The sequence below is a fragment of the Phyllobates terribilis genome, unplaced genomic scaffold, assembly GCF_046119375.1.
Source record: "Phyllobates terribilis strain yellow unplaced genomic scaffold, ASM4611937v1 Scaffold_5__5_contigs__length_657084704, whole genome shotgun sequence".
NCBI classification, from domain to species: Eukaryota; Metazoa; Chordata; class Amphibia; order Anura; family Dendrobatidae; genus Phyllobates; species Phyllobates terribilis.
The window spans coordinates 77,776,111-77,920,289 of record NW_027362765.1 but is presented as its reverse complement, the minus strand read 5'-3'; the positions used below and the strand labels follow the sequence as shown (position 1 = coordinate 77,920,289).

The 144,179-nt window shown below is 42.8% G+C and overlaps 3 protein-coding genes across 5 annotated transcripts; 1 reads left to right on the top strand and 2 right to left on the bottom strand.

Annotated features, from left to right (window-relative positions):
* Positions 1-12,137: 12,137 nt before the first annotated feature.
* On the bottom strand, positions 12,138-53,767 carry LOC141272093 (uncharacterized). Of its 3 annotated transcripts, XM_073682399.1 has the most exons (8): positions 53,670-53,732; positions 39,251-39,300; positions 36,800-36,948; positions 36,491-36,670; positions 36,284-36,407; positions 36,103-36,200; positions 33,321-33,411; positions 12,138-19,863 (listed from the first exon to the last, which is right to left on the bottom strand). In XM_073682399.1, the coding sequence occupies exons 1-8, from the start codon at positions 53,693-53,695 to the stop codon at positions 18,608-18,610; spliced, it is 1,974 nt and encodes a 657-aa protein (XP_073538500.1). In that variant the 5' UTR covers positions 53,696-53,732; the 3' UTR covers positions 12,138-18,607. The 3 variants fall into 3 exon arrangements, with proteins under 3 accessions (XP_073538500.1, XP_073538501.1, XP_073538502.1); XM_073682400.1 differs by lacking the exon at positions 39,251-39,300 and having other exon boundaries at positions 53,670-53,767; XM_073682401.1 differs by lacking the exons at positions 36,800-36,948; positions 39,251-39,300 and having other exon boundaries at positions 53,670-53,754.
* A 22,324-nt stretch (positions 53,768-76,091) lies between these two features.
* LOC141272090 (gastrula zinc finger protein XlCGF66.1-like) lies at positions 76,092-142,573 on the bottom strand. Its single transcript, XM_073682397.1, has 7 exons — positions 142,512-142,573; positions 141,441-141,589; positions 141,132-141,311; positions 140,926-141,049; positions 140,745-140,842; positions 139,549-139,639; positions 76,092-77,467 (listed from the first exon to the last, which is right to left on the bottom strand). The coding sequence occupies exons 2-7, from the start codon at positions 141,516-141,518 to the stop codon at positions 76,635-76,637; spliced, it is 1,404 nt and encodes a 467-aa protein (XP_073538498.1). The 5' UTR covers positions 141,519-141,589; positions 142,512-142,573; the 3' UTR covers positions 76,092-76,634.
* Positions 94,724-98,150, top strand: LOC141272085 (uncharacterized). Its single transcript, XM_073682390.1, has 2 exons — positions 94,724-94,823; positions 95,014-98,150. The coding sequence occupies exon 2, from the start codon at positions 96,234-96,236 to the stop codon at positions 98,145-98,147; it is 1,914 nt and encodes a 637-aa protein (XP_073538491.1). The 5' UTR covers positions 94,724-94,823; positions 95,014-96,233; the 3' UTR covers positions 98,148-98,150.
* Positions 142,574-144,179: the final 1,606 nt, after the last annotated feature.

Genomic DNA, 144,179 nt, shown 5'->3' with positions numbered 1-144,179 from the left:
TCCCTTCGTCAAACTGCCCTGCGCTAAAACTCTCGCTAAGGCCTTTGTCAAGGAAATTGTCAGACTTCATGGCGTTCCTACTGACATTGTTTCTGATAGGGGTCCTCAGTTCGTGTTTTTTTTTTGGCGTGCCTTTTGTGACAGGTTGGGAGTTCATTTATCGTTCTCGTCCGGATATCATCCTGAATCTAATGGCCAGACAGAAAGGAAAAACCAGGATGTTGAGCAGTTCTTGCGTTGTTTTGTGGCAGACAATCAAGAGGGGTGGTCTGAGTTTCTGCCACTTGCTGAATTTGCTCTGAACAATCATACATCTTCTTCTGCTAGTTGTTCGCCTTTTTTTTGCTGTTCTGGGAGACATCCGTCGTTTGGGTCGTTCTCCAAGTTGGGATCTGCCGTGCCTGAGGAGGAGAATTTTTCCGGTGATTTGGAGAGAGTTTGGACGGATGTGCGTGGTAATCTTCAGGAGGCCAACAGAAAATCTAAAGACTACTTTGATAGGAAACGACAGGAGGTTTTGTTCGCTGTTGGTGACATGGTATGGTTGTCCTCTAGGAATCTGCGGTTGAGGATTCCTTCTAAGAAATTGGGTCCCAAGTTTGTAGGGCCCTTTAAGGTGCTTCAGGTTGTCAACCAATCTGCTGTTAGGTTGGAGGTTCCTACCTCCTGGAGAATTAATCCGGTATTTCATGTCTCTCTGTTAAAAAAAGCTGTTGTGTCGGATGGTGACGCCTCTGCCTCTGTTCCTCTGGTGGTGGAGGACGGGGAATATGAAATTTCTCGCATCCTTAACTCTAGACGGTATAGAGGTAGTTTGCAGTATCTTGTGGCCTGGAAAGGTTTCGGACCCGAGGATAACTCTTGGGTGAGGTCAGATGTTTCCGCGTCCAGACTTATCAGAGCGTTTCACAGGAGATTTCCTGATAAGCCTGGTCCTAGGGGATCCGGAGGATCCTCTTAGAAGGGGGGGTACTGTTAGAACCTTGTTCTTAGGTTTTTTCCTTTGCTGGTCACATGACCTTGTTGGCCTATTTAATCCTGCTCCGCCCTTCTGGCTTTGCTGGACTTCATTGTATAACTACTTTCTAGCTAGCCTGTGCTCTGTATCTAACTCTGTTAGTTTGCTTGGTCTACGGACCTCAGTGTTCTATTTATTTTGTTTGTTTGTCTGTCTGCTACTATTTCTGTTAGGAGGTGTCCCATTTTCCTCCCAGTCCTTAGTACTTGTAGGGATTCCTTCCCCACATCTATAGGTCTCCGTACAGACTAGCTTAGGACTTTAGCAGGTCTGATCGCAGGATCAGGTCCCCTGTTACATCGTAGGGATTAAGCTGAGTTCTATTGTAGGGACAGATCTCCTCTCTTTCCTTAGCTCTGGTAGCAGAACATAACAGGTTCAGTTCTGCCCCTATCCTTATACAGCCTGATGAGACCAAACCTTTTTTGGTCGAGGTCGATGCTTCATCGGTGGTGGTCGGAGCAGTTTTGTCTCAGGAGAACAAGGGTGGAGTACAACCTTGTGCCTTCTTTTCGAAAAAAATTTCGGAAACCGAACTGAATTATGATTTTGGAAATCGGGAGTTGCTGGCTATTAAACTTGCGTTTGAACACTGGCGTCATTTTTTGGAAGGCGCTAGATTTCCTATTCAGGTTTTCACAGATCATAAGAATTTGATCTATCTGGATGCTGCGAAGCGCTTGAATGCCCGTCAAGCTAGGTGGGCACTTTTTTTTTCTCGGTTTCATTTTTCTGTTACCTATATCCCTGGTACTAAGAATGTTAAAGCCAATGCTTTATCTCGCAGCTTCTCTCCTACGGTCGGTGCCGAGGAGGAGGAGAGCATTTTGCAGAAAGGAGTTGTGGTGGCGACATTGGACTCCAATTTGGAGAATGGGATTCTGAATGCTCAAGATGATGCTCCATCTAACACTCCCCATGGGAGGTTGTTCGTGCCTAGAGCCTTTAGGAGAGATTTGTTTGTGGAGTGTCATGAGTCTCGGTTGGCAGGTCATCCAGGAGTTTCGGAGACTAAGAGACTGATCAGTCGCAGTTTTTGGTGGCCTGGATGGCAGAAGGAAGTCATCAAGTGGGTGCGTCAGTGTACTGCGTGTGCTAGGTCAAAGACTTCACATACTCCTGCTGCGGGGTTGCTTTGCCCTCTGGAGGTTCCTAGTGCGCCTTGGACACATCTCACTATGGATTTTATTACTGATCTTCCTGTGTCTGAGGGTTTTACTGTTATCTGGGTGGTCGTAGACCGTTTTAGTAAGATGTGTCATTTGGTTCCATTCATTAAGTTGCCCTGCGCCAAGACACTCGCTAAGGCGTTTGTTGAGATTTTCAAGCTCCATGGCGTTCCCACGGATATTGTTTCTGATAGAGGACCACAGTTTGTTGCTCGCTTTTGGCTTGCTTTTTGTGACAGGTTGGGAGTTCATTTGCCATTTTCGTCTGGTTATCATCCTGAGTCTAATGGACAGACTGAAAGAAAGAACCAGGATGTTGAACAGTTTTTGCGTTGTTTTGTGGCAGACAATCAAGAGGTGTGGTCTGAGTTTCTGCCTCTCGCAGAATTTGCTCTTAACAATCATACATCCTCCTCTGCTGGGTGTTCTTCTTTTTTTTTTGTTGCACTGGGAGACATCCGTCTTTTGGTTCGTTCTCCAAATTGGGGTCGGCGGTGACGGAGGAGGAGAATTTTTCCGGTGATTTGGAGAGAGTTTGGACTAATGTACGTTGTAACTTGCAAGAGGCTAACAAGAAGTATTTTGACAGAAAACGTAAAGCGGTTTTGTTTACTGTGGGTGAAATGGTTTGGTTGTCCTCGAAGATCTTGCGGTTGAGGATTCCCTCTAAAAAACTGGGTCCTAAGTTTGTGGGTCCATTTAAAGTGCTTCAGGTTGTTAACCCGTCTGCTGTTAGATTGGATGTCCCTACTTCCTGGAAGATTAATCCTGTGTTTCATGTTTCCTTGTTGAAAAAGGCTGACGTTTCTAATAGGGACGCCACTGTCACAGTTCCTCCTGTGGTGGAAGACGGTGAATATGAAATTTCTCGTATTTTGAATTCAAGATGGCATAGAGGGAAATTACAGTATCTTGCCTCCTGGAAGGGTTTCGGTCCCGAAGACAACTCCTGGGTAAGGACGGATTATGTCTCTGCTCCTAGGCTTGTTAAAGCTTTCCACAGGAGGTTTCCTGATAGGCCTGGGCCTGGAGGATCCGGAGAATCCTCATAGAAGAGGGGGTACTGTTAGAACCCTCCTGTTAGTTTTTGCTATCTTGTGTTTTGCGGTCACGTGACCAGCTGCCTATATATTCCAGCTCCGCCCTTCTGGCTTTGCTGGACTTCAGTGTTTTTTGCCTGTCTCTCTAGCCAGGTGCTTCGGTGCCTATCTCTGTCTAGTTTTCTTCGTCCTCTGGGACCTCTAGTACTTTTGTCAGTTTGTCTTTTTGCTCTGCAACAACTTCTGTTAGGAGGTGTCCCATTTTTGTCCCAGTCCTTAGTTCTTTTAGGGACCCCTCCCTTTATTCTATAGGTCTCCGTTCAGACTAGCCGAGGACGAAGGCGGGTCTGTTCACAAGGAACAGACTGCCCGATACATCGTAGGGATTCAGCTTAGTCTTACTGTAGGGACAGCTTTTCCCATTCTTTCCTTAGTTTATGTTGCAGATCATAACAGTCATCACTTCTGACCTTTGGAGGGGGCTGACCCCAGGGAGGAAAACAGAGACATGTTTTAGTCAGAGTTGTGTGGAAGGATTGAAGGAAGAGGATGGAGACCGTGGACTTGGAAGGATGGATGGATAAACATGTTACCATTATGGATTATGTCGTTTGGATTTAAACTTTCTTAAAAGGACTGCTGCTACTGGATACCTGTGCTTTCATCGTTTTATCTACCTCTGATCATGGACTGTGGCTACAGACTATACTGGCTGGAGATACGAAATCTGTGGGCCAACCAAAAGTTGGGAGACAGTGAGTATGGCCTGATACAAAGCCAGTGGAACTACTGAACCCAGATTGGGAACTTGAGGACTGAGAGAACTGTATTTTGGCCATTTACCTGGAATTGCTTTATTACCATGGCTGTGATCAATAAAATATTGTTGTATCGTTAACCTGCCTAGGTGATTACTTACAACCCACAGCCTCAGATCTTTACACTCCACATTCATGATCTGCAGGTTTTTGAGTCTGTGTATTTGAATGATTAATTGAAAAGGGGTGTGTTCAAAATAATAGCAGTGTAGAGTTCAAATAGGGAGGTCAATCACTCTGTGAAGAAACAGGTGTCAATCAGGTGGCCCTTATTTAAGGGAGAAGTCGGCACATGTTGTATATGCATTTCTCCTTGAAAGCCTGAGAAATATGGATCGTTTGAGACATTTTTCAGAAGAGCAGCGTACTTTGATTAAAAAGTTGATTGGAGCTGGTAAAACTTCTAAAAAAGTGCAGACAATGATAGACTGTCCAGCTAAAATGATCTCCATTGCTTTAAAATGGAAAGCAAAACAACAGAGACGTGGAAGTAAACAGAAGACTACCATTCGTATGGATCGAAGAATAGCCAGAATGGCAAAGGCTCAGCCAATGATCAGCTCCAGGATGATCAAAGACAGTCTCAAGTTACCTGTGAGTACTGTGACAGTTATAAGATGCCTGTGTGAAGCTAATCTCTTAGCAAGAAGTCCCTGCAAAGTCCCACTGTTAAAAAAAGACATGTACTGAAGCGGATTCAGTTTGCATAAGAACACATCAACTGGCCTAAAGAGAAATGGAGAAACATTTTGTGGACTGATGAAAGTAAAGTTTTCAGGTCCAAGGGCCGCAGACAGCTCGTCAGACGACCCCCAAACTCTGCATTCAAGCCACAGTACACTTTGAGGACAGTGAAGCATGGTGGTGCAAGCATCAGGATATGGGCATGTTTCCTTTACTATGGTTCCGGACATATTTACCGCATACTAGGGATCATGGATCAGTTTGCATATATTAAAATACCTTAATCCAATAGATCACTTGTGGGGTGACATTAAAAATCCCGTTTCTGAGGCAAAGCCAACAAATGCCAACAATTGTGAGATGTAGTCAAAGCATCCTGGGCTGGAATAACAGTTGACAGGTGCCAGAAGTTGGTTGACTCTATAAAAAACTGCAGTTATACAACTAAATATTAGATTAGTGATTCACAGGAATGCTAAATCCTGAAAAAAGTACATATTTGGGCAGTACGGTGGCTCAGTGGTTAGCACTGCAGCCTTGCAGCGCTGGGGTCCTGGGTTCAAATCCCACCAAGGACAACATCTGCAAGGAGTTTGTATATTCTCCCCGTGTTTGCGTGGGTTTCCTCCGGGTTCTCCGGTTACTTCCCACACTCCAAAGACATACTGATAGGGAATCTAGATTGTGAGCCCCGATGGGGACAGTGCTATTTTTTGAACAGCCCAATGTTCATTTTTTTGTTATTTTATGTTGAGCATGGCTGTGGAGTCGGTAAACCAAATGTCCGACTCTTCAATTTCCATGACACCGACTCCAACTCCGACTCCAAGACTCCGACTCCCTCATACATGGCTCATGTTTAAGTGATAAATTTACTGTAGCACAGATTTATCTCAGCTAAAAGTCTAGACCCTTAGATCAGGAATATGACAGACATTTATAAGACATTTCATAACTTTCCCAAATTCTTATGAAAAAATATTCCCCACAAACAACATTGAACTACTGTACCCAATTTATTATATATTTTAGGAGTTGGAGTTGGTCCATTTTGTACCGACTCCGACAAAATGGGCTCCAAGTCCTACTTCACGACTCCGCCTCCACAGCCCTGATTTAAAGTACCATATTTTGCAGATTATAAGATGCACCCCAAATTTTGGAGACGAAAATAGGAGAAAATTGTTTTTTAATAAACCGGTGCATGTTATAATCAGCTTACCTGGGGGCAGCGGCGTTGGTGGAGCGGGATCCCAGGTGGCAGGGTCGCTGCGGAAGCAGGACGGGGTGTTTGGAGGGAAGAGTCGGGAGATGGCTGCGGACCCCTTGCTGGTAGGATGAGGTGTTCGGTGGTGCTGGGGCTCAGCCGTCATTTTGTGAAAGCCGGAGCCCCACACCATCCATACATTCTAATTCGGTGAATTCCGGGAAAATGCTCAGATTGAGATCTCGGCACTGAGATTTCGTCTCCCGAGATCTCGGCTCCTGATCTCAATCTGAGCATGCGCCGCCTCCGGCGGCCATTTTTCCGGAGTCCACCGCATAGAAGAGTATGGAAGGTGCGAAGCTCCGGCTTTCACAAAATGATGGTGAAGCTCCCGCACCACTGAATACCTCATCCTACCAGCGTGGGGTCCGCAGCCATCTCCCGACTCCTGCCTCCGCCAGAAGCTTCGACAGCAGCGAATCTGGGACCCCGCAGCCGGTAAGCTCCACCTCTCAATTCGGATTATAAGACGCACCCCCAATTTCCCCCAAATGTGGGAGAAAAAGTGCATCTTATAATCCAAAAATATGGTAGTTAAAAATTATATACATTTCTCTTAATGTTTTGAATTAGAAAACAGTGTGCAATATTCCCAATGTATGGAAATAAAAACTAGTATAAACATTTTGTACTTAACTCATGTTTTTGAACACACTGCTAATATTTTGAACTCTACTGTAGGTACACTTCAACTGTGAGAGACAAAATCTTAAAAAAAACCTCAGAAAATCACATTGTATGATTTTTACTTAATTAAAGGGAACCTGTCACATCCTAGCTACGTTCCTGCGTGTGCGCAGTGAGGCTGTGTAGTTCTCAGCTTCACTGCACACACGCGGGGAACAGAGCGTCATAGCGCATGCACAGTGAAGCTGCGAACTACACAACTTCACTGCGCACGCGCTGGAACATACTACGTGCGCAGTGAAGCTGGTAAGCACACAGCTTCACTGTGCAGGCGGACGGACATGTACAAATGCGCATGCGCCCCACAATATCAGCGCTTGCCGGGAGCAATATTCATATACATGGGCGGCGTCAGCAGTGAGTGAATGCTGCGCCCATCCATTGCTGAATATGAGCACCCCTATGACTGAACGAGCAGATAGGATCTAAGCATATTAATGGTTATAAAATCATTATAGCTGCACCAATTTTAATGAAAAAAGCTAGTTAGTGATGCACATTGCATCACTAACAACGCTATGGGGGCAGTGTAGAGGGTAGCTAGGACGTGACAGATTCCCTTTAATTAGCATTTCATTGCATGAAATAAGTATTTGATACAATAGAAAAACAACTTAATATTTGGTACAGAAACCTTTGTTTGCAATTACAGAGGTCAGATGTTTCCTGTAATTCTTGACCAAGTTTGCACACACTGCAGCAGAGATTTTGCCCCACTCCTCCATACAGATCTCCTCCAGATCTTTCCGGTTTCGGGGCTGTTGCTGGGCAACATTGCGTTTCAGCTCTCTCCAAAGATTTTCTATTAGGTTCAGGTCTGAAGACTGGCTAGGCCACTCCAGGACCTTGAAATGCTTCTTACGGAGCCACTCCTTAGTTGCCCTGGCTGTGTGTTTCAGGTCATTGTCATGCTGGAAGACCCAGCCATGACCCATCTTCACTGCTCTTACTGAGGGAAGGAGGTTGTTGGCCAAACTCTCACGATACATGACCCCATCCTCCCTTCAATATGGTGCAGTCATCCTGTCTCCTTTGCAGCAGAAAAGCACCCCTAAATTATGACGTTTCACCCACCATGCTTCATGGTTGGGATGGTGTTCTTGGGGTTGTACTCATCCTTCTTCTTCCAAACATGGTGAGTGGAGTTGATACCAAATAGTTCTATTTTGGTCTTATCTGTCTGCTGAGCCCAGTTTTTAATTCCATAAAGTGATACACTCCGCGTATCTAATCCCAGTGCGTGATATAGTCCGCATACATAATCTCATCCTGTGTGATACACTCCGCTGAACCCTGCATCTATTCTAATCATGTAATACTTAGTGAGCCATGTATCTAATCCCAGCATGTGATACACTCCATATATCTAATCTCAGCGTTTGATACAGTCTCTGTATCTAATCCCATCCTATGTGATAACCTCCAGTGAGTTCTGTATCTAATCCCATCATTTGATACACTACACATTCTGGTAACTAATTCCAGCACGTGTTACAATCGCATGTCTAATTCCATCAAGTCCACTCTGCTGAGCCCTGTATATATTCCATCATATGATACACTCCACGTACCTAATTCAGCATGTGATACAGTCTGCATACATAACCCATCCTATGTGATACACTCCGCTGAAATCTGTATCTAAACCCATCATGTGATAGACTACACTGAGCCCTGTATGTAATCCCAGTGTTATACAGTCTGCATATCTACTCCCATCCTGTGTGATACACTCCACTGAACTATGTATCTAATCCTATTATGTGATACACTCCACTGAGTCCTGTATCTAATTCCATCATATGTTACACTACACTAAGCCCTGTCTCGAATCCCATCGTGTGTGATACACTTTCATAATTTTTACAAAGGACAAAAATGTTAAGATTTAAAGAAAAATGAAAACATTAAAGACCTCTTTTGAATTGTTGAAAAAATTTTTTTTTTATGGCAAATTCCGTTAAAGGTCTGTGGGCCAGACATAGATCTCCCAGAAAATCTTATTTTAAATGAAGGGGGGGGGGGGGTTACCAGTCTGATACATGTAATGATTGACAGTCTACAGTCTGTTCTCCTTATCTCACTGCAGAGCTGTGTGTGGCTATAACTGACACATCTGCAGGTGTCCTCTCAGTGCTTCAGCTTCAATCTCACAGACAACCAGAGCAAGTAGAGTCTCCTTGTGGAGAGTGACTTGACTGACATGCAAGTGTAAGGAGACCTGAACTCTAGTGCCACCTTTTGGAAGTAGCAATCTTAAAAGTCAAAGAGTTAATATTGACTTTTAGAATTGCTACTTCCAATAGGTGGCACTAAAGTTCAAGTCCTCTTCCTCTCTAAAGAGACCAATTGCATATTTTATTTCCCGGGAGAGCATTGCATGGCCTATAAGTCTCCTTACACTGGCATATCAGGCATTTCACTCTCCACAAGGAAAGACGTTACCCTTTAGACCTCAGTCAGATGCCTCTCATACAGCCAAATCAGATCTCATGCTTTGCACTGACAAGGAGCATCACCCCGAAACATGTGTTTGCAAATTGAGCATTGGGGTTGGCTTTTATCCTATGTGAAATGACAAGGCTCGCTAAAAGGTCGCTATTGATTTCTAGGATTGCTATTTCCAATAGGTGGTGCTAGAATGCAAGTCCTCATTGTCTCTGAAGAGGCAATTTCCACATCCAAGTAAGCTTGTAACTTATGGTCATCTTCTGTAGACTGCGATATGCTACATAGTTTGTTGTTATCTTCTATAATAGAAACAACACTCTTAATCCTTGTCTTTTAGCCAGTTTTCTGTCTTTAGAAAAATGACACTGGCTATTATTTATAATGTTATTTTCTATCAAGTTCTCCTCTATGTGGTCCCTTACAAGAACTTGAACATTCTTTTGCAATAAAGTTTAAGCTTATTGGTCTATAATTACCACGGAAAGACCTAAAGCCTTTTTTTTTTAAATAGGCACATTACCTTTTCGCTTTTGCCACAGGAAAAATATATCTTTGTACTGTGTTAGCCAATAGATAGAAAAATATTTAAATTTGAGAGTCCTCAGTGGTTGATACCTTTCAATGGCTAACTGAAAAGATGGTAATAAATTGCTAGCTTTTGAGACTATTCAGGTACATCAACTGCGCTCTCTTTATTGGTATACAGTATATAGAGCTAAAAAAAACATTTAGTAATTATGCGGTCTCTTAATCTTCAATGACCAACTTCCCGATACCATTACTTAGGTGACCCACCTGAGCAGACCTTGTTTTTTTGTATCTATATATTTAAATAATGTCTTGCTTTTATTCGCTACTTGCCGTTCTTTTACTACTTTAGCTTATTTGATTACTTTTTTATAGGTTTTGTTCAGCTCCTTGTAATTTCTGAATGTTAGATCCATCCCTTCAGATTTATATATTCTGAATGCAGTTTTTCTTCTCTTTTATAACCATCCCAACCATGGGTGTAAGCCATGTGTTTTGTAATTTTTGTTATTTATACTTGTTACCTATAAGAATACATTTTGCAGTTTCACTGACTAGTATAGACTTAAAGAAGTTAAAGCAGAGCTCTGTATCCTTTAATATAACCTGATCCCTATCTTACCTATCTACGCCTTTATTTTGTGCCTTGTTTTCCCTTATTCCTAGTTTAAATACGTCAGCCCTGCTAGAATGCTCTCCTCTAACACAGCAGACCTGCTTCCATTCAGGTGCAATTTATCTGCAAAATGCAGATTGTACCCCCAGTAAAAAGTCAGTCTAATGATCTAAGAATCCCAATCCTTCTGCTCTGCACCAAGACTTAAAGGGAATCTGTCATCTGGTTTTTGCTACCTCATATGAGAGCAGCATAATGTAGGAAAAGAGACCCTGATTCCAATGATGTTTCACTTTGTATCACAGCGGATGCACCCAATGAACTATCAGAGTTCTTAGATGTGGGATGAAGAGAACTAACCCTGGTCACAACAGGCTCTCTATGTTCATTGTCTATAGACCGTGAGCTACATTTAAGAGGAGGGGTGTGTGATCTCACTAGGTCTCACCCACTGCTGTAGCTGCTGTAGTCCAAGCAGTGATAAGGTCATTCCCTTCATCTTGCAGCCTAAATCCTAACACTTATTCTGTCATTGGTTTTCATGTGGACTATGATAATTGGATTATCTTCAGTTCCCTGCAGTAATTTATCAACCCGTTCCACCACATGCTGATTGCTGTCACCAGAGAGACTGGAAACCATTTGGTTGAGGGCTCTTGGCAACAAACTATTATATATGTCTTCCTAATTATAGAATCTCTATAACCAACTGGCTAACTCTACCTACATTACAGTAGCTCAGCTGTTCTTCTGTCTGTTGGAAAGAGAAATCCACTAAGATTGCCGTTTCTTTGACTGACACACTTACAACATCACCCATTTTGGCAATTTTGCTTGGAATACAAATTACAGATAATAATAGACCCCAGGAGAAAATGCAGAGACTCTACACTGGAAGGGCCAGTAAAATACAAGGTTTTTTTTTGCAAGATGAACTGCAGCCAGGAAATGGGTTTTCTGAAACCAGAAAACTCCATTAAGAATCATTCTGAGGAACAGGCATTGCACATTCAAGAAAATTGCAGCCAAAAAGAACACAGATGCTCCAACTACCCTGTTCAAAGACAATTTATTGTCCCTTAGCACAAATATTCTCTAAGGGTATGTGCAGACGGTCGGTATTGGCAGAAATTTGAACGCAGTATACTTTATGCTGCGTCCAAAGCGCTGCACGCAGGTAAATTCGCATATGTTCATTGAACCATGCAGATTCACCGCATCCTATATGTTGCACTGATATTATTTCTCCACAAGAGAAACTGACATGCTGCAGTCTGTAAAGACGCGCCGCATGTCCGTGGGTGATCCGCAGGAGCACGGAGACGCATAGTGGCCATGGGATTTCTTGAAATCCCATCCACTATGCTGTAACATCTGGCCGCAGCGGATTGCACGCAGTGCAAGTGCGCTGCGTACAATCCGCAGCAATTACTGATCGTGTGCACGTACCCTTTTAGGAAATGACCAGTTCCATTGCCATTGATGTATAAAGGAAAAATAAATAAATTCAGTAAGTAGTGGTCCCATTTTTGCAGTACCTGTGAGAAGCGAACCTGTTTGCATGGGCCAATATTCCTACTTTTATTTCAAGGCAAAATGCTGTAGTTCATAAGACTAAAGAAGGTCCAACGAAATACTCTATGGGTGTATCTATCAAGGGGCCCATTTAGTGTATGAGAGTTATTTAGATTCTATTTGCTTTTTGATTACAAATGTTTATTGATAATTTAATATTACTTAACCCTCAGTTAGTGCTTTTAGATGCTTTCCATTTCTCTTCTGTGACACATGACTTTACTTTGACTGCAACAGTTTGATGTTTGCAACTTGTACAATAACACAGGTCTGCAATGGTAAAATTGTTTGAAAAGAGGTTATTTATGTATACATTTGATTGTTGAATTCAGTAAAAATATCGAAAAAAAATTCCATCGCGTACATATTTTTCACAAACACTGACTTTTTCCATGACATTTAGTGTTATTAGATTGGATAGAAATAAATGGATGTTGTGCTGTGAATGGCTGCTGTGGGCAGAGAAGATATTCTTAACCCAGCTTCCAAAGAGTGTGCTGGTGTCCATAGCATCCAATCATATTATATCTTTCATTTTACCTCAGCTGTATAAGAAATGAAAGCTGCAGACCGGATATAATCTCAAGAGAAATGTGCTCTTCTTGGTGCAAAAATCAAAGGGGTGTCTGACAGGATAGCAGGACTCTTCAGATCTACAGATGACTACCCATTCCTGCTAATACATGTGGGGACAAATGACACCACAAGAAAGAACCTGGAAACCATCTGCAGTGACTTTGAAGACTTAGGCAAAAAAGTGAAAGAACTGGGAGCGCAGGTGGTCTTCTCATCCATCATCTCAGTGGATGGCCGTGGAACAAAATTCTACAGGTAAACAACTGGCTACGCCGATGAAGCAGTCAGCAAGGATTTGGATTTCTGGATCACGGAGTGAATTACCTATATGATGGACTACTTGCTAGAGATGGGCTGCATCTTACCGAGACTGGTAACACATATTTGGAAGTCGCCTACACACATATTGAACACCAAACTTTTAAATTCCTATGTTGTATCTGTTTTCTCTAAGAAATTAAATGTAACATCAACTGATCTTCACTGTACCATTTCAGAAATAGAAGAATCCACACTATTTATAAACAGAGAGATAGTGAGGGACTACTTAGTTAACAAATGAATTCAAGTCTCCAAGTCCAGATGAATTACATCCTAGGGTACTGAAGGAGATAACCGAGGAAATTTTTGAACCACTCTCCATAATTTTTGAAAATTCTTGGAGAACAGGAGAAGTCCCAGGAGACTGGAGAAGAGGGAATGTTGTCCCTATCTTCAAAAAGGGGAAGAATGTGGACCTAGGGAACTATAGATGTGACCCTTACATCTATACCAGGAAAGATATTTGAACAAATTATTAAACAAAATGTATGCAAGTACTTTTATGAGAATTAAGTGATTAACCAAAGCCAGTATGAGTTTGTAACTAATAAGTCATGTCAGACTAACTTAATTTCCTTCTATGACACAGTCACTGACTGGCTGGATCAGGGAAACGCAGTAGATATATTATATATTGACTTCAGCAAAGCATTTGTCAAAGTATCTCATACTATCCTTATTGAAAAAATGACTAACTATGGAAAGGACAAGGCAACTGTTAGGTGAATTCATAACTGGCTTAGTGATCAGTCATAAATGGCTGCACACCTAGTTGGAAGAATGTCTCAAGTGGGGTACCAAAAGGCTCTGTCCAGGGTCCTGTATTGTTCAACATCTTTATCAATGATTTAGATGATGGAATTGAGGGTAAACTGATTACATTTTCTGATGACACAAAACTAGGAGGTATAGCTAATACTAGAGAAGAGAGAGAAAGGGTTCAATAAGATCTGAACAAACTAACTATGGGCAGCAACTAACAGAATGGTTTTTAACAGGGAGAAATGCAAAGTCCTAAATCTGGGCAAGAAAATGGAAAAAAAATACACAGAATGGGAGGAATAGGTCTAAGCAACAGCACATGTGAAAAAGACTTGGGTGTACTAATAGATTGCAGGCTGTACATGAGTCCACAGTGTGATGCAGCAGCAAAAAAGGCAAACACAATTCTGGGTTGCATTAACAGAAGCATACAGTCTAGATCACGTGAATTAATTATCCCCCTCTACTCCTCCTTGGTCAGACCTCATTTGGAATACTGTGTCCAGTTCTGGACACCACATTTTAAAAAAGACATGAAGAAACTGGAGCAAGTTCATGAAGAGCGATCAGAATGGTGACCGGTCTGCATACAATGTCCTATGAGGAACAGTTAGAGGGTTTGGAAATGTTTAGCTTGCAAAAGAGAAGACTGAGAAGAGACTTAATAGCTGTCTGCAAATACAGTGCATTGTGAAAGTATTCGGCCCCCTTGAGTTAATACTTTGTAGCGCCACCTTTTGCTGTGATTACAGCTCCAAGTCGCTTGAGGTATGTCTCTATCAGTTTTGCACATCGAGAGGCTGAAATTCTTGCCCATTCTTCTTTGCAAAACAGCTCGAGCTCATTGAGGTTGGATGGAGAGCGTTTGTGAAGAGCAGTTTTCAGCTCTTTCCACAGATTCTCGATTGGATTCAGGTCTGGACTTTGACTTGGCCATTCTAACACCTGGATACATTTATTTTTGAACCATTCCATTGTGGATTTTGCTTTATGTTTGGGATCATTGTCTTGTTGGAAGATAAATCTCCGTCCCAGTCTCAGGTCTTTTGCAGACTCCAACAGGCTTTCTTCCATAATGGTCCTGTATTTGGCTCCGTCCATTTTCCCATCAATTTTAACCATCTTCCCTGTCCCTGCTGAAGAAAAGCAGGCCCAAACCATGATGCTGCCACCACCATGTTTGACAGTGGGGATGGTGTTTTGAGGGTGATGAGCTGTGTTGCTTTTACGCCAAACATATCGTTTTGCATTGTGGCCAAAAAGTTCGATTTTGGTTTCATCTGACCAGAGCACCTTATTCCACATGTTTGGTGTGTCTCCCAGGTGGCTTGTGGCAAACTTCAAACAAGACTTTTTATGGATATCTTTGAGAAATGGCTTTCTTCTTGCCACTCTTCCATAAAGGCCAGATTTGTGCAGTGTATGACTGATTGTTGTCCTATGGACAGACTCTCCCACCTCAGCTGTAGATCTCTGCAGTTCATCCAGATTGATCATGGGCCTTTTGGCTGCATCTCTGATCAGTCTTCTCCTTGTTCGAGATGAAAGTTTAGAGGGACGGCCGGGTCTTGGTAGATTTGCCGTGGTCTGATACTCCTTCCATTTCAATATGATCGCTTGCACAGTGCTCCTTGAGATGTTTAAAACTTGGGAATCTTTTTGTATCCAAATCTGGCTTTAAACTTCACCACAACAGTATCTCGGACCTGCCTGGTGTGTTCCTTGGTCTTCATGATGCTCTCTGCACTTGAAGCAGAACCCTGAGACTATCACAGAGCAGGTGCATTTATACGGAGACTTGATTACACACAGGTGGATTCTATTTATCATTGCCAGTCATCTAGGACAACATTGGATCATTCAGAGATCCTCACTGAACTTCTGGAGTGAGTTTGCTGCACTGAAAGTAAAGGGGCTGAATAATATTGCACGCTCCACTTTTCAGTTTTTAATTTGTTAAAAAAATTTAAAATATCCAATAAATTTCATTCCACTTCATGAGTGTGTCCCACTTGTTGTTGATTCTTCCCCCAAAAATTAGAATTTTGTATCTTTATGTCTGAAGCCAGAAATGTGGCAAAAGGTAGAAAAGTTCTAGGGGGTCAAATACTTTCACAACGCACTGTATCTCAAGGGCTGTCACACTGTAGAGGGATCAGCTTTATTTTTTTGGGATGGAACTGAATGGGAGAAGATACAGATTAGATATTAGAAAAACCCTTTTTGACAATGAGGGTCATTAACAAGACGAACAGGCTGCCACGAGAGGTGGCGAGTTCTCCTTCAAGTCTTCAAACCGAGGCTGGACAGACATATCTTGTCTGAGATGATTTAGTGAATCCTGCATTGAGCAGGGGGTTGGACCAGATGACCATGGAGGTCCTCTCCAACTCTACCTTTCTATGTTTATATGGTTATTGTGATCTGATGACACACAGATTTACCTCTCTGGATGCAATATCACCTCCCTACTAACCATAATCCCACACTGTGTGTCCACTATTTCATCCTACCTCTCTGTTGGTTTCTGAAACTTAATATGGACAAAACAGAATTCATCATCTTTCCCCCATCTGATGCAACCACCCAATGGACCAATCCATTAAAATAAATGGCTGCTTACTCTTCCCAGTCCTGCAAGCTTGCTGCCTCGGGTAACCCTGGACTCTGATCTCTCCTTCAAGCCACATTATCCAAGCCCTTTCCACTTCCTGTCGACTCCAACTCAAAAATATTTCCCAGATTTGTACATTCCTTTATCAAGAATCTGCAAAAACCCTAGTCCATGCACTCATCATTTCCTGCCTTGACTACTGCAACCTCCTGCTTTGTGTCCTCCCTTCTAACACTCTCGCACCCCTCCAATCTATCCTAAACTCAGCTGCCCGACTAATCCACCTGTTCTCCCACTATTCCCCGGCCTCTCCCCTCTGTCAATGTGCACTGTGATTAGTTATGGGGAGCAAAGGCAAATTTTCTTTTAGACAGAGTTCATAAGAGTGTGGTGGTGTGCTTACCACAATTCCTTTCAGTATTTAATGGTTGTGGTGGATTAAACTTCTGTTTCTAAAAATTTGATCAAAAGGGCTGCAAGGCAATGTCGTAAGTCACTCAACAACTTTTTTCTACATTTGCGGTTGTTTTGTAGTAGAGTAACAACAAAGGAACATTAGGGACTTTTTAGAAAAGTGTATAAGGCTTACTTTGGTGTAAAACCAGGTGATCAGGACAAGTCGTGGGCTCCACATGTAGTGTGTCCTGTTTGTGTAGAAGAACTACAACAATGGTTTAAAGGGAAGAAAGAGAGCTTTTGTTTTGGCATGTCTATGATCTGGAGGGAACTGCAAAATCATAGTGATGACTGCTACTTTTGTACGTGAAACGTGGAGGGATTCAACCTTAAAAATTAGAAGGAAATTATATACCAGTACCTCTCGTCAGCAATTCGCCCCATGCCTCATGGTCCAGGAATACCTGTCCCTTCACCTCTAGAGAAACTTGAGAATACTCCTGATTCAGAACATAAAGAGCAGGATTATGATGAAGACTTTTACCCTAGTCCCAACGAGCCACAGCTTTTTACACACTAAATGATTTAGTCAGGGACTTGGATCTTCCTAAACATTTTGCAGAACTTTCAGGCTCTAGCATAAAGGAAAAGAACCTGCTAGCTCCTGGTACCTGTTTTGCATGGTACAGAAGCAGAGAAAAGGAATTCCTTCCATACTTTTACTCAAGACGGTGCTCTAGTGTATTACAGTGATGTTTCTGGGCTGATGGAAAAATTTTACGTTGAGTACAATAAGAGCGAGTGGAGAATCTTTATTGATTCGCCCAAAAAAGTCTGAAAGCTGTGCCACTGCACAATGGCAGCAAGCATGCTTTAGTGCCTGTTGGGCATTCTGTGCACTTAAAGGAAAGCTATGAGAATTTAAACTTTAACTAAGAGGATCAAGGATGGTCAATATGTGGTGATCTGAAAGTTCTCTCTTTGCTCATTGGGCAGCAAGGAGGATACATAAAGTACCAATGCTTTTGTGTGAATGTGACAACCTGGATAGGACTCATCACTGGAGCCAAAAAAGTTGACCAACAAGAACATCTTTGCAACCTGGACTCAAGAACATAGTTGCAGAAAGTTTAGTTAATCTCACTAAAGTTCTCCTGCCACCACTCTACATTAAGCTTGGACTGATGAAGCAGTTTGTGAAAGCTCTACCGAAAGAAGGAGAGACTTTTATGTATCTTTGTACTAAGTTTCAGGGACTGTCTGAAGAAAAAGTATAGGAAGGCTTTTTTTTGTGGGTCTGGATATTCAGAAACTCATGAAGGACATTTTCAAAACAAAAATAAAGGCTGTTGTGAAAAGGGCTTGGGATTCTTTTAAAGAAGTCGTGAAGAAATTTCTCGGTAACAACAAAGATCCAAAATTTAAGTCCATGGTGGAAAAAATGCTGAAAGCTTTGGTTGTCTGATGAATTTGAAGTTACACTTTTTCCAATCCCATTTGGACAACTTTCCTTAAAAGACTGGTGCTGACAGCAAAGAGCAAGGAGAAAGATTTCATCAGGATATCAAGGAGATGCAACGATGATATCAAGGTAGATAGAACGTAAACATGATATGGGACTACTGCTGGATGATTCACAGAGAAGATCCACAGGCCTTATAAAAGAGAAAAAGTATCAAGAGAAGCTATGAAGAGAAAAGGAAAAGGCACAAAAATTAATTTTCAGTAAAGTTACAGAATGAATGTTCAATACATTTTTATATATAATATTGTGTACATTTTTGGCTACAATAAAGATTTTTCTTGTTCATCTCGCTGTTATTTAATTTCACGTGCGTTTTGTGCAAAATCCATACGTGATGGTTAGAAATAGAAGTGTTTTTTTTTAAATCAGGGCATAAGAAAACATAAGAATCAGTCATTGGATTTGAAGAATTTTTCATAAACACAAATTTTGCATTCCTGTGTAATTAAGGAAAAAGAAAAAACATGGCGACTTCCTCATGTGAATGCTCTGATGTGCAACAAAAATTGATTTTTCATTATAACATTTCCCACATTCTCAGCATGAAAATCTTTTTTTTTTCAGGTGTGAATAATCTGATGTCTAAGAAGATTTGATTTAGATGTAAAATATTTCCCACATTGGGAACATGAAAATGGCTTCTCCCCGGTGTGACTTCTCAGATGTTTATCAAGATTTGATTTAGCTGTAAAATATTTCCCACATTGGGTACATGAAAATGGCTTCTCCCCTGTGTGAACTCTCTGATGTGTAACAAGATTTGATTTCACTGTAAATTTTTTCCCACATTGGGAACATGAAAATGGCTTCTCCCCTGTGTGAACTCTCTGATGTGTAACAAGATATGATTTGTTTGGAAAATATTTCCCACATTCTGTGCATGAAAATGCATTTTCCCCTGAGTGAATTCTCAGATGTGCAATAAGATTTGTTTTCTGATAAAAACATTTCCCACACACCGAACATAAAAATTGCTTATTTCCTGTGTGAGTTTTCCGATGGTTATCAAGATCAGATTTCTGAGAACAAAATTTCCCACATTCTGGACACGAAAATAACTTCTCTCCGGTGTGAATTCTTTGATGTCTAATAAGAGTTGATTTTTTTGCAAAACATTTTCCACATTCTGAACATGAAAATGGCTTCTCACCTGTGTGACTTCTCTGATGTGTAACAAGATGTATTTTCTGATTAAAACATTTACCACATTCTGAACATGAAAATGGCTTCTCCCCTGTGTGACTTCTCTGATGTGTAACAAGTTTTGATATCTGATTAAAACTTTTCCCACATTCTGAACATGAAAAGATCTTCTTCTCTGTGTGAATTCTTTGATGTTTAACAAGATTAGATTTGCGAGAACAACATTTCCCACAGAATGAACATGAAAATAACTTCTCCCCTGTGTGAATTCTTTGATGTGTAACAAGATTTGTTTTCTGAGTAAAACATTTCCCACATTCTGAACATGAAAACGGCTTCTCCCCAGTGTGAATTCTCTGATGTGTACCAAGAGTTGATTTGTCTGTAAAACATTTCCCACATTCTGAACATGAAAATGGCTTCTTTCTTGCCTGATCTCTTTGATGTTTACCATCCCTTTGGTTATTTTTATTTTGTTTAAAAGTCTGTGATGAATCAGTAGAAAGAACCTGTTGAAGGGGATCTGATGATACGTCTATGCTGTAAAAGGCTTGAGGTATATCTTGGGTAATGGCATACTCTTCATCTTCATATGCATCTGGTGTGATACTACAGTCATCTGCTTTAACATCTGGAAATATCATATATTCCTTTGAGCTTCTGGTACAGTCATCTGCCAAAAATAAAACCATTGATATTATTCAATAACAGTGTATTTTAGGCATAATAATGCTAATAAATATTTTATAACATTTATTTATTAAAGTGTCTATTACCTTTAATAGATCTACCTGTGGCCAAGCATTTTTGTTTCCCTGATCACAACATCACAGACATGAAATTATTGGTATTAAAAGATAATTTCAAATCTGAGAGAGACAGAAAAATTTGGGAATATAAACTCATGGTGACCTTTGACACCTTCAGAGCAGGAATGAATGTGTCGCATGGATTTATGTCATTCTACATCAATTAAGGAATGTGCTTCTCAGAACTTTGGGGTCATCATAACCCCAATCACTATCCAATATTTACAGTCAGAACTGTTTATCTTTCTCCCACAGTAATAGCTCTGCTTTACGTTACCTGTCTCATCTATTGCATTATTTCTGTGTCCTATTGTGTATAAACTCTTATATATAACTCTTCAGATTTTGTGTCATACTATGCCTGATGAAGAGACCTGAGTAGTCTCGAAAGCTTGCAATTTGTTACCATCTTTTCAGTTAGCCATTAAAAGGTATCAACCACTGAGGACTCTAAAATCTTAATATTTTGCAATTCTGGACAAATCCATGCGCACAAAATTAGATGCTAATAATCTACCGGCCCTCAGGCGGCACTGAGTTAAAAACGGGCAGGACTTGGTTGTGCGAATCACTGGGTGGGCTCAGGAACACTTCAGAAACAACCAAAAGAATTGTGAACACAGTTCACCATGCAATTCACTGTAATGCACACGCCCGGACTGACTGGCGTGTGCGTGTTTATGTAGTGATTCCACTGTGCAATGAACCGGAGAGTGCCTGGAGGGGCGTAACTAAGTATCTGCCCGATCCGACCAAGGTCGCACGATGGCATACGACGCCAGTGCACCAGGGAGGAACCGAGCAGAGGAACCAGGGTCTACTCCAGGTCAGACTCCGGACACGGCTGTTGACCCACACCGGGGAATACAGGAACAGGCAGACTAGAGCGCAGGCTGGGTAGGGTCCAGTACAGACTGGGAGACAAATTCGAAACCGCAGACGCGGTGGACAGGGCAGAGCAAAGCGAAAACCGCAGACGCGGTGGACAGAGCTGAGCAAAGCGAAAACCGCAGACGCGGTGGACAGAGCTGAGCAAAGCGAAAACCGCAGACACGGTGGACAGAGCTGAGCAAAGCGAAAACCGCAGACGCGGTGGACAGAGCTGAGCAAAGCGAAAACCGCAGACGCGGTGGACAGAGCTGAGCAAAGCGAAAACCGCAGACGCGGTGGACAGAGCTGAGCAAAGCGAAAACCGCAGACGCGGTGGACAGAGCTGAGCAAAGCGAAAACCGCAGACGCGGTGGACAGAGCTGAGCAAAGCGAAACCGCAGATGCGGTGGACAGGGCTGAGCAAAGCGAAACCGCAGACGCGGTGGGGACAGGGCTCTGTACACACGGAACAGACTAGAAGGGAAAGGCAGAACCAGATACCCACAGGGTACTTGCAGAGAAGTAGCGAGTGGACCACAAACTCACAAACGGAAGTACAGTGACAACGAGCAGGAGTTAGGTACGAGTTCAGACTCTGCAGAAAAAGGGAAAGTACGGACATAAAGAAAAACAAAACAGGCTAGGAGAGTATTCAGACAAGAACAGACACAGCAGCAAGATACAGGAGCGGGTTCACACAGGCCTGGAAATACAGCCTCCAGGATAGGCAGAAGACAACAGGCTAGAAGATAATACAGACAGGACACAGTTCAGACACGGGAACTGATACCAAAGGCAGGAAACATAAACGGGACCTGGCATATCAGTGACCAAAGGCCAACTGACAGAACACAATGCTCAGGCAGGGATTCATTGGAGCAGCTGGGTTAAATACCAGATGGCAGACAGCAATAGGCTGAGGACGCACAAGGGGTGTGTCTGCAGCAGGCACAAAAAGCAGGAAGCGATCGGGCGCCGCCCCCAAGCAGCAGACACAGAGGCAAACAGACAGCATGGAGGGAAGCCAGGCTAGCAAACTGGACTGGAGATCAAGTGCGCACTCTTGCACAGTGGGAGATGGACCACTATGCAAGGACGCCGCCAGGTATGTTACAGTACCCCCCCTTACGCCCCCTCTTCTTCAGGCCTGCCAGAATGTTCCGCAGGGAATTCGAGGGCCAATCCTTTACTTCAAGGAGATCACTTCCACTGTCCACAGGAAAAACTGGTCTCCTCTGGTTAGCTAGGATGCTACCTCCTATCCAACCATCCTCAGCAACAGACGAAATGGGTGGAGTACCAGGAATAGCACACAAGGAAGTCTCTCTCCACTTATTATCAGGTAGCACCCCAGAGGGTTCAGGAGACAACTGAAAGCCCTCCGACGGGTTGGAGGGGTGCAGAGACTCGAGGGTAACCTCTGCTTCGGGGTACATCTTGTCAAGCTCACAGGATGAAATGGGCGAGGTATCAGGTACAAGGTGTAGAAAAGTCACTGTCTCTTTGTTATCAGGTGGTAGCCAAGAGGATTCAGGAAACAACTGGGGGTCCTCCGCCAGGTCGGAAGAGTGCAGAGACTCGGGGGTAACCTCTGCTTCGGAGTACACTAGGTCGGACTCACTAGAAGAAGCGGGCGAGGTATCAGGTACCGAGTATAGGAGAGTCTTTGTCCATTCGCTATCAGGTAGCACCCCGAAGGGTTCAGGAGACAACTGGAGGTCCTCCGCCTGGTCGGAGGGGTGTAGAGACTCGGGGATAACCTCTGCTTCGGAGTACACTAGGTCGGACTCACTGGAAGAAGAGGGCGAGGTATTAGGTACCGAGTATAGGAGAGTCTCTATCCATTCGCTATCAGGTAGCACCCCGAAGGGTTCAGGAGACAACTGGAGGTCCTCCGCCTGGTCGGAGGGGTGTAGAGACTCGGGGATGACCTCTGCTTCGGAGTACACTTGTTCAGACTCACTGGATGAAGCAGCCGAGGTATCAGGTACCGATTATAGGAGAGTCTCTGTCCATTCGCTATCAGGTAGCACCCCGAAGGGTTCAGGAGACAACTGGAGGTCCTCCGCCTGGTACGAGGGGTGTAGAGACTCATGGGTAACCTCTGCTTCGGAGTACACTAGGTCGGACTCACTGGATGAAGCAGCCGAGGTATCAGGTACCGAGTATAGGAAAGTCTCTGTCCATTCGCTACCAGGTAGCACCCCGAAGGGTTCAAGAGTCAACTGGAGATCCTCCGCCTGGTACTAGGGGTGTAGAGACTCGGGGGTAACCTCTGCTTCGGAGAACACTAGGTCGGACTCACTGGACGAAGCGGGCGAGGTAACAGGTGCAGAGTATAGGGAAGTCTCTCTCCAATAGTCATCAAGTGGTATCCCGGGGGATTCAGGAGGCAACAGGGGGTCCTCCGGTGTGGATTCTGGGTGGGCAGCAGTCTCTTCGGGCAGGAGAACTGGTGCACTACCCACGCACATTACCCGTTGGGGCTTCTCCGGGATACAGGGAGATGAAGCTTCAGTAGGGACTTCAAGGTTAGGGTCAGGAGGTCTCAGGGAGGACAGACCCTGGCGTGACGGCTTGCCTCTACGTCTAGCACGTCTGGACTGCCTCTTGAGGTTGGGAGAAGTATTCCGGAGAGTGTAGTCACCCTGTGAGGATTCTGGGTGGGCAGTAGTCTCATTGGGCTGGAGGACTATTGCGCTACCCACACACATTACCCATCGGGGCTGCTCCGGGATATTGGGAAGTGAAGCTTCAACAGGAGCCTCCGGGTTAGGATCATCGAAGACCATTAGAAAGGCCACCAGGAAGGCCATTATGTCCAGGACGATAGGATCCTGTGCGTCCCATAGGGGGGTGATCCAATTCAAGGCATCACCCGCTAGGTAAGACATCATGAATCCCACCTTAGCCCGATCTGTGGGAAAACATAGAGGGTAGAACTTGAAGTGTAGCATGCATTGCTCCACAAATGCACGACTCTGTCTTGGATCCCCATAGTAACGTGGCGGATCCGCAGGAACGAGTGCAGAAAGATCCATCTGGACGGTTGCGTAATTCGCCTGGAACTCAGCTAAGGAAAAAAAATAATAATTTTATTTATTTTTAATGCACGTATTCGCTGGAAAACGTCTCAGAGAGCGAAGGCCGTGGGACTCAATGGGAACCATGGCCTGAGCATGCTGTAATGCACACGCCCGGACTGACTGGCGTGTGCGTGTTTATGTAGTGATTCCACTGTGCAATGAACCGGAGAGTGCCTGGAGGGGCGTAACTAAGTATCTGCCCGATCCGACCAAGGTCGCAAGACGGCATACGACGCCAGTGCACCAGGGAGGAACCGAGCAGAGGAACCAGGGTCTACTCCAGGTCAGACTCCGGACACGGCTGTTGACCCACACCGGGGAATACAGGAACAGGCAGACTAGAGCGCAGGCTGGGTAGGGTCCAGTACAGACTGGGAGACAAATTCGAAACCGCAGACGCAGTGGACAGAGCTGAGCAAAGCGAAAACCGCAGACGCGGTGGACAGAGCTGAGCAAAGCGAAAACCGCAGACGCGGTGGACAGAGCTGAGCAAAGCGAAAACCGCAGACGCGGTGGACAGAGCTGAGCAAAGCGAAAACCGCAGACGCGGTGGACAGAGCTGAGCAAAGCGAAAACCGCAGACGCGGTGGACAGAGCTGAGCAAAGCGAAAACCGCAGACGCGGTGGACAGAGCTGAGCAAAGCGAAAACCGCAGACGCGGTGGACAGAGCTGAGCAAAGCGAAAACCGCAGACGCGGTGGACAGAGCTGAGCAAAGCGAAAACCGCAGACGCGGTGGACAGAGCTGAGCAAAGCGAAAACCGCAGACGCGGTGGACAGAGCTGAGCAAAGCGAAAACTGCAGACGCGGTGGACAGAGCTGAGCAAAGCGAAAACCGCAGACGCGGTGGACAGAGCTGAGCAAAGCGAAAACCGCAGACGCGGTGGACAGAGCTGAGCAAAGCGAAAACCGCAGACGCGGTGGACAGAGCTGAGCAAAGCGAAACCGCAGACGCGGTGGACAGGGCTGAGCAAAGCGAAACCGCAGACGTGGTGGGGACAGGGCTCTGTACACACGGAACAGACTAGAAGGGAAAGGCAGAACCAGATACCCACAGGGTACTTGCAGAGAAGTAGCGAGTGGACCACAAACTCACAAACGGAAGTACAGTGACAACGAGCAGGAGTTAGGTACGAGTTCAGACTCTGCAGAAAAAGGGAAAGTTCGGACATAGAGAAAAACAAAACAGGCTAGGAGAGTATTCAGACAAGAACAGACACAGCAGCAAGATACAGGAGCGGGTTCACACAGGCCTGGAAATACAGCCTCCAGGATAGGCAGAAGACAACAGGCTAGAAGATAATACAGACAGGACACAGTTCAGACACGGGAACTGATACCGAAGGCAGGAAACATAAACGGGACCTGGCATATCAGTGACCAAAGGCCAACTGACAGAACACAATGCTCAGGCAGGGATTCATTGGAGCAGCTGGGTTAAATACCAGATGGCAGACAGCAATAGGCTGAGGACGCACAAGGGGTGTGTCTGCAGCAGGCACAAAAAGCAGGAAGCGATCGGAAGCCCAAGCAGCAGACACAGAGGCAAACAGACAGCATGGAGGGAAGCCAGGCTAGCAAACTGGACTGGAGATCAAGTGCGCGCTCTTGCACAGTGGGAGATGGACCACTATGCAAGGACGCCGCCAGGTATGTTACATTCACAAATGCAAGTTACAGCTTTGTCATGCAAAAAAGAAGCCCTAGAGCAACACAATTTAGAAATACTGCTGTCTTCGCTGGGCCATAGCTCTTTTAAAATGGACTGAGGTAAAATGTAAAACTGTTCCGGGATTGGATTAAAATTCTTTATGGAAACCAAGGATGCTGTGTTCTGAACTCAAAAGGAAAGGGACCACTCAACTTGTTAACAACACACAGTTCCTGCATCTTTGATGGTACTGGGTTGCATTATTGCCTGTGGCATAGGCAGATTACACAAATTAAAAGGGACTCTCAATTTTGAGCATGATAGAGATTTTAGAAAATTATATGCTCCATTCAGGGAAGGCCTTATGTTTTTCAGAAAGACAATACTAAACCCCATACTGTATCAATCACAGCAACATGGATTTGCAGAAGAAGAGTTCGGTAATGAACTGGCCGTGTACAGTCTAGTCCTTTCACCACACTCCGGACTGTTGAACAGCTAGAATCCTAAATCAGTCAAAATTAGGATAAAAATTATTTTGCAAAACTCTAGCAAAACTTCTTCACTTCCTAGACATTTACAGACTGTTGTAAAAATAAGATGGGACGCTACACAATGGTAGGCACAGCCCTGGCCTAACTTTTTTGGGTTGTGTTCCTTCCATCAATTTCTTAATGAGTTAATTTTTTACAAATGAAATGGAAAAATTACTATTTTCCAATTATTGCATTCTTGTTTTGTTTACATCTTACACAGTGTCCCAATTTATTTGCAATTGTGGTTGTACTATTGCTTAAATTGACCTTAGTTTGCTTCTGACTTGCTTCCAGGTTCATTCCCTGCTTAGATCTGCCTGACTACTGGGTATGACCCAACTCAATCTTTTGACCTAGTTATTGTCATAAGCTGAAACCTGCAAGTCGAAGACCAATTCCTGGGATGACTTGGAGACTCTCTGCAATGAAGTCTAAATCCCTGTTAAAGAGTGAATATCAGAAATCCATTGGACCCATTGTCTCCTTTGGCCTGCACCTAGTTTCACACCTAGAACTGTATGCAATTTGTCGTAAACTAAAAACTAAGTTCATGGATTCTCTTAGCTTTGAATATACCATTATCTACAGTACATAATATCATCAGAAGATTCAGAGATCTTGGAGAAATCCATTCACATAGGGTACAAAGCCAATGGTCAGTATTGGGATTTTCATGATGTACGGTTCCTATGGTGGCACTGCATTAAAAATAGACATGAGTCAGTCGTGCAAATCACTGTTTGGGCTCAGGAATACTTCCAGAAATCATTGTTTGCGATCAAAGTCGGCCATGCAATCCACAAATGCAAGTAGCATTTGTAGCATGAATTGACCAAACAACGCTTAGTATTTTATATTCACTCTCCCTCATGAGTCGGCAGAGCAGTTATCTCTGGAAATCATTAACCTCTTCAAGACAAGGCCAATTTTCATTTTGGCATTTCATGTTTTATCCTGCCTTTCTTAAAAGAGCCATAACTTTTTTATTTTACAGTGACAAAGTACTGGCACATGACTTATTCCTTCCAAAGACTATACTAAAGATCAAGGGGCACTCATTATGGATGGAAGAAAGGCGATTCCAGCACCTAAAGAGGAAAGGGTTTTTTACAGTTAGGCTATGTGCCCACGTTGCGGACCTGAAGCATATTTTTTACGCTTCTCCCTGGCGGGAAAATCGCATGCGGATATTACATGCGGTTTTCCCGCCAGGTAGAAGCGTTTGTGAGGCGTCTTTGCATGCATTTCCGCATGCGGGTTATCAAGCACTTCTCCAAGCATCACTTGGAAAAGTGCTTGACAACTTGTTCAGAATGGTAAAAAATAAAAAAATAAACTTTATACTCACCTTCCGATGCATTCTCTGCCCCGTCCGGAGTCTTGAGCGGCTCACGCTGTTGTGTGCAGGACCTGCGGTGACGTCATTGAGTCATGTGGTGGGTCACATGACTCAATGACGTGGCAGGTCCTTCAGACAACAGCGCGACGGAGGGAAAACATCAGAAGATAAGTATAAACTTTATTTTATTCTTTTTTTTACAGGTTCTTTGGTACCCAGGTCTGGATGAGAGTCTCCTCTCATCCAGACTTGGGTACCATCCGCACATTGATTCCGCTGCGCTTCCGCAAAAATAATGAACATGCTGCGGATTTTTGACCGCAGCATATACGCTGCGGAAAAATCCGCAGCATGGGCATTGACATTGCGGAATGCCATTGGGGACCATGGGGTGCGGATATACATGCGTTTTTCAAGCGTTTACGCTGCGGAAATTCCGCAGCATATACGCTTGAAAAACGCTACGTGGGCACACAGCCTAAGAGCAGTCATACTGTGGAATGCCTGACCGCAGGAGGTAGTAATGACCGACACTAAAAGGGCTGGATGATTTCCTCGATACACATAACATTGTGGGTTATAGTTAAATTAGTGACAAAATGTATAATAGGTGTAGGACGTTTGAACTTGATGCACCTAGGTCTTTTTTCAACCTATGTAACTATGACATAGAAGTACAAAGTCTTTTTTTGTTGGATGAGTTATAGTTCTGTATACCTTTACCATAATAATTATATTCACTTTACCATATAATGTGCTGGAAACAAAATTCCAAGAATGGAAAAATGGTAAAAAGACAAGTAAGAAACCTCTTGTTCTTTTGCTACAACTTTCATTGAGCGATAAAAACCACATTGCTTTTAAGATCAATACAATTATGGCTATACCAAAGTTATATTTCAGTGCTTTAAAAAATGATAAATGTTGAAGAAATCAGTTAACTTTTTCTGAAACGCATAACTTTTACATTTTTGCATTGATAGATCTGTATAAGATCCAGCAATTACTGTGTATGGTGCGGGCTTAGCTCCTTAGCTTGCTCAATATATTCACTCCCGGCATCCATAAGTGTACATAGGTTGTCGGGAAGGGGTTAATGAGCTAAATGAAGTGCAGAAAGAAGAATTCTATATTTACGTCAGGGTGGACACTTAGCAGGAAACTGTTGCTCTGAGTTCAGATTATAAATTCTCAGTGAAACAATTCTAACATCTGAAGACAATTTCTTCTAGAACGGTCAGATCTAGAAGAAACTGATGCTTTACTATCCAACCCCTGATTCTCTGTAGACTGCCATGACTTTGTTCTCAGACTGGATAGGATATTGTGTAGGCGTTGCCTAAAACAGACCTGGGATTTTCCACTGAATGGGTGAAACATCTTTACCACCTGATGATTAAACTGGAATTATTCACTTCATCTTACAGATATATCACAGCACATAGACTACATCATAAGATATCAGAGAAATCAATAAGTGATCATTTCTGGTGGCTCAGGTCTATAGACCTGATCTTTCTTCACTTGAACAATCTTCTGAGCTGATTCATGACAAAATCATGGTTGAACATCTTTCCTGTAGCGGTTGATATGCCTGGGGCCATTTTCCATCATTTCAATACTATCTAGCAAGAGTCTAGTAATACACAAAAGTAAGCAACTGACTGGAACGAGCTCAAGAGTTGCTCATTAATCGTTAACCTAAAAGCGTGGTCATTATTAAGTTGAAGGTTGCATCTAAAATGTGCTATGAAGGGGTTGTCCAGGTGATGAACTATCCTTAGGAAAGGCCATCAATTTCAGATTGGTGGGGGCCAGACTGCTGGGCATTACAGACCAGCTCAAATTCAAGAGAACAGGAGTTGTTCAGCAGTACCCAGAAGTGGACGCTACACAATGTATGGAGCTGCACATTGCAGCTTCGTTTAATGGCCCCAATTCGTCAAGACTGGCAATTTTTAATGTTTTCATTGTAACATAGCCTCTCACCTAGCTTTTATGTACCGTTCAAATGTGCTACACTGCCACAGTTTCTTGAAAAATTCAGCTATACTGCTTTGCTCAACTCTTCGGTTTTCTCTCCTTGACCCTTCTGCAATATTTAGCTCCGCTACCTCACTGGGCTCTGCTGTACCGTTTATGCATTCCATGTAAGGCTCTGTGACATACTCTGCCCCATCACTAAGTCTACTCAGATGTGCTACTACCTCGAATTTCCCTCATCAGTCTTTCTTTGCTGACCCTCCAGCTTCTTAGTGGACTCAACAGATCCAGTTTCTGTTTAGTCTCTACAGCCTCTGTTCCTCTGCATATTGCACCAACGTAACCTGTCAGTACTGCATTACAACTGCACATTCAGACCAATGGCTTTGATCCTCCTTCCCGTGTGATATTTAACACCTGGAGACATTTCTCTAAGTTGACATCCAGATGTATACAAGACATTGGATTTTAAAATCCTAGTGGCCTACCACATGTGAAGATGACAGGGACTGTGGAATCCGTGCTGGGGCCTGTCATTGTTATTACAACTTCAATTGCTGCCCGGCACAGGATGACTATTCAGTAGCCCTGTTTTACTCCTGGGACTTGTGGCTCTAGGCAATTACGAAGCTTTGGGGTTAAATTCTGTTAGTCAGCAGCTTCCTGCTGCCCTGGGTTGGGCTTCTCACTATGTAAACTCCTGAGAATCAGTTCCCACTGCCAGTTATAACCTAAATTGCTCTGGTTGTGTATCACAGATCCTGTGTCTTAGTGGATATTCCTGTTTTTGAGTTTGGCTTCTTTACTAACGTTTCTCCTGTTTGATGATATCTACCTCCTGGTTCTGAGCTGGCTCCCTGACAATTCTTCCTGCCAGCTTGCACCATTGAACAGCAACTGACTCCTTGTCCCCAGTCTAGGGGTACCTGTGTAAGTCCAGATCCCTGTACAGCAGTTAACTAGCTCCAAACCTGTTCAAAGTAACCATCTTAAAAGCTGCCAAGTGACCACGATCCGTGCCCCCGTGACTGGGACTTTGTGGTGTTATTACGGCTAGATACTACACTAGTGGCCAAAATTGAGGCAACATCCTCAAGATTTATGATTTTTTTGCATTTTACCAATACAAATCCAATTTCATGAATGTTTTTGATTTCACAGTAAAGTTTTTAAGTAGAAATAACAAAATCTCATATAGAAACACAATATTAGCTGGAAATTTGTTCTTTTGTCAACAAATTGGACACTATTGTCACTCAAATGACTGTGGGAGAAAAGCCATTTATTTGTCCTATTTTCATATCTAGCACTAAAATGTGAATACTTAGTTGGATATCCCTTGGCCTTGATAACTGCCTGGCATCTACTTGGCATGCTATCTACCTGTTTGTTTAAATCAGATAATGTAATGATATGAAACCATGATTTGATGATGGCTGCAATGAGTTCCTGCTTGCTTGAAGCCCGCTGTTTTGACACCGCTCTTTTGAGCCAAGCCCAGAGATTCTCAATTGGATTGAGATCTGGGCTGTTTCCTGGCCAATTCAATAGCTGGACATTTTTGTCCTTGAACCAAGAGAGACATTTTTTAGCTGTATGGCATGGGGCTCCATCTTGCTGAAAAATAAATGGTGTCCCTTCACCAAATACATCACGTGCCGAAGGAATGAGTTTAGGCTGAAGGACTTTCTTGATGTACTTTTCAGCATTAACTGTGCCTACCTACTGCATCTCTGGACATGCAGCCCCATACCATAACACTCAGAGGATGCTTCACGGTAGATACTGTACACTCTGGCAAGTAATCCTCTCCAGGTCGTCAAACGTAGCGGACAACGTCGCTGCAAAAGATGGATATGCGTGTCTCATCGCTCCCTAAAACATTTCTCCATTGTTCAATGGTCCATTTAGAACGTTCTTTGGCCTACTGCAGACGTTTCTGACACTGTGAGGCATTAAAAAATGGCTTTCTACGTGGTATTCTGGCTCTTAACCCAGCGTTTAACACCTCGTCGTCGAACCGTCAAATCGGACACTGTCACTCCAGTGTTGACAAGCTCCTTGTTGATGTCAACAGCAGTTGATTTCCTGTTATTTGGGTCTAAGGGGTAACGTTTCTCCTTATGGAGAGTGACACACCAGCTCTGGCACGTCAAGGTAAGGAGGCATATTCGCCATGCAATGCTCCTCTGGGAAAGGACTTGTTAAAGGGTTGATTGTGACTTGTAGGATTGCTGCTTCCAATAGGTGGCGCTATAGAGTACAAGTCCTCTTTTTCTCTGAAGAGGCAATTTGCCTGTTATTTGGGGCGATTCTAACAATTCTTCTATCAGTCTGGGGAGTTGTAGCCTTCTTCCTTCCTCTACCTGGTTTATTCTTTATCGAACCAGTCTCTTGAAACCGCTTACACACTTTGAGAACGCTGGCCGGTGAGATCCCTCTTTCAATTCGTGCTGCAATTTCATGGTAACTGTACCCTTCTTCTCTTAAAGTAACAGCTTTGGCTCTCTTCTTAGGTGACTACTCCTGTCTAATACTGCTGGCACAATATCGGTCCAAATCACACCCAGATCACTATAAACAAACATAGAATACATATCGCAGAAGAGGGCATGTGTTCAAGTACGTATGTCAGTGAAAACTTTCATTAAATATTGGTGATGGTGAAAAACTGCAGGTGTTGCCTCAATTTTGGCCACTAGTGTACCTTTGTTCCTGATTTCTCAAGAAACCATATCACTATGGACTTTATAACAGAATTACTGAGCTTATATTACTGTACAGCTATTTGACTGATTGTGGACTGATTTTTTCAAAATGGTTTACTTCTTCTAACAGATCTTCCTACAGCCACCAGCCTGTCCTCAGTTACATTTTTCATCTGCATCAAGCATTGCATATTGTCTCTGATAGAGGTACAGAGTTTGTAGCAAGATCCTGGATTTTGTTTTGTGAATTATTGCAAATCCAGTTAGATTTATTTTGCTCTCACCCTTGATGCAAAAAAGTTGAATATGACAATCAGTTTCGGCCTGGAGACAATGGCTGACTTTACTCAAAACATTAATCAGAACAATCGCATGATCTACAAGCTGCACATTCCAGCATCTTTGCAGATTCTCTATTATTTCATGCGTCTCATATTAAGTAATTTAAAAGAAATGTAAAGAGATCCAGAGTAAAATTATTCTATCACATGAATTGGAAATACTATGGTCCAGCGTATGATAAAACAATAAGGCATAATCACTAGTGATGCATGTATGTGATCGGATAAGGTGTTATCCGAGCACGCTCGAGTCCTAACCGGGTATCTTTGGCGTGCTCGTCAAATAGGTTCGGTGCACCGCAGCTGCATGTCTCGCGGCCTTTAGACACAAGAAACACATGCAGGGATTGCCTAACAAACAAGCAATCCCTGTATGTGTTGAGGCTGTCTAATAGCCGAAAGACATGCAGCCATTTGACGAGCATGCCGAAGATTCTCGGTTAGGACTCGAGTGTGCTCGAATAACACCTTATCACTAATAATCAGCATAAAATTGGAACCACTTCAGCCTGGCACTGACCTCAGTGGTGACCAATGCATCGCGGCTGTGACGAGTGATTGGATGCAGCAATCATATTTCCGTTCATTAAGAATACAATGTACGGAGATTAACTCTCTCTTTTTTTTTCTGAAAAGCATCATTTCAATTTTGCCTAATTACATTTTGCAAAAACAATGCAGTAAATATAAAAAAATAATTACGTATAAAAATGCTGAGTAATATACTGTAAAAATTCATCATATAATTTTATCAGCATCTAGATGAATAAAATCTGTGACTTCTCTGCATTTAGTGGTTACTACTCACCTGTGTAGTTATCTGTAGGAATCTCCTCTTTACACTGCTCCTCACCCATCACATATGTCTCTGTAGTATTAATATGGGGCAGATCTTTACCCTGAAACAAATATTATAAATATGGAAAATGGAAAAGTTGTGTGAAAGAACAGAAAATATTATAAATTAACAAGATGACCACAAATGACATGACAGCAGTAGTTATCACATAGCTGTTGGTCTCCTGTATAAATCCAACCTGTCGGCTCCTAATTCTAACCAACAGTCTTCACAACCAGAAAGTTGTGAGAAAATACAGACATCTAATGGCTATGGTCAACTTTATTCTGTCATCTTCACCAAGTATAAAACATACACTAAATAGCCCCATTATTTGAGACACCCATCTAATAGAGCATTAAACCTCTGTGGCCATCAGAATCTCCAAAATTTGTTGTTGTTGATGATTACAGTTGGTGTTGAAATGTTGGGCAATGAATACTGGATTCTTTTTTACAAAACCTTGTGGCATGGGGCATTGACCTTCTACCACAGGGTAAACAGCTGCCATGATGTGATGAACTTGGTCGTCCACAATGCTTAGGTAAGCCCTAGTTTCCAAACATCCATGCGTGGGTATCAAAGGACACAGGATATGCACAGAAAACATTCCCCACACCATTACTCCAACTTAACCAAACTGAAATGATCAGTTCACTCGAATTTCCTCTTATATTATGGATTCAGTTGCAGTTTGCATTAATTGTGCACCACATGTTGCTAAGAACGGTTATTGATATCTTCTTTGATGAGTTGTTAACATCCACATGATCCCCTTTCTATAGAAGTTTATTCTCAATTGCAATGTTCTCTGTATAGTCCAGACACATTGTAAGTATAAATCTCACAAAGTAGGTACAGTGGTGGCCAAAAGTATTGGCACCCCTGCAATTCTGTCAGATAATACTCACAAATTCTTTGGTATTATTATCTTCATTTAATTTGTCTTCAATGAAAAAACACAAAAAGAATTGTCCTAAAGCCAAATTGGATATAATTCCACACCAAACCTAAAAAAGGGGATGGACTAAAGTATTGGCACTGTTTGAAAAATCATGTGATGCTTCTCTAATTCATGTAATTAACAGCACCTGTAACTTACCTGTGGCACCTAACAGGTGTTGGCAATAACTAAATCACACTTGTAGCCAGTTAACATGGATTAAAGTTGACTCAACCTCTGTCCTGTGTCCACCACATTGAGCATGGAGAAAAGAAAGAAGACCAAAGAACTGTCTGAGGACTTGAGAAACCAAATTGTGAGGAAGCATGAGCAATCTCAAGGCTACAAGTCCATCTCCAAAGACCTGAATGTTCCTGTGTCTTCCGTGCGCAGTGTCATCAAGAAGTTTAAAGCCCATGGCACTGTGGCTAACCTCCCTAGATGTGGACGGAAAAGAAAAATTGACGAGAGATTTCAACGCAAGATTGTGCGGATGGTGGATAAAGAACCTCGACTAACATCCAAACAAGTTCAAGCTGCCCTGCAGTCCGAGGGTACAACAGTGTCAACCCGTACTATCCGTCGGCGTCTGAATGAAAATGGACTGTATGGTAGGATACCCAGGAAGACCCCACTTCTTACCCCGAGACATAAAAAAGCCAGGCTGGAGTTTGCCAAAACTTACCTGAGAAAGCCTAAAACGTTTTGGAAGAATGTTCTCCGGTCAGATGAGACAAAAGTAGAGCTTTTTGGGAAAAAGCATCAACATAGAGTGTACAGGGAAAAAAACGAGGCATTCAAAGAAAAGAACACAGTCCCTACAGTCAAACATGGCGGAGGTTCCCTGATGTTTTGGGGTTGCTTTGCTGCCTCTGGCACTGGACTGCTTGACTGTGTGCATGGCATTATGAAGTCTGAAGACAACCAACAAATTTTGCAGCATAATGTACGGCCCAGTGTGAGAAATCTGGGTCTCCCTCAGAGGTCATGGGTCTTCCAGCAGGACAATGACCCAAAACACACTTCCAAAAGTACTATAAAATGGTTTGAGAGAAAGCACTGGAGACTTCTAAGGTGGCCAGCAATGAGTCCAGACCTGAATCCCATAGAACACCTGTGGAGAGATCTCAAAATGGCAGTTTGGAGAAGGCACCCTTCAAATATCAGGGACCTGGAGCAGTTTGCCAAAGAAGAATAGTCTACAATTCCAGCAGAGCATTGTAAGAAACTCATTGATGGTTACCGGAAGCGGTTGTTCGCAGTTATTTTGGCTAAAGGTTGAGCAACCAAGTATTAGGCTGAGGGTGCCAATACTTTTGTCAGGCCCATTTTTGGAGTTTTGTGTGAAATGATCAATGATTTGATTTTTGCTTCATTCTCTTTTGTGTTTTTTCCTTGCAAGCAAATTAAATGAAGATAATAATACCAAAGAATTTGTGATTGCAATCATTTTCAGGAAGAAACTGAGTATTATCTGACAGAATTGCAGGGGTGCCAATACTTTTGGCCACCACTGTAGTTTCTGAAATACTGGTGCTGACCCCAGCACTGATGACTGTGCCTCATTCAAAGTCACTCAGATCACTCTTGTTTTTCATTCTAATGTGGATTCACACTGAAAAATTATCACTTCATTTTCTGCTGCACTCCGGGGTCATTGGATAAATTCAAATTATGAAAGAACTGGTGTCTCTAATAAATTGCCCATTTAAAGTATAATACTGGTGGATAAAACAAGACTGAACACAAGACCTTCACAGCCTTCTACACCTCATAGAGGACATTTCATGACACCTTCTCCCCATTTACCTGATGATCCTGAGGAACATCGGGATCTTCTTGTTTGCAGTCCTGTGGAAGAAGAGGAAGGTGACATCGCTCTGGTGTTGTCCTCTCACACGATAGAACTGTAGGAAACACATACAGGGACTGAATTCATTCTTTACATACAGATAATTATAGGCCGTGTGTAATTAGTCCTGTCTATTACCTGGTGATGTGAGGGGCTGGGGAACCTCCATCATGACGTCCTTGTACATATCTTTGTGTCCTTCTAAATACTCCCACTCCTCCATGGAGAAATAGACGGTGACATCCTGACACCTTATAGGAACCTGACACATACAATGATACAGTTATCACCCTGATCCCTTCATAGCATTACTGTATAATGTCCCAGCATTCCCAGCAGTGTCACCTCTCCAGTCAGCAGCTCAGTCATCTTGTAGGTGAGTTCTAGGATCTTCTGATCATTGATGTCCTCATGTATCAGGGGGTGAGGTGGAGGTCCTCTGATTGGGCTTAGGGGTCTTCCCCATCCCTCAGACACAGGGTCCTGACAGTGCTCACTAGAGGTCTTCTTCACTAATGTGTAATCCTGTTTATGAAAAGACACATTAATAAATCTCACTACAGACATTTCCAGAGACCTCATCTCTCCATTTCTGTCCATCTGTTATTCCCATAGATAAGAATGATGTAATGTGACATCATCAGAATCTCTCACCTCTCCAGTAAGCCGGAAGAGGATCTCTAGGGTGAGGTGTAATATCCTCTCCACCATTTTGTCCTTGTTCCTATCCATCCTTGATGGGTCAATCAGGAAAGTTCTCTTATATAGAAGATCTCCACTTAGAGGATCCAATATTGTAGGGACTTGAATGGGGAGAAGATGACAATGTAACATCATAAAGATCCCATGTGATATTACACTTACTGGACAAAATAGGAGTAAACATATGAGGAGATATCATGTGTAGATTTTGTATTCTCTCTTTGTATGCACTGGAAGATTTAGTATCACATTAAAGCAGCTCCGTCACCAATACCAGGAGTCGAGGATGATGAAGATGCTGAGAGCGGGATATGTGTCATAAAGATGAAGCACCGCCTGAATGCCATGTGCTTTATGTCCATCCCCCAGAATCTGCCGTCTACACGGGGAGTGGTGGAGATTATCACTACAGGAGCCGCTCAGTTCACAGGGACTCCAAAAATATGGAGGAAACGGGCAGAAAAAGAAACAGTGATGATATTGGGAGGGTCACGGGGAGCGGCCATGAGGGGGATTTACATTAGTCATTAATTATAACAGCAGCAATTATAAAATCACCTCCAGAAACCGTGGCAGCCACAAGTCCCATGTATATCTATACATATTGTGACATGCAGAAGTTGTGCTGTTGCTTCAAAAGCATTCAGCAACTATTAGAAGTAACACAAGCACAGGAGACAGGCAGGAAGTGTTGTGCTCCAGAAGCATCCAGCAACTAGAGGAGTTAACACAGTCACAGGATCTGTGTGTAAACCAGCTACTGATGTAGGCCCGGACACAAGGTATCATCCAGACACATGTGCTGGACACAGACAGATGCAATCTACCATCCAGAATCCCAGGGAAAGATGGGTGAATCTCAACAATTAAGCTAATTATGGACAAATGGACAATCACTTTGTAACTAATTATTGTATGTACCTTCTGCAATAATTCTTTTTAATGGACGACCCGAGAATAAATTGATAATTTTTTTTTATAAGAATATCTTGATATTGATACTTTGAGAAGTCCTCAATAGAGAAAAAATACAGAGAGAAGTATTTATTTAACATTTGGCGAGCCTTAGCCAGTCCTGATTTTTCGTGTTTTTAAGTGAATTTCCTTCTTGAACAAAGGGGGAAAAGAAGAGAGAAGACGAGCTGAACAGCTGTTGTTCACGTGTCAGGAAATCCACTAACTTTGTCACAAGAATCAGAAAGAACCTACAGACTGAGGACTGATCTATTTTATAGATGGACTGACAGGCACCAGAGGTACTACAAGGATCAGAGCAGACGAGTTGAGGATAATACCTGCTGATCATCAGAAGCTAAGAAATCTGAAGGTAAGCAAAATATGGATATAATTTCTTCTTTTGCTAAACAAAGTAAGATTAACTTCAGAGTTAATGAAGGAAATGACTTCAATGTTTTGTGGCTTAGTTTATATAGAGAATGTGAATTGCAGAATTTACAGTTAACTTCTAAATTGGTAAATAGAGACAAACATAAATTGAGGAATATTCTACATTTTGTAGATTTATTTCATCGTCTGGTGTTAAGGAAGTCTAAGCAGGACAATTGTGTAGAAATAGTGTCAAATGGTGATACTGATTCTGACTGTAATGTGGAAATTGAGCAAGAAGTAAGACACGTGTCTGTAGATGAAGGTGACCTTGGGTCTGACGAAGAGACGGACATACAAAAAACTGACATGGGAGGAGACATGATTGACATACGAGAAACTGACATATTAAGTGATGTGGGCGGAGACATGAGTGACGTAGGAGGAGCTGACGTACAAGGGCCACTAAAAATAGCAGAGAACTTAGGAGCTACCGAGGCCCAACTTCAAATTAAAATGAGGAAAAATTTGCTAAAATTATACAAAAGCATGCCAAAATATGATGTCAAAATCCATGTCTGTAGAAATTCAGAGATATTTGAGAGCTTTTCTGATAAGTTTGATTTATCCAATGAGGAGAGGAATCAATTATTTAAAATGTGGATTCCTGTGACATTTTCCAGACGTTTAAATTTAATGCCCTGTGAAAATGACTCTCATAATGAATGGGAAAATGATTCGGACAGATTAAAATATTTGATTTATTGTGCCACAAAGGATTTCCCCAACATAGATGATCTACAAAAATTAAGGATTGGTAGGAAAGAATGTACATATACATTCATGTCCATATTTGAACGGTTGTACAAAGCTCTCATCAAAAATGGAAAATTACAACAAATGATAACCACTTTTGTACAAAAATTCTAATTCTTAAATCCAGTATCTCGAGTTATTGCGTCACAAAAAGTTCCTTTATTTGAATGTGCGCAGTTGCTTGATGTTGTTAGAAAACATGAAAATCATGAAAAGAAAATAAATCAAGCTAAATTTGTAAAACCAGAAAAGAAATCTTACCAAAAGCTAATATCAAACTCTCCTTGACTGAGTCATCCTCGAAATGAAATCTATGAAATACGCAGAAGATTTTATATATGTTATAAGCCATATCAGATGATTCAAAAGTCAATTTCTTCACAGAAAGAGTTAACACTCAGTCAGAACTGTGACTCTAAAAAGGAAAATGGCCAAAATTGACGGACAGAGACAGGTGAGACGACCAGCTAAGAGTGACATGGAATGTGGACTGAAAAACAGGCAATTATCTGAGCTTCTGAAGGGTAGAAAAATGCCTTTTCTAAATAGAGCTTTACTGCAGATTTTTGACAGAGACAGAAGATTTGGTTTAGGGAGTGGCTAAGACAAATTGTAATTATATGTTGAGTCAAAGTGTTATACAATGTATCATTAGTTATTTATTCTCTTATACAGTAAAATTGTAGTTACATAGTTTCTAATAGTTCATATATATATAATCTGTTAGTTCATACATATATATGTCTACAATATATATACACATTTGTATACAGTAGAGATTGTGTATAATTGTATTTATATATATTTATACAGAAAAAAAAATTAATAAATTAGAACCCCATATATAAATTAAAGTAGCAATATTTTGAATTGCATTAGAACCAATATATATATAAGATATTTAAATAATTCTGTTTCTTTATGAATTTGATATTTAATTTTACTTTTTATGTTTCCTTAGAGTTTTCATTCCAAAGCAGGATTTGATCAAACAACTCTAAAATGGATTTATTTCTTTATTCACACAGGATGTTGGAAAAAATTGCATGATTTTATGTGTATAACATTTTAAAATAATAACAATATAACTAGTTGAACTATACTACGTGTAACACTTATTAACTATTTATTTTGTGCTTTATAACTAAAGTAGCTTTATTGCATGACGTGTGACAGCTGCAGCCTTTGAACATTGAGCAAATAGTATAAAATCCCATTCATTCTATTTTCAGCTGACGTAACTTAAAAACTGGCAACCAGTAAAAAAAGAATCTAAGACATTTCTATTTTTGCAAGTCAAGAGTATTTTTTTTTCAAGCGTCCTAAATTTCAGTGAATTACTCTCATATTATATTATATGTACCCGTATATTCCGGCGTATAAGACGACTTTTGAAGACTGAAAAATCTTCTGTCTAGTCTGGGGTCGTCTTATACGCCGGTAATGCTTTTAAACTTTCAGAAATTGACATGCGGGGATACTCTGGGGGTGTTAATAAGCTGCCGTGGCCGTATCCCTGCCATGTCGGAGTTAATATAAGGTGGAGGGAGTTAAAATACGGCGGCGGTAGGTCCAGACAGTCAGCGCTTCTGTGCTGAAACTGACACATCGCTGCGTATTCCCAGCTCTGGACACAGCGCAGGGCTTCTGTGCCGACAGCTTTCACTTGTCACAGAAGAGCTGCGCTGTGTCCGGAGCTGGGAAGTTCGCATCGCTTCTGTGACAATATATGAAAAGCCGGCAATTCAGCAGCGGCATAAGCCGGCACCCGACAATTTAGAATAGAAAGAATAGAGCTTCACACATAGATTAGATAGATAGAAACATGTCAGTCACATATATATGAAGTACAGTGACAGTATTGCTTACTGTACTTGTCATTTAGTGTAAAGGATTTATTAAAACAAATAATAGTGTTTTCATGCACCGTCTCTTTAAAAAAGCCGGCCGGCAATTCAGCAGCGGTACCCGACAATTTATAACAGACAGAATAGAGCTTCACACATAGATTAGATAGATAGAAACATGTCAGCCACATATATATGAAGTACAGTGATAGTGTTGGTTACTGTACTTGTCATTTAGTATTAAAATAAAGGATTTATTATTAAAAAAATTGGCGTGGGGTTCCCCTTAATTTTAGGCTCTAGCGGAGGTTAAGCAGACAGCTGGGGCAGATGTTTGAAGCCTGGGAAGGGGGTAATACCCACGGAGCTTCCCAGGCTACTAATATCAGCCCCCAGCTGAATACCTAGTCTTTACTAGCTATTAAAATGGGGGACCCCCCAAAAAAAATGACGTGGGGTCCCCCCTAATTTAATAGCTAGCAAAGGCTAGGCAGACAGCTGGGGGCTGATATTAATAGCCCAGGAAGGGAGCCATGAATATTGGCCCCCTCCCAGGCTAGAAACACCAGCCGTCAGCCGCCCCAGAAATGGCGCATCCATAGGATGCGCCAATTCTGGCACTTAGCCTCGCTCTTCCACGCTGCCCTGGTGCGGTGGCAGGGGGTAATAGGGTTGGGGTTGATGTCAGCTTATAATGCCAGCTGACATCAAGCCCAGGTTAGTAATGGAGAGGCGTCTATAAGACACCCCCATTACTAACCCCATAGTCAAAGTTAAAAAAAACACAAACACCCAGAATAAAGTCCTTTAATTGAAATAAAGACACAATCCTTTATTGTTCTAAATTAAACCATACTTACCGTCACGCCCATTCCAGCTGAAGCCAACGATCTCCTGCAATAAAAGAAAAATAATAAACCAACCTCATCCTTACCTCTCCATGGTTCCCAGGACCGGTCCAGCTCTGCTACATCGAGATGACGGGCTGGACCGCAGCAGAACGCCGCCATCCAGCCTGTCATCCCGCAGACACTGAGAAGCGCAGGCATGCTTGCGCTCCTCAGTGTCTCGCTGTGACGGCATCCAGATGAGCCGACAATGAACTCAGCTCACCTCCTGGACGTCCGTCACTGACAGCGTGGGAAACTTCTACTGCGCATGCGGGGAGCAGGAGAATTTTCCCACGCTGTCAGTGACGTGCATGAGGTGAGCCGAGTTCATTGGACATGATCTCGGCTCATCTGGATGCCGTCACAGTCAGACACTGAGGAGCACAAGCATGCCTGCGCTTCTCAGTGTCTGCCGCATGGCAAGCTGAACGGCAGCGTTCTGCTGCGGTGCAGCCTGTCATGTGAATGTAGCAGAGCTGGACCGGTCCTGGGAACCATGGAAAGGTAAGGATGAGGTTGCTTTATTATTTTACTTTTATTGCAGGAGATCGTTGGCTTCAGCTGGAATGGGCGTGATGGTAAGTATGGTTTAATTTAGAACATTAAAAAATTGTGTCTTTATTTCAATTAAAGGACTTTATTCTGGGTGTTGTGTTTTTTTTAATTACTTTACTAGAAATTCATGGTGGTCATGTCTAATATTGGCGTGACCCCATGAATTTCGGGCTTAGGGCCAGCTGATAATGCCAAGCTGGCCCTAATCCCTTTATTACCCAGTGAGCCACCGCACCAGGGCCCTGGATGAGTTGGGTACAGCGCCAGAAGATGGCGCTTCTATGAACGCGCCATTTTCCGGGGTGGCTGCGGACTGCAATTTGCAGCGGGGGGGGCCCAGAAAGCTTGGGTCTCCCTGCGCTGCAGATTCCAGCCCCCAGCTGCCTAGTTGTACCTGGCTGGACACAAAAATAGGGCGAAGCCCCACGTCTTTTTTTTTAAATTATTTCATGAAATAATTAAAAAAAAAAGGGCTTCCCTATATTGTTGTGTCCGGCCAGGTACAAATAGGCAGCTGGTGGTTGGGGGCAGCCCGTTCCTGCCTGCTGTACCTGGCTGGACACAAAAATATGGCGAAGCCCACGTCAACATTTTTGGGAAAAATTAATTACAAAATTAATAATAATTTAGGGACTGCATCTTTATTAACCCCTCAATTGTCATTTAGTGTTAAAATAAAGGATTTTTTAAAAAGAAAATTGGCGTGGGATCCACCATCATTATAGTCTCTAGCGGAGGTTAAGCAGACGGCTGGGGCAGATGTTTGAAGTCTGGGAAGGGGGTAATACCCACGGAGCTTCCCAGGCTACTAATATCAGCCCCCAGCTGAATACCTAGCCTTTACTAGCTATTAGAATGGGGGACCCCCCCAAAAAATGACGTGGGGTCCCCCCTATTTTAATATGTTTATGAGTGACAGTTTTCCTGCTATATACCTGCATGTCATAAGAATTTAAATTAAAAAAGGACAATGTTAAATTCAAATCTGTTTTTTTTTAATTTTTACCGGTGTTTGGTATGCGTTGGAAAAGGGGTAGTCTTATACGGTGAATATATCCTAAACTCTATATTTTAACAGGAAAGTAGGGGGGTCGTCTTATACACCAGGTCGTCTTATACGCCGGAATATACGGTACTTGGGGAATATTCAAAGAAATTTTAAGACATTTAATAGTTTACTATGTGCATTGATAAATTATACAAAAATTTTTGGTTATATATATGTTTATATCTATAACTTCATATGTGGAATGTTTGAGTTGAACGAATCTGTGACAGTCAGAGTGAAATATGATTAATGTGAGCAGCTGCTAACTGAATGTGAGGCCTCGTGTGCAAGAAAAAAAAAACGTTTCTTTATGTGAAGGTACACAAATATATTTAATTCTGAGAAAATTATGATACATAATTATTATCTACATAATATATATATATATATATTTCTATATTTTTTTAGTAATTATTATTTTTGGATTCAGCTAATAGTGGATAAGGGCAACCACACATCAAAATGGTTTATAAAACAAATTTAAATTTAGAATAATTTTTCCACATGATAATTTTATAGTATTCAAGGATATTATTTTTTTTAATGGTTACCTAAATAGGTACACACCTCTTCAGAAAAATCTATGCTACACATTGATATGAAATCTATGCAAAATATTTATAGAAGAATAATTATTTTTAATTTGGTTCTGATACATAAATTATTTTATAAAATAATATTTTTGGTATTAAGGGGGAAAATGTGTTTTTTGATCCTGATTACATAATCACTTTTGATCAATACTTATTTTTCACACATTTTAATGAAGAAGAAATATTAATAAGGTACAATGGTATAATTAAGAAGGGTATTACATGCAAATTGCATAATATAATCATTTTTGGTAATACAAGGTTATGACAAATATGAAATCATCCAGATAATGGAAATATAAGGGTATTTTTTATGAAGAATATAATTACTCTGCATTTGTCATCAACATATAAAGGCCTTATTTTTATTCTTCATTTTATTTTTCATTTTTACATTTTATTCTTCTTATTTTTCCATTTTTCATTTTTAATTCTCAATTTTTGATTTTAGTTCAGTTCAATATCTCAATTGAGAAAACACATTCATATTTAATAAAGTAATGTCTAATACAAGAATATTGCTTCATTAAATATAATGATATGAATTAATATAAGAAAAATGTTTCAATTTTCTGAGTAAACACAAGTCATTCATTCATTCATTCATATATTTATTCATTTTGGTTCATGAGTATACATTCTTTGGTATTATTGGTTTGATAAAGATATAAGCACTTGTTGTTTCAAAACACACTGACACCTATGGGTTGTAAAAGGTAATTACACCTATGACAAAAATATTCTATCACATGAAGAACTTGATTAACAATGAATTACTATTATTGTTTATTATTCCAAAGATAATTTATATGAATATTTTAATAATAATTAGATGGATATTACTGATTGCTATGGTACGCTGTGATATTATAGGTTAGGAAAATTGCCAGATTTGGTATCAGATTAGGGAATGAAGACTTCAATCAAGACATCGCAATTATGAATTCTATCTTAATAAAGACTTTCCATATTTATATATCAAAGAGATTCTCAAAAGTTACAAGAAGAATATCCGGAAGTCTCAGAAGGTAAAGATGTTGTGAATGCTGAGTGTTATAATAGACTGTGTCAAATACAATTCTCACCACTGATAACCAGGACTGCAGAGGACGATGATCCTATATGAACTGTGTTGTGTTCAAGTTTCATGACGTTCCAGTGGTTTCTTATCACCTGCAACGCTTCAATGAAAGCTGGTGAACAGGTAATTGTCAGAGAGCTGCCAGCCTGACATATGTGTCCTGTACATTAAGGACTGAGTACTGGTTATGGTGCTATATTAAGCAGGGAAGTGTCAAGTTAACCCTTGCTTTGCTGACCAAAGACGTCACATCTGTTCCAAAAGTGACAAGAGACCAGTGCGGATGACACGGAGGATTACAGAATTATCCAAAGACAATCCAATGTCAGTCCAGGTGACACTACACGGATATTAAAGCTACATTTCATCCATGGACTTTGTTTTCTTATCAATTGACACACATGATCTTTCTAATAAAGAGTACAGTTTATGGACTGAACAATAATGAACACAATTATGGACAGTACAATATCTACACGCTATAATTTATTTCAAAGGAGTTTTTATATAAAGGCTGTGTTTTAAAAGAACCAAGAAGAAGACGAGACGAAGACCCGATGACATCAGATGATGACGATTGGACCCGTGATTACTTCGATTTAGATTTAGGGAAGTATAATTATATATGTTAAATGAATATTAGTCACAGCTTACCATAACATGAATTTACATCATTATATAACAATAATCCGATATTGATATTATTTTTATTATTATTATTATGAACATTAAATTATATTGCCAAGGAAGAAGGAAAGCAAAATGATCCTGTTATCCTAATGATGAACCTATCTTCTTTGAGGATTTCAGTTGATGTCTGTCATCCTCAAAAAGAGGGAATTGTTAAATATTAATTATGGATATTCATTTTATTCTTAATTCTGAATTCTGTACCATACAGATTGCATCAGCCATCGTGTTAGGGTTTTAGCTGACATGTGCTATTTGTGTATTTTTGGTTCAGCACCATAGTTAGAAGAGCAGGTGCCATATGACTGGCCTATAAAAGCCCATGTTAGAGACAGGGGGAGTCTCTTGCCATTCCACAGGACACAGGACGAGGATCTGTGTGTAAGCCAGCTACTGATGTAGGCCCGGACACATGGTGTCATCCGGACATATGTGCTGGACACAGACAGATGCAATCTACCATCCAGAATCCCAGGGAAAGATGGGTGAATCTCAACAATTAAGCTAATTATGGACAAATGGACAATCACTTTGTAACTAATTATTGTATGTACCTTCTGCAATAATTCTTTTTAATGGACAACCCGAGAATAAATAGATAAATTTTTTTTTATAAGAATATCTTGATATTGATACTTTGAGAAGTCCTCGATAGAGAAAAAATACAGAGAAAAGTATTTATTTAACAGTTTGTGGGGAAAGTTGTTTACTGTCTGGCTAGAGCCGAAGAGAATGGTGGTGTATGATCTGCATCTCACAGAAGGCAAGGGAACAGAATTTAGGTCAGGAGGAAAGCTAAACACAGGTCAGATAGACTCCCTGAGCTAACAGTGTGGAGTATTATTGGACAGAAAGATAAGGACTGGAACGAATCCTGTCATAGGGATCACCTCCCTCATCATACCCTCCCCCCCTCCATCTCCATGCAGGATAAAGAATGCTGTGTACTATTGAGTCCTTGTGCAGGAAAAGCCTGTGGTTGTGTATGCATTAAAACTGTGCTGTACTGTGCTACTGGATAGACTGTGTAATACTGTGCTGCGAAGAAGATTGTACCATTGTTACTGGAGCCTGTTGCTCAAAGAGACACTTAAATTGCACTGGCTGTGCCTCATTAAATTTTATTGTTCTACGGTTTCTGAGGACTCTTGTCACATGTCTCTGGTCAGCAACTGAATCTATCCTGTGCCTGAGAAAAGCTGCAGCCTATGGTCGCCCTGAGTAACGGTTCCCCCAGGATCCCAACGAATTCATGTAACTGGTCTCGCCCCTATCTGAATGTGTAACAATATATATAGCAACAATTACATCTATGATATATTATATATCCAATTATAAAATACTATCTTTAACATGCAAGTAATATAGTTGGACTCTTAGGCTATGTGCACACGTTGAGTATTGAGAATTTCTGCAACGTTTCTGCATCTCTTGGAATTTGTTGGCAGCAAAAACGCAGCGGCAAATACACGCGTTTTTGCCTTGCGTTTTTGACAGATTTGAGTGAAATCAATGGTGAAAAACGCAGGCAAAAATGTGCAGAGAATTGACATGTAGCAGATTATTTTCTTCACCAAATCTACAAGTCACAAATACTCAAAGTGTGCATGACACTTCAGGTTTCTCATTCACTTTACTGCCATCAGGTTTTGCTTCATGTTTTGTCACAAATCCGAGCAGAAAAAGTTACAAAGACGCACCAAATCTGCAACGTGTGCACACAGCTTTATAGTTTGCCAGGACAGATCGCTATTATCAATGGAAAGCCCAAAGAAACACATCTAAGGCAATCCATGAAAAGTTTGATTGCCATGTAATATCATTTATGGCATTTAGTACATCTGTACTGTCCCTAAGAAAACCTGGTGCCCTCTGTCTGGACGAAAGGCTGGAGAAGCTGGGCAAGCCACTCACCCAGTCTCTTGCCCAGAGAGCCAATTCCTGACACTATGGGTCTTTTGGGAGGTGGATGTCTTCCCTTGTGGGTTTTAGGCAATACATGTAAAATTCGCAGCACTGAGTTTGTCACTCACCTTTAGGTATTCTGTTTCTTTTTTAGAAAAAAAATCCAAACTATGACCCTGGTCTATTAATGAAAAAATCTTTACCTGGATAGACAAGGTGGGATTACTAGATAGGCGCCTATACACACTTTTGTCAGAAATGATTTTCTCATTCCAGTCTGTATAGTCCCCGTTATTCATTACAACGACTGACCCTCCCTTGTCTGAATTTTTTATAACAAGATTGTCATTGGTTTTTAATTGTCGTCGGTCTAATTGCAGACTAGGCCTGATATTACTATTGCACACATGCCCGTTTTGTAATTTATCAGAGAGTACCTACAGGTTTGACTTCATCTTATAATTAAGTTTACAATTGACGCTGGTAGGCTGGTCACTATAATAGCTGTAAATTAGGGACAAAAAAACACTATTTGTCAAAATAAAGGTAAGTTACGGATAGAGAGTAATTAATTAATTCGCGCTAAAATAGTGTGAAGGACTTGGAGCGAGTAGATAAAAAAGTAATTTTTTTATTTAATTCAATTTTCCATTAAATTATTAATGTAAAATAATGTTCATATTAGTACAATATTATAAAAGGATATAACATGATCGCTTAAAACTGGCGTATAGATTAGATAACTCAGTGGGCTTCAGAGTGGAAAACCTGTAAGGAAATAGGAGAATAGATTTGTTAGGCCCAGTTGAGAGGTATTAGTCCTTATGGTAATTAAATCCACATATACCTGGTTTGATGGTACGTGGAATACCGAGTACGGTAGATGAAGAGCCCCTGATTCGTTCTATATGGGAACTGGACTATAAAGAAACCAAGGTATATAAGAGTTACTCGAAGTAATAGGGATTTAAGAAAACCGCCAGAAAAAAGGAGTACCTATTATATGATTGTTCCGGTGCTGAGGTAGTTTTTAGTGTAGGATGTAGTTTACACGGACTAATAAATGACACACTGCGTACGTGTAGTAGTTCTGTCTTAATATTTTTATAGGGTCCAGGAATATCGTGAGAGGTTCTTCTTTTGGCTGATGAATCAATTATTATTAAATATGCCTATAGGTTTTTTTTGGATCAAAAGGTGCCAATCTAGAGTCCTAAGGACCCCGTGTATGGTAGGTTAGGTGCTTAGTTGGTATTGTTACCTGATGTTGCCATAGGGTCCAAGGATATTTTGTTTGGAGATCCAAGTGTACTCACATTGCAGGGGAGACAGAGTGTCTGGGCGCCGGAGCGAGAGCGGGGTCCCGGCCGGTGACTGCCGCTACTCGCGTACTTCCGGGTTAGTGTGTGCACTGCTCGGTGAGAGTCTGCCAGGACCTGTGTGACGTGGCAGCACGTGACACACACGTGGTCCGGATGATGCGGCAGCTGATTTGCGCTGATTGAGCTGGATTTAGGAACGATTCCTGCAATGTGAGTACACTTGGATCTCCAAACAAAATATTCTTGGACCCTATGGCAACATCAGGTAACAATAGCAACTAAGTACCTAACCTACCATACACGGGGTCCTTAGGACTCTAGATTGGCACCTTTTCATCCAAAAAAACCTATAGGCATATTTAATAATAATTGATTCATCAGCCAAAAGAAGAACCTCTCACGATATTCCTGGACCCTATAAGAATATTAAGACAGAACTACTACACGCATGCAGTGTGTCATTTATTAGTCCGTGTAAACTACATCCTACACTAAAAACTACCTCAGCACCGGAACAATCATATAAAAGGTACTCCTTTTTTCTGGCGGTTTTCTTAAATCCCTATTACTTCGAGTAACTCATATATACCTTGGTTTCTTTATAGTCCAGTTCCCATATAGAACGAATCAGGGGCTCTTCATCTACCGTACTCGGTATTCCACGTACCATCAAACCAGGTATATGTGGATTTAATTACCATAAGGACTAATACCTCTCAACTGGGCCTAACAAATCTATTCTATTTCCTTACAGGTTTTCCACTCTGGAGCCCACTGGGTTATCTAATCTATACGCCAGTTTTAAGCGATCATGTTATATCCTTTTATAATAGTGTACTAATATGAACATTATTTTATGAGTATTAATAATTTTAATGGAAAATTGAATCAAATAAAAAATTACTTTTTTATCTACTCGCTCCAAGTCCTTCAAACTATTTTAGCGCAAATTAATTAATTACTCTCTATCCGTAACTTGACTTCATCTTAGTTTCAAAGAATAGTCAGAAAGTATTTCATTCCACTCGTGAACAAAGGTGTCCGAATAAACAGTGCTAGGGATTGTTTTTCAGTCTGAGTCCCCTGGGAATAATACTCTTGTTCTTTATGGTTTTTAAGTGAGCTGAGATCCCACCACATGAGGTTTTCTCTGAGCATCAGGGTAGATAATTTGTCTAGCTGAGTATCTAAGTTTACTGATGCTGGAGTTGATCAGCTGTCGACAGTCCAAATAGTTTAGCTGCCTTAGTTTGTCTGCCTAAAGTGTCCATTTGCAGAAAGCCAAAGTGTGCATATACGCTGATTTTATAAGAAGGATAAATTAGTGGTCCTCTTGTAGCAAAGGTATGCTTAAAGTTGATGTCACAGAGTGCATGCAAGGACAGCTATGTGAAAACAAAATTAAATCCAACTCACCGTGATGACATCTTGATAGAGTTCGGAGCCCATGTCAAGGCGCGAAGCAGTCACAAGAAATGGGGATAATCCAGCTAGACGAACTGCGAACATTTTTTTATTCACATGAAGTCCTTGACAGAGGAAAAAAATCAGCAGTACAGCTAGATAAAATGCAACATCAACGAGTTTCCTGTGGCAAAGTGTGTGTTTTTTCTTTTCCTTTCTTTTTTCTACAATACAATTTGTGTATTTCACATGTGTGACGTCTTAAATTTTTAATTATGCTAACTAATCAGTATACCGGTGTACTCACTGGAAAATAGCATAAAAACAAACACCCATGAAATGTTAAACATCATGACTACAGGTGCGTTCCCACTCGAAACACGTTGATGTCACATTTTATCTACCTGTACTGCTGATTTTGTCCTCTGTCAAGCACTTCATGTGAATAAAAAATTGTTCACGGTTCGTCAAGCTGGATTGTCTCCATTTCTTGTGACTGCTTCACTCCTTGACGCAGTGTTTCTGGTTCTGAACACTATCAAGATGTCATTACGGTGAGCTGGATTTAATTTTGTCTTCAATAGTGTAGTATATCTAATGCCTAAACTTTAAATTGTAGCTACATTTGTGAGTGTATCATTATACCTAATAGGACAGTAAATTACCTGAAAGCAATATTAATCATGTGCAATGGGGCTCTGGGTTGGACGCACGTTCGTTAAGGAGCCCCGATGCACATGATTAATACTGCTTTCAGGTAATCTACTGTCCTATTACGTATTAGGATACATTGATAAATGAAGCTACAATTTAAACTTTGGGCATTAGATATACTACACTACAGCATGAATACTGGGGCTTTGGCCACTGTGCATAAACTCATGCAAGCTTATCATTATGGGCTAGTAATAGACACTGCTCAAAAAAATAAAGGGAACACTCAAATAACACATCCTAGATCTGAATGAATGAAATATTCTCATTGAATACTTTGTTCTGTACAAAGTTGAATGTGCTGACAACAAAATCACACAAAAATCATCAATGGAAATCCAATTTATTAACCAATGGAGGCCTGGATTTGGAGTCACCCCCAAAATTAAAGTGGAAAAAGACACTACAGGCTGATCCAACTTTGATGTAATGTCCTTAAAACAAGTCAAAATGAGGTTCAGTATTGTGTGTGGCCTCCACGTGCCTGTATGACCTCCCTACAACGCCTGGGCATGCTCCTGATGAGGTTGCGGATGGTCTCCTGTGGGATCTCCTCCCAGCCCTGGACTAAATCATCCGCCAACTCCTGGACAGTCTGTGGTGTAACGTGACGTTGGTGGATGGAGCGAGACATGATGTCCCAGATGTGCTCAATCGGATTCAGGTCTGGGGAACGGGCGGGCCAGTCCATAGCTTCAATGCCTTCATCTTGCAGGAACTGCTGACACACTCCAGCCACATGAGGTTTGGAATTGTCCTGCATTAGGAGGAACCCATGGCCAATCGCACCAGCATATGGTCTTACAAGGGGTCTGAGGCTCTTATCTCGGTACCTAATGGCAGTCAGGCTACCTCTGGCGAGCACATGGAGGGCTGTGCGGCCCTCCAAAGAAATGCCACCCCACACCATTACTGATCCACTGCCAAACTGGTCATGCTAAAGGATGTTGCAGGCAGCAGATCGCTCTCCACGGCGTCTCCAGACTCTGTCATGTCTGTCACATGTGCTCAGTGTGAACCTGCTTTCATCTGTGAAGAGCACAGGGCGCCAGTGGAGACTTTGCCAATCCTGGTATTCTGTGGCAAATGCAAAGCGTCCTGCACGGTGTTGGGCTGTGAGCACAACCCCCATCTGTGGACGTCGGGCCCTCATAGCACCCTCATGGAGTCGGTTTCTAACCATTTGTGCAGACACATGCACATTTGTGGCCTGCTGGACGTCATTTTGCAGGGCTCTGGCAGTGCTTCTCCTGTTTCTCCTTGCACAAAGGAGGAGGTAGTGGTCCTGCTGCTGGGTTGTGGCCCTCCTAAGGCTCCCTCCACATCCCCTGGTATCTGCTCCATGCTCTTGACACTGTGCTTACAGACACAGCTACCCTTCTTGCCACAGCTCGCACTGATGTGCCATCCTGGATGAACTGCACTACCTGAGCAACTTCTGTGGATTGTACTGTAGACACCGCCTCATGCTACTGTACCTCTAGGGGTGAGAGCAATGGCAAAATGAAAAAGTGACCAATACATCAGCCAAAAAGGATGAGAACAGAGAAATGGTCTGTGGTCACCACCTGCAGAACCACTCCTTTATAGGGGGTATCTTGCTAATTGCCTATCATTTCTACCAGTTGTCTGTTCCTTTTGCACAACAGCAGGAGAAATTGATTCACAATCAGTGTTGCTTCATAACTGGACAGGTAGATTTCACAGAAGTGTTATTGACTTGGAGTTACATTGTGTTGTTTAAGTGTTCCCTTTATTTTTTTGAGCAGTGTACATCAATATGAATATGTTTTATGGAATGTGCGTCCTTGTTTACCTATGTGTGTATATATTCCCCATTTCCCCCCACCTTTTGGTCTTTCAATAAACCTTTGTATTTTGACTATTACTGGGGACTTTTGATCGTTTTTTGTATAATGGGCCCCACATAGTCCTCCATACAGAATAATGGACCCCACATAGTCCTCCATACAGAATAATGGCTCCCACATAATCCTCCATACAGAATAATGGGCTCCACATAGTCTCCCATACAGAATACTGGGCCCCACATAGTCCTCCATACAGTATAATGGCCCCACATAGTCATCCATACAGTATAATGGCCCCACATAGTCCCCCATACAGTATAATGGGCCCCACATAGTCCCCCATACAGTATAATGGGCCCCACATAGTCCCCCATACAGTATAATGGGCCCCACATAGTCCCCCATACAGAATAATGGGCCCATATAGTTCTCCATACTCAATAATGTGCTCCACGTAAGGGTGGTGGTTCTGGTGTCGTGGGCCAAATAAAACCACCCTGTGGGCCAGAGTTTGACATGTGTGGTCTATGGGAGATAACAGAAGTTCTGGCTCCAGAGAAAGAGAAGAAACCTCCATCAGTAAGTTATATGGGAACGAGAGTAGAGAGGTCACCAGCACTTAGGGGGTTAATATCTTCTGATAGTGACGACATGGAGCGGGTGACGGCCATAATGGAGACTGTACAGTAACAGAGCAACGAGCGACGTCAGGAGGGAAGTGACCCAGTCTAATCCAATACAGACAGACCCTGATAGAGCGACACAGATGGGGGCATGGCAGCACTGAGGGGGTTAATAGTAATGGGGAATCTCCACATACCTCCACCTGCAGAGCCTCCACCACATATATGGCTGTTCTGTGCTTACAGGACCTGTGATGAGGTCACAGGAGGGGGAGGAGTCAGGGGTCACATGATCAGGGGCCTCAGTGTCTGCAGGACTCTGCTGTGCTGGGTGTGATAATAGTAATGTTATTTCTATGGCGCCAACATATTCCGCAGCGCTGTACAATTAAGGGGACATGTACAGAGAAGAAAGACAACACAAAGTAACGCACAGCTCAGCAGTGTGAGGAAGAGGGAGGGTCCTGCTCACAAGCTACAATCTATAAGGAAATAGGGGGCACAATAGGTAGAACGCGCTCGTCATGTACGGTGCTGCCATCAGTGTAATAAATAGGGGTTTTCATATAAAGCTGCAGGATCCGGTCATCAGCCGGTATCTGTCTATGCGCAGTTACCAAGTGCTATTGGGAGCATGGAGGAGGTGGAGACAGATGAGTAGGAGGGAGCAGACTCTAAGGCAAAATTAGAGGGAACAGGGGAGAGTTAGATTAGTGACATGAGGTGATAGGCGTCTAAAGAGATGTGTTTTTGATCACCTGGGGAAGTGCATTCCATTAAACCAACACAGCAGGAGAGAAGTCTTGGAGACGAATGTGTGAGGTTCGGATTATAGTCTTTGATCTGTTGCAGAACGGAGAGCATGGGTAGGGTGGTAGACAGAAATGAGGGATGTGATGTATGGTGGTGCAGAACTGTTGAAAGCTTTGTGGGTGAGAGAGATAAGTTTTATATTGTACTCTGTAGCGGATGGGCAACCAGTACAATGACTGATGCAAGGTGGGGGCATCGGTGAAGCGGCTGGACAGAAATACGACCCTGGCTGCTGCATTTAGGATGGAGGGAGACCGATCAGTAGAGAGTTGCAGTAGTCCGGGCGTAAATGAATAAGAGTGACAGGAAGAGCTTTTGCTGTTTCAAAGGTGAGAAAAGGTCGGATTCTGGAGATTTTTTTTACAGTAGCTTGCGAAAGTATTCACCCCCTTGGCTTTTTACTTTTTTTTACATTACAACCTGTGTTTTAATATTTTTGTAATGTGATTTGTGTGTAATGCGTCAGCAGAGGCATATGTAGGGGGGTGCAGGCAGGGCATGTGCCGCGGGTGCAGCCAGCAGAGGGGCGCAGCCTTATGCGGCGATCCAAAGTGTCTTCCTCGGCGGCTGCATTTTGCCGCCCCCCAGACTGGGAGATGGCAGTTCTCTGAGTCACCTGTCAAGTTGACAGCCGGCTTACAAAACGTACAGCGCCGAGTGATCAATTGTACTCACGTCTTTCAGACACAATTGAAGCTCTGACCCTGCCTCTGACAACCAGGTCAGAGCCACGTCAGCAGCGTGATCAGGTCATGTGATCACGCTGCTGAAATCACTCACCAGCGTTGCAGAGGTGCGAGCGGTGGTAAGTGTTGTGTTGGGAATTTCATGGACTATAATGGACTTCTTACAGTTGCTATGTATTACTGTGTTATTGCATTGCTGTAATGTTTACTTTCCTTGAAGTTTGTCACTTCTCTCTCCCTGTCTCCCTCTCATGTGGCTGCGATGTAACTAACCCCTCCCTTCTTGTTCCTGCTTCTTCTCATTCTCCATCTTAACCACCATTAGAAGCTCATGTGTTCACAACTTGTCTCTCAGGAAAAGTTCTTCTTACCTGTTGCTGTATGCACTATAACAAGATTCCTGCAAGAAAAATAAAGTTTCTTCTAAATCTTCATCAATGTGCCATCCTGCGGTCGAGTTAAAGCTATCTGTGGACATCGCCCTTGTAAGTAAAGTGAAGAGGCAGTCTGGAACAGTGTCTCACAGAGCCCTATACTTACAGCACAGCCATAGGGACAGAATAGTAAGTGCTCTGTGCTTCAGAGCTGAAGACACTGATATTGATATGGAGGGGAGATTTAGAAGGGAGGATTTATTGTATGGCTGGGGGAAGATTTAGTGTGGGGGCAGATTTATTGTATGGCTGGGGGAGATTTAGTGTGGGGAGAGGGGTAGGGGAGATTTTGTGTGGGGGGAAGTGTGCGGATACAGCATGGTGAGTGGGGGACTGGTGCGGACACAGAATAGGGAGGATGGGTTCCTATGCAATATGGGGAGCGAAGGAGGGGAATGTATGCAGACACAATAGGGGGAATAGGGGGGAGGTGTTAGAGGGAAAATATATGAGGAGAGAGTATGGTTAGCAGGGGGTGTGTGAGAGAAGACAGTATGGGGGGGGAATGTAGGAGGAGACTATTGAGTGGAGTAGTGTGAGGAGACAGTATCGGGGGAGAAAAGTGTGATTGGGCACAGAATAGAGACTGAGTAGTGTGTGTGGGGGGTAGTATGAGGGGACAGTGTAAGGGCACAGCGGGGAGGGGACAGTATGCCAAGGAGGGGGAGTGTGGTGAGGGGGCACAGTATAGAGACTGGGCCCTATAGGGGGGACACAATGTGAAAGAACGGTGTGACGAGGGGGCCCAATATGGAAAGGAGAGGGCAGTGTGGAGAGCATGTTTTGTGCAGGGAATATAGTGAGTGACAATTATTTATTCAGGGGCTCAGCACAGGGCAGATGTTTTTATTCAGGAGCATTATAATCACGCTGCTATGCATTGTGTGGGAATGTGCTACAGAAGACGGGAGAAGATGGAAGTCTTCAGATACGAGCTGTGGATGAGAAAAGTCATCATACCTCTTGCGACAGTAATTGCAGTTTCCTAGCATTGCCTTCTTGTGACTGTGGCTGCTCAAATATTTGGGCATCGCTGCATGCGCTCTCCTCATACCCCACTTGCAGGGCGAGAGGCCAGAATCTATAAATGGAAATGTGAACAGCTCTTCAGAGTGTCCAAGTATGGGAACACTTATATCCGAGACCTCGGCATGGTGGGAGGAAGGAGGATCAGGGTGAGGATTATGTAGTCCAGACTCACTGATACTGAGACTGGACCGTGTGGACGATACGGGTGGTGGTGGTGGCAAAGTGACTGGAAGCATTAGCTGCTATCCAACCAACAACCTTTTCACACTGGTTTGGCTTCATGAGTGGTGTTCCACGCCCCCTTAAAAAGTGCGACAGGAAGCTATGTCGACATGATGTGTGTGTTGTGCATCCGCAGCAGGCACAGTTTCACCTTGCCCATGGCCTCAGTCTCTCCGCTCACCATCAGCATCTCGTCCACTTCCCCGTACCTTACCACCTGCCTCGCCCCTTGCAAAGTACGTATGAAATTTCCGTGCTGAGTAAAATTTGCCCACCCCAGATCAACTTGGTACAGTGCAATAACAATATAGCGATGCTACTGGTTACCGGCCAAGTCCGGATTTAAATTTTGAATGCACACCTGGCGCAAATTAAATAGAATAGTCTGGATTTACGTTTTGAATGCACAACTGGGGAAGATTCTAACCGGGCCTTCTTCATCGGCAAATGTTGAATGCCGACGGGTAATTGAGTTGGAAATGGGGAGGTGCTTGATCTTGGATGTGGTCATGAAACTGGCACCGTAAAAGTCTTTTTATGAGGATTAAACCCTTTCTGTTTCCTAGCCGGCAGGTGGTCTTTGAAGCGTTCATTACCTGAACCGTCGCATCGCACGTCCTGATGGGCACTGATGATTGTGCATCATACGTCGCCGGCGTATGACTCCACTGTCATGCGCCAGCTGTGACAGGCACACTCACATCACCGGCCAGCCTCTGCTAGGTTGGCGGCCATTTTAACATGAGCGCTCCGGATCTGTAGAGGAGGACTCCACGCAGCACCGGGAGTGCAGGAAAGTAAGAGGAATCTTCTTTTTTTTTTCGTGGATGCGGCAGGATGCGGGGCCAGAACAACGGACCAGGATGGATATATGGGGGTGCCAGGACAAGGGACATATGGGGGCCAGGATGGCTTCATGGGGGGGGCCAAGACAATGGATGTATGGGAGCCAGGATGGTTATATGGGTGGGCCAGGACAACGGACATATGGGGGCCAGGATGGCTTTATGGGGGGGCAGGGCAAGGGATATGGAGGCCAGGATGGATATATGGGGGCCAGGACAAGGGACATATGGGGGCCAGGCTGGACAAGTGACATATGGGGCCAGGATAGATATCTGGGGGCAAGGACAAGGGACATATGAGGGCCAGGCTGGACAAGGGACATATGGGGGCCAGGCTGGACAAGGGACATATGGGGGCCAGGCTAGACAAGGGACATATGGGGGCCAGGCTGGATAAGAGACACATGGGGGCCAGGCTAGACAAGGGACATATGGGGAAAGGATAGATATCTGGGGGCCAGGCTGGGCAAGGGACATATGGGGGCCAGGCTGGACATATGGGGACCAGGCTGGACAAGGGACATATGGGGGCCAGACTGGACAAGTGACATATGAGGCCAGGATAGATATCTGGGGGCCAGGACAAGGGACATATGGGGGCCAGGCTGGACATGGGACATATGGGGGCCAGGCTGGACATATGGGGGCCAGGCTGGACACATGGCTGCCAGGCTAGACAAGGGACATATGGGGAAAGGATAGATATCTGGGGGCCAGGCTGGACAAGGGACATATGGGGCCAAGATAGATATCTGGGGGCCAGGACAAGGGACATATGGGGGCCAGTCTGGCCATATGGGGGCCACGCTGAACATATGGGGCCAGGCTAGACAAAGGACATATGGGGGACCAGGTTGGACAAGGGATATGGGGACAAGTCTGGACAAGGGACATATGGGGGCCAGGTTGGACATGGGACATATTGGGGCCAGGCTGGACAAGGGGCATATGGGGGCCAGGTTGGACAAAGGATATATGGGGGCCAGGCTGGACATATGGGTGCCAGGCTGGACAAGGGACATATGGGGCCAGGATAGATATTCGGAGGCCAGGCTGGACAAGGGACATATGGGGCCAGGATAGATATCTGGGGGGCTAGGACAAGGGACATATGGGGATCAGGCTAGACATATGGGGACCATGCTGGACAAGGGACATATGAGGCCAGGATAGATATCTGGGGGTCAGGACAAGGGACATATGGGGGCCAGGATGGACAAGGGACATATGGGGGCCAGGCTGGACAAGGGACATATGGGGGCCAGGCTGGGCATATGGGGGCCAGGCTGGACAAGGGACATATGGGCTCAGGATAGATATCTGGGGGCCAGGACAAGGGACATATGGGGCCAGAAAGCACATATGAGGGCCAGGCTGGGCAAGAGACATAGGGAGCCAGACTGGGGCACATTATTAAATAAAGGGGGTGAGTATGAGGGACTTAATTACTGTTTGGGGGCCAGATTGAGGAACATAAACTAATAATGTATGTTTTAGGGTCCCTTGCATGTAGTATTATTTGGTCACTATTTGGTGGTAGTATGTGGTCTGGTCATGGTGTGGAGGTATTTGTCTCTTGCATGTAGTATTATTTGGTCACTATTTGGTGGTAGTATGTGGTCTGGTCATGGTGTGGCGGTATTTGTTCCTGGTATGTGGTATTATTCTGTCACTATGTGGTCTGGTCATGGTGTGTCAGTATTTGTCCCTTGTATGTGGTATTACTTGGTCGATATATGCTAGAACTATGTGATCTGGTTATGGTGTGGCGGCATTTTTCCCTTGTATGTGGTATTATTGGTGTTGGTATTGTGGATTGTGTTGTGTATGGCAGTCATTTGCTTTCTCTAATATTAATTAGGAGAAGATTCTTTATTTCCATTAGAAATTAAATACTTGGAACACAGCGTCAGAGATGCACTTACAGGGGTTCTTCTGTGAAAAAAAGTAATCACCTCTCCACATGATAAGTGATAACGTATTGATTGGAGGAGTCCAACTGCTGAGACCCAATCGGCAGAATGTGGAGCTTTTCTCCCCCATTAGACTGGAGTGGCATGTGAGACTTAACCACTGATCCATTCATTCCCTCAGTGGCTGCGAGCACTGTGCTTGTTTTTTTCTGGAAGCCCCAAAAGAGAATGAATGGTGCTGCGGTCAGACATCCCACCTGCCGCTCCACTATAGCAGGGATAATGGCTAACAGGTATTTGCATATAGCTGTAGGGTGGGCCCCTAGAGTCAATTCCCCGTGTGGGCCCCAGACACCCCAGTCAGACCCTAGTCTGAAGGATGATACAAGTTCTCTGATGAGTAGAGATGAGCGGTGTTCGACTTGAACTGTTCGCCAATCTCAAATTCGAGCTGTTTTGGGCGGTGTGCGAGCCGTTCGGCGAACACGAACGATTTGAAAAAAATTTGGCTGTTCGAGGTTATGTTCGATAACTGTTCGTGCACCAAAATCATAACTGGATTTTTTCTCAGTAATGATGAAAATTAATGTTAATACGCAGTTTGAGTGTACAGCGGGGCAGGGGGAGGGGCAGGGGATAGATCTCTGCAGGAATAATGAAGATCTCCATTTTTTTTTTCTCTTTCCCGCATTTACAGTGGGGAGGTGCAATCTGTCAGCCTATCACATGGAGCGAAGTGCTTTTTTTCACACAAGCAAGGGCATGTGTCATTGGCAATGTATGTCACATGTCCTTGCCCTATAAGACCCAGCCATTTTCCCCGTCGCCACCATTTTCTCACTGCTGCAGCTGCGTGTTAGACGGCACCGCTGTTGCTGTGTGCGCTATACCTTGTTAATTTCAAGCCAATTTTCGCACAAATCTACAGATAGCTTGGGAGTAGGGAATAGTTGTGATTGCAGTCCTTTTAAGGACTAGGTTACAGCATTTCCTACGACTTTTATCAGGCAGGTCTGTGCTCTTAAATAAATAGGTTGGGAGTAAAGACTAATTGTAATTGCAGTCCTTTTCAGGACTAAGTTAGATCAGTTCCTATCAGTTTTTGCCAGGCAGGTCTGTGCCAGTGCTGTGCAAGTTTTTTTCACAGCATTTGGCTAAATCTAGCAAAGCTAATCCTTTTTGGCCTATTGCAGAGTGTGTTAGTCAGTGGAGTAGCCTACCTGTGTTGCAAGCTACACCACCTGTGTATAGAATACCAATTTTTTTACTGCACCTAGTGAAGTAAAACCTTTTGGGCATAGCATCATTCTATTAGTCCATCTATACTTACCTCCATAAGGTTGCAAATTGAATATAATATTTTTCTGCATCTACCTCTGAAAAAATATTTCGGCTTCTAGCTGTGTGTGGGACTTGTTCTATTAGTCCATCTATACTGACCTCCATCAGGTTGCAAATTGAATATAATATTTTTCTGCATCTAGCTCTGAAAAAATATTTGGCCTTCTAGCAGTGTGTGGGACTTGTTCTATTAGTCCATCTATACTGACCTCCATCAGGTTGCAAATTGAATATAATATTTTTCTGCATCTAGCTCTGAAAAAATATTTGGGCTTCTAGCAGTGTGTGGGACTTGTTCTATTAGTCCATCTACACTGACCTCCATCAGGTTGCAAATTGAATATAATATTTTTCTGCATCTAGCTCTGAAAAAATATTTGGGCTTCTAGCTGTGTGTGGGACTTGTTCTATTAGTCCATCTATACTGACCTCCATCAGGTTGCAAATTGAATATAATTTTTTTCTGCATCTAGCTCTGAAACAATATTTGGGCTTCTAGCTGTGTGTGGGACTTGTTCTATTAGTACATCTATACTGACCTCCATCAGGTTGCAAATTGAATATAATATTTTTCTGCATCTAGCTCTGAAAAAATATTTGGCCTTCTAGCAGTGTGTGGGACTTGTTCTATTAGTCCATCTATACTGACCTCCATCAGGTTGCAAATTGAATATAATTTTTTTCTGCATCTACCTCTGAAAAAATATTTGGGCTTCTAGATGTGTGTGGGACTTGTTCTATTAGTCCATCTATACTGACTTCCATCAGGTTGCAAACTGAATATAATTTTTTTCTGCATCTAACCCAGACAATAATTTTGGCCTAATACCACAGTTTGGCCACTCAGCTCTGCTCGGTTCCCATCCATTGTTTTTTTGTGCAAGCAACTCCAGAGTTGTGAATTAGTTAACCACCAAAATGAGTGGAAAAAGGCCTGCTGCTGGTGGAAAGGGGAATAGGCGTGTTGGGAAGGGGAAAAAAGGTTGTGTCCGTGGAGTAGGTGTTAAAGCAACAGTAACATCTGCAGAAGAAAGACCATCTTCCAGCAAAACTAAAATGTCTACTTCTTTTAGCGGACAATGTGATAAGATCCCTTTCTTACGGCCACGCCAATCGCTACAAATTCCAGATGAAGCACAAAAACAGCAGGTGCTTCAACGGATATCAAGTGCTCCTTTAATTGGCCTCTCCTCCACATCAACTTCAACATCACAAATACTCCAGTCCTCAGAGGTGTCACCCCAATCGCACTTGCTTCCTCACAGCTCCCAAATCTCCAGCTGCCCGTCTGAGTATGAGGTAGAACAGATGGTTGAGTCTGCAGAGCTGTTTACTCATACTATAGCCTGGGAATCAGAGGTCGGCTCCAGCGCTTCTGTGAATCCAGATGAGGAAATTATCTGCACTGATGCCCAGAATCTTTGAGTCGGATCCAGGACCAGACGCAGAAGGTTCTGACCATAATGTAGACCCTCATTCCCAAACTGTAACTCCTGTTGGTGGAGACAATGAGGAAGACGATGATGAGACTCAAATACCTGATTGGAGCGACAACTTTAGTTTTTTGTCAGGGCAGGAACAGGTTGGCTCTGAGGACGACGGGTGTGATAACACACAGGGTGATGATGATGAGGTTGGAGATCCCACTTACTGTCAACCCACAGTCAGCCAAGAGATGAAGTCAGCAGAGGAGGATGCTAGTGACGACGAGGTCAGGTTGCGCCTTCCTGGACAGAGACGTAGTACTGGAAGCACGTCAACAACTGCATTCTCAAACACAACTCTGCCTCTGACCACAAGTCGTGGTGGCTCTTCAGGTCGCTTGGGTGCTAAGCCTTGCATAGCGTGGGCATTTTTTCAGATCGATAAAGATGACCCAACTCGTGTTATCTGTAACATTTGTCAACAAAAGCTAAGTAGAGGCCAAAAAATACATAGTTTGAGTACTTCATGCATGAACCGGCACATGGACATGAAGCATAAGTTGCAGTGGGAAGCTCACTGTGCTACAATGCGGCCTAGCCGGCCGGGCCAGCCACCGTCTGCCCCATCTTGTGCATCTGCGGCCTCTTCATCCTCTGTGACTGGGGGGACAGCAGTCACACCTGTTTTGGGACGCAGACCTGCCACCTCTTTACCCGCAACAGCCAGCGTGATTGGCAGGTCATCATTTTCTTTGGAGGTGGTAACACCAGCTGGTGTTGAGCGCTGTCCGACATCGATAGCACCACCTTTGGATCAAGGCAACCTAACATGTCCGCCTGCATCTTCCTCACAGACCGGCAGTTTGCCGGGGACACCCTTATCAACCCCGTCTAAGCACAACAGCCAGCCCTCAGTCCCTCAGATGTGGACAAGTAAAAGACCATTTCCTTGTAACCATGAGAAAGAGAAGAGGTTGAATTTCACCATCTGCAAGCTCTTGGCTACAGAAATGCTGCCATTCCACCTGGTGGACACAGAGGATTTTCGAGACCTTATGTCCGTCGCAGTGCCCCAGTACCAGATGCCCAGTCGGCACTACTTCTCAAAGAAAGGTGTGCCTGCGCTCCACCAGCATGTTGCACACAACATCACCGCTTCTTTGAGAAACTCTGTGTGTGACAGGGTGCATTTCACCACAGACACTTGGACGAGTAGGCATGGACAGGGGCGTTACATGTCGCTTACTGGGCACTGGATAACTATGGTGACAGCAGGACAAGGGGCTGCTGTCCAAGTCTTGCCGTCCCCACGAGTTGTGCGTCAATCCTCTTTATGTCAAAGTTCCTCCACTGCTTCTGCCTCCTCAACCTCCTCTCGGTCTTCCACCTGCACCCAAAGCCTGTCTGGTCATGCCACAAGCTTTCTAACTGCGCAGAAGGGATCCTGCACACCTCCTTACTATGCTGGCAGTATGGCTCAACGTCATCAGGCGGTTTTTACTTTGAAATGTCTGGGAAATGTGAGTCACACAGCTGAGGAGTTGTGGTCAGCTCTGGAGAACCAATTTCATGAATGGTTGTCTCCACTGGACCTGAAACCAGGGAAGGCCGTGTGCAATAATGCTGCAAACCTGGGTGCGGCCCTTCGCGGGGGCAATGTCACACACGTGCCTTGCATGGCTCACGTGTTGAACCTGGTTGTCCAGCAATTTTTAGCCCACTATCCCGGACTAGATGGCCTTCTGCAGAGGGCACGGTCGCTGTGTACTCACTTCCGCCGTTCGCATCCCGCAGCTCAGCGACTTACATCTCTACAGAAGTCGTTGGGCCTGCCACTTCACCGGCTAAAATGCGATGTGCCTACCCGGTGGAATTCAACTCTGCACATGTTGCAGCGACTGTGGCAGCACCGACAAGCCCTGGTGCAATACGTTCTGACGTATAGCCTGGGCCAACGGGATCCAGAGGTGGGGCAAATCACGCTGGAGGAGTGGTCTCAGATCAGGGACCTATGCACCCTTCTGCACAGTTTTGAAATGGCGACGAAGATGTTTAGTGGTGACGATGCCATTATCAGCATGACTATTCCGGTGATTTACATGCTGGAGCACATGTTAAACAGAATTCGGAGTTAGGTGGTGGCACAAGAGGAGGTGGAGGAAATAGAGGAGGAGGAGTTGTATGCGGAAGGGCTAACATCTGCAAGGTCCAGACGGTCGGCAGCACCAAGGCGGCAGGCATGTGAGGGTGGGGGAGATGGTTTTACCAGGGCGCATGGTAGCAGCCAAACTAGTGAGGAAGGTGCAGGAGCCCAGGAAGAAGTGGAGGACGAACTGATGGAAGACTCATCAGATGAGGGAGACCTTGATCACATTTCTGTTGTGCGAGGTTGGGGGGAGAGGACAGAGGAAGGAAGCATGATTGTTACCTCGCCACCAACACAACAGGGACTTGGTGCTCCTGGATTCGCAAGACACATGAGTGCCTTCTTGCTGCACTACCTGCAACATGACCCTCGAATTGGGAGAATTAGAAATAATCCTGACTACTGGGTTGCCACACTGTTAGATCCCCGGTACAAAAGTAAATTTGCAGAAATAATTCCTGCCATAGAAAGGGATGCACGCATGCAGGAGTATCAGCAGAGACTGTTGCAGAATCTTACATGTGCTTTTCCACAAAACACCAGTGGTGCACGTAGTGAACCTCACAGTTCCATCTTGCCAACCGTGGGACCGTCGAGTGTTCAGCACTCAAACCGTAACAGAAACACAGTATCTGCTGGTAACATCAATTTTGCGGAATCATTTCACCACTTTTTTAGCTCATCCTTTGCAAGGCCACAGGAGACAAGAAGTCTGACACATAGTCAACGCCTAGAGACGATGGTACAGGAGTATCTCCAAGTAAACACTGAAGCCATGAGTGTGTCACTGGACCCTTGCTCTTTTTGGGCTTCCAATCTGGATAAATGGCCAAAGCTCGCCACTTACGCCTTGGAGATCTTGTCATGCCCCGCAGCCAGCGTTCTGTCTGAACGTGTGTTCAGCGCTGCTGGTGGTGTGCTGACAGATAAGCGCACGCGGCTCTCCACTGATAATGTAGACAGACTCACGTTCATAAAGATGAACAAATCATGGATCCGAAACGACTTTTCTACCCCTGTGTCATCCTGGGGAGAGTAAAAGCTTGATGATTGGTTAAAATCACCTCACCAACTGTTTTAAGCTTTCAAATTACTATTCATGTTTATCTGTATCTTGGCTGGAAAATAATTTGGGCTTTGTAGCAGTGTGCAGCACTGATTCTATTAGGCCATCTATACTAAGCTCCACCAGATTTAAAATTAATAATATTTTTTAGCTGCATCTAGCCTGGAAAATAATTTTGGGGCTCAGAGATGCGCAAGACACATAAGTGCCTTCTTGCTGCACTACCTGCAACATGACCCTCAGATTGTCAGAATTCGAAGTAATCCTGATTACAGGGTTGCCACACTCTTAGATCCCCCACACTCTTCGATCAACCTTTTCATTTTAATAAAGACCAAAAAAATGGTCATTTTTGAAATTATAAGCATTAGCAGGTTATTAGAAACTGAAATCAAACAGTTTTCAACTCAAAACTTTATTCTAGGTGATGTTACATTTGCACATAGGACCCCTTGTTCGAAAGGAGCTTCTGAACTCTCTCGTCCATTGAATTTGTCAGGTTTTGGATGGTTTCTGCTTCAATTGTTTTGCATGAGGACAAAATACCCTCCCACAGCTGTTGCTTAGCTGTGAACTGCCTCCCGCCTTCATAGACACTCCTTTTGATGATGCTCCAGAGGTTCTCAATGGGGTAGAGGTCAGGGGAGCATGGGGGTCACACCATAAGTTTGTCCCCTTTTATGCCTATATCAGCCAGAGATGCAGATGTGTTATGTGCAGCATGAGACAGTGCATTATCATGCATGAAAATGATCTTGCTGCGGAATACGCGGTTCTTCTTCTTGAACCATGGCAGGAAGTGCTGTTTGAGAAACTCCACATACATTATGGAGTTCATCTTTACCCCTTCAGGGATCCTAAAGGGGCTGACAATCTCTCTCCCCATGATTCCAGCCCAAAACATTACTCCACCTCCTCCTTGTTGGCGCTGTAGCCGTGTTTGCGTGGGGTGTCCATCAACCAGCCATCCTCCACTCCATCCATCTGGACCATCGAGCATTGCACGGCACTCATCCGTGAACAAAACAGTTTTGAAATCAGTCTTCATGTAATGTTTGGCCCACTGGAGCCGTTTCTGCTTGTGTGCAGTGGATAGAGGAGGTCGACAGGATGGCGTACGCACAGCTGCAAACCTCTGAAGGACCCTGCATCTTGTTGTTCGGGGGACGTTGGAGGCACCAGCCGCTTCAAAAACTTGTCTGCTGCTATGACAAGGCTTTTTTGCCGCTGCTCTGACATAATTGCCTGTAGGAAAGAGTCCTCAATTTGCCCTTATCAGCACGCACACGTGTGTACTGTGAATCAGCTACATACTTCTTGACTGCCAAGACACTTCATCCTGATCATCGCACAATGTTGATTGTAGTCATACCTTGACCTAAACACTCCACAATTTGTTGCTTCTCAGCAGCCGACACATCCTTTTTCTTTCCCATTTTGGCAGAAAATGTAGGCTGCTTAATAATGTGAGACAGCCTTCTTAAGTAGTCTTGCCGTTCATTGGACACACCTGCCAAACTAATTAACACAGGTGTCTGCAATTGCTTACAGTGATATAAAGAGCCCTGACACACATCACCATCAATGAGTTTAACTGACAAACAAACAAATTCTTCCCTTATCACTCCTAAACACTTTTTGCATAATAATTTGGAACACAGTGTACATGTGCTTTTCCACAAAACACCAGTGGTTCACGTAGTGAATCTTACAGTTCTAACTTGCCAACCGTGGTTTGTATGGAGTTGTTCAATAAAGGGCCCAAAATTAAGATAACATAAACGGGAGAGGTCACTATGAATAGGAATTCCTAAGAATTTGATACCCTGTGAGGGCCAGGCAAAGGGAAAGTTGGACTGGATGGGATCCTGCATGGATTTGGGGAGGGAGACATCGAGGGCCTCAGACTTCGCTGTATTGATTTTAAAATTTGACCATGTAACAAAGTGATCTATTTCAGCCATAACAGCAGGGATGGATATATGTGATTGAGTGATATATACTAGGACATCATCAGCAAATAGAGAGCACTTGTACTCGGTGCCTCCCACCTCAATCCACCTAATATTGGGGTTATGGCAAATTGATGAGAGCAGGTGCTCCGTCACTAGGATGTATAAGAGAGGGGACAGAGGACATCCCTGCCTTGTCCCATTGGTGATTATGAAAGGTGATGAAAATGTTCTGACGCGCCCCCTGGGCCTTGGGACATCCGGAGCCGGACCCTTTTTGGTGGATGCTGGTGGCTGTAGTCTCCGTGGCGGCGACCCGGTTCCATGGCTCAGGGCGGTCAAACCAGTGGCGGAACTATTTATGTGGTTTTGATGTTTAAATGTCTGACTACGCCACCCGTGGATTGCGGTCAGAGTGAACCGCCGCTGCAGGGCAGACCGCTGAGGCTGGTGTTGTGGGTGCAGCAGAGCGTAGCATAACTCCCCACAGGAGGAGTATAGCCTCAGGGCAGTGTATGCGGAGGATGGGGGTGATGGTGCAGGGCAGCAGCAGTAACGACACGGAGTCAGTGATGCAGTCCAGGGCCTTTACTCACAGTTCTTATTATCCAGACCACTTCTGCAGGTAACGGCTGCCCACGTCGTACTGTGCTCACCAGGTGAGGGGCTCAGACAACTCCCAGATAACTTTGGAGCGCTTCACAGGACCCCCTTTGTGTGTCCTTTGTCTGGCCTTTCTTACCAACCCTTCTGTCTGGCTGCCTCGGGCCTCCTCTTGGTAAACTTGGCGCCAGTTTCCCTGACCCTATGTGCTGCCCTCCTAGCGGGTGTAGCGAGGGGCTGCGCCACATAAAATGTCACAGCCTCCGGTTTCTAGCTGAGGGTCATTTCCCGCCTCCACTAGTTTCGGGAACGGTCTCCCCCTTTGGCCTGACCCCTCCACGCAGGTGGATTCGGGCGTGCGGTGGCGACTCGCCCGTCCACACCCCTGGGATCCCTTCATTCCTCGTTCCTGGAGCCTTCTCCGCTCCTCTTCCTTCCTTCTCCCTCTTCCAGGCCTGGGCCTCTGTTACTAGGCCCGCCTCTGGAGCAGAGCTCATGCAGAGCCACTGCTCCCTGTCACTTCTGCTCAGACTTCTCTGCACTGAACTAAGATGGTGCCCACCTTTTATACTCCCTTCTCAATGCACCCAGGAACTGCTTCCTCCCTGCTCCTGCACTACAGGGTTCCCCTTCCTCAGTGTTCCCTCCCCCCACTCCAGCCAGGGACAGGGACTGTCGTGCCCATCTCAGGGGCATATTGGTCGCCCTGCACCACGGCAATGTGGTGTAATGCATGCAGGTGTCGGGGTCCTGATTCACACTCCATCCTTACCTGAGAGTGAGATATCACACCTCTGGGTGAGGTGCAATACCTCTGCAGCAACCGAGCCCTCGGGGTGCTACAGTTCCATTTATCTTCAGCCTAGGTGACGCATTGCGATACAGGGCCGTGATTTTGGCTATAAAAGGGTCCCCTAGACCCCTACCCCAAGCTTTTTAAGAGAATAATATATGGCGTGCCAGGAGACTCTATGGAATGCTTTCTCAGCATCCAACGAGAGTATCTAATTACAAATTTTTAACTGCATCTAGCTCAGGAAATACTTTGTGCCTAGTAGCAGTGTCTGCTAGTCAGCGGATTATCCCGGCTGTTAAGCAAGCTACACCACCTGTAGTTTGGACACTTAATTTTTTCAAAGGAAATGCTTCGGGATCACGGGATACTCAGTGAAGAGCATCAGGAGGCACCCCAAGGCATAGGGGCTGGGACTGGCGGTAGGACGCCTTGCGGTGGACAGCCGAGTTCGATCCTTATAAAAGCTTTTTAACTGCAGCAGCTTTAGTGGACGCTACTGGAGCTGGAATTACGCGGCTGCTGACATGAGACTTGCCCTTCAATAGATCCTTGTAAAAGGATTTAAAGTGTATTCATTCAAATTAGAGAGACAATTTAAATTAAAAAGCTTAGAGCTGCCTCCACCACAGGGGGGCTCGCTCGACCCACCAGCGGACAGGCACCAGTATTGGGAGAGGGGGGCTGGCCGTAGGGTCCACCGCGGCTCTGGCACAAACGGAGGTGGCACGGGCAGGAAAGGACTGGCCGTGTCGGCTTCTTACTTTTTGGATTTTAGAAGGGCATGACATGCCTATATCTGTGTCTCCCCCTCCTTTTACTCCTCCACCTCTTTTCTTTTCGCATGACTATATGTACTTATCACTTTTCCATGTGTTAGTTATGTCTTCTGAGCAGTTTGTCAGCTTTTGGACACCTTTGAAGGTGTTTTCTATGTGTTTCTATGTGTTTTTGTTTGCCTGCCATTGGTTTTAACGGTGTTCGAAGGTGTTCGACGAACAGTTCGACGAATAGTTCGGCGAACACAAGGGTGTTCGACGAACCGAACCAAACTCGAACACTACGGGGGTGGCTCAACACTACTGATGAGGTCCAGATCAAGGATACTGGAAGTTGTCAGATCCTACTACTCACACCTCTTGGGGAGGAAGGAGCTGGATCGAGACAGAATGTTGGCTTTCCTGGCTGAGGCCGCCCTTACGTCTCTTGGCGCTTTGGAGGATGTGATCAAAGAAGAGGAAGTGAGACTGGCAATTGATGGGCTTTGGCTCAAAAAGTCGCCAGGTCCGGATGGCTTAATATCCGAGTTTTACAAGACCTTTAAGGACTCCTTGTCCCCTTATTGACTAAGGAGTGTCTTTCCTCGGGCACTCTGCCAAGATCAATGAGGAGGTCTGCTTTGATCCTTTTTTCAAACTGTAAGGACTGGCGTTCCATAGCACTTCTCAATGTGTACAGGAAGGTCCTGGCTAAGGTGCTTTTTAATAGATTGGTGAAATTTGCATCACGGTTCTTTTTGGAGGTCCAGCACTGCGATGTTCCAGGTCATAGCATTTTTAGTGCTGTTTTCGGTGTCCGGGATGCCATGGAGTGGGGCAAGGCAGGCCTTTGGAAGGATCAGGCTTAAGCCTTTGACCGAGTTAATCACTAGTACCTCTGGTCCACTCTTTTGAGGTATGGTCTACCAGGAGGGTTTGTGGACTGGCTTAGAACATTGTACAGAGGGGCTGAGTTTTCCATTGGTGAATGGTTGGGCAACTTTTTTAGGTCGGTTCCGGTGTTCGCCAGGGTAGTTCTTTGCTTTACGCATTCACAATTGATATCTTCGTAAGAAGGGTGGATCATTGACCGTTGGGGGTGGAAATGGGCAGTCCTAGTGTGCAGAAAGCCGTCCTGAAGGTAATAGCCTATGCTGATGATGTCACCATCTTCGTCACCTCGGAAAGTTGATGTCGGAAGTGGAACGCTACTCGGAGGCATCTGGGTCCAAGGTCAATCAGGACAAGTGTGAAAGTCTCCGGCTGGGGGAGGGGGTTGATCCTGATTTTGGTCTCCCGGACACCCTTCCAGTGCCCCAGGAGTATGCCAAAGTCCTAGGCATTGAATTTGGCCAGGTCGATTACCCCGCTGAAAACTGGGATGGTATGCTCAAGTGTGCCGCCCAGAGAGAACCAATGGAAGGGTTAGTCTTTGACCCTGAGGGAAAGGGCAAACTTGTGCAAAAGGTCTTGTCAACACATTTCCAAAAACCTCTGGTCCTCAGAGACTGCCCAAGTCAGGATCTGGAGGTGGGGTTGCGGCTTTTAAACTCAAGTAGGATCCCCTCAAAGTTTTGTGACTTGACTTGGTGCAGTTTCCATGGTAAGCTACATGTGAGGGACAACCTGAAGTACAGGAGGACAGGAATTGTTCTAGGGAGGGTTGTGCTGACATGCTGGTATGGACCATTTCATGCTTCGGTGTCCCTTCAATATAGAGATTTACAAGATGGTGGGTGCATCCATGGGTTGGCCCCGTCTGGCTTACCTTTCCTACTCCGAGTGGGCTTATGGAGCATTTAGAGACCTTGGTGGATGAACAGAACCACTGTGTTCTTAGTTAGTGTAGTGGTTAGGTTTTTCACTCTGAATTCACCGAGTCTAGTTTTGATGAGTAGCAAAATCCTCCCGTTGAAAGAGGTCTGTAGTAACATCCTAGGTGACCTGGTGAAGGTTCGCTCCTTGGAATATGAACAATTAGGAGCACCAAGAGCCTCCAGGCTCCGGAGAAGGTTCTCCTTTAAGGTGCTTTAGTCTTGCAGTACTCCAAGTCTTCCTGGTGGTGGGCTGATTCTTTTCACGACTAGATTTTTGTTTTGTCTGAATAAGTGGTGGAAATGTTTTGCAAGCGCCGAACCTGAGCAAGTTTTGTTTGTAGGTTGGCTGTTATGTAATGTATATTTGGTTGCCACTGTTGGGTTAGGGGTGTTAGTTAGGTGGGGAGGAAGGGCTGGGGGGTAATAGTGTTTTGGGTGTTTTAAGGACTGGTCAGTCCAAGGCCCATCTGGGGAAAACTTTTGGGGTCTGATCCACGCTCGGAAAACTGTCCTGAACTTCGTGGCCCGAGCTCGATCGGGGGTGGTAGGTTTAGGTAAAATAAGTTTAGGATAGGGTTGCTGTTTTAAAAAAAAAATGTTATGTCTATGCTTTTATGTGGTGTGTTATGATCATTTTTGTTCCTTGTATTGGTGTAAAGTGAGGTTAAGGGTGAATGGGTATCATGGCAGTGGAACCAGATGTGGTTGGATGAATATGGTAGGAGAGAATTTCTAAATAGTGGAAATAGTGTGGTTTTGTATATAATGTAAGAGTGCAGGGACAAGTAGGGAACCTGTTAATTTTTGCTGGAGTTTTTGGTTTGTTTAAATTGTTCTGGACTTACGTTTTTATACAGTATGTGTAATGATTTCTACTTTTATAATAAAATAGAGTTCCAGCTCTAGTAGTGTACACTAAAGTCCAATAAAACTGTGAATGGTCATTCTGCCTGCTTTGATCAATTTCTGATAACAGTTCACTATAAAAAATATGACTTTCAATGAGTGTATGGAAAAAAGCTATCAAGTTATGGACTGTGGAAGAGATGTATGTGACCAGAATGAACACTCATTTCCAGCAGATGATACCAATATGAGAAAACAAAAAATACAACAAGATGGCAAAAAGCAACAACTGGACTTGGCCTCTGAATAATTTAAGGACAAATTTATAAAGATTGTGAAGTAGATTGGATTTAAAAAAGTTTGGAAGATGAGGCCCTCACACGGGCGTACACACGGATGGTACAGTCAAACAGCGAATGGTTATTCAATGAGTTAATTTTGCCTGCTTTGATGAATTTCTGACAATAGTTCACCATAAAAACCCTGAATCTGTGAATGAGTGTATGGAAAAAAGCTGGGGAAAAAAAAGGATCTGGTCTCTGTTCCTTGGATGGAGGATTTTTTCCCTTTTTTTTCCCCATTTTTGTCTTCACACTCCTGACTAGAGCGCCTCCGGGCGAAGGTTACTGAGAATTTCCTGGATACCTGTTCCGACAACTGAATGATGAGCTGACTTTCCATTTCCCCTCATACCCTCCTCTTTTCCTATGGAAAAAAGCTATCTTAGGTTTTGTCTGTTTAGTGGCTAGTGTGAACTTGCGCCTACAAGTTGCACTCATAAGAACTTATATTCTTGTCTGGCTAGCTTAATAGAGCTGCGGCTGCGGGGAGAAAATGGAAGTGTTATTCTCCCTGTAGCTGCTGCTTTCAGTCATCAAGGAGATTCCGAGAGCAGTGAATAGTCACAGTTTACTAGACAGTGAGTGCACTGTGATTACTCTACTGTGCTTTGATTGACAGCTAGCTCTGCAAACACGCTGCAGAGCAAGTTATCAATCAAAGTTCAGCGGTGCAATTACAGCACACTCACTGCATAGCGAGGGATAACTGTAACAGCCCCTTGCACCACTCTAATGACTGGAAGCGGCTGCTGCAGGAAGAATAAAACTTAATTTTCTCCCTGCAGCCATTGTTTACACTGTGTTCCAAATTATTATGCAAATAATATTTTCTCAGATTTTCCCAAATTACCTATATGAATTGCAGTCATTGTAATTTTCCAGTCAAATAACTATTAGAGTACAATTGAAAGGTTTTTGTACAAACTGCCTATGATAACAGTATATTTTTAAAAAAATAAAAAACTCAAACTGCACTCAAAATGTATGTTCCAAATTATTATGCACAGCAGAGTTTTCAACCTTTTCATTTTAATAAAGAACAAAAAAATGGTCATTTTTGAAATTATAAGCATTAGCAGGTTATTACAAACTGAAATCAAACAGTTTTCAACTCAAAACTTTATTCTAGGTGATGTTACATTAGGCAGTTTGTACAAAAACCTTTCAATTGTACTCTAATAGTTATTTGACTGGAAAATTACAATGACTGCAATTGATATAGGTAATTTGGGAAAATCTGAGAAAATATTATTTGCATAATAATTTGGAACACAGTGTAGTTAAGACAGCCAGACACTATTTAAACGCTATTTACCAGCAGAATACCACTATATCTGTAGGTAAATAGCGTTTTTGGGTGCAACATTTTCCCTTGTAGGTCAATTTACTATTTCTGTGTTTGTATTAAAGTGCTTTAGAAGTTCTAGGAGATTTAGGAGTTCTAGGTGAACTTAGAGTATTTTACACATCTTTTCAGAACAATTGGAGGTTTTTGAAATTTTTTCTAAAGTTCGGCGAAGCTGGCAAATTCGAATTTCAAAAGAATCATTTTTCTCTAGAAGAAAATGTACATTACTAAGATCAATCCAGACTCCAGAGCATAATAAATATATATAAAATAAATTTAAAAAAATCTATACTCCTCAAATCCCAGCTCCAGTCAACTTCTTTGATCAAGTCACTGATGCAGTCTTCCGTGACCCATTTTGGCATCTTCCGGCTCCTAGCATCTTTAGCGTCTCTTGCACTGATAAGGTCGCAAGGTCATGATGTCGCTGCCTATTTAGCACAGGAGACTCCAGAGATGCCCGGTGCAGTAGGATGTCAAAAATATTTCAATGAAGTTCAACTAAGGGATGAGAAATGCTAAAAGGAAAGGGGTATGTGTACCACCATAATGCATGATCCAGTCTGCCCTAGAAGAGCTAATCCCTCCCCTCTCCGAATAGTTTATAGTAAACCAAATATGCAGAAAAACAAGTTTACACATTTACATAAGCATCTATGTTATTTTCTACTAATAAAGCACTTAAACCTTTTTTGAAATAATCAATGGTTCTTGCTGTGACCAAGTCCTGAGGTCAGCTGTTCTACAGATTAATAGTTTTCAAGGCAAAAGGCGTGTCTCCTCTGGAGATTGAACCTTTCCTTTTCCAGGTGGAGGGAGTGCCCCCTTGTCTTTTGAGGAGACTTTACATAAAATATCTTTGACCCTCTTCCATTCAGGTGTAATTTATCTGCAGAATGCAGATTGTACCCCAATGAAAAGTCAGCTCACTGCTCAAGGAACCCAAATCCCTCAGTGATGCACCAAGACTTAAAGAAGTTGTCCACTACTTTCACATTGATGCCCTATCCGTATGATCGGCATCAATGTATGATCGGCACCCCTGCCGATCAGCTGTTATCGGTGCCGGCGGCAGTGCCCGCCAGCCGGAAGTCCTTACCTGTGGTGCTTGGCCGTCCAACTGTAGTGGCTGCCGCAGGGTACTGCACATCTGCCTCCCATTCATTTGTAACAAGCGCCAGGCACTACAACTTGACGGCCAAGATAACGATCTCCTGCTGGCGGGTGCCGCCATCGATAACAGTTGATTGGCGGGGGTGCCACGTGCGGGACCCCAGCCAATCATACATTGATGCCCTATCCTGGGGATAGGGCATCAATGTGAAAGTAGTGGACAACCCCTTTAAGCCATGCATTTAGCTCCCTAAGATCCCACTGTCTCTCCTGTGTTGTGTATTGCACAGGCATTTTTGCAGGGAATACTACTTTGGGGTTCCTTCCCTTCAGCTTGCAGCCTAAATCTTTTAAATTAATTTGAAGGATCCTGTATCTCTTATTCTGTCATTGATTACCATGTTGACCATTACACTTGGAACTTCACCAGCCCCTGTAGTAGTCAAACCAATTCCACCACATGGTGATTCCTGGAACTAGGAAAACCGAAAACTATTCGGTTGAGGTGCTCTTGGTGATAAACTATTCTATCCATCTTAATTATAGAATCTACTATAACCTCCAACTGGCTAAATGCTCATTCACAAGTCAGTTTTTTTCAGGTACGAGTAAAACTGACCGTGTTTCATCAGCTATTTCGGTCTGAGTTTCCTCAGAGTTTGGTCCGAGTTTCTTAAGTTTTTCTGAGTTTCCGTGAAAAAAAAGTTTCTTTACCTTCCATCTAGCAATCAATGAAAGTCGGATCTCATCCGAGTGGTGACCGATTTTTTTTTTTACAGACTCATAGACTTGCATTGCAGATTTTGATCCAACATTCGAAACAATATCAGTCATGTGTCCATAATTTTGCCCAAACTGCTCGGTCCATGTAAAATCATGGACATGTGAACAGCTCCATTCAGTATTGTAGGTATGAGTGATATCCGTGAAAACCACAAAGAACACTCGTACGCAAAATATAGAGGTCTGAATTAGCCCTTACTGCACCTACAGTACATTATCTTAGCTGGGCTGTTCGCCCTGTGATTGGGAAGAGCAGCAAACACTAGGATTGCCATTTCTGAGAATGACACCCTTTTGCTTGGAAGACTCATTGCAGATTTTAGAGCAGTGGCAGGGACCAAGGGACTGTGAGTATAGGACAGTTATTTAATTTAAAACAAACTGCAGCTTAGGAACAGGCTTTATGAATCTGAAAACCCCATTAAAAATCATTCTGAGGAACAGACGGTGACCATTCAAGAAAATTGCAGCCAAAAACAACACCAGTGTCTCGATCAAGTTGCCCATTTAGTGTATGGCTGAGTTATTTAGATTCTATTTGCTTTTTGATGACAAATGCTTATTGATAATTTACTATATTCCTGAATCCTCAATTAATGGTTTAAGTTGCTTTCTACTCCTCATCTATGACATATGACTTTACTTTCACTGTAACTGATGTTTGTACCTTGTACAATTTGTCAATAGTAATAAAAGAAAAAAATGGCTACTTCCCTATGTGAGTGCTCTGATTTGCCACAAAAATAGATTTTTGGTTAAAACATTTCCCACATTGTAAATATAAAAATGTTTTTTCTCCCATGTGAATAATCTGATGTGTAAGAAGATTTAATTTAGCTGTAAAATATTTCCCACATTGGGAAAATGAAAATGGCTTCTCTCCTGCATTTTACCATGTGTGAATTTTCAGATGTGTTACAAGGTTTCTTTTCTTCAAAAAACATTTCCCACACACTGAACATAATAATTGCTTCTCCCCTGTGTGAGTTTTCTGATGTTTAGCAAGATCATATTTCCGAGAACAGCATTTCCCACATTCTGGACATGAAAATAATTTCTCCCCTGTGTGAATTCTTTGATGTCTAGCAAGAGTTGATTTGTCTGCAAAACATTTTCCACATTCTGAACATGAAAATGGCTTCTCCCCTGTGTGAATTCTCTGATGTGAAGCAAGATTATATTTCTTTTTAAAACACTTCCCACATTCTAAACATAAAAATGGCTTTTGCCCAGTATGAATTCTCTGATGTGTAACAAGATTTGTTTTCTGATTAAAACTTTTCCCACATTCTGAACATGAAAATAACTTCTCCCCTGTGTGAATTCTCAGATGTGCAACAAGATTTGTTTTCTTATTAAAACATTTCCCACATTCTGAACATGAAAATGGCTTCTCTCCTGTGTGAATTCTCTGATGTATAACAAGACTTGTTTTGTCTGGAAAACTTTTACCACATTCTAAACATGAATATGGCTTCTTTCTTGCGTGATTTCTTTGATGTTTACCATCCCTTTGATTATTTTTATTTTTATTAAAAGTCTGTGATGAATCAGTAGAAAGAACCCGTTGAAAGGGATCAGATAATACATCTTTGTTGTGAAAGGCTGGAGGTATATCTTGGGTAATGGCATACTCTTCATATGTATCTGTTGTGATACTATGGTCAGCTGCATTAACATCTGAAAATATCACATGTTCCTTTGAGCTCCTGGTACAGTCATCTGCCAAAAATGAGCAATTAATATTATTCAATAACAGTGTTTTTTAGGTATATTAATTCTGTTATACATTTTATAGCATTTTTTTTATAAACATGTCTATACAATTTGAAAAATAGATTTTGACCTGAGTAAAACATTGGCGGCAACAAAAGACCTCAAACAACCCCAATTCCAAAAACATTGGGACGCTGTGTAAAATGTAAAAGTAAAGAAAACAAGAATTATTAATTCTTAACTGATTAAGTCAGCTGTCATATGCCTTTAACAGCTGTTATTTGTTAATTCCCGCAATTTCTGACAGCGGGATTTAACACGTGTCGGCAGGGCACTCGTCATTCCACTCTCCCATCAGCGCGTCAGTGACGTGATCGCAGGGTGCTTTTGGGTTGCCCTAACAGCCAGGGGTCTGCAGAAAACCCCCGTGCCTGTCATTAGGATACTCCTGTGAATGCCGACTAGTGGCCGCGTTTATTGGAGATCATGATTTCCGCTAAACATAGCAGTGGTGGAGAACTGCTATGTATAGCACAGGTGATCAGACAATTGCAGCTTCAAGTCTCCTAAGGGAACTGTTAAATAAAGTAAAAAATTAGAATTCTTTTTGTAAAAACATGAAAACAAAAAACAAAACTTCCCCTCTTGCACAATTGAAAAAAACAATAAAAAAATACACACATTTGATATTAATGCTTTCAGAAATGTCCAGTCTATCAAAATAGGAAGTAAATTCATCTGATCGGTAAACAGCATAACAAGAACAAAAACAGAAATGCCAGAATTATGTTTTTTGTCCACTGCAACATTGCAATAAAATGCAATAAGAGGCGATCAAAATCATATCTACCCCAAAATGGTAACAATAAAAACATCAACTCGGGGGCGCAAAAAAATAAGCCATATTCCAGCCCCTGATCTCGAAAAAATGGAAACTCTATGGGTTGCGGAAAATGGCGACAAAAGCAAAAACTTTGCTTAAATAAAAAAATAAAGTATACATGTTTGGTATCTGCGTACTCATACTGACCTGGGGAATCATATTGCCAGATCAGTTTTACCATATAATGAACATAGTAAACAAAAAGCCCCCCCAAAAATTGCACTTTTTTTGCAATTGCACCGCATTTGGATCCTCCCCCTTTTTCCAGTACACTGTATGGTAAAATCAATGGTGTCATTCAAAAGTACAACTCATCCCACAAAAAACAAGCCCTCTTACGGCTATATTGATGGAAGAAGGGGAAAAAAAACTATTTGAAAAAACAGAAAATGGTCCGTGGGTGAAGGGGTCAAAGCAGTAGCATAGCTTCGGGGGGTGGTAAAGGGGCCGCCCCAGGCCCCGCGCTCTGAGGGGCCCACCCGGAACTGTGCTACTTTTAACTGTATCAATGTGCGCCAACTTAAACTCTGTGGCAGAGCAGGGAGACATGATCTCCCTGCACTGCCACTATAAGGCTTGTGAGCTTGGGCCACTGCCCCCGCATGTTGAACCGTATCGGCCTCTGTCGATACAGTAAGAAATTATGGAGGAGGGAGCGTCAGCTGATGCCTCCTCCCCCATCATTCTTTCTCGGCGTCTGGTCTCAGCGCAATGTCGTCACTACATGGCATCCTCTACGCTGAGATGTGCGACGCTTCAGAACACAAGCTGGGGTGACCGGAGCAGCAGAGAACGAGGAGGAGAGGTGAGTATTGTATTTTAATTTTTTAGAACATTGTGGTGGTCATAAAAGTGTATTGAGAACTATGGAGGTGAATTATACTGTATGGGCTATGGGGGTGCATTATACTGTATGGGAGTGCATTATACTGTATGGACTATGTGTGCATTATACTATATGGACTATGGGGGTGCATCATACTGTATGGAGGGCTATGTGGGGGCTTTTATGGGGGTGCATTATACTGTATGGGATATGGGAGTGCATTATGTTGCATGGGCTATGGTGGTGCATTATACTGTATGGTCTATGGCAGTGCATTATACTGTATGGACTATGGGGGTGCCTTAAACTGTATGGGGGTGCATTATACTGTATGGGGATGCATTATACTGTATGGGAGTGAATTTTACTGTATGGACTATGGGGGTGCATTGTACTGTATGAACTATGGGGTGCATTATACTTCATTGTTCTGCACTATACGGTATGGGCTATGGGGGTGCCTTATACTATATGGGGGTGCATTATACTGTATGGGCTTTGGGAGGCATTATACTATATGGGCTATGGGGGCATTGTACTGTATGGACTATGGGGGTGCATTATACTATATGGAGGTGAATTATACTGTACATACTATGGGATGCATTACACTGTATGGGAGTACATTATACTATTTGGGAGTGCCTTGTACTGTATTGACTATGGGGTGCATTATACTATATGGGAGTGCATTATACTGTATGGACCATGGGGGTGCCTTACACTGTATGGGGGTGCATTATACTGTATGGGCTATGGGGGTGCATTATACTGTATGGGTTATGGGGTGCATTATTCTATAAGGGAGTGCATTGTACTGTATGGACTATGGGGATGCATTATACTTTATAGGTGTGCATTATACTATATGGGGGTGCATTATACTGTATGGGCTATGGTGGTGCATTATACTATATGGGCTATGGGGGGCATTATACTGTATGGGCTATGGGGTGCATTATACTATATGGGGGTGCATTATACTGTATGGGATATGGGGGTGCATTACACTGTATGGGATATGGGGGTGCATTGTATTGTATGGGCTATTGGGTGTATTATACTGTATGGGCTATGGGGTGCATTATACTGTATGGGCTATAGAGGTGCATTATACTATATGAGGGTACATTATACTGTAAGGGCTATGGGGTGCATTATACTGTATTGAGGTGCATTATACTGTATGGACTATGGGGGTGCATTATACTGTATTGCCTATGGGGGTGCATTATACTGTTTAGGCTATGGAGGTGCATTATTCTATATGGGAGTGCATTGTACTGTATGGACTATGGGGGTGCATTATACTTTATGGGTGTGCATTATACTGTATGGGCTATAGGGGTGCCTTATACTATATGGGAGTGCATTATATTGTATGGACTATGGGGGTCCATTCTATATGGGAGTGCATTGTACTGTAAGGACTATGGGGGTGCATTATACTTTATGGGTGTGCATTATACTGTATGGGCTATGGGGGTGCCTTATACTATATGGGGGTGCACTATACTGTATGGGCTATGGGGGTGCATTATACTATATGGAGGTGAATTATACTGTACATACTATGGGATGCATTATACTATATGGGAATACATTATACTGTATAGACTATGGGGGTGCATTATACTATATGGGAGTGCCTTGCACTGTATAGACTATGAGGTGCATTATACTATATGGGAGTGCATTATACTGTATGGACCAAGGGGGTGCATTATACTGTATGGGCTATGGGGTAAATTATACTGTATGGGACATGGGGGTGCATTATACTGTATGAGGTATGGGGATGCATTATACTGTATGGGAGTGTATTAAACTGTATGGACCATGGGGGTGCATTATGCTCTATGGGCTATTGTGGGTGCATTATACTGTATAGGCTATGGGGCTGCATTATTCTATAAGGGAGTGCATTGTACTGTATGGACTATGGGGGTGCATTATACTTTATGGGTGTGCATTATACTGTATGGGCTATGGGGGTGCCTTATACTATATGGGAGTGCATTATATTGTATTGACTATGGGGGTGCATTATTCTATATGGGAGTGCATTGTACTGTATGGACTATGGGGATGCATTATACTTTATGGGTATGCATTATATGGTATGGGCTATGGGGGTGCATTATACTGTATGGGCTATGGGGGTGCATTATTCTATATGGGAGTGCATTGTACTGTATGGACTATGGGGGTGCATTATACTGTATGGGCTATGGGGGTGCATTATACTATATGGGCAAGGGGGGCATTAAACTGTATGGGCTATGGGAGTGCATTATACTATATGGAGGTGAATTATACTGTACATACTATGGGATGCATTATACTGCATGGGAGTACATTATACTGTATGGACTATCGGGGTGTAATATACTATATGGGAGTGCCTTGCACTGTATGGACAATGGGGTGCATTATGCTATATGGGAGTAAATTATACTGTATGGACCATGGGGGTGCATAATACTGTATGGGCTATGGGGGTACATTATACTATATGGGGATGCATTATACTGTATGGGGTATGGGGATGCATTATACTATAAGGGAGTGCATTATACTGTATGGACTTTGGGGGTGCCTTATACTATATGGGGGTGCACTATACTGTATGGGCTATGGGGGTGCATTATACTATATGGAGGTGAATTATACTGTACATACTATGGGAATCATTATACTATATGGGAGTACATTATACTGTATGGACTATGGGGGTGCATTATACTGTATGGGCTATGGGGTAAATTATACTGTATGGGATATCGGGGTGCACTATACTGTATGCGGATGCATTATACTGTATGGGAGTGCATTAAACTGAATGGACCATGGGGGTGCATTATAATCTGTGGGCTATTGTGGGTGCATTATACTGTATAGGCTACGGGGGTGCATTATTCTATAAGGGAGTGCATTGTACTGTATGGACTATGGGGGTGCATTATACTTTATGGGTGTGCATTATACTGTATGGGCTATGGGGGTGCCTTATACTATATGGGAGTGCATTATATTGTATTGACTATGGGGGTGCATTATTCTATATGGGAGTGCATTGTACTGTATGGACTATGGGGGTGCATTATACTTTATGGGTGTGCATTATACGGTATGGGCTATTGGGGTGCCTTATACTATATGGGGGTGCATTATACTGTATGGGCTATGGGGGTGCATTATTCTATATGGGAGTGCATTGTACTGTATGGACTATGGGGGTGCATTATACGGTATGGGCTATGGGGGTGCCTTATACTATATGGGGGTGCATTATACTGCATTGGCAATGGGGGTGCATTATACTATATGGGCTAGGGGGGCATTAAACTGTATGGGCTATGGGGGTGCATTATACTATATGGAGGTGAATTATACTGTACATACTATGGGATGCATTATACTGTATGGGAGTACATTATACTGTATGGACAATGAGGGTGCATTATACTATATGGGAGTGCCTTGCACTGTATGGACTATGGGGTGCATTATGCTATATGGGAGTAAATTATACTGTATGGACCATGGGGGTGCATTATACTGTATGGGCTATGGGGGTACATTATACTATATGGGGGTGCATTATACTGTATGGGGTATGGGGATGCATTATACTATATGGGAGTGCATTATACTGTATGGACTTTGGGGGTGCATTATGCTATATGGGGGTGCATTATACTGTATGGGATATTGAGGTACATTATACTGTATTGGCTATGGGGTGCATTATACTGTATGGGATAAGGGGATGCATTATACTCTATGGACTATGGGGTGTATTATACTGTATGGACTATGGGGTTCATTATACTGTATGGGCTATAGAGGTGCATTATACTATATGAGGGAACATTATACTGTATGGGCTATGGGGGTGCATTATACTGTATGGGCTATGGGGGTGCATTATACTGTATGGACTATGGGGGTGCCTTATACTCTATGGGGGTGCCTTATACTCTATGGAGGTGCATTACGCTGTATGAGCGATGGGGTGCATTATACTGTATAGGCTATGGGGGTGCATTATACTATGTGGGGGTGAAATATACTCTATGGGCTATGGGGGTGCATTATACTGTATGGGAGTGAATTTTATTGTATGAACTATGGGGGTGCATTATTCTATATGGGAGTGCATTGTACTGTATGGAGTATGGTGGTGCATTATACTTTATGGGTGTGCATTATACTGTATAGGCTATGGGGGTGCATTATACTATATGGGCTATGGGGGTGCATTATACTATGTGGAGGTGAATTATACTGTACATACTATGGGATGCATTATACTGTATGGGAGTACATTATACTGTATGGACTATGGGGGTGCATCATACTATATGGGAGTGCCTTGTACTGTATGGACTATGGGTGCATTAAATTATATAGGAGTGCATTATACTGTATGGACCATGGGGGTGCATTATACTGTATGGGCTATGGGGTGCATTTTACTGTATCGGGGTGCATTATACTGTATGGACTATGGGGGTGCATTATACTGTAAGGGCTATGGGGGTGCCTTATACTGTATGGGGGTGCCTTATACTGTATGGACTATGGGGGTGCATTATACTGTATGGGCTATGGGGGTGCATTATACTGTATGGACTATGGGGGTGCATTATACTGTATGGGCTAAGAGGTGCATTATACTGTATGAGGGTACATTATACTGTATGGGTTATGGGGTGCATTATACTGTATTGGGGAGCATTATACTGTATGGACTATGGGGGTGCATTATACTGTATGGGCTATGGGGGTGCCTTTACTTTATGGGGGTGCATTACACTGTATGGGCTATGGGGTGCATTATTCTGTATAGGCTATGGGGGTGCATTATACACTGCTCAGAAAAATAAAGGGAACACTTAAACAACACAATGTAACTTCAAGTCAATAACACTTCTGTGAAATCTATCTGTCCAGTTATGAAGCAACACTGCTTGTGAATCAATTTCTCCTGCTGTTGCGCAAATGGAACAAACAACTGGTAGAAATGATAGGCAATTAACAAGATACCCCCTATTAAGGAGTGGTTCTGCAGGTGGTGACCACAGACCATTTCTCTGTTCTCATCCTTTTTGTCTGTTGTTTTGGTCACTTTTTCATTATGCCATTGCTCTCACCCCTAGAGGTACAGTAGCATCAGGCTGTGTCTACAGTACAACCCACAAAAGTTGCTCAGGTAGTGCAGTTCATCCAGGATGGCACATCAGTGCGAACTGTGGCAAGAAGGGTAGCTGTGTCTGTTAGCACAGTGTCCAGAGCATGAAGCAGATACCAGGCGATGTGGAGGGAGCCATAGGAGGGCAACAACCCAGCAGCAGTACCGATATCTCCTCCTTTGTGCAAGGAGGAACAGGAGGAGCACTGCCAGAGCCCTTCAAAATGACCTCCAGCATGCCACAAATGTGCATATGTCTGCACAAACGGTTAGAAACCGACTCCATGAGGGTGGTATGAGGGCCCGACGTCCACAGATGGGGGTTGTGCTCACAGCCCAACACCGTGCAGGACGCTTTGCATTTGCTACAGAACACCAGGATTGGCAATGTCGCCAATGGCGCCCTGTGCTCTTCACAGATGAAAGCAGGTTCACACTGAGCACATGTGACAGACGTGACAGAGTCTGGAGACGCCGTGGAGAGCGATCTGCAGCCTGCAACATCCTTCAACATGACCAGTTTGGCAGTGGGTCAGTAATGGTGTGGGGTGGCATTTCTTTGGAGGGCCGCACAGCCCTCCATGTGCTCGCCAGACGTAGCCTGACTGCCATTAGGTACCGAGATGAGACCCTCAGACCCCTTGTGAGACCATATGCTGGTGCGGATGGCCCTGGGTTCCTCCTACTGCAGGACAATGCCAGACCTCATGTGGCTGAAGTGTGTCAGCAGTTCCTGCAAGATGAAGGCATTGAAGCTATGGACTGGCCCACCCGTTCCCCAGACCTGAATCCAATTGAGCATATCTGGGACATCATGTCTCGCTACATCCACCAACGTCACTTTGCACCACAGACTGTACAGGAGTTTGCGGATGCTATAGTCCAGGTCTGGGAGGAGATCCCACAGGAGACCATCCGCAACCTCATCAGGAGCATGCCCAGGCGTTGTAGGGAGGTCATACAGGCACGTGGAGGCCACACACAATACTGAGCCTCATTTTGACATATTTTAAGGACATTACATCAAAGTTGGGTCAGCCTGTAGTGTTTTTCCACTTTAATTTTGGGGGTGACTGCAAATCAAGGCCTCCATTGGTTAATAAATTTGATTTACATTGATGATTTTTGTGTGATTTTGTTGTCAGCACATTCAACTTTGTACAGAACAAAGTATTTAATGACAATATTTCATTCATTCGGATCGAGGATGTGTTATTTGAGTGTTCCCTTTATTTTTTTGAGCAGTGTACTATATGGGGGTGAAAAAAACTGTATGGGCTATGGGGGTGCATTATACTGTATGAGAGTGAATTTTACTGTATGGACTATGGGGGTGCATTATTCTATATTGGAGTGCATTGTACTGTATGGACTATGGGGGTGCATTATACTATATGGGTGTGCATTATACTGTATGGGCTATGGGGGGCATTATACTGTATGGGCTATGGGGGTGCATTATACTATATGTAGGTGAATTATACTGTACATACTATGGGATGCATTATACTGTATGGGAGAACATTATACTGTATGGACTATGGGGGTGCATTCTACTATATGGGAGTGCCTTGTACTGTATGGACTATTGGGTACATTATACTATATGGGAGTGCATTATACTGTATGGACTATAGGGGTGCATTATACTGTATGGGCTATGGGGGTACATTATACTATATGGGGGTGCATTATAGTGTATGGGGTATGGGGATGCATTATACTGTATGGGAGTGCATTATAAAGTATGGACTATGGGGGGTGCATTATACTATATGGGAGTGCATTATACTGTATGGACTATGGGGGTGTATTATACTATATGGGGTGAATTATACAGTATGGGCTATGGGGTGCATTTACTGTATGGGCTATAGAGTGCATTATACTGTATTGGGGTGCATTATACTGTATAGGCTATGGGGGTGCATTATACTATATGGGGTGAAATATACTGTTTGGGCTATGGGGGTGCATTATACTGTATGGGAGTGCATTATACTGTATGGGAGTACATTATACTGTATGGACTATGGGGGTGCATTCTATATGGGAGTGCCTTGTACTGTATGGACTATGGGGTGCATTATACTATATGGGAGTGCATTATACTGTACAGACCATGGGGGTGCATTATACTGTATGGGGGTGCATTATACTGTATGGGGTATGGGGATGAATTATACTGCATGAGAGTGCAATATACCATATGGACTATGGGGGGTGCATTATACGATATGGGAGTGCATTATACTGTAGGGACTATGGGGGTACATTATACAATATGGGGGTGCATTATACTGTATGGACTATGGGAGTGCATTAAAATATATGGGGGTCGTTGTACTGTATGGGATATGGGGGTGCATTATACTGTATGGGCTATGGGGGTGCATTATACTATATGAGGGTACATTACACTGTATGGGCCATGGGGTGCCTTATACTGTATTGGGGTGCATTATACTGTATGGACTATGGGGGAGCCTTATACTGTATGGGGGTGCATTATACTGTATGTTCTATGGGGGTGCATTATACTGTATGGGCTATGGGGTGCATTATACAGTATGGGAGTGAATTTTACTGCATGGACTATGGGGGTGCATTATACTTTATGGGCTTTAGAGGTGCATTATACTATATAAGGGTACATTATACAGTATGGGCTATGGGGTGCATTATACTGTATTGGGGTACATTATACTGTATGGACTATGGGGGTGCATTATACTGTATGGGCTATGGGGTGCATTATACTGTATAGGCTATGGGGGTGCATTATACTATATGGGGTGAACTATACTGTATGGGCTATGGGGGTGAATTATACTGTATGGTAGTGAATTTTACTGTATGGACTATGGGGGTGCCTTATACTATATGGGGGTGCATTATACTGTATGGGCTATGGTGGTGCATTATACTATATGGGATATGGGGAGCATTATACTGTATGGGCTATGGGGGTGCATTATACTATATGAAGGTGAATTATACTGTACATACTATGGGATGCATTATACTGTATGGGAGTACATTTTACTGTATGGGCTATGGGGGTGCATTCTACTATATGGGAGTGCCTTGTATTGTATGGACTATGGGGTGCATTATACCATATGGCAGTGCATTATACTGTATGGACCATGGGGATGCATTATACTGTATGGGAGTGCATTATACCATATGGACTATGGGGGGTGCATACTATATGGGAGTGCATTATACTGTATGGACTATCGGGGTGCATTATACTGTATGGACCATTGAGGTGCATTACACTGTATGGGTTATGGGGGTACATTATACTATATGGGGGTGCATTATACTGTATGGGGTATGGGGGTGCATTATACTGTATGGGGGTAAAATATACTGTATGGGAGTGCATTATACCGTATGGACTATGGGGTGCATACTATATGGGAGTGTATTATACTGTACAGACTATGGGGGTACATTATACTATATGGGGGTGCATTATACTGTATGGGATATGGGGGTGCCTTATACTGTATGGGCTATGGGGTGCATTATACTGTATGGGCTATGGGATGTATTATACTGTATGGGTTATAGAGGTGCATTATACTATGAGAGTACATTATTCTGGATGGGCTATGGGGTACATTATACTGTATTGGGGTGCATTATACTGTATGGACTATGGGGGTGCATTCTATATGGGAGTGCCTTGTACTGTATGGACTATGGGGTGCATTATACTATATGGGAGTGCATTATACTGTATAGACCATGAAGGTGCATTATACTGTATTGGGGTGCATTATACTGTATAGGCTATGGAGGTGCATTATACTATATGGGGGTGAAATATACTGTATGGGCTATGGGGGTGCATTATACTGTATGGGAGTGCATTATACTGTACGGACTATGGGGGTGCATTATACTGTATGTGCTATGGAGGTGCCTTATACTATATGGGGGTGCATTATACTGTATAGGCTATGGGTGTGCATTATAATGTATGGGAGTGTATTATATGGTATGGTCTATGGGTGTGCATTATACTGTATGGGAGTGCATTATACTGTATGGACTATGGGGGTACTTATGCTGTATTGTCTACGGGGGTACATTATACTGTATGGGCTATGGAGGTGTATTATACTATATGGGGATGAATTATACTGTATGGGCTATGGGGGTGCATTATACTGTATGGGAGTGCATTATACTGTATGGAGTATGGGGTGCATTATACTATATGGAAGTGCATTGTACTGTATGGACTATGGGGGTGCATTATACTACATATTTGTGCATTATACTGTATGGACTATGGGTGTGAATTATACTGTATGGGCTATGGGGGTGCATTATACTATATGGGAGTGCATTATGCTGTATGGGCTATAGGGAGCATACTGTATTGGGGTGCATTATACTGTAAGGGCTATAGGGGTGCCTTATACTGCATGGGTGCATTATACTGTATGGGCTATGGTGGTGCATTATACTGTATGGGCTATGGGGGGCATTATACTTTATGGGCTATGGGGTTGCATTATACTATTTGAAGATGAATTATACTGTTCATACTATGGGATGCATTATACTGTATGGGAGTACATTATACTGTATGGGCTATGGGGGTGCATTCTACTATATGGGAGTGCCTTGTACTGTATGGACTACGGGGTGCATTATACCATATGGCAGTGCATTATACTGTATGGACCATGGGGGTGCATTATACTGTATGGGTTATGGGGGTACATTATACTATATGGGGATATATTATACTGTATGGGGTATGGGGATGCATTACATTTTTCTGTATTTTCATGACTTTGAAAATTGTACATTCACACTGAAGGCATCAAAACTATGAATTAACACATGAGGAATTATATACTTAACAAAAAAGTGTGAAACAACTGAAAATATGTCTTATATTCTAGGTTCTTCAAAGTAGCCACCTTTTGCTTTGATGATTGCTTTGCACACTCTTGGCATTCTCTTGATGAGCTTCAAGAGGTAGTCACCGGAAATGTTTTTCACTTCACAGGTGTGCCCTGTCAGGTTTAATAAGTGGGATTTCTTGCCTTATAAATGGGGTTGGGACCATCAGTTGTGTTGTGCAGAAGTCTGGTGGATACACAGCTGATAGTCCTACTGAATAGACTGTTAGCTGCTTTTTTCTTTCCATAATACAAATTCTAAGTAAAGAAAAACGAGTGGCCATCATTACTTTAAGAAATGAAGGTCAGTCAGTGCGAAAAAGTGGGCAACCTTTGAATGTGTCCCCAAGTGCAGTTGCAAAAACCATCAAGCGCTACAAAGAAACTGGCTCACATGAGGACCGCCCCAGGAAAGGAAGACCAAGAGTCACCTCTGCTTCTGAGGATAAGTTTATCCGAGTCAACAGCCTCAGAAATCGCAGGTTAACAGCAGCTCAAATTAGAGACCAGGTCAATGCCACACAGAGTTCTAGCAGCAGACACATCTCTACAACAATTGTTAAGAGGAGACTTTGTGCAGCAGGCCTTCATGGTAAAATAGCTGCTAGGAAACCACTGCTAAGGACAGGCAACAAGCAGAAGAGATTTGTTTGGGCTAAAGAACACACGGAATGGACATTTGACCAGTGGAAATCTGTGCTTTGGTATGATGAGTCCAAATTTGAGATCCTTGGTTCCAACCACCGTGTCTTTGTGCGAAGCAGAAAAGGTGAACGGATGGACTCTACATGCCTGGTTCCCACCGTGAAGCATAGAGGAGGAGGTGTGATGGTGTGGGGGTGCTTTGCTGGTGACACTGTTGGGGATTTATTCAAAATTGAAGGCATACTGAACCAGCATGGCTACCACAGCATCTTGCAGTGGGATGCTATTCCATCCGGTTTGCGTTCAGTTGGACCATCATTTATTTTTCAACAGGACAATGACCCCAAACACACCTCCAGGCTGTGTAAGGGCTATTTGACCAAGAAGGAGAGTGATGGGGTGCTACGCCAGATGACCTGGCCTCCACAGTCACCAGACCTGAACCCAATCGAGATGGTTTGGGGTGAGCTGGACCACAGAGTGAAGACAAAAGGGCCAACAAGTGCTAAGCATCTCTGGGAACTCCTTCAAGATTGTTGGAAGACCATTTCCGGTGACTACCTCTTGAAGCTCATCAAGAGAATGCCAAGAGTGTGCAAAGCAGTCATCAAAGCAAAAGGTGGCTTCTTTGAAGAACCTAGAATATAAGACATATTTTCAGTTGTTTCACACTTTTTTGTTAAGTATATAATTCCACATGTGTTAATTCATAGTTTTGATGCCTTCAGTGTGAATTTACAAATTTCAAAGTCATGAAAATACAGAAAAATCTTTAAATGAGAAGGTGTGTCCAAACTTTTGGTCTGTACTGTATACTGTATGGGAGTGCATTATACCGTATAGACTATGGGGGTGCATACTATATGGGAGTGCATTATACTGTATGGACTATGGGGGTGCATTATACTGTATGGACCATGGAGGTGCATTACACTGTATGGGTTATGGGGGTACATTATACTATATGGGGGTGCATTATACTGTATGGGGTATGGGGGTGCATTGTACTGTATGGGGGTAAAATATACTGTATGGGAGTGCATTATACCGTATGGACTATGGGGGTGCATACTATATTGGAGTGCATTATACTGTATGGACTATGGGGGTACATTATACTATATGGGATATGGGGTTGCATTAAACTGTATGGACTATGGGGTGCTTTATATTGTATGGGCTATGGGATGTATTATACTGTATGGGCTATAGAGGAGCATTATACTATGAGAGTACATTATGCTGTATGAGCTATGGGGTACATTATACTGTATTGGGGTGCATTATACTGTATGGACTATGGGGGTGCATTCTATATGGGAGTGCCTTGTACTGTATTGACTATGGGGTGCATTATACTATATGGGAGAGCATTATTCTGTATAGACCATGGGGGTGCATTATACTGTATAGGCTATGGGGGTGCATTTTACTATATGGGGGTGAAATATACTGTATGGGCTATGGGGGTGCATTATACTGTATGGGAGTGCATTATACTGTATGGACTATGGGGGTGCATTATACTGTATGTGCTATGGGGTGCCTTATACTATATGGAGGTGCATTATACTGTATGTGCTATGGGTGTGCATTATAATGTATGGGAGTGCATTATATGGTATGGTCTATGGGTGTGCATTATACTGTATGGGAGTGCATTATACTGTATGGATGGACTATGGGGGTGCATTATGCTGTATTGACTACGGGGGTGCATTATACTGTATGGGCTATGGAGGTGTATTATACTATATGGGGATGAATTATACTGCATGGGCTATGGGGGTGCATTATACTGTATGGGAGTGCATTATACTGTATGGAGTATGGGGTGCATTATACTATATGGAAGTGCATTGTACTGTATGGACTATGGGGGTGAATTATACTGTATTGGCTATTGGGGTGCATTATACTATATGGGAGTGCATTGTACTGTATGGACCATGGGAGTGCATTATACTGTATGGGCTATAGGGTGCATTTTACTGTATTGGGGTGCATTATACTGTAAGGGCTATAGAGGTGCCTTATACTGTATGGGTGCATTAAACTGTATGGCTATGGGGGTGCATTATACTGTATGGGCTATGGGGTGCATTATACTTTATGGGCTATTGGGGTGCATTATAGTGTATGGGACTGAATTTTACTGTATGGACTATGGGGGTGCATTATACTGTATGGGCTATAGAGGTGCATTATACTATATGAGGGTACATTATGCTGTATGGGCTCTGGGGTGCATTATACTGTATTGGGGTGCATTACACTATATGGACTATGGGGGTGCATTATACTGTATGGGCTATGGGGGTGCCTTATACTGTATGGGTGTGCATTATAATGTATGGGCTATGGGGGTGCATTATACTGTATGGGCTATGGGGTGCATTATTCTGTAAAGGCTATGCAGGTGCATTATACTATATGGGGGTGAAATATACTGTATGGGCTATGGGGGTGCATTATTCTATATGGGAGTGAATTGTACTGTATGGACTATTGGGGTGCATTATACTTTATGGGTGTGCATTATACTGTATGGGCTATGAGAGTGCCTTATACTATATCGGGTTGCATTATACTGTATGGGCTATGCGGGTGCATTATACTATATGGGCCATGGGGGGCATTATACTATATGGAGGTGAATTATACTGTACATACTATGGGATGCATTATACTGTATGGGAGTACATTATACTGTATGGACTATGAGGGGTGCATTCTATATGGGAGTGCCTTGTACTGTATGGACTATGGGGTGCATTATACTATATGGGAGTGCATTATACTGTATAGACCATGGGGGTCCATTATACTGTATGGGGGTGCATTATACTATATGGGGTATGGGGGTGCATTATACTGTATGGACTATGGGGGTGCATTATAATATATGGGGGTCGTTATACTGTATGGGATATGGGGATGCATTATACTTTATGGGCTATTGGGGTGCATTATAGTGTATGGGAGTGAATTTTACTGTATGGACTATGGGGGTGCATTATACTGTATGGGCTATAGAGGTGCATTATACTATATGAGGGTACATTATGCTGTATGGGCTCTGGGGTGCATTATACTGTATTGGGGTGCATTACACTATATGGACTATGGGGGTGCATTATACTGTATGGGCTATGGGGGTGCCTTATACTGTATGGGTGTGCATTATAATGTATGGGCTATGGGGGTGCATTATACTGTATGGGCTATGGGGTGCATTATTCTGTAAAGGCTATGCAGGTGCATTATACTATATGGGGATGAAATATACTGTATGGGCTATGGGGGTGCATTATTCTATATGGGAGTGAATTGTACTGTATGGACTATTGGGGTGCATTATACTTTATGGGTGTGCATTATACTGTATGGGCTATGAGAGTGCCTTATACTATATCGGGTTGCATTATACTGTATGGGCTATGCGGGTGCATTATACTATATGGGGCATGGGGGGCATTATACTATATGGAGGTGAATTATACTGTACATACTATGGGATGCATTATACTGTATGGGAGTACATTATACTGTATGGACTATGGGGGGTGCATTCTATATGGGAGTGCCTTGTACTGTATGGACTATGGGGTGCATTATACTATATGGGAGTGCATTATACTGTATAGACTATGGGGGTCCATTATACTGTATGGGGGTGCATTATACTGTATGGACTATGGGGGTGCATTATAATATATGGGGGTCATTATACTGTATGAGATATGGGGATGCATTATGCTATATTAGGGTACATTATACTGTATGGGCCATGGGGTGCCTTATACTGTATTGGGGTGCATTATACTGTATGGACTATGGGGGTGCATTATACTGTATGTTCTATGGGGGTGCATTATACTGTATGGGAGTGAATTTTACTGTATGGACTATGTTGGTGCATTATACTGTATGGGCTTTAGAGGTGCATTATACTATATAAGGGTACATTATACTGTATGGGCTATGGGGTGCATTATGCTGTATTGGGGTACATTATACTGTATGGACTATGGGGGTGCATTATACTGTGTGGGCTATGGGGGTGCCTTATACTCTATGGGGGTGCATTATGCTATATGGGCTATGGCTGTGCATTATACTGTATGGGCTATGGGGTGCATTATATTATATGGGGGTGAAATATACTGTATGTGCTATGGGGGTGAATTATACTGTATGGGAGTGAATATTACTGTATGGACTATGGGGTGCCTTATACTATATGGGGGTGCATTATACTGTATGAGCTATGTTGGTGCATTATACTGTATGGGCTATGGGGGTGCATTATACCGTATGAGCTATGGGGTGCATTATACTGTATAGGCTATGGGGATGCATTATACTATATGGGGGGGAAATATACTGTATGGGCTATGGGGGTGCAATATACTGTATGGGAGAGCATTATACTTTATGGCCTAGGGGGGTGCATTATTCTATATGGGAGTGCATTGTACTGTATGGACTATGGGGGTGCATTACACTTTATTGGTGTGCATTATACTGTATGGGCTATGGGGGTGCCTTATACTATATGGGGGTGCATTATACTGTATGGCCTATGGGGGTGCATTATACTATATCAGATATGGGGGGCATTATACTGTATGGGTTATGGGGGTGCATTATACTTGTTATGTCTTCAGACAGACCCATTTCTTGCTTGCAGCACGCTGACTCCCTCTAGCGGCTGAATGCTGAGTTTGTTTGTTTGCACTTGTTTCCTTTTTGATCTACTCAGCACACCATAGTATTGTCTGTAGTGATGCACTCTGGGAGAAGGAAGGTCCTTTTCCACACAGACTGGTTGCAGAGAAGACGTCCACCATTTTATCTCTCTTGTGATAGCATCGTTGGTAAGACAGACTATGTTTTTCCTGATTGCAGACACCTGATATGTAGGACTCTAATCCCTGCATCTTCCAGTTACACTTATGAGACTGGCAAGCTGCTTCATTACTTGTTATATGCTGTTCTGCCATTGACTTCATGTATTTCTGTGTTTTGTATACACATATTGATCGTTTGTTTTTCCATTGCTCCTAGTTTTACCAAATTCATCTACTAATCGTTCAATAAACTGAATAGACTACAAGACACAGTCTCCTTATTGGATTACAAGTAGATAAGGTTTAGCTGCCTGTCGGAGTGCACATACATCCCAGGATAACGTGTAGCGAGGACAGAACAGTAAAACAACTGCTACCGGCTAGTGAGATTCAGGACACCGGCTACATAGAGACTTAATACAGCTACAGCAATCTCTGCACAGCCAAGCATCCCCTTAAAGGCACCATGTCCCAAAAATCATACAGAACGAAATCCGTAGCTTCTGCCTTCTCAAAGGCATCATCTATCAGCAACGCTGCCGCCATTGCCCGCGCAAAAGCTGAAGCCGCCAAACACGAGCAACATTTGCTAACCAGGAAATGCATCTCAAGCTAGAGAAAGCAGAGCAAGAAACAAGAATGCAGATAGAGAAAGCACACTTAGAAGCAACATTAGCTGACAGAGAACGGAGAGCACAACTTGATAAGGCAAGTCTGGATGCCGCCTTAGAAAAACTAACAGCAGAAAAGGAAGCTGCAGCCGCTGTGGCTGAAGCAGAGTTCTTAGAGGCTGCACAACTCCCTGATTTGCAAAGACAAAGCAGTATGCCGAGTCTGAAGCTTATCTCACAGGATTCATTACAGCGCACAACTCAGTATTTCAATGAGCTCCCTGATTCAAATTACAATCCTGAGCCAATACTAAAGCAAGAATGCGATATCTCCAGTGAGACAAACAGAATTCAACATGGCAGGCATACCCAGACCAGTTATAAGCGTGAATACAATTCTGCTAGTGACAACCCTGCCACTCAACAGGTTACCGAAGCAAAGCACCTTCCTGGCACGCCTTTCATCACGCCGAAACAAGACAACACCGGCTGGCGCCACCTAGAGGACACTAGCAGGTATGAACGCACTTCACATCGTTACAAGGGCGATCCTCCACCAGTATACCCTACTGATAACCAGTTCACAACAGACTTTGCCAAGTTCTTTACATGATGTGAACTAGTGGCCAAAGGGCTCTTAAAATTCAACGACCATGCTGGAGGCTATAGGGCCTGGAGAGCTTCTTTCCAAAATGTTACTAAAGACTTGGAGTTGTCAGAGAGAGAAGAGGTAGACCTCTTAGTCAAATATCTTGGAGAAGAGTCAAGTAGACAAGCATCAAGGATCAGAGACATTAATATAAACCACCCCGAGATTGGTCTCAAAATGATCTGGGACAGACTGGATGAGTGTTACGGCTCAGCAGAGGCAACAGAAAGAGCCTTATTTAAAAGAATAGACAATTTTCCCAAAATATCTAACAAAGGTCTTCAGAAACTCAGAGAGTTAAGTGACCTGCTAATGGAAGTCCAGGTTGCAAAATGCGAAGTGGACTTACCAGGACTCACATTCCTCGACACAGCAAGAGGTGTCAACCCTATAGTCCAAAAGTTGCCCGACAATCTGAAGGAAAGGTGGCTCACACATGGATCAAAGTACAAATATAAACACAATGTTCCATTTCCTCCCTTCTCCGTCTTCGTAGAATTTGTGCATCAACAGGCAAGGATCAGGAAAGACCCTAGCTTTGACTTTATGCTGTCGTATGCCACACAGACACCAGCTCCCAATCCACGCAAGACGTCTGTAGCAGTACACAAGACTAATGTTTCTTCTTCAGGTTCTGTTCACAGGTCTGGCAACTACTCTCAAGTAGAGACAAAGGAACAGGACCCCAGCAAGCAGTGCCCCCTTCATCAAAAGCCTCATCCTCTCCTGAAATGCAGAGCCTTCAGAGAGAAACCTATGCAGGATCGTAAGAGCTTCTTGAAAGAAAACGGCATATGCTACAAGTGCTGTTCATCTACATCACATCTTGCTAAGGACTGTAAGGTCAGTGTGAAATGCTCAGAATGTGGCACTGCAGACCACAACACAGCACTACACCCCGGCTCAGCTCCTTGGAGTGCCAAAAACACTTCAACGGACAGTGAGCATGGCGGGGAGGAAAGGAACACGACTACAACTACACCAGAGATCACTTCACAATGTACTGAAATTTGCAAAGGGTCAATAGAAGGTAGGTCCTGCTCCAAAATCTCCCTTGTCAGAGTTTACCCAAAGGGCCACAGAGACAAAGCTGTAAAACTATACGCCATCTTGGATGATCAAAGTAACAGATCCTTGGCTAGATCAGCGTTCTTCAATCTATTCAACGTTAAAGGGCCAAATACTCCCTATTCACTAAAAACATGTGCAGGTACTGTGATGACAGCGGGAAGGAAAGTTGCTGATTACCAAATTGAATCCATAGATGGACAGTTCAGCCAGCCATTACCTACAATCATCGAATGTAACCAAATTCCTGACAACAGATCTGAAATTCCAACACCAGATGTAGCAATCCACCATGCTCACTTAAAACATATAGCACATCTTATACCACAACTCGATCATCAAGCCCAAATAGTCCTGCTCTTGGGAAGAGATATCCTGCAAGTCCATAAAGTGAGACGCCACATCAATGGACCCCGCAACGCTCCTTATGCTCAAAGGCTAGACTTGGGATGGGTCATAATAGGAGACGTGTGCCTAGGGCACATGCACACTCCCACCTCTGCGACAAGTATGCTTACTAACATGCTGGAGAATGGTCATCCATCTTTGTTCCAACCCTGTAACAATGACTTTCATATCAAGGAACTGCCATACAGCACCCAATTACCCAACCCTCTAATGGACTGTACTCATGACGACAGTATTATACCCAACAGCTATGAGGATCAGTTAGGGTGCACAGTTTTCCAGAGAACCAAACAAGACAATCAGCTGGCAATGTCTATAGAGGACAAGCTGTTCTTAGAGATAATGGACAAGGGACTTGTTAAAGATGAGACTAACAGCTGGGTCGCACCTCTTCCCTTCAGAACTCACAGACCACATTTGCCAAATAACAGAGATCAAGTGTTAAAACGTTTCTCCTCTCTCAAGCACAATTTTCAAAGGAAACCAGAAATGAAAGATCACTTTTTCTCCTTCATGGAAAAGATTTTCGAAAACAATCACGCAGACATAGCTCCCACTCTCAAAGACACTGATGAATGCTGGTTCCTACCCATGTTCGGAGTATACCACCCTTAGAAACCGGGCCAGATTAGAGTGGTGTTTGATTCTAGCGCCAAGTTCAGAAATGTCTCTTTGAATGATATCCTCCTAACAGGTCCAGACCTCAACAACAAACTGCTGGGAGTACTGATAAGTTTCCGTAAGGATTCCATTGCCTTTGTCGCCGACCTTCAGCAGATGTTCCACTGCTTCCTCGTGAAAGAAAAAGACAGGAATTTCTTAAGGTTCCTCTGGTACAGAGACAATAATCCTTCTAATGAAGTCACAGAGTATCGCATGAGGGTACACATTTTTGGCAACAGTCCTTCACCCGCAGTTGCCATTTATGGACTCAAAAGGTCTGCTCAAGAAGGAGAAGCAGAATATGGATCCGATGTCAAACAATTCATAGACCAGGACTTCTATGTCGATGACTGCTTGAAAGCCATGCCTTCAAATGAGACTGCCATCAGTCTCCTCAGGAGAGCTCAGGAGATGCTTGCCTGCTCTAACCTCCGGCTTCACAAAATAGCCTCAAATAGCCAAGAACTCATGGAAGCGTTTCCTTCTCAGGACTTATGCAATGGTCTTAGAGACTTGGACTTAGGAACTGACCCCGTACCAATGCAACGCAGCCTCGGTCTTCTTTGGAATTTAAAGTCAGACACTTTCACCTTCCAAATCAGCCAGGAAGAAAAACCCTTCACGCGTAGAGGCGTTCTATCCACCGTCAACAGCCTTTATGATCCCTTAGGATTTGCAGCCCCAGTTACCATAAAGGGTAAGGCCTTATTAAGAGACTTAACACGTGAAACATCCGACTGGGATACACCTCTACCACCCGACAAGAGGATCTTCTGGGAGGAATGGAGGAACTCCCTTGCAGCCCTGACAAAACTGAATGTGCCGAGACCATACGCCTCCGTGCCTTCTACAGAGATGCAGAGTCAGAACCTCTACATATTCTCAGATACTTCTGTCCAGGCAATTGCTGCCATTGCCTACATTAAGACCGTGGACTCTAAAGGTCAGATTCATATCGGATTCGTCATGGGGAAAGCTAAACTTGCACCACTCCCAGAGCACACTATACCCAGGTTAGAGCTTTGTGCTGCTGTATTAGCTGTCGAGTTAGCTGAACTCATTACATCTGAAATGGACATTAATCTAGAGAAAACTAAGTTCTATACGGACAGCAAAGTAGTCCTAGGTTATATCTACAACGAGACAAGACGGTTCTACGTCTATGTGAACAACAGAGTGCTACGAATCAGAAGATCCGTACATCTAAAGTAGTGGCATTACTTAGCTACAGATCATAATCCCGCTACTAGATCAGTAGATGCTAATTGGCTAGAGAGTACAACATGGCTCTCAGGACCAAAACTGTTATACAGCAAAGAACTATCCTCAGAAACATTCCAGCTGGTAGAGGAGGACTCAGACGTTGAAATCCGCTCTCAGGTGTCTACACTTCATACGACAACCTCGGATATTCAACTCGGATCCCACAGATTCGACGAGTTCTCAAGCTGGAAGTCACTCATCCGAGTTATCACCTGTTTGTCTCACATAGCTTGCTCATTCAAAGACCTTTACAAGCGTCAGTGGAGACAGGTACAAAGTCTTGCGAATATATTCTGGGACAGGTGGCGCAAGCAATACCTATCTACACTGCAACCACGGACAAAGTGGCAGTCTACAAGAGTCAATCTGAACATTGGTGACCTCGAACTTGTGAAAGACGTTCAAACCCACAGAAACCAGTGGCCACTTGGCTTAGTAACTGCAACGTTCCCTAGCAAAGATGGAAATGTCCGGAAAGTGGAAGTGAGGATGACCAGAGGAGACGAACCAAAGACGTTCCTCAGACCAATATCCAAACTAGTTCTACTTTTACCCTTCAAGGAGCAGGATGGTGACATTCATTGATGCCAGACGGGGAGTGTTATGTCTTCAGACACACCCATTTCTTGTTTGTAGCACGCTGACTCCCTCTAGCGGCTGAATGCTGAGTTTGTTTGTTTGCACTTGTTTCCTTTTTGATCTACTCAGCACACCATAGTATTGTCTGTAGTGATGCACTCTGGGAGAAGGAAGGTCCTTTTCCACACAGACTGGTTGCAGAGAAGACGTCCACCATTTTATCTCTCTTGTGATAGCATCGTTGGTAAGACAGACTATGTTTTTCCTGATTGCAGACACCTGATATGTAGGACTCTAATCCCTGCATCTTCCAGTTACACTTATGAGACTGGCAAGCTGCTTCATTACATGTTATATGCTGTTCTGCCATTGACTTCATGTATTTCTGTGTTTTGTATACACATATTGATCGTTTGTTTTTCCATTGCTCCTAGTTTTACCAAATTCATCTACTAATCGTTCAATAAACTGCATAGACTACAAGACACAGTCTCCTTATTGGATTACAAGTAGATAAGGTTTAGCTGCCTGTCTGAGTACACATACATCCCAAGATAACGTGTAGCGAGGACAGAACAATACTATATGGAGGTGAATAATACTGTACATACTATGAGATGCTTTATACTGTATGGGAGTACATTATACTGTATGGACTATGGGGGTGCATTATACTAAATGGAAGTGCCTTGCACTGTATGGACTATGGGGTGCATTATGCTATATGGGCGTGCATTATACTGTATGGACCATGGGGGTGCATTATACTATATGGGGGTGCATTATACTGTATGGGGTATGGGGATGCATTATACTGTATGGGAGTGCATTATACCGTATGGACTATGGGGGGTGCATTATACTATATGGGAGTGCATTATACTGTATGGACTATGGGGGTACATTATACTATATGGGGGTGCATTATACTGTATGGACAATGGGGGTGCATTATATTATATGGGGGTGCATTATACTGTATGGTACATGGGGGTGCATTTTACTGTATGGGATATGGTGGTGCATTATACTGTATGGGCTATGGGGTGTATTATACTGTATGGACTATGGGGTGCATTATACTGTATGGGCTATAGAGGTGCATTATACTATATGGGGGTACATTATACTGTATGGGCTATGGGGGTGCATTATACTGTATGGGCTATGGGGGTGCATTATACTATATGGGGGTGAAATATACTGTATGGGCTATGGGGGTGCATTATACTGTATAGGAGTGAATTTTACTGTATGGACTATGGGGGTGCATTATTCTATATGGGAGTGCATTATACTGTATGGACTATGGGGGAGCATTATACTATATGGGGGTGCATTATACTGTATGGACAATGGGGGTGTATTATACTATATGGGGGTGCATTATACTGTATGGTACATGGGGGTGCATTTTACTGTATGGGATATGGTGGTGCATTATACTGTATGGGCTATGGGGTGTATTATACTGTATGGACTATGGGGTGCATTATACTGTATGGGCTATAGAGGTGCATTATACTATATGGGGGTACATTATACTGTATGGGCTATGGGGTGCATTATACTGTATGGGCTATGGGGGTGCATTATACTGTATGGGGGTGAAATATACTGTATGGGCTATGGGGGTGCATTATACTGTATGGGAGTGAATTTTACTGTATGGACTATGGGGGTGCATTATTCTATATGGGAGTGCATTATACTGTATGGGCTATGGGGGTGCCTTATACTATATGGGGGTGCAATATACTGTATGGGCTATGGTGGTGCACTTACTGTATGGGCTATGGGGGTGCATTATACTATATGGAGGTGAATTATACTGTACATACTATGGGATACATTATACTGTATGGGAGTACAATATACTGTATGGACTATGGGGGTGAATTCTACTATATGGGAGTGCCTTGTACTGTATGGACTATGGGGTGCATTATACCATATGGGAGTGCATTATACTGTATGGACCATGGGGGTGGATTATACTGTATGGGTTATGGGGGTGCATTTTACTGTATGGGACATGGTGGTGCATTATACTGTATGGGCTATGGGGTGTATTATACTGTATGGAATATGGGGTGCATTATACTGTATGGGCTATAGAGGTGCATTATACTATATTGCGGTACATTATACTGTATGGGCTATGGGGGTGCATTATACTGTATGGGCTATGGGGGTGCATTATACTATATGGGGGTGAATATACTGTATGGGCTATGGGGGTGCATTATACTGTATGGGAGTGAATTTTACTGTATGGACTTTGGGGGTGCATTATTCTATATGGGAGTGCATTACACTGTATGGGCTATGGGGGTGCCTTATACTATATGGGGGTGCAATATACTGTATGGGCTATGGTGGTGCATTTACTGTATGGGCTATGGGGGTGCATTATACTATATGGAGGTGAATTATACTGTACATACTATGGGATACATTATACTGTATTGGAGTACAATATACTGTATGGACTATGGGGGTGCATTCTACTATATGGGAGTGCCTTGTACTGTATGGACTATGGGGTGCATTATACCATATGGGAGTGCATTATACTGTATGGACCATGGGGGTGCATTATACTGTATGGGTTATGGGGGGGTGCATTATACTGTATGGGGTATGGGGATTCAATATACTGTATGGGAGCGCATTATATCGTATTGACTATGGTGGGGTGCATACTATATGGGAGTGCATTATACTGTATGGACTTTCGGGGAACATTATACTATATGGGGGTGCATTATACTGTATGGACCATGGGGGTGCACTATACTGTATGGGTTATAGGGGTACATTATACTATATGGGAGGTGCATTATACTGTATGGGGATGAATTATTCTGTACGGACTATGGGGGTGCATTATACTGTATGGGATATGGGGGTGCATTATACTGTATGGGCTATGGGGTGCATTATACTGTATGGGATATGGGGTGCATTATACTGTATGGGCTATAGAGGTGCATTATACTATTTGAGAGTACATTATACTGTATGGGCTATGGGGTGCATTATACTGTAATGGGGTGCATTATACTGTATGGACTATGGGGGTGAATTACACTGTATGGGCTATGAGGGTGCATTATACTGTCTGGGGTATGGGGGTGCATTATACTGTATACGCTAAGGGGGTGCATTATACTATATGGGGGTGAAATATACTGTATGGGCTATGGGGGTGTATTATACTGTATGGGAGAGCATTATACTGTATGGACTGAGGGTGCATTATTCTATATGGGAGTGCATTGTACTGTATGGACTATGGGGGTGCATTATACTGCATGGGCTATGAGGGTGCCTTATACTATATGGGGGTGCATTATACTGTATGGTCTATGGGGGTGCATTATACTATATGAGCTATGGGGGGGCATTATACTGTATGGGCTATGGGGGTGCATTATACTATATGGAGGTGAATTATACCGTACATACTATGGGATGCATTATACAGTATGGGAGTACATTATACTGTATGGACTATGGGGGTGCATTATACTATATGGGAGTGCCTTGCACTGTATGGAATATGGGGTGCATTATGCTATATGGGAGTGCATTATACTGTATGGACCAAGGGGGTGCATTATACAGTATGGGCTATGGGGGCACATTATACTATATGGGGGTGAATTTTACTGTATGGGGTATGGGGATGCATTATAATGTTTGGGAGTGCATTATACCGTATGGACTATGGGGGGTGCATTATACTATATGGGAGTGCATTAAACTGTATGAACTATGGGGGTACATTATACTATATGGGGGTGCATTATGCTGTATGGGCAATGAGAGTGCATTATACTATATGGGGGTGTATTATACTGTATGGGAAATGGGGGTGCATTGCACTGTATGGGCTATGGGGTGCATTTTACGGTATGGGATATGGGGGTGCATTATACTGTATGGGCTATGGGGTGCATTATACTGTATGGGCTATAGAGGTGCATTATACTATATGAGGGTACATTATACTGCATAGACTCTGGGGGTGCATTATACTGTATGGACTATGGGGGTGCATTATACTGTATGGGCTATGGGGGTGCATTATACTGGATGGGCTATGTTGTGTATTATACCGGATGGGCTATAGGGGTGCATAATACTGTATGAGTTATGGGGATGCATTGTACTGTATAGAAGTGCATTATACCGTATGGACTATGGGGGGTGCATACTATATGGGAGTGCATTATACTGTATGGACTATCGGGGTACATTATACTATTTAGGGGTGCAATATACTGTATGGACCATGGGGGTGCATTATACTATATGGGGGTGCATTATACTGTATGGGATATGGGGTGCATTATACTATATGGGCTATAGAGGTGCATTAAACTATATGATAGTACATTATACTGCATAGGCTATGGGGTGCATTATACTGTATTGGGGTGCATTATACTGTATGGACTATGGGGGAGCATTATACTGTATGGGGGTGCATTATACTGTATGGGATATGGGGTGCATTATACTGTATGGGCTATGGGGTGCATTATACTATATGGGCTATAGAGGTACATTAAACTATATGATAGTACATTATACTGCATGGGCTATGGGGTGCATTATACTGTATGGACTATGGGGGAGCATTATACTGTATGGGCTATGGGGGTGCATTATACTGTTTGGGCTATGGGGTGCATTATACTGTATAGGCTATGAGGATGCATTATACTATATGGGGGTGAAATATACTGTATGGGCTATGAGGGTGCATTATTCTATATGGGAGTGCATTATACTGTATGAACTATGGGGGTACATTATACTATATGGGGGAGCATTATACTGTATGAACTATGGGGGTACATTATACTATAAGGGGGTGCATTATACTGTATGGGCTATGGGGTGCATTTTACTGTATGGGATATGGGGGTGCATTATACTGTATGGGCTATGGGGTGTATTATACTGTATGGACTATGGGGTGCATTATACTGTATGGGCTCTAGAGGTGCATTAAACTATGAGGGTACATTATACTGTATGGACTATGGGGGTGTATTATACTGTATGGACTATGGGGGTGCATTATACTGTATGGGCTATGGGGGTGCATTATACTGAATGGGCTATGGGGGTGCATTATACAGTATGGGCAATGGGGTGCATTATACCATATGGGGGTGAAATATACTGTATGGTGTATGGGGATGCAATATACTGTATGGGAGTGCATTATACTGTATGGACTATCCCTGTACATTATACTATATGGGGTGCATTATACTGTATGGACCATGGAGGTGCATTATACTGTATGGGTTATGGGGGTACATTATACTACATGGGAGGTGCATTATACTGTATGGGGGTGCATTATACTGTATGGGGTATGAGGGTGCATTATACTGTATGGGGATGCATTATACTGTATGGGAGTGCATTATACCGTATGGACTATGGGGGGTACATACTATATCGGAGTGCATTATACTGTATGGATTATGGGAGTACATAATACTATATGGGGGTGCATTATACTGTATGGACTATGGGGGTGCGTTATACTAAATGGGGGTGCATTATACTGTATGGTTTATGGCGGTGCATTAGACTGTATGGGCTATGGAATGCATTATACTGTATGGGCTATAGAGGTACATTATACTATATGAGAGTACATTAGACTGTATGGGCTATTGGGTGCATTATACTGTATTGGGGTGCATTATACTGTATGGACTATGGGGGTGAATTATACTGTATGGGCTATGGGGGAGCATTATACTGTATGGGCTATGGGGGTGCATTATACTGTATGGGCTATGGGGGTGCATTATAATATATGGGGGTGAAATATACTGTATGGGCTATGGGGGTGCATTATACTGCATGGGAGAGGATTATACTGTATGGACTATGAGGGTGCATTATTCTATATGGGAGGGCATTGTACTGTATGGACTATGTGGGTGCATTATACTTTCTGGGTGTGCATTATACTGTATGGGCTATGGGGATGCCTTATACTATATGGGGGTGCATTATACTGTATGGTCTATGGGGGTGCATTATACTAAATGGGCTATGGGGGTGCATTAAATTATATGGAGGTGAATTATACTGTACATACTATGGGATGCATTATACTGTATGGGAGTACATTAAACTGTATGGACTATGGGGGTGCATTATACTATATGGGAGTGCCTTACACTGTATGGACTATTGGTTGCATTATGCTATATGGGAGTGCATTATACTGTATGGGGTATGGGGATGAATTATACTGTATGGGAGTGCATTATAACGTATGGACTATGTGGGGAGCATTATACTATATGGGAGTGCATTATACCGTATGGACCATTGGGGGTGCATACTATATGGGAGTGCATTATACTGTATGGACTCTCGGGGTACATTATACTATTTGGGGGTGCATTATACTGTATGGACCATGGGGGTGCATTATACTGTATGGACTATGGGGGTGCATTATACTATATAGTGGTGCATTATACTGTATGGGATATGGGGTGCATTATACTGTATGGGCTATGAGGTGCATTATACTATATGGGCTATAGAGGTGCATTAAACTATATGAGAGTACATTATACTGCATGGGCTATGGGGTGCATTATACTGTATTGGGGTGCATTATACTGTATGGACTATGGGGGAGCATTATACTGTATGGGCTATGGGGGTGCATTATACTGTTTGGGCTATGGGGTGCATTATACTGTATAGGCTATGAGGATGCACTATACTATATGGGGGTGAAATTTACTGTATGGGCTATGGGGGTGCATTATTCTATATGGGAGTGCATTATACTGTATGGACTATGGGGGTACATTATACTATATGGGGGAGCATTATACTGTATGAACTATGGGGGTACATTATACTATAAGGGGGTGCATTATACTGTATGGGCTATGGGGTGCATTTTACTGTATGGGATATGGGGGTGCATTATACTGTATGGCCTATGTGGTGTATTATACTGTATGGACTATGGGGTGCATTATACTGTATGGGCTATAGAGGTGCATTAAACTATATGAGGGTACATTATACTGTATGGACTATGGGGGTATATTATACTGTATGGACTATGGGGGTGCATTATACTGTATGGGCTATGGGGGTGCATTATACTGAATGGGCTATGGGGGTGCATTATACTGTATGGGCTATGGGGGTGCATTATACCATATGGGGGTGAAATATACTGTATGGTGTATGGGGATTCAATATACTGTATGGGAGTGCATTATACTGTATGGAATATCCCTGTACATTATACTATATCGGGTGCATTATACTGTATGAACCATGGGGGTGCATTATACTGTATGGGTTATGGGGGTACATTATACTACATGGGAGGTGCATTATACTGTATGGGGTATGAGGGTGCATTATACTGTATGGGGATGCATTATACCGTATGGACTCTGGGGGGTACATACTATATCGGAGTGCATTATACTGTATGGATTATGGGAGTACATAATACTATATGGGGGTGCATTATACTGTATGGACTATGGGGGTGCATTATACTAAATGGGGGTGCATTATACTGTATGGGTCATGGCAGTGAATTAGACTGTATGGGCTATGGAATGCATTATACTGTATGGGCTATAGAGGTACATTATACTATATGAGAGTACATTAGACTGTATGGGCTATTGGGTGCATTATACTGTATTGGGGCGCATTATACTGTATGGACTATGGGGGTGAATTATACTGTATGGGCTATGGGGGAGCATTATACTGCATGGGCTATGGGGGTGCATTATACTGTATAGGCTATGGGGGTGCATTATACTGTATGGGAGAGCATTATACTGTATGGACTATGAGGGTGCATTATTCTATATGGGAGGGCATTGTACTGTATGGACTATGGGGGTGCATTATACTTTCTGGGTGTGCATTATACTGTATGGGCTATGGGGATGCCTTATACTACATGGGGGTGCAGTATACTGTATGGTCTATGGGGGTGCATTATACTAAATGGGCTATGGGGGGCATTATACTGTATGGGCTATGGGGGTGCATTAAATTATATGGAGGTGATTAAAATACTGTACATACTATGGGATGCATTATACTGTATGGGAGTACATTAAACTGTATGGACTATGGGGGTGCATTATACTATATGGGAGTGCCTTACACTGTATGGACTATGGGTTGCATTATGCTATATGGGAGTGCATTATACTGTATGGGGTATGGGGATGAATTATACTGTATGGGAGTGCATTAAACTGTATGGACTATGGGGGTGCATTATACTATATGGGAGTGCCTTACACTGTATGGACTATGGGTTGCATTATGCTATATGGGAGTGCATTATACTGTATGGACTATGGGGGAGCATTATACTGTATGGGCTATGGGGGTGCATTATACTGTTTGGGCTATGGGGTGCATTATACTGTATAGGCTATGAGGATGCATTATACTATATGGGGGTGAAATATACTGTATGGGCTATGAGGGTGCATTATTCTATATGGGAGTGCATTATACTGTATGAACTATGGGGGTACATTATACTATATGGGGGAGCATTATACTGTATGAACTATGGGGGTACATTATACTATAAGGGGGTGCATTATACTGTATGGGCTATGGGGTGCATTTTACTGTATGGGATATGGGGGTGCATTATACTGTATGGGCTATGGGGTGTATTATACTGTATGGACTATGGGGTGCATTATACTGTATGGGCTCTAGAGGTGCATTAAACTATGAGGGTACATTATACTGTATGGACTATGGGGGTGTATTATACTGTATGGACTATGGGGGTGCATTATACTGTATGGGCTATGGGGGTGCATTATACTGAATGGGCTATGGGGGTGCATTATACAGTATGGGCAATGGGGTGCATTATACCATATGGGGGTGAAATATACTGTATGGTGTATGGGGATGCAATATACTGTATGGGAGTGCATTATACTGTATGGACTATCCCTGTACATTATACTATATGGGGTGCATTATACTGTATGGACCATGGAGGTGCATTATACTGTATGGGTTATGGGGGTACATTATACTACATGGGAGGTGCATTATACTGTATGGGGGTGCATTATACTGTATGGGGTATGAGGGTGCATTATACTGTATGGGGATGCATTATACTGTATGGGAGTGCATTATACCGTATGGACTATGGGGGGTACATACTATATCGGAGTGCATTATACTGTATGGATTATGGGAGTACATAATACTATATGGGGGTGCATTATACTGTATGGACTATGGGGGTGCGTTATACTAAATGGGGGTGCATTATACTGTATGGTTTATGGCGGTGCATTAGACTGTATGGGCTATGGAATGCATTATACTGTATGGGCTATAGAGGTACATTATACTATATGAGAGTACATTAGACTGTATGGGCTATTGGGTGCATTATACTGTATTGGGGTGCATTATACTGTATGGACTATGGGGGTGAATTATACTGTATGGGCTATGGGGGAGCATTATACTGTATGGGCTATGGGGGTGCATTATACTGTATGGGCTATGGGAGTGCATTATAATATATGGGGGTGAAATATACTGTATGGGCTATGGGGGTGCATTATACTGCATGGGAGAGGATTATACTGTATGGACTATGAGGGTGCATTATTCTATATGGGAGGGCATTGTACTGTATGGACTATGTGGGTGCATTATACTTTCTGGGTGTGCATTATACTGTATGGGCTATGGGGATGCCTTATACTATATGGGGGTGCATTATACTGTATGGTCTATGGGGGTGCATTATACTAAATGGGCTATGGGGGTGCATTAAATTATATGGAGGTGAATTATACTGTACATACTATGGGATGCATTATACTGTATGGGAGTACATTAAACTGTATGGACTATGGGGGTGCATTATACTATATGGGAGTGCCTTACACTGTATGGACTATTGGTTGCATTATGCTATATGGGAGTGCATTATACTGTATGGGGTATGGGGATGAATTATACTGTATGGGAGTGCATTATAACGTATGGACTATGTGGGGAGCATTATACTATATGGGAGTGCATTATACCGTATGGACCATTGGGGGTGCATACTATATGGGAGTGCATTATACTGTATGGACTATCGGGGTACATTATACTATTTGGGGGTGCATTATACTGTATGGACCATGGGGGTGCATTATACTGTATGGACTATGGGGGTGCATTATACTATATAGTGGTGCATTATACTGTATGGGATATGAGGTGCATTATACTGTATGGGCTATGAGGTGCATTATACTATATGGGCTATAGAGGTGCATTAAACTATATGAGAGTACATTATACTGCATGGGCTATGGGGTGCATTATACTGTATTGGGGTGCATTATACTGTATGGACTATGGGGGAGCATTATACTGTATGGGCTATGGGGGTGCATTATACTGTTTGGGCTATGGGGTGCATTATACTGTATAGGCTATGAGGATGCACTATACTATATGGGGGTGAAATTTACTGTATGGGCTATGGGGGTGCATTATTCTATATGGGAGTGCATTATACTGTATGGACTATGGGGGTACATTATACTATATGGGGGAGCATTATACTGTATGAACTATGGGGGTACATTATACTATAAGGGGGTGCATTATACTGTATGGGCTATGGGGTGCATTTTACTGTATGGGATATGGGGGTGGATTATACTGTATGGCCTATGTGGTGTATTATACTGTATGGACTATGGGGTGCATTATACTGTATGGGCTATAGAGGTGCATTAAACTATATGAGGGTACATTATACTGTATGGACTATGGGGGTATATTATACTGTATGGACTATGGGGGTGCATTATACTGTATGGGCTATGGGGGTGCATTATACTGAATGGGCTATGGGGGTGCATTATACTGTATGGGCTATGGGGGTGCATTATACCATATGGGGGTGAAATATACTGTATGGTGTATGGGGATTCAATATACTGTATGGGAGTGCATTATACTGTATGGAATATCCCTGTACATTATACTATATCGGGTGCATTATACTGTATGAACCATGGGGGTGCATTATACTGTATGGGTTATGGGGGTACATTATACTACATGGGAGGTGCATTATACTGTATGGGGTATGAGGGTGCATTATACTGTATGGGGATGCATTATACCGTATGGACTCTGGGGGGTACATACTATATCGGAGTGCATTATACTGTATGGATTATGGGAGTACATAATACTATATGGGGGTGCATTATACTGTATGGACTATGGGGGTGCATTATACTAAATGGGGGTGCATTATACTGTATGGGTCATGGCAGTGAATTAGACTGTATGGGCTATGGAATGCATTATACTGTATGGGCTATAGAGGTACATTATACTATATGAGAGTACATTAGACTGTATGGGCTATTGGGTGCATTATACTGTATTGGGGCGCATTATACTGTATGGACTATGGGGGTGAATTATACTGTATGGGCTATGGGGGAGCATTATACTGCATGGGCTATGGGGGTGCATTATACTGTATAGGCTATGGGGGTGCATTATACTGTATGGGAGAGCATTATACTGTATGGACTATGAGGGTGCATTATTCTATATGGGAGGGCATTGTACTGTATGGACTATGGGGGTGCATTATACTTTCTGGGTGTGCATTATACTGTATGGGCTATGGGGATGCCTTATACTACATGGGGGTGCAGTATACTGTATGGTCTATGGGGGTGCATTATACTAAATGGGCTATGGGGGGCATTATACTGTATGGGCTATGGGGGTGCATTAAATTATATGGAGGTGATTAAAATACTGTACATACTATGGGATGCATTATACTGTATGGGAGTACATTAAACTGTATGGACTATGGGGGTGCATTATACTATATGGGAGTGCCTTACACTGTATGGACTATGGGTTGCATTATGCTATATGGGAGTGCATTATACTGTATGGGGTATGGGGATGAATTATACTGTATGGGAGTGCATTATAATGTATGGACTATGTGGGGTGCAGTATACTGTATGGACTATGGGGGTACATTATACTATATGGGGGTGTATTATACTGTATGGACAATGAGGGTGCATTATACTATATGGGAGTGCATTATACTGTATGGGATATGTGGGTGCATTATACTGTATGTGATATGGGGTGCAGTTTACTGTATGGACTATGGGGTGCATTATACTGTATGGGCTATAGAGGTGCATTATACTATATGAGGGTACAATATAATGTATGGACTATGGGGGTGCATTATACTGGATGGGTTATTTTTTGTATTATACCGTATAGGCTATGGGAGTGCATTAAACTGTATGGGGTATGGGGATTCATTATACTGTATGGGAGTGCATTATACCGAATGGACTAGGGGGGGGCATACTATATGGGAATGCATTATACTGTATGGACTATGGGGAACATTATACTATTTGGGGGTGCATTATACTGTATAGACCATGGGGGTGCATTATACTGTATGGGTTATGGGGGTACATTATACTTTATGGGGTGCATTATACTGTATGGGGTATGGGGATGAATTATACTGTATGGGGTATGGGGATGCATTATACTGTATGGACTATGGGGGTGCATTATACTACATGGGGGTGCATTATACTGTATGGGATAGGGGGATGCATTATACTGTATGGGCTATGGGGTGTATTATACTGCATGGGCTATAGAGGTGCATTATACTATATGAGAGTACATTTTACTGTATGTGTTATGGGGTGCATTATATTGTATTGGGGTGCATTATACTGTATGGACTATGGGGGTGAATTATACTGTATGGGCTATGGGGGTGCATTATACTGCATGGTCTATGGGGGTGCATTATACTGTATGGGCTATGGGGTGCATTATAGTGTATAGGCTATGAGGGTGCATTATACTATATGGGGGTGAAATATACTGTAAGGGCTACGGGGGTGCATTATACTGTATGGGAGAGCATTATACTGTATGAACTATGAGGGTGTATTATTCTATATGGGAATGTATTATACAGTATGGACTATGGGGGTACATTATGCTATATGGGGGTGCATTATACTGTATGGACTATGGGAGTACATTATACTATAAGGGGGTGCATTATACTGTATAGGCTATGGGGTGCATTATACTGTATAGGCTATGAGGGTGCATTATTCTATATGGGGGTGCATTATACTGTATGAGGTATGGGGGTGCATTATACTGTATGGGAATGCATTATACTGTATGGACTATCGGCGTACATTATACTATATGGGGGTGCATTATACTGTATGGACCATGGAGGTGCATTATACTGTATGGGTTATGGGGGTACATTATACTATATGGTGGTGCATTATATTGTATGGGGTATGAGGGTGCTTTATACTGTATGGGCTATATTATACTGTGTAGGCTATGGGGTGCATTATACTGTGTGGGCTATGGGGTGCATTATACTATGTGAGAGTACGCTATGCTGTATGGGCTATGGGGTGCATTATACTGTATTAGGGAGCATTATACTGTACGGACTATGGAGGTGAATTATATTGTACATACTATGGGATGCATTATACTGTATGGGAGTATATTATACTGTATGGACAATGGGGGTGCATTATACTGTATGGGCTATGGGGTGCATTATACTGTTTAGGCTATGAGGGTGCATTATACTATATGGGGGTGAAATATACTGTATGAGCTACGGGGGTGCATTATACTGAATGGGAGAGCATTATACTGTATGGACTATGAGGGTGCATTATTCTATATGGGAATGCATTATACAGTATGGACTATGGGGGTACATTATACTATATGGGGGTGCATTATACTGTATGGACTATGGGGGTACATTATACTATAAGGGGGTGCATTATACTGTATGGGCTATGGGGTGTATTATACTGTATAGGCTAAGAGGGTACATTATTCTATATGGGGGTGCATTATACTGTATGAGGTATGGGGATGCATTATACTGTATGGGAGTGCATTATACCGTATGAACCATGGAGGTGCATTATACTGTATGGGTTATGGGGGTACATTATACTATATGGGGGTGCATTATATTGTATGGGGTATGGGGATGCATTATACTGTATGGGCTATATTATACTGTATGGGCTATGGGGTGCATTATACTATGTGAAAGAACACTATGCTGTATGGGCTATGGGGTGCATTATACTGTATGGGCTATGGGGGTGCATTATACTGTAAGAGCTATGGGGTGCATTATACTGTATAGGCTATGGGGGTGCATTATACTATATGGGGGTGAAATATACTGTATGGGCTATGGGGGTGCAATATACTGTATGGAAGAGCATTATACTGTATGGACTATGAGGGTGCATTATTCTATATGGGAGTGCATTGTACTGTATGGACTATGGGGGTGCGTTATACTTTATGGGTGTGCATTAAACTGTGTGGGCTATGGGGGTGCCTTATACTATATGGGGGTGCATTATACTGTATGGCCTATGGGGGTGCATTATACTATATGGAGGTGAACTATACTGTACATACTATGGGATGCATTATACTGTATGGGAGGACATTATACTGTATGGACTATGGGGGTGGATTATACTATATGGGAGTGCCTTGCACTGTATGGACCTTGAGGGTGCATTATACTATATGGGTGTGCATTATACTGTATGGGATATGGAGGTGCATTATACTGTATGGGCTATGGGGTGTATTATACTATATGGACTATGGGGGTGCATTATACTGTATGGGCTATGGGGATGCATTATACTGTATGGGTTATGGGGGTGCATTATACTATATGGGGGTGAAATAAACTATGGGCTATGGAGGTGCATTATACTGTATGGGAGTGAATTTTACTGTATGGACATTGCGGGGGTGCATTATTCTATATGGGAGTGCATTATACTGTATGGGCTATGTGGGTACCTTATACTATATGGGGGTGCAATATACTGTATGGGCTATGGGGGTGCATTCTACTATATTGGAGTGCCTTGTACTGTATGGACTATGGGGTTCATTATACCATATGGGCGTGCATTATACTATATGGGTTTTGGGGGTGCATTATACTGTATAGGCTAAGGGGGTGCATTATACTGTATGGGCTATGGGGGTGCATTATACTGTATGGGCTATGGGGGTGCGTTATACTGTATAGGTTATGGGGGTGCATTATACTATATGGGGTGAAATATACTGTATGGGCTATGGGGGTGCATTATACTGTATAGGTTATGGGGGTGCATTATACTATATGGGGGTGCATTATACTGTATGGACAATGAGGGTGCATGATACTATATGGGGGTGCATTATACTGTATGGGATATGTGGGTGCATTATACTGTATGGTATATGGAGTCCATTATACTGTATGGACTATGGGGTGCATTATACTGTATGGGCTATATTGGTGCATTATACTATATGAGGGTACATTATACTGTATGGACTATGGGGGTACATTATACTATATTGGGGTGCATTATACTGTATGGGGTATGGGGATGAATTATACTGTATGGGGTATGGGGATGCATTATACTGTATGGGAGTGCATTATACCTTATGGACTATGGTGGGTGCATACTATATGGGAATGCAGTATACTGTATGGACTATGGGGTACATTATACTATTTGCGGGTGCATTATACTGTATGGACCATGGGGTGCATTATACTGTATGGGCTATGGGGGTACATTATGCTATATGGGGGTGCATTATACTGTATGGGGTATGGGGATGAATTATACTGTATGGGTTATGGGGATGCATTATACTGTATGGACTATGGGGGTGCATTATACTACATTGGGGTGCATTATACTATATGGGATATGGGGGTGCATTATACTGTATGGGCTATGGGGTGCATTATACTGTATGGACTATGGGGAGTATTATACTTCAGGGGCTATAGAGGTGCATTATACTATATGAGAGTACATTATACTGTATGGGCTATGGGGTGCATTATACTGTATTGGGGTGCATTATACTGTATGGACTATGGGGGTGGATTATACTGTATGGGCAATGGGGGTGCATTATACTGTATGGGCTATGGGGGTGCATTATACTATATGGGGGTGAAATATACTGTATGGGCTTTGGGGGTGCATTATACTGTTTTGGAGAGCATTATACTGTATGGAATATGAGGGTGCATTATTCTATATGGGAGTGCATTGTACTGTATGGACTATGGGGGTGCATTAAATTTTATGGGTGTGCATTATACTGTATGGTCTATGAGCGTGCCTTATACTATATGGGGGTGCATTATACTGTATGGGGCTATTGGGGTGCATTATACTATATGGAGGTGAATTATACTGCACATACTATGGGATGCATAATACTGCATGGGAGTATATTATACTGTATGTACTATGGGGGTGCATTATACTATATGGGAGTGCCTTGCACTGTATGGACTATGGGGTGCATTATGCTGTATGGGCTATGGGGTGCATTATTCTGTATGGGCTATGGGGGTTCATTATACTCTATGGGGGTGAAATATACTGTATGGGCTATGGGGGTGCATTATACTGTATGGGAGTGAATTTTACTGTATGGACTATGGGGGTGCATTATTCTATATGGGAGTGCATTGTACTGTATGGACTATGGGGTGCTTTATACTTTATGGGTGTGCATTATACTGTATGGACCATGGGGGTTCATTATACTGTTTGGGCTATGGGGGTACATTATACTATATGGGGGTGCATTATACTGTATGGGAGTGCATTATACCGTATGGACTATGGGGGGTACATTATACTATATGGGGGTGCATTATACTGTATGGACAATGGGGGTGCATTTTACTGTATGGGATATGGGGGTGCATTATACTGTATGGGATATGGGGGCACATTATACTGTATGGGCTATGGGGTGCATTTTACTGTATGGGATATGGGGATGCATTATACTGTATGGGATAAGGGGGTGCATTTTACTGTATGGGCTATGAGGTGCATTATACTGTATGGGCTATAAAGTTGCATTATACTATATGAGGGTACATTATACTGTATGGGCTATGGGGGAATATTATACTGTATGGGATATGGGGGTGCATTATACTATATGGAGATGCATTATTCTGTGTGGGCTATGGGGTGCATTTTACTGTATGGGATATGGGGGTGCATCATACTGTATGGGCTATGGTGGTGCATTATACCGTATGAGCTATGCGGTGCATTAAACTGTATAGGCTATGGGGGTGCATTATACTGTATGGGCTATGGGGGTGCATTATACTGTATAGGTTATGGGGGTGCATTATACTATATGGGGGTGAAATATACTGTTTGAGCTATGGGGGTGCATTATACTGTATAGGTTATGGGGGTGCATTATACTATATGGGGGTGCATTATACTGTATGGGATATGTGGGTGCATTATACTGAATGGGATATGGGGTGCTTTATACTGTATGGACTATGGTGTGGATTATACTGTATGGGCTATAGAGGTGCATTATACTATATAAGTGTACATTATACTGTATGGACTATGAGGGTGCATTATAATGGATGGGTTATGATGTGTATTATACTGTATAGGCTATGGGGGTGGATTAAACTGTATGGGGATGCATTATACTGCATGGGAGTGCATTATACCGAAAGGACTATGGGGGGGGCATACTATATGGGAATGCATTATACTGTATGGACTATGGGGTACATTATACTATTTGGGGGTGCATTATACTGTGTAGACCATGGGGGTGCATTATACTGTATGGGTTATGGGGGTACATTATACTTTATGGGGGTGCATTATACTGTATGGGGTATGGGGATGAATTATACTTTATGGGGTATGGGGATGCATTATACTGTATGGACTATGGGGGTGCATTATACTACATGGGGGTGCATTATACTGTATGGGATATGGGGACGCATTATACAGTATGGGCTATGGGGTGTATTATACTACATGGGCTATAGAGGTGCATTATACTATATGAAAGTACATTTTACTGTATGGGCTATGGGGTGCATTATACTGTATTGGGGTTCATTATACTGTATGGACTATGGGGGTGCATTATACTGTATGGGCTATGGGGGTGCATTATACTGTATGGGCTATGGGGTGCATTATACTGTATAGGCTATGAGGGTGCATTATACTATATGGGGTGAAATATACTGTATGGGCTATGGGGGTGCATTATACTGTATGGGAGTGCATTATACTGTATGGACTATGGGGGTGTATTATACTGTATGGGTTATGGGGGTACATTATACTATATGGGGGTGCATTATATTGTATGGGGTATGGGGGTGCATTATACTGTATAGGCTATGAGGGTGCATTATTTTATATGGGGGTGCATTATACTGTATGAGGTATGGGGATGCATTATACTGTATGGGAGTGCATTATACCATGTGGACTATGGGGGTGCATTAAACTGTATGGACTATCGGGGTACATTATACTATATGGGGGTGCATTATACCGTACGGACCATGGAGGTGCATTATACTGTATGGGTTATGGGGGTACATTATACTATATGGGGGTGCATTATATTGTATGGGGTATGGGGGTGCATTTTACTGTATGGGCTATGGGGTGCATTATACTTTATTGGGGTGCATTATACTGTATGAACTATGGGGGTGAATTATACTGTATGGGACTATGGGGGTGCATTATACTGTATGGGCTATGGGGGTGCATTATACTGTATAAGCTATGTGTTGCATTATACTGTATAGGCTATGGGGGTGCATTAGACTATATGGGGGTGAAATATACTGTATGCGCTATGGGGGTGCAATATACTGTATGGAAGAGCATTATACTGTATGGACTATGGGGGTGCATTATTCTATATGGGAGTACATTGTACTGTATGGACTATGGGGGTGCATTATACTGTATGGACTATGGGGGTGCATTATACTATATGGAGGTGAATTATACTGTACATACTATGGGATGCATTATACTGTATGGGAGTACATTATACTGTATGGACCATGAGGGTGCATTATACTATGTGGGGGTGCATTATACTGTATGGGGTATGGGGATGCATTATACTGTATGGGAGTGCATTATACCATATGGACTATGGGGGGGGTGCATTATACTATATGGGAGTGCGTTATACTGTATGGACTATGGAGGTACATTATACTATATGGGGGTGCATTATACTGTATGGGCTATGGGGTGCATTTTACTGTATGGGATATGGAGGTGCATTATACTGTATGGTCTATGGGGTGTATTATACTGTGGGCTATAGAGGTGCATTATACTATATGAGGATACATTATACTGTATGGACTATGGGGGTGCATTATACTGTATGGACTTTGGGGGTTCATTATACTGTATGGACTATGGGGGTGCATTATACTGTATGGGCTATGGGGGTGCTTTATACTGTATGGGCTGTGGAGGTGGATTATACTGTATGGGAGTGAATTTTACTGTATGGATATTGGGGGGTGCATTATTCTATATGGAAGTGCATTATACTGTATGGGCTATGGGGGTACCTTATACTATATGGGGGTGCAATATACTGTATGGGCTATGGTGGTGCATTATGCTATATGGACTATGGGTGTGCATTATACTATATGGAGGTGAATCAAACTGTACATACTATGGGATACATTATACTGTATGGACTATGGGGGTGCATTCTACTATATTGAAGTACCTTCGGCGTGAATTATACTGCATGGGTTATGGAGGTACATTATACTATATGGGGGTGCATTGTACTGTATGGGGTATGGGGATGCAATATACTGTATGGGAGTGCATTATATTGTATTTACTATGGGGGGTGCATACTATAAGGGAGTGCATTATACAGTATGGACTATCGGAGTACATTATACTACAAGGGGGTGCATTATACTGAATGGACCATTGGGGTGCATTATACTGTATGGGTTATGGGGGTACATTATACTATATGGGGGTGCATTATACTGTATAGACTATGGGGGTGCATTATACTATATTGGGGTGCATTATACTATATTGGGGTGCATTATACTGTATGGGCTATGGGGTGCATTATACTTTATGGACTATGGGGGTGAATTATACTGTATGGGCTATGTGGGTGCATTATACTGTCTGGGATATGGGGGTGCATTATACTGTCTGGGCTATGGGGGTGCATTATACTATATGGGGGTGAAATATACTGTATGGGCTATGGGGATGCATTATAATGTATGGGAGAGCATTATACTGTATGGACTATGAGGGTGCATTATTCTATATGGGAGTGCATTATACTGTCTGGGCTATGGGGTGCATTAAACTGTATAGGCTATGGGGATGCCTTATACTATATGGGGGTGCATTATACTGTATGGGCTATGGGGGTGTATTATACTGTATAGGTTATGGGGGTGCATTATACTATATGGGGGTGAAATATACTGTATGGGCTATGGGGGTGCATTATACTGTATAGGTTATGGGGGTGCATTATACTATATGGGTGTGCATTATACTGTATGGGATATGTGGGTGCATTATACTGCATGGGATATGGGGTGCATTATACTGTATGGACTATGGGGTGCATTATACTGTATGGGCTATAGAGGTGCATTATACTATATGAGGGTACATTACACTGTATGGACTATGGGGGTCCATTATACTGGATGGGTTATGTTGTGTATCATACCGTATAGGCTATGGGGGTGCATTAAACTGTATGGGGTATAGGGAAGCATTATACTGTATGGGAGTGCATTATACCGTATGGACTATGGGGGGTGCATACTATATGGGAATGCATAATACTGTATGGACTATGGGGTACATTATACTATTTGGGGGTGCATTATACTGCATGGATCATGGGGGTGCATTACACTGTATGGGTTATGGGGGTACATTATACTATATGGGGGTGCATTATACTGTATGGGGATGAATTATACTGTATGGGGTATGGGGATGCATTATACTGTATGGACTATGGGGGTGCATTATACTACATGGGGGTGCATTATACTGTGTGGGATATGGGCGTGCATTATATTGTATGGGCTATGGGGTGCATTATACTGTATGGGCTATGGGGTGTATTATACTGCATGGACTATAGAGTTGCATTATACTATATGAGAGTACATTATACTGTATGGGCGATCGGGTGCATTATACTGTATTGGGGTGCATTATACTGTATGGACTATGGGGGTGAATTATACTGTATGGGCTATGGGTGTGCATTATACTGTATGGGCTAACGGGGTGCATTATACTGTATGGGCTATGGGGTGCAGTATACTGTATAGGCTATGAGGGTGCATTATACTGTATGAGGTATGGGGATGCACTATACTGTATGGGAGTGCATTATACCGTATGGACTATGGGGGTGCATACTATATGGGAGTGCATTATACTGTATGGACTATCGGGGTACATTATGCTATATGGGGGTGTATTATACTGTATGGACCATGGAGGTGCCTTATACTATATGGGGGTGCATTATACTGTATGGACCATGGGGGTGCATTATACTGTATGGGTTATGGGGGTACATTATACTATATGGGGGTGCATTATACTGTATGGGCTATGGGGTGCATTACACTGTATGGGCTATAGAGGTGCATTATACTATGTGACAGTACATTATGCTGTATGGGCTATGGGGTGCATTATACTGTATTGGGGTGCGTTATACTGTATGGACTATGGGGGTGAATTATACTGTATGGGCTATGGGGGTGCATTATACTGTATAGGCTATGGGGGTGCATTATACTATATGGGGGTGAAATATACTGTATGGGCTATGGGGGTGCAATATACTGTATGGATGAGCATTATACTGTATGGACTATGGGGGTGCATTATTCTGTATGGGAGTGCAGTGTACTGTATGGGCTATGGCGGTGCATTATATTTTATGGGTGTGCATTATACTGTATGGGCTTTGGGGGTGCCTTATATTATATGGGGGTGCATTATACTGTATGAGCTATGGGGGTACCTTATACTATATGGTGGTGCATTATACTGCATGAGCTATGGGGGTACCTTATACTATATGGTGGTGAATTATACTGTATGGGCTATGGGGGTGCATTATACTGTATGGGCTATGGGGGTGCATTATACTGTATGGGCTATGGGGAGCATTCTACTGTATAGGCTATGAGGGTGCATTATACTATATGGGGTGAAATATCCTGTATGGGCTACGGGGGTGCATTATACTGGATGGGAGAGCATTATACTGTATGGACTATGAGGGTGCATTATTCTATATGGGAATGCATTATACAGTATGGACTATGGGGGTACATTATACTATATGGGGGTGCATTATACTGTATGGGGGTGCATTATACTGTATGGGCTGTGGGGTGCATTATACTGTATAGGCTATAAATGTGCATTATTCTATATGGGGGTGCATTATACTGTATGAGGTATGGGGATGCATTAAACTGTATGGGAGTGCATTATACCGTATGGACTATGGGGGTGCATTATGCTGTATGGACTATCGGGGTACATTATACTATATGGGGGTGCATTATACCGTACGGACCATGGAGGTGCATTATACTGTATGGGTTATGGGGGTACATTATACTATATGGGGGTGCATTATATTGTATGGGATATGGGGGTGCATTATACTGTATGGGCTATGGGGAGCATTATACTGTATTGGGGTACATTATACTGTATGGACTATGGGGGGTTAATTATACTGTATGGGACTATGGGGGTGCATTATACTGTATGGGCTATGGGGGTGCATTATACTGTATGAGCTATGGGGTGCATTATACTGTATAGGCTATGGGGGTGCATTATACTATATGGGGGTGAAATATTCTGTATGGGCTATGGGGGTGCAATATACTGTATGGAAGAGCATTATACTGTATGGACTATGGGGGTGCATTATTCTATATGGGAGTGCATTGTACTGTATGGACTATGGGGGTGCATTATACTATATGGGGGTGCATTATACTGTATGGCCTATAGGGGTTCATTATACTATATGGAGGTGAATTATACTGAACATACTATGGGATGCATTATTCTGTATGGGAGTACATTATACTGTATGGACTATGGGGGTGAATTATACTATATGGGAGTGCCTTGCACTGTATGGACCGTGAGGGTGCATTATACTATATGGGGGTGCATTATACTGTATGGGGCATGGGGATGCATTATACTGTATGGGAGTGCATTATACCGTATGGACTATGGGGGGGTGCATTATACTATATGAGAGTGCATTATACTGTATGGACTATGGAGGTACATTATACTATATGGGGGTGCATTATACTGTATGGGCTATGGGGTGCATTTTACTGTATGGGATATGGGGGCGCATTATACTGTATGGGCTATGGGGTGTATTATACTGTATGGACTATGGGGTGCATTATACTGTATGGGCTATAGAGGTGCATTATACTATATGAGGGTACATTATACTGTGTGGACTATGGGGGTGCGTTATACTGTATGGACTATGGAGGTGCATTATACTGTATGGACTATGGGGGTGCATTATACTGTATGGGCTATAGGGGTGCATTATACTGTATGGGCTATGGGGGTGCATTATACTGTATGTGCTATGGGGGTGCATTATACTATATGGGGGTGAAATAAACTATGGGCTATGGAGGTGCATTATACTGTATGGGAGTGAATTTTACTGTATGGACATTGGGGGATGCATTATTCTATATGGGAGAGCATTATACTGTATGGGCTATGGGGGTACCTTATACTATATGGGGGTGCAATATACTGTATGGGCTATGGTGGTGCATTATACTATATGGGCTATGGGGGTGCATTATACTATATGGAGGTGAATCAAACTGTATATACTATGGGATACATTATACTATAAGGACTATGGGGGTGCATTCTACTATATTGGAGTGCCTTCAGCGTGCATTATACTGTATGGGTTATGGGGGTACATTATACTATATGGGGGTGCATTATACTGTATGGGGTATGGGGATGCAATATACTGTATGGGAGTGCATTATATTGTATTTACTATGGGGGGTGCATACTATAAGGGAGTTCATTATACAGTATGGACTATCGGGGTACATTATACTATATGGGGGTGTATTATACTGAATGGACCATTGGGGTGCATTATACTGTATGGGTTATGGGGGTCCATTATACTATATGGGGGTGCATTATACTGTATGGACTATGGGGGTGCATTATACTATATTGGGGTGCATTATACTGTATGGGATATGGGGGTGCATTATACTGTATGGGCTATGGGGAGCATTATACTGTATGGACTATGCGGGTGAATTATACTGTATGGGCTATGTGGGTGCATTATACTGTCTGGGCTATGGGGGTGCATTATACTGTCTGGGCTATGGGGGTGCATTATACTATATGTGGGTGAAATATACTGTATGGGCTATGGGGATGCATTATAATGTATGGGAGAGCATTATACTGTATGGACTATGAGGGTGCATTATTCTATATGGGAGTGCATTATACTGTCTGGGCTATGGGGGTGCATTATACTGTATAGGCTATGGGGATGCCTTATACTATAAGGGGGTGCATTATACTGTATGGGCTATGGGGGTGCATTATACTGTATGGGCTATGGGGGTGCATTATACTGTATAGGTTATATGGGTGCATTATACTATATGGGGGTGAAATATACTGTATGGGCTATGGGGGTGCATTATACTGTATAGGTTATGGGCGTGCATTATACTGTATGGACAATGAGTGTGCATTATACTATATGGTGGTGCATTATACTGTATGGGATATGTGGGTGCATTATACTGTATGGGATATGGGGTGCATTATACTGTATGGGCTGTAGAGGTGCATTATACTATATGAGGGTACATTATACTGTATGGACTATGGGGGTCCATTATACTGGATGGGTTATGTTGTGTATCATACCGTATAGGCTATGGGGGTGCATTAAACTGTATGGGGTATAGGGATGCATTATGCTGTATGGGAGTGCATTATACCGTATGGACTATGGGGGGTGCATATTATATGGGAATGCATAATACTGTATGGACTATGGGGTACATTATACTATTTGGGGGTGCATTATACTTTATGGACCATGGGGGTGCATTACACTGTATGGGTTATGGGGGTACATTATACTATATGGAGGTGCATTATATTGTATGGGGTATGGGGATGAATTATACTGTATGGGGTATGGGGATGCATTATACTGTATGGACTATGGGGGTGCATTATACTATATGGGGGTGCATTATACTGTGTGGGATATGGGCGTGCATTATATTGTATGGGCTATAGGGTGCATTATACTGTATGGGCTATGGAGTGTATTACACTGCATGGACTAAAGAGGTGCATTATACTATATGAGAGTACATTATACTGTATGGGCTATCGGGTGCATTATACTGTATTGGGGTGCATTATACTGTATGGGATATGGGTGTGCATTATACTGTATGGGCTATCGGGGTGCATTATACTATATGGGGGTGAAATATACTGTATGGGCTACGGGGGTGCATTATACTTTATGGGAGAGCATTATACTGTATGGACTATGAGGTTGCATTATTCTATATGGGAGTGCATTATACTGTATGGACTACGGGGGTACATTATACTATATGGGGGTGCATTATACTGTATGGACTATGGGGTACATTATACTATAAGGGGGTGCATTATACTGTATGGGCTATGGGGTGCATTATACTGTATAAGCTATGAGGGTGCATTATACTGTATGAGGTATGGGGATGCACTATACTGTATGGGAGTGCATTATACCGTATAGACTATGGGGGTGCATACTATATGGGAGTGCATTATACTGCATGGACTATCGGGGTACATTATACTATATGGGGGTGCATTATACTGTATGGACCATGGAGGTGCCTTATACTATATGGCGGTGCATTATACTGTATGGACCATGGGGGTGCATTATACTGTATGGGTTATGGCGGTACATTATACTATATGGGGGTGCATTATACTGTATGGGGTATGGGGGTGCATTATACTGTATGGGCTATGGGGTGCATTATACTGTTTGGGCTATGGGGTGCATTACACTGTATGGACTATAGAGGTGCATTATAATATGTGACAGTACATTATGCTGTATGGGCTATGGGGTGCATCATACTGTATTGGGGTGCATTATACTGTATGCACTATGGGGGTGAATTATACTGTATGGGCTATGGGGGTGCATTATACTGTATGAGCTATGGGGTGCATTATACTCTATAGGCTATGGGGGTGCATTATACTATATGGTGGTGAAATATACTGTATGGGCTATGGGGGTGCAATATACTGTATGGAAGAGCATTATACTGTATGGGCTATGGGGGTGCATTATACTTTATGGGTGTGCATTATACTGTATGGGCTTTGGGGGTGCCTTATACTATATGAGGGTGCATTATACTGTATGGACTATGGGGGTACATTATACTATAAGGGGGTGCATTATACTGTATGGGCTATGGGGTGCATTATACTGTATAAGCTATGAGGGTGCATTATACTGTATGAGAGTGCATTATACCGTATGGACTATGGGGGTGCATACTATATGGGAGTGCATTATACTGTATGGACTATCGGGGTACATTATACTATATGGGGGTGCATTATACTGTATGGACCATGGAGGTGCCTTATACTATATGGGGGTGCATTATACTGTATGGACCATGGGGGTGCATTATACTGTATGTGTTATGGGGGTACATTATACTATATGGCGGTGCATTATACTGTATGGGGTATGGGGGTGCATTATACTGTATGGGCTATGGGGTGCATTATACTGTATGGGCTATGGAGTGCATTACACTGTATGGGCTATAGAGGTGCATTATGCTGTATGGGCTATGGGGTGCATTATACTGTATTGGGGTGCATTATACTGTATGGACTATGGGGGTGAATTATACTGTATGGGCTATGGGGGTGCATTATACTGTATGGGCTATGAGGGTGCATTATACTGTATGAGCTATGGGGTGCATTATACTGTATAGGCTATGGGGTGCATTATACTATATGGGGGTGAAATATACTGTATGGGCTATGGGGTGCAATATACTGTATGGAAGAGCATTATACTGTATGGACTATGGGGGTGCATTATTCTATATGGGAGTGCATTGTACTGTATGGGCTATGGGGGTGCATTATACTTTATGGGTGTGCATTATACTGTATGGGCTTTGGGGGTGCCTTATACTATATGGGGGTGCATTATACTGTATGAGCTATGGGGGTACCTTATACTATATGGTGGTGCAATATACTGTATGGGCTATGGGGGTGCATTATACTATATGGAGGTGAATCATACTGTACATACTATGGGATACATTATACTGTATGGACTATGGGGGTGCATTCTAATATATTGTAGTGCCTTGTACTGTATGGATGATGGGGTGCATTATACCATATGGGAGTGCATTATACTGTATGGGTTATGGGGGTACATTATACTATATGGGGGTGCATTATACTGTATGGGGTATGGGGATGCAATATACTGTATGGGAGTGCATTATATTGTATTTACTATGGGGGGTGCATACTATAAGGGAGTTCATTATATAGTATGGACTATCGGGGTACATTATACTATATGGGGGTGCATTATACTGAATGGACCATTGGGGTGCATTATACTGTATGGGTTATGGGGGTACATTATACTATATGGGGATGCATTATACTGTATGGACTATGGGGGTGCATTATACTATATTGGGGTGCATTATACTGTATGGGATATGGGGGTGCATTATACTGTATGGGCTATGGGGTGCATTATACTGTATGGACTATGCGGGTGAATTATACTGTATGGGCTATGTGGGTGCATTATACTGTCTGGGCTATGGGGGTGCATTATACTGTTTGGGCTATGGGGGTGCATTATACTATATGGGGGTGAAATATACTGTATGGGCTATGGGGATGCATTATAATGTATGTGAGAGCATTATACTGTATGGACTATGAGGGTGCATTATTCTATATGGGAGTGCATTATACTGTCTGGGCTATGGGGGTGCATTATACTGTATAGGCTATGGGGATGCCTTATACTATAAGGGGGTGCATTATACTGTATGGGCTATGGGGGTGCATTATACTGTATGGGCTATGGGGGTGCATTATACTGTATAGGTTATGGGGGTGCATTATACTGTATGGACAATGAGTGTGCATTATACTATATGGTGGTGCATTATACTGTATGGGATATGTGGGTGCATTATACTGTATGGGATATGGGGTGCATTATACTGTATGGGCTGTAGAGGTGCATTATACTATATGAGGGTACATTATACTGTATGGACTATGGGGGTCCATTATACTGGATGGGTTATGTTGTGTATCAAACCGTATAGGCTATGGGGATGCATTAAACTGTATGGGGTATAGGGATGCATTATGCTGTATGGGAGTGCATTATACCGTATGGACTATGGGGGGTGCATACTATATGGGAATGCATAATACTGTATGGACTATGGGGTACATTATACTATTTGGGGGTGCATTATACTTTATGGACCATGGGGGTGCATTACACTGTATGGGTTATGGGGGTACATTATACTATATGGGGGTGGATTACATTGTATGGGGTATGGGGATGAATTATACTGTATGGGGTATGGGGATGCATTATACTGTATGGACTATGGGGGTGCATTATACTACATGGGGGTGCATTATACTGTGTGGGATATGGGCGTGCATTATATTGTATGGGCTATGGGGTGTATTATACTGCATGGGCTATAGAGGTGCATTATACTATATGAGAGTACATTATACTGTATGGGCTATCGGGTGCATTATACTGTATTGGGGTGCATTATACTGTATGGACTATGGGGGTGAATTATACTGTATGGGCTATGGGTGTGCATTATACTGTATGGGCTATCGGGGTGCATTATACTGCATGGGCTATGGGGTGCATTATACTGTATAGGCTATGAGGGTGCATTATACTATATGGGGGTGAAATATACTGTATGGGCTACGGGGGTGCATTATACTTTATGGGAGAGCATTATACTGTATGGACTATGAGGGTGCATTATTCTATATGGGAGTGCATTATACTGTATGGATAACGGGGGTACATTATACTATATGGGGGTGCATTATACTGTATGGACTATAGGGTACATTATACTATAAGGGGGTGCATTATACTGTATGGGCTATGGGGTGCATTATACTGTATAAGCTATGAGGGTGCATTATACTGTATGAGGTATGGGGATGCACTATACTGTATGGGAGTGCATTATACCGTATAGACTATGGGGGTGCATACTATATGGGAGTGCATTATACTGTATTGACTATCGGGGTACATTATACTATATGGCGGTGCATTATACTGTATGGACCATGGGGGTGCATTATACTGTATGGGTTATGGGGGTACATTATACTATATGGGGGTGCATTATACTGTATGGGGGTGCATTATACTGTATGGGCTATGGGGTGCATTATACTGTATGGGCTATGGGGTGCATTACACTGTATGGACTATAGAGGTGCATTATACTATGTGACAGTACATTATGCTGTATGGGCTATGGGGTGCATCATACTGTATTGGGGTGCATTATACTGTATGCACTATGGGGGTGAATTATACTGTATGGGCTATGGGGGTGCATTATACTTTATGGGAGAGCATTATACTGTATGGACTATGAGGGTGCATTATTCTATATGGGAGTGCATTATACTGTATGGATAACGGGGGTACATTATACTATATGGGGGTGCATTATACTGTATGGACTATAGGGTACATTATACTATAAGGGGGTGCATTATACTGTATGGGCTATGGGGTGCATTATACTGTATAAGCTATGAGGGTGCATTATACTGTATGAGGTATGGGGATGCACTATACTGTATGGGAGTGCATTATACCGTATAGACTATGGGGGTGCATACTATATGGGAGTGCATTATACTGTATTGACTATCGGGGTACATTATACTATATGGCGGTGCATTATACTGTATGGACCATGGGGGTGCATTATACTGTATGGGTTATGGGGGTACATTATACTATATGGGGGTGCATTATACTGTATGGGGGTGCATTATACTGTATGGGCTATGGGGTGCATTATACTGTATGGGCTATGGGGTGCATTACACTGTATGGACTATAGAGGTGCATTATACTATGTGACAGTACATTATGCTGTATGGGCTATGGGGTGCATCATACTGTATTGGGGTGCATTATACTGTATGCACTATGGGGGTGAATTATACTGTATGGGCTATGGGGGTGCATTATACTGTATGAGCTATGGGGTGCATTATACTGTATAGGCTATGGGGGTGCATTATACTATATGGGGGTGAAATATACTGTATGGGCTATGGGGGTGCAATATACTGTATGGAAGAGCATTATACTCTATGGACTATGGGGGTGCATTATTCTATATGGGAGTGCATTGTACTGTATGGGCTATGGGGGTGCATTATACTTTATGGGTGTGCATTATACTGTATGGGCTTTGGGGGTGCCTTATACTATATGAGGGTGCATTATACTGTATGGACTATGGGGGTACATTATACTATAAGGGGGTGCATTATACTGTATGGGCTATGGGGTGCATTATACTGTATAAGCTATGAGGGTGCATTATACTGTATGAGAGTGCATTATACCGTATGGACTATGGGGGTGCATACTATACGGGAGTGCATTATACTGTATGGACTATCGGGGTACATTATACTATATGGGGGTGCATTATACTGTATGGACCATGGAGGTGCCTTATACTATATGGGGGTGCATTATACTGTATGGACCATGGGGGTGCATTATACTGTATGTGTTATGGGGGTACATTATACTATATGGGGGTGCATTATACTGTATGGGGTTGCATTATACTGTATGGGCTATGGGGTGCATTATACTGTATGGGCTATGGGGTGCATTACACTGTATGGGCTATAGAGGTGCATTATACTATGTGACAGTACATTATGCTGTATGGGCTATGGGGTGCATTATACTGTATTGGGGTGCATTATACTGTATGGACTATGGGGGTGAATTATACTGTATGGGCTATGGGGATGCATTATACTGTATGGGCTATGAGGGTGCATTATACTGTATGAGCTATGGGGTGCATTATACTGTATAGGCTATGGGGTGCATTATACTATATGGGGGTGAAATATACTGTATGGGCTATGGGGGTGCAATATACTGTATGGAAGAGCATTATACTGTATGGACTATGGGGGTGCATTATTCTATATGGGAGTGCATTGTACTGTATGGGCTATGGGGGTGCATTATACTTTATGGGTGTGCATTATACTGTATGGGCTTTGGGGGTGCCTTATACTATATGGGGGTGCATTATACTGTATGAGCTATGGGGGTACCTTATACTATATGGTGGTGCAATATACTGTATGGGCTATGGGGGTGCATTATACTATATGGAGGTGAATCATACTGTACATACTATAGGATACATTATACTGTATGGACTATGGGGGTGCATTCTACTATATTGGAGTGCCTTGTACTGTATGGATGATGGGGTGCATTATACCATATGGGAGTGCATTATACTGTATGGGTTATGGGGGTACATTATACTATATGGGGGTGCATTATACTGTATGGGGTATGGGGATGCAATATACTGTATGGGAGTGCATTATATCGTATGGACTATGGGGGGTGCATACTATAAGGGAGTGCATTATACAGTATGGACTATCGGGGTACATTATACTATATGGGGTGAATTATACTGTATGGACCATGGGGGTGCATTATACTGTATGGGTTATGGGGGTACATTATACTATGTGGGGGTGCATTATACTGTAAGGACTATGGGGGTGCATACTATATTGGGGTGCATTATACTGTATGGGATATGGGGGTGCATTATACTGTATGGGCTATGGGGTGCATTATACTGTATTGGGGTTCATTATACTGTATGGACTATGGGGGTGAATTATATTGTATGGGCTATGGGCTTGCATTACACTGTCTGGGCTATGGGGATGGATGCATTATACTGTCTGGGCTATGGGTGTGCATTATACTATATGGGGGTGAAATATACTGTATGGGCTATGGGCGTGCATTATACTGTATGGGAGAGCATTATACTGTATGGACTATGAGGGTGCATTATTCTATATGGGAGTGCATTATACTGTCTGGGCTATGGGGGTGCATTATACTGTATAGGCTATGGGGATGCCTTATACTATATGGGGGTGCATTATACTATATGGTCTGTGGGGGTTCATTATACTGTATAGGCTATGGGGATGCCTTATACTATATGGCGGTGCATTATACTATATGGTCTATGGGGGTGTATTATACTATAGGAGCTATGGGGGGTATTATACTGTATGGGCTATAGGGGTGCATTATACTATATGGAGGTGAATTATACTGTACATACTATGGGATGCATTATACTGTATGGGAGTACATTAAGCTGTATGGACTATGGGGGTGCATTATACTATATGGGAGTGCCTTGCACTGTATGGACTATGGGGTGCATTATGCTATATGGGAGTGCATTATACTGTATGGACCATGGGGGTGAATTACACTGTATGGGCTATGGGGGTACATTATACTATATGGGGGTGCATTATACTGTATGGGCTATGGGGTGCATTATACTGTATAGGCTATGGGGGTGCATTATACTGTATGGGAATGATTTTTACTGTATGGACTATGGGGGTGCATTATACTGTATGGGCTATAGAGGAGCATTATACTATATGAGGGTACATTATACTGTGTGGGCTATGGGGTGCATTATAGTGCATTGGGGTGCATTATACTGTATGGACTATGGGGGTGCATTATACTGTATGGGCTATGGGATGCATTATTCCGTATAGGCTATGGGGGTGCATTATACACTGCTCAAAAAAATAAAGGGAACACTTAAAGAACACAATGTAGCCCAAAGTCAATAACACTTCTGTGAAATCTACCTGTCCAGTTATGAAGCAACACTGATTGTGAATCAATTTTTCCTGCTGTTCCGCAAATGGAACAGACAACTGGTAGAAATGATAGGCCATTAGCAAGATACCCCCTATTAAGGAGTGATTCTGCAGGTGGTGACCACAGACCATTTCTCTGTTCTCATCCTTTTTGTCTGATGTTTTGGTCACTTTTTCATTATGCCATTACTCTCACCCCTAGAGGTACAGTACCATGAGGCTGTGTCTACAGTACAACCCACAGAAGTTGCTCAGGTAGTGCAGTTCATCCAGGATGGTACATCAGTGCGAGCTGTGGCAAGAAGGGTAGCTGTGTCTGTCAGCACAGTGTCCAGAACATGGAGCAGATACCAGGAGATTTGGAGGGAGCCATAGGAGGGCAACAACCCAGCAGCAGGACCGATACCTCCGCCTTTGTGCAAGGAGAAACAGGAGGAGCACTGCCAGAGCCCTGCAAAATGACCTCCAGCAGGCCACAAATGTGCATATGTCTGCACAAACGGTCAGAAACCGACTCCATGAGGGTGGTATGAGGGCCCGGCGTCCACAGATGGGGGTTGTGCTCACAGCCCAACACCGTGCAGGACGCTTGGCATTTGCCACAGAACACCAGGATTGGCAAAATCGCCAATGGCGCCCTGTGCTCTTCACAGATGAAAGCAGGTTCACACTGAGCATATGTGACAGACGTGACAGAGTCTGGAGAAACCGTGGAGAGCGATCTGCAGCCTGCAATATCCTTCAGCATGACCGGTTTGGCAGTGGGTCAGTAATGGTGTGGGGTGGCATTTCTTTGGAGGGCCGCACAGCCCTCCATGTGCTCACCAGAGGTAGCCTGACTGCCATTAGGTACCGAGATGTGATCCTCAGACTCCTTGTGAGACCATAGGCTGGTGCGGTTGGCCCTGGGTTCCTCCTAATGCAGGACAATGCCAGACCTCATGTGGCTGGAGTGTGTCAGCAGTTCCTGCAAGATGAAGGCATTGAAGCTATGGACTGGCCCGTCCGTTCCCCAGACCTGAATCCAATTGAGCATATCTGGGACATCATGTCTCGCTCCATCCACCAACGTCACGTTACACCACAGACTGTCCAGGAGTTGGCGGATGATTTAGTCCAGGTCTGGGAGGAGATCCCACAGGAGACCATCCGCAACCTCATCAGGAGCATGCCCAAGCGTTGTAGGGAGGTCATACAGTCTCGTGGAGGCCACACACAATACTGAGCCTCATTTTGACTTGTTTTAAGGACATTACATCAAAGTTGGATCAGCCTGTAGTGTGTTTTTCCACTTTAATTTTGGGGGTGACTCCAAATCAAGGCCTCCATTGGTTAATAAATTTGATTTCCATTGATGATTTCTGTGTGATTTTGCGGTCAGTTCATTCAACTTTGTACAGAACAAAGTATTCAATGAGAAGATTTTATTCATTCGGATCTAGGATGTGTTATTTGAGTGTTCCCTTTATTTTTTTGAGCAGTGTACTATATGGGGGTGAAATATACTGTATGGGCTATGGGGGTGCATTATACTGTATGGGAGTGAATTTTACTGTATGGACTATGGGGGTGCATTATTCTATATGGGAGTGCATTGTACTGTGTGAACTATGGGGGTGCATTATACTTTATGGGTGTGCATTATACTGTATGGGCTATGGGGGTGCCTTATACTATATGGTGGTGCATTATACTGTATGGGCTATGGTGGTGCATTATACTGTATGGGCTATGCGGGTGCATTATACTATATGGAGGTGAATTATACTGTACATACTATGGGATGTATTATGTATGGGAGTACATTATACTGTATGGACTATGGGGGTGCATTCTACTCTATGGGAGTGCATTGTACTGTATGGACTATGGGGTGCATTATACTATATGGGAGTGCATTATACTGTATGGACCATGGGGGTGCATTATACTGCATGGGGTATGGGAATGCATTATACCGTATGGACTATGGGGGGGTGCATTATACTATATGGGGGTGCATTATATTGCATGGGCTATGGGGTTCATTATACTATATGGGCTATATAGGTGCATTATACTATATGAGGGTACATTATACTGTATGGGCTATGCGGTGCATTATACTGTATGAGAGTGTATTTTATGGTATGGTCTATGGGTGTGCATTATACTGTATGGGAGTGCATTATACTGTATGAACTATGGGGGTGCATTATGCTGTATTGACTACTGGGGTGCATTAAACTGTATGGGCTATGGAGGTTTATTATACTATATGGGGATGAACTATACTGTATGGGCTATGGGGGTGCATTATACTGTATGGGAGTGCATTATACTATATGGAAGTGCATTGTACTGTATGGACTATGGGGGTGCATTATACTGTATGGGCTATGGGGGTGCATTATACTACATGGAGGTGCATTATACTGTATATACTATGGGATGCATTATACTGTATGGACTATGGGGTGCATTATACTGTATGTGCTATGGGGGTGCATTATGCTGTATGGGCTATAGGGTGCACTATGCTGTATGAAGCGCTATGTTGGGGCCTCTGGCTTAAAGTCATATTTTCTTCACAACAGAATATAAAACACGCATCAAAAGTTGATAGTTAGACATTTCTCCATTTTATTGAAAGGTTAACTACTTTAGAAATTGATGGCAGTAATACATCTCAAAAAAAGTTGTGAAAGTATTAAGCAAAGATAGGAAAATTAAGTGTTACCAATGAAAAACGGCTGGAGGGTCAATATTCAACTAAGTTACGTGATTGTATATAAAAAGATCATGCTAGAGGGGCAGAGTTTCTTGGAAGCAAAGATGGACATAGGTTCAACAATCTGTGATCAACTGCATCTACATATTGTGGAACAATTTCAGAAAAATATTCCTCAATGTAAAATTGCAAAGACTTTGAATATACCACCATCTACAGTACATTATATTATCATTTATTATTGTGCTCAGGAATACTTCCAGAAATCATTGTCTGTGAACACAGCTGGCCATGCAATTCACAAATGTAAGTAGCATTTGTAGCATGAATTGGACAAATTCAAACTTTGGTAATTTCCCTTTAACCCCTTTCTGACGTGAGGCGTAATAATACGTCCCTGTGCCCTTGGACTTAATGACCAGGTACAAAAGCCCCTCTGCTCTTGGATCAGAGATCCAGTGACGTCATCGTGTGGTCCCTATCGTTGCCATGGTGACCCGATGGTGAAATCCGAGTCACCAGGTACTAGCAAGCTAGTCTGATCATGCGCAGTGCATGATCAAACTATATTGTGTCTGCAGGGCTGACAGCTATAAGGTATAGCAGTGATCCTGCACTGCTATACCTTATAACTGTGATCAGACTGCAGAAAGTGAAAGTCCCATAGTGGGACTAAGTAAAAAAGTAAAAATAAGTTGTAAAAATATATTTAGAAAAAAATCACAAAGAAAAAAGAAAAAAAAATTATATTATATATATTTATGTACCTATAAATAAATATTATTATAAAACAAAACAATAAAAGTACACATTTGGTATTGCCACGTTCGTAAGGACCTGACCTATAAAACTGTCCCACTAGTTAACTCCTTTAGTGAACATGGTAAAAAAAAAATATATAAAAAACGAAGCAAAAAACGGTGCTTTATCATCATACTGTCGAACAAAAAGTGGAATAAAACGCGATCAAAAAGACGAATGTAAATCAAAACTGTACCAATTAAAATATCATCTAGTCCCGCAAAAAAAAAGCTGCCATACAGCTCCATCAGCCGAAAAATGAAAAAGTTATAGCTCTCAGAATAAAGCGATGCAAAAAAATTCTTTTTTCTATAAAAGTTTTTCTGTGTAAAAGCGTTAAAACATAAAAATGTACTTTCACTGTAAATGTACAGACCCGAAGAATAAAGCTGTCTTATCAATTTTACCAAACATGAAACGGCATGAAAAAAAAAAAAAAAACTATTTCTGAATTGTTGCTTTTTGTTTATTCTGCCTCCCTAAAATCAGAATAAAAAGCGACCAAAAAATGTCACATGCCCGAAAATGGTAATCAATAAAAAAGTCAACTTGTCCCGCAAAAAAACAAGCACTTACATGACTCTGTCGGTCGAAATATGGAAAAATTATAGTTCTCAAAATACGGCGATGCAAAAACTAGTCTTTGCAAAAAAAAGTGTTTTTTATTGTGTGACAGCTGCCAAACATAAAAACCTGATATAAATCTGGTATCACTGTAATTGCACCGACCCAAAGAATAAGGTCGTCTAGTCACTTATACCGAACAAGGAACTGCGTAAAAAAATAATAAAACCAACGCTGCTGATTTGTTCATTATCATTATGCCTCCTAAAGATTGCAGTATGGCTCACCTCACATTTATCCTGCGCTCTTTATACCAGGGTTTCCGTGTAAATCTCCGAAATATGTGATTCAGACGGAACCCCTGGCGGAAAATTCCCTGTAATGCGGCGGATGGAGGCACCGTGGATGCCGTCTGGCCTGTGATCCCACAGTGTCCGTCTTTTTTAATTTTACATTAAAAAAGTCAAATGGAGCTCCTTCCCTTCCGAGCCATGCCGTGCGCCCAAACAGTGGTTTTCCCCCACATATGGGGTACCGGCGTGCTCAGGAGAAATTGAACAACACATTTTGGGTCCATTTCTTCATGTTACCCTTGCTAAAATAAAAAAAATGGGTCTAAAGTAATATTTTTGTGAAAAAAGTTAAATGTTAATTTTTTTCTTCCACATTCCAAAAATTTCTGTGAAGCACCTGAAGGGTTAATAAACTTCTTGAATGTGGTTTTGAGCACTTTGAGGGGTGCAGTTTTTAGAATGGTGTCACTTTTGGGTATTTTCTGTCATAAAGGCCCCTCAAGGTCACTTTAAATGTGATGTGGTCCCTAAAAAAATGGTTTTGTAAATTTTGTTGGAAAAATATGAAATTGCTAGTCAACTTTTAACCCTTATAACTTCCTAACAAAAGCAAAATTTGGTTCCAAAATTGTGCTGATGTAAAGTAGACATGTGGGAATAGTTATTTATTAACTATTTTGTGGGACAAATCTCTCTGATTTAAGGTCCGATTTTTTCACAAATAAATGCAAGTCTTATCAAAGAAATTTTACCACTATCATGAAGTACAATATGTCACGAAAAAACAGTCTCAGAATCAGTAGGATCCGTTGAAGTGTTCCAGAGTTATTACCTCATAAAGTGACAGTGGTCAGAATTGTAAAAATTGGCCTGGTCATCAACGTGCACACAGCCTTCGGGGGTAAAGGGGTTAAAAGCGTCCCAGGGCGTGACAGATTCCCTTTAAGCTCCTGAGAATCAGTTCCCACTGCCAGTTATAACCTAAATCGCTCTGGTTGTGTATCACAGATCCTGTGTCTCAGTGGATATTCTTGTTTTTGAGTTCAGCTTCTGTACTGATATTTCTCTTGCCTGACGATTTTGTATCTACCCCTACCTCCTGATTCTGAGCTGGCTACCTGACACTTCTTCCTGCCAGGTTGCACCATCGACCAGAAGCTGACTTCGTGGCCCCAGCCTAGGGTACATGTGTAAGTCCAGATCCCTGTACAGCAGTTAAAGGATGAAGGTCAGGGCAACCCCGAGGATCTGAAAAATGGATTAACTAGATCCAAGTCTGTTCAAAGTAGCAATCTTAAGAGCTGCTAAGTGACCATGAAGAGTGTCCCCATGTGTCTCATCTTAAGTCAACAGGCCTAAATAGTTTCCCTAGGAGTCCCACTGTAATCTCAGAGTCTTCTAATCCCTATCTTGAATTCAGGTTCGAGTAAAAATGTAAAGAGATCTGAAGTAAAAGTATTATATCTCATGGATTAGAAAAACTATGGTCCAGCATACAATAAAATAATAAGGCATACTCACCTTATAATTGGGACCACTTCAGCCTCTCACTGACCTCAGCGGCAACCAATGCATCGCTGCTGTGACCAGTGATTGGACACAGAAATCACATTTCCGTACATCCAGACTACAACGTACGGAGATTAACTCTCTCATTTTATTCTGAAAAGCATCATTTCAATTTTACCTATTGAAATTTTGCAAAAACAATGCATAAAAAATAAAAAAAATATGAAAATGCTGAGTAATACACCCTAAAAATTCATCATATAATTGTATCGGTATCTGGGTGAATAAAATCTGTAACTCCTCTGCATTTAGTGGTCACTACTCACCCGTGCAGTTATCTCTAGGAATCTCCTCTTTACACCGCTCATCATCCCTCACATATGTCTCTGTAGTATTAATATGGGTCAGATCTTCACCCTGAAACAAATATTGTATAAGTCACAGACAGATGGAAAAGTTGTGTGAAAGAATAGAAAATATTATAAATTAACAAGACGACCAAAAATGACATGACAGCAGTAGTTATCACATAGCTGCAGGTCTCCTGTATAAATCCAACCTGTCGGCTCCTAATTCTAACCAGCAGTTTCCATAACCAGAAAATTGTGAGAAGATCTAGACAACATCTAATGTCTATGATCAGCTTTATTCTGTCATTGCCACCAAGTATAAAACATATACTGAATCTCCAAGTTATTAGAGACACCCATCTACTAGAGGATTAAACCTCAGTGGCCATTAGAATCTTAGCAATTTGTTGTTGATTACACTTGGTGTTGAAATTTTGGCCAATGGAGACAGTATACTTTTTTACAAAACCTTGTGGCATGGAACATTGTCCTTCTACCACAGGGTAAACAGCTACCATGAAGTGATAAACTTGTTCGTCCACAATGCATAGATAAGCTTTAGTTTACAAATATCCATACAAGAGCATCAGAGGATGCAGAATGTGCGCAGAAAACATTCCCCGCACCATTACTTCATCTTTACCAGATGGAAATGATCAGTTCACTAGAATTTCCTATTCTATTATGGATTCAGTTGCAATTTGCATTAATTGTGCACCACGTGTTTCTAAAATCGGTTCTTGATATCTTCTTTGATGAGTTGTTAACATCCACATGATCCCCTTTCCATGGAAATTTTTCCTCGATCACAACATTCTCTGTATACTCCTGACACATTGTAAGTATAAATCTCACAAAGTTAGCAGTTTCTGAAATACTGGTGCTGACCCTAGAACCGATGACTGTGCATCATTCAAAGATGCTCACATCAATCTTGTTTTTCATTCTAATGTGGATTCACACTGAAAAATTATCACTCCATATTCTGCAGCACTCCGGGGTCATTGGTCTAATTTCCATATGCGGAAACTATAATTATGAAAGAACCGGAGTCGCGAATAAATAGCCCGTTCAGAGTATAATACTGGTGGATAAAACAAGACTGAACATAAGACCATCACGGCCTTCTACACATCATAGCGGAGATCTCATGACACCTTTTCTCCATCTACCTGATGATCCTGAGGAACACTGGAATTTTCTTGTTTACAGTCCTGTGGAAGAAGAGGACGGGGACATCTCTCTGGTGTTGTGCTCTTACTGGATAGAACTGGAGGAAACACATACAGGGACTGAATTCATTCTTTACATACAGATAATTATAGGCGGTGTGTATTTAGTCCTGTCTATTACCTGGTGATGTGAGGGGCTGGGGAACCTTCATCATGACGTCCTTGTACAGATCTTTGTGTCCTTCTAAATACTCCCACTCCTCCATGGAGAAATAGACAGTGACATCCTGATACCTTAAAGGAACCTGACACATACAATGATACCGTCATACCCCGATCCCTTCATAGTGTTATTGTATAATGTCCCAGCATTCCCAGCAGTGTCACCTCTCCAGTGAGCAGCTCAATCATCTTGTAGGTGAGTTCTAGGATCTTCTGGTCATTGATGTCCTCATGTATCAGGGGGTGAGGTGGAGGCCCTGTGATTGGGCTCAGGGGACTTCCCCTTCCTTCAGACACAGGGGCCTGACAACGTTCACTACAGATCTTCTTCACTACTGTGTAATCCTGGTTATGGAGAGACACATTAATAAATCTCACTACAGACATTTCCAGCGTCCTCACCTCTCCAGTTCTGTCCATCTGTTATTCCCATAGAAAAGAATGATGTAATGTGACGTCATCAGAATCTCTCACCTCTCCAGTAAGCCGGAAGAGGATCTCTAGGGTGAGGTGTAATATCCTCTCCGCCATCTTGTCCCTGGCCCTATCCATCCTTGATGGTCAATCAGGAAAATTCTCTTATATAGAAGATCTCCAATGAGAGGATCCGATATTGTAGGGACCTGAATGGGGAGAAGATTTAACATCATAAAGATCCCATGTATTAATACAATTACTCGACAAAAAAGGGGAAACATATGAGGAAATATAACGTGTACTTACAATATTGTATTATTTTAATTTCTCATTTATTTTACTCACTTATATAGTGCCATTAATTTCCAACTGTCACCATTGGGGCTCACAATCTAATTTCCCTATCATTATGTCTTTGGTGTGAGGGAGGAAACTGGAGAACCTGGAGGAAACCCACTCAAACATGGGGAGACCATACACACTCCTTGCAGATGTTGTCCTTGGTTGGGTTTGAACCCAGGATTCAAGCGCCGCAAAGCTGCAGTGCTAACCACTGAGCCACCGTGCTGCTATAGTATTATCTCTTTGTATGGAATGGAACATGTAATATTGTATGACGGCAGCTCCGTCACTGATACCAGAAGTCGAGGATGATGAAGATGCTGAGAGCGGGATATGTATCATAAAGATGGAGCGCGGCCTGAACGCCATGTGCTTTATGTCCGTCCCCCAGAATCTGCCGTCTACACGGGGGGGCGGTGGAGATTATCACTACAGGAGCCGCGCAGGTCACAGGGACTCCAGAAATATGGAGGTGACCGGCAGATATACAAAGAGCGATGACACTGGAGGGTCAGGGGAGCGGCCATGAGGGGGATTTACAGGAGTCATTAATTATAACAGCCGCAATTATAAATGTCACCTGAAGAAACAAGTGATATATATAGAAAAGCAGAGAGGTTTCCCAGGAGACGTGTGCGCTTCTCTCTATTCATCGTCTATGGGAGATAACAGAAGTTCTGGCTCCAGAGAAAGAGAAGAAACCTCCATCAGTAAGTTATATGGGAAGGAGAGTAGAGAGGTCACCAGCACTGAGGGGGTTAATAGTAATGGGGAATCTCCACATACCTCCACCTGCAGAGCCGCACACTGGATATATGGCTGTTCTGTGCACACAGGACCTGTGATGATGTCACAGGAGGGGAGGAGTCAGGGGTCACATGATCAGGGGCCTCAGTGTCTGCAGGACTCTGCTGTGCTGGGTGTGATAATAATAATGTTATTTCTATGGCGCCAACATATTCCGCAGCGCTGTACATTTAAGGGGACATGTACAGATATCAAAGACAACACAAAGTAACGCACAGCTCAGCAGTGACAGGAGGAGGGAGGGTCCTGCTCACAAGCTACAATCTATAAGGAAATAGGGGGCACAATAGGTAGACCGTGCACGTCATGTACGGTGCGGCCATCAGTGTAATAAATAGGGGTTTTCATATAAAGCTGCAGGATCCGGTCATCAGCCGGTATCTGTCTAAGACCACTGCCCCACTATCAGTATTTGGTCTGTATTTTTTCTCAGGAGTGGGTGATAAATGCAGAATTGGTGACTTGTTTCTATTCTACATTTTCTCTGATTGTTCCTCACCTGGTTTTTGCTCCCACTCCTGAGAAAAAATACTGTCCGAATACTGATAGTGGGACTGTGCCCTAAGTGCAGATACCAAGTGCTATTGGGAGCATGGAGGATGTGGAGACAGATGAGTAGGAGGGACTAGACTGAGGAAAAATTAGCAGGGGAAGATTTAGATTAGTAAAGTGAGGTGATAGGTGTCTAAAGAGATATGTTTTTGAAGCACGCTTAAAAATGTGGGAGCTAGGTATTAATCGGATCATCTGGGGAAGGGAGGATACATGAGAAATTCCGTTTTGGAGAGATTCAGTTTCAGATAGAGGGAGGACATGATGTTAGAGAAAAAAGACAATCCCTGTTTTTTTGTAGTAATGAGGGGTTGACGTCAGGAGAAGATGAGTATAAATAGGTGTCATTAGCATAGAGATGATCTGTCCAAAGAAAAATAAAGTTGATCGGCACATCCAAGAAAAGAGATAAAATCGTAACATTTTATTCCATATACGTCAAACAATTAAAATCCACATGTTGGTGATATAAAAAACACTCTTACTCGTTTCTGGCGCTGTGTGCGCCCTTAGTTATAGACAGTGCAAACACATTATAGAAAAAAAAAATTGGCAATGAAAAAGTCACATTGCCAGATCGAGGTAGAAACCAGCAGAAAATTTTTTTTATAATGGAAGCTTTCCAGATTAGAAAGCTAGATACGAACAGCCAAAAGGCATGAATTACAGGAAGGACACAATGTTCATTTATTAAAATTTTTCTTTTTTTCATTTTTGAGTTCATACCTACTGTATTGTATAATACGTATAATAATGATTTAAAAACCTTTTAGATGTCACATCGTGTTTTTTGTATACACATTTGCCTAATTGTAGTTATTATCTTCACATGATTGGGGGAGGTTTGCTTTCCACAATGTGTTTGCGTTCTCTATGACTAAGGATGCACACATCGCCAAAAACACGTAAGAGTATTTTTTTTATATCACCAACATGTGGATTTTAAATAGTTATCTATTTTTTTGGATGTGTCGATCAATTTTATTTTTCTTTAGCATATTTTCTGGCGGTCAATAGTATTTGAAATGGCACCTTTGAAGAACCGTACCTCGCAGCCCCGCCTGATGTCACTAATGTTAGGACATCACGCAGTAC

Bases quoted from the DNA above. Each gene is read 5' to 3' on its own strand.
- LOC141272090 (XM_073682397.1), bottom strand. From the start codon at position 141,518: ATGGATAGGGCCAGGGACAAGATGGCGGAGAGGATATTACACCTCACC. The intron at 141,312-141,440 runs GTGAGAGATTCT...CTCCATAACCAG, and splicing joins TCTTCCGGCTTACTGGAGAG to GATTACACAGTAGTGAAGAA. The intron at 139,640-140,744 runs GTAGATGGAGAA...TATTTGTTTCAG, and splicing joins GTGTTCCTCAGGATCATCAG to GGTGAAGATCTGACCCATAT.
- LOC141272085 (XM_073682390.1), top strand. From the start codon at position 96,234: ATGATCTGGGACAGACTGGATGAGTGTTACGGCTCAGCAGAGGCAACA.
- LOC141272093 (XM_073682399.1), bottom strand. From the start codon at position 53,695: ATGTGGTGGAGGCTCTGCAGGTGGAG. The intron at 36,671-36,799 runs GTGAGAGATTCT...TTTCATAAACAG, and splicing joins TCTTCCGGCTTACTGGAGAG to GATTACACATTAGTGAAGAA. The intron at 36,408-36,490 runs GTGACACTGCTG...TGTATGTGTCAG, and splicing joins CTGAGCTGCTGACTGGAGAG to GTTCCTATAAGGTGTCAGGA.